Source organism: Elgaria multicarinata, chromosome 8 (assembly GCF_023053635.1).
Source record: "Elgaria multicarinata webbii isolate HBS135686 ecotype San Diego chromosome 8, rElgMul1.1.pri, whole genome shotgun sequence".
NCBI lineage: Eukaryota > Metazoa > Chordata > Lepidosauria > Squamata > Anguidae > Elgaria > Elgaria multicarinata.
This window is the reverse complement of record NC_086178.1, coordinates 83,843,639-83,946,762: the sequence shown is the minus strand read 5'-3', so window position 1 is coordinate 83,946,762 and position 103,124 is coordinate 83,843,639. Positions and strand designations below refer to the sequence as shown.

The 103,124-nt window shown below is 41.6% G+C and overlaps 1 protein-coding gene across 1 annotated transcript; it reads left to right on the top strand.

Moving 5' to 3' along the window:
* Positions 1 to 41,956: 41,956 nt before the first annotated feature.
* On the top strand, positions 41,957 to 98,508 carry HECTD2 (HECT domain E3 ubiquitin protein ligase 2). The gene is made up of 21 exons (XM_063133279.1): positions 41,957 to 42,241; positions 58,086 to 58,215; positions 62,034 to 62,172; positions 64,055 to 64,157; positions 66,082 to 66,171; positions 73,834 to 73,898; positions 75,914 to 75,959; positions 76,991 to 77,100; positions 79,408 to 79,556; positions 81,993 to 82,116; positions 85,483 to 85,579; positions 86,844 to 86,951; positions 88,394 to 88,526; positions 89,400 to 89,488; positions 89,969 to 90,127; positions 91,548 to 91,622; positions 94,009 to 94,096; positions 94,682 to 94,788; positions 96,085 to 96,200; positions 96,303 to 96,446; positions 97,992 to 98,508. Exons 1-21 carry the CDS (start codon positions 41,957 to 41,959, stop codon positions 98,110 to 98,112), a joined length of 2,478 nt encoding a protein of 825 aa, XP_062989349.1. The 3' UTR covers positions 98,113 to 98,508.
* Positions 98,509 to 103,124: the final 4,616 nt, after the last annotated feature.

The following is a 103,124-nucleotide window of genomic DNA, read 5'->3' as shown; positions in this document are numbered from 1 at the left end:
TTGTATATTTAGGCCAGGATCCAAGTGTGGGTGCTTTTCAAATCCTTCCTACTGCAGACCCCTTCTATGCCCCCAAAATTACCCCTGAGAGTCAGGAGACATGCCAAGGAGGGGTTGCTTCCAAAAGGCACACACCACTCAAATGCTTTGTGTACATACATAAGCCACTTTGGATCAAAACCTCAGAGTTGTGTTGGTTTTAATAAGTTTTTCTAACCAGCTTTATGCAGCATGTTGAATAAATCAGAGAATGAAACCTTGCCCAATCCTGGGATTGTATTTTGTATGGATGTTGCAACTTAAAATTAGAAAAAAGGAAGGGTGTAGGAAAAAAGCTGGCAGGAGAGTCACAGGAAAACTGACTGTGCACCAGGTATGCAAACAACATGTACCAGACGGAGGATTATGTGAGAGAACTACTAAGGGCAACACAAACATGTGAGTATTAGTGGCAAACATCATGAAAAACTGCTGGTCTGGACAGGCTAAAGTTACAGGCCTCTGATCTCAAGTTCACTGCAATATAATACAAATGCACACTTATGTGAAGAACATGCAAGCATTTCATACCAAAAAAAAAAATCAAGGCAAGGTGCATTTTGCGAGGTAGGTTCAATCAGCGCAAATACTGCCCTTCTGCTATGTAGAGGACCTGTCATTAAACCTGGCAAACATGTGGGGCATTGCTTTGTTATGTGTAAGAGGGCTTGCCTGTTCCTTCTTTGCTTTCAATGAGTGATAATTAAACATTTGAAGAATGTGTGATGATCATAAATAGTTCTCCAGCACATTTTTAAGCTTGTTAATATCTACTCCTCCACATATCTATATATACTTATTGTTGTTATATATTTTAATTTAGGAAATGAGAGCCCTTCTGTATAAATAAATTTGAAAAGCTGGGAAAGTGTGTTTTTGAATGTAAGACTATGAATGTGACTATTTTCTCTTCCTCTGTTATTTTAATGGGACACATGCCAACCTTTTTATGAATTATGAATGCAGAAGGCTCATTTCCAAATGAAGTTGCTGGAAGCTTGCCATTAGAATGAGGCATTTGCATTGCAGGATGCCAGCATATTTTTGTTTAAGTCAAAACTGAATGATTAAATCACTTTTTCCATCAAAGGGAAAATTCCATGCAAGGAAAGAGGAATGCACAGAGCTCTTCTTGAACACAGGAAAACTACCTGTAGATCTCAAAACTATCACAACTGAAAAGAGTAAAAGAAATGGGTCTCTTACTCAGGCCGATAATGATAACTGAAAACAACAAAGAGAAAACAACTGGGAAAAGAGAGGCCATGCCAGAAATATGCAAGAAATCGTACATTGAAATCAAAGAGGATCAAAACAAGTTAGGAAATATAGGCACAATACTCATAGGAAGCTGGCCCTGGTATATCGAGCTCATCTGTCTACTCTAGCTGAGAGTGGCTCTTTGGGGACTTTTCCCCAGCAATGCTGTCTTAACTGGAGGTGCCAAGGATTGAATCTTTGACTACGTACAAAGCATGTGTTCTACCACTGAGCTACGGTCCTTCCCCACCCCTCTGTTATCAGTGCATGGCAGGGATGGGGGCTCTGTGGCCCTCCAGATGTTCAACTCCAGCACCAATCATCCTTGATCACCATGCTGGCTGGGTGATGAGAGCTGACGTCCAACAACTTCTGGAGGGGCAGAAGTTCCCCACTCCTGCTCTACAGCTTCAGCCAGGAACTTTATTAAAGTGTATGCTTAACCAGGGCCTTCATCATTGAAAGCTCAGGCCTAGCTGTTTGGTTCTCAGGTCTCTGGGCACCCATCTGGTGCAGGAAGAAGTAAGGGTGGGCAACACTGACAGGCAGAACGAAACTTTGGAATTGGCCAGGCTAAGCCTAATTGTCACAAGCCTTGCCTTCTGTCCTTGCCCAGTCAGCAGGGTGGAATTACTTCTGCTTCCAGGTACGAAAGAAATCTGCTTCCAGCTTCTTCATAGCTTCTAGGTCAGGTGAGCGGAACCTGTGCCCCCCCCCCTCCATTGGTCATGTTGGTGTGGGCTGGTGGGAATTCGGAGTCCAACAAAATCTGGAGGGTTATAGGTTCCCCATCCCTGCTTTAGGTCTAGATTCAGATATAGCCCCTATGGACCTTGTAATGACTTTGGGTCCATATAAACCATAGAATGAGCGCTGGGAGGGGGGGGAAAACAAATTCAGTCTAAGGCCATTCTTGCTCCAATAGCCCCAGGTGACTTTCAGGCATAAGCATATATTGTTGACTTGTGTCCCAAGTAAGGGAATATCTCTAAATTATCAACAATGACTCCAACCCTGCCTGAGGCAATAATCCAAGCAAAGTCAGGAGATAACTATATGTTGTTGTTTACAATAATGCATTTCAGAATCCTGGTGCTTAAAGGGGGAAAAGCACCAGTTTCAGCAGGAGAATTTGAACCAGACAGTATGGTGTGGGAGATAAAGGGCAGCATCTAGTGGAGCACTTAGCCTCTCACATAGTCTCTTCCACCCCACTAATTCTCACCCACAATTAGCACACTTCCAGAGGCAACTGGAAACAAGTGAAAATGCTAAGTTTCTGGAACGGAGAAGGCTGGCGGATCTCGCATAAAGGAGCTCAGCCAATTTGTCCTGATCTTTAAATCCCTTTTCTGCATCAGGTAGGGTGACCATATTTTGGAAACCAAAAAGGAGGATAATATGCCCTTAGGAGCTGCCCTTAGGAGCCGTGGCCACAGTCAGCATCCATTATCAGCATCAGCATCACCATTATCAGCATCACCATCATTAGGAGCAGCAGCAGCATTATCAGTATCAGCATCAGCATCAGCATCCATTATCAGCATCAGCATCACCATCATTAGCAGAGCAGCAGCATTATCAATATCAGCATCAGCATCCATTATCATTATCAACACCATTATCATCCCCACCATCATTAGCAGTAGCAGCCGCTGTCCTCCCGGTACCTCCGCCGCCTCGGCTGGTCCGCCACCTGTGTCCACTGCCTGGGTGGTCTGGGCCACCACCAGTGGGGCAGGGAGCAAACTGACCCCCGCCCCTTGGGTCTCATTGCATGCAGGGCAGGCCGGGGCAGGGAGCGAACTGCTGCGCTGACGCGATCGCGTCAGCGCAGCAGAAGGGATAGATCAGCCCTGGGGGAGGCGGGAGCTGGGAGACACCGTCCCGGAAGTCCTGGGACGGCGTCTCCCAGCCTTCGCCTTCCCCCAGGGCCGATTGCAGCCTTCTGCTGTGCTGACGCAATTGCATCAGTGAAGCAGAAGGGATAGATTGACCCTGGGGGGAGGAGCTGGAGAACGCCATCCCAGAAGTCCCGGTACGGCATCCTCCAGCTCCTCCCCCAGGGCCGATTGCAGCCTTCTGCTGCGCTGACGTGATAGCGTCAGCGCAGCAGAGGGGATAGATCAGCCCTGGGGGGAGGCGGGGGCTGGGAGATGCCATCCTGGAAGTCTCCCAGCCATCCAGTCCCTGCCCCCAGCGCTGATCTAGCCTTCTGCTGCGTTAGATCGGCGCTGGGGGGGGGCTGGAGAACCCGTTCCTGGAAGTCTGGGAACGGATTGTCCAGCCCTTTTCCCCAGTGAATTAGGGGCCAGTCCCAGTTGCTCCAGTGACCTCTGTTTCTACGGAGGTCTCTGGGGTTTCCCGGTGCATCTGGTCACCCTAACTTCAGGTTACTCTCCCAAGCTGCTCCCCAAAGAGGGAGAAAGAGTTTGGGGAGAATTCAGAGCAGAGGAGATATGGCTGGAGAAATGAGTCCGTATCCCCGTCCCTCTACTGATTTTATTTTAAACAACTGCTGTTGAGGATCTTTTGTGCACATTTGCACAGATGTGTTTGTTATGTGCTTTCTAAGAGGATCATCAGATGAGAACTCACGGTTCCCTACCGTCGCTTCTCCCCCCCCCCAATGTACGCGCACTTCTGTCACACAATACTTCCTTTTTTTCACAGAGAAGAAAGAGGAAGTAAACTACGACCATGTGGCCCATTCAGTGGGCATTTTGATAGTGCTGCTTTTCCTTCACACAGCAGGAGATTGCAGCAAGTTTCACTTCTAAAAATAAATCAGACTTACTAGGGTCTTATTTTGTGATGGAAAGAAGACCAGGAGTGGGAGACACATGGGTGGTGGACATCGTCTTCAAAATTACCCTCGAAAAACTGTGAGTGGACAGTAATGAGTGTGCAATAAAATGCTCATCTGATGACGATCTTTGTCCCATTGATTGATTTGAATGAGACAGTTAAGCATATGTTTAACACATGTAACCAAGTCAAATTTCTTGTTTGGCCATAGGTCATCACAACATAAAACATATCTTTACTATATATCTCCCATTGAAATTAATATTACAAATGCTTAACCTTGGCTGGATAAATATGAGAACTTCCCAGTAATTAATAGAAAACATAACACCATCATACATCTTTCTTTTTAATTTCCTGATGGTATCCAAGATATCTAAATAATCAGCAGACCAGATAAGAAAAATATCTCACTACTTAGCCCTACAAAGGATTTTGGGTGACTCCATCTAGTAAATTCAGAACATATTAGGTTGAATCCAGGATCTGCCTTCTGTTGACATAAGGGCTCCAATCATGGAAGGTGCCTCCACCCAATGTTCAGGGAATCCCCCCTTCTCTTCATCCAATTCAGCAGGGTCCCCTGGTGCTGTGTAGCATTTTCAGGAGTCTGGAGCAGCTGCCATGAGGAAAAGTGGGTGTGGAAGTCCACTTCTTCCAGCCCTGTTGTACTTATGTAAATTTAGAACAAAGACTATTAACCACCTAGGTTCCAATAACTCAGCCTTTCTCAACCTGAGGTGCTCCAGATGTGTTGGACTACAACTCCCAGAATGCCCCAGCCAGCTGGGGCATTCTGGGAGATGCAGTCCAACACATCTGGAGCGCCCCAGGTTGAGAAAGGCTGCAATAACTGGTAGTATTATGACTATGAAAGTTTTTTAATATTGCTTCACAATAAGTTGAACTCTTCAGGGGCAGAGGTTGGGAGCACCACTAAACCACAGGCTTAAACTGGTTTCATTATCTTACATTTTATCGTTGGAATACTCTATGCAGTTCAATCAATAGAAAGTTGTCCTAAGTTCTAATTGTACTACTATTTCTGTAGATTTAAAGCTGAGGCTGATTCAAAAAAATAATTGATGTTCCATGTATGTGGGACACCACAGAGACCTGTTAAGAAGAAGCTGGCTAACTCTACTGGATGCTGGCAATGTAATGAGGACAATGCCTGTTGAAGCATATGAAGTGTGGGCAAGTCCAGTAGCAGCTTCTTTTTGGCTGGAAGTCATTGCTGGTATAAACTTTGTTCTTGAAAGATCTATAATAACAGGAATCCGTGTGCTTGCAAAAATACAGCCCTGTGATGCGGGGATTAACAGATGGACAGCAAAAGTGGATACTGAGAGCCCTTACAGGTGTAAAGAAATCTATACTTCAAGGTTGAAAGTATAAACACGCACCACCTAACCTTCAGTAGAGTGAAGATCTTATTTCTCCTGCTACATTGGAATGTATTTCCTACATCCACCAATCTCATATGGATGCTATTGCTAATTTAGATATATGCACTGCTTATATTAGTGTATATATTTGTGTCAAATTCTTTTTTTTTTTCTTGTGCTGTGGATATGCTCCATGACATGTTCTCTTACTCCCCCTCCCTTACTTCTTTTTTTCCTGCTTCTCTGTTAGAGGCTTTCCCATTTTTTGTTTTCTTTTGAATGTTGTTATATTTGCAAATAAAAAAAACCCCACCCCTATTATTCCTTCTTCCAGAGAATCCTGGCTGTAGTTCTGTGAGGAAACCCAGTGTTTTCTAACAGAGAGTCCCTAGCACCCTTGCCAAACTGCAACTTCTGAGATTGTTTTGGGGAAGGATGCTAAATGGTCACCAGTGGTGTAATTGTAAATTTTGATGTACAGGAGCTCATCATGACAGCCCCCGTAGCCATGTCCAAAGGCCAATCAAAAGAAGTTCAGGCAGCTGTGTCGATCCATTCTATACTCACACACACACACACCACACACACGCCAAATATGTTGATTCAAAAGTGGCCACCCTAAGAGACGGCATGTTGTTTGACTGGCAGTGTCTGGGCCACGAATTGCTTGGCCACATCACAGCACAAGTTCCTCCCTTCAGTGGCCAGTTGGCTACAGGCCAGGTGACAGTGGGGGGGTAGGGTTGCTTAGTGGACCAGAGCAGTAACTTCTCCACTCCAGTCTATACTTGAAGTACAATTTCATGCTGACTCCAAGGATGACACCAGCATGTTGATGGTCTCATCTCCCTTATACATGCCACTTTCTGTCACTATTCGTACAATTTCAACAAGGTGGTCTATTACAAAATGAGATTTTATTGTTTTAGAAAAGGAAGTGATAAAAGCAGTGATTCTGTTGCTCTTGTCAATCCTTTCACTTTTAGCCACCCTGCAAAAAGAAGCCTGCTGTATAATTTGAAATGACAGTCAAATGGCAGCAGAAGTCATTTTGGCTTTTATTTTTTAAGCATTCTTTAGCATTTCTCCAAATTGTGGTTTGATATGTTCTGTTTGACATGGAAACAATATTAGAGTGAAACATGTGGCATCCGAAAGATGCATGCACATACTTTGAAAAGTCAGTATTGTGACATCTAAGTAAAGAATAGAACAGAATTTGCAATGCAAATAAATTGCTTTTGGAATGATTGGAATTAATGAATATACAGTGTGTAAAATGTTGGGATCAACCATGCAAACTTTCTAAAGGATAATCTGTTACACCAGAAGCATTTTGCCTCCCATTTTTAGCTTGATGCATGTGTGTGTGTGTGTGTGTGTGTTTGTTTGTACAGAACATTGCAATGATAACTCATTCTGATGACATACACTGTGAGTGAGTATGTGTGTGTGTCCAAAAAATATTATATGAAAAACTGAAATTGCTGTTCTTCCCTCCTAAAGCTTGGACACCAGATATCAACAGAAATCCTTCCTTAGGCTGCAATCCTATATATCCACTTACCTGGGGGTAAGCCCCATTCAATTCAATGGGATTTCTGAGTAGATGTGTATAGAATCGCATTAATAGACATTCTCTTCTGTCTAGTATTAGAGTGCTCAATAACCACATCATGTCATACAGTTCTAATGATCTTTCAAAAGAAGCAGCAACATGTTAAGAAATCTTCAGAGAAGAAGGATAGTCATTCAATCAGCTGATCAAAGTGATGTGGGCCATGTCTTGGCACTGCGAGCCCTCAAACCCCCACAATTGTGCTCCTCCGTGTTGGCCCCACTTGAAGGAGAGAGTGGGGGGGGTTGTAACACGAGGGGAGGGTGGAGCCACTCTGCCGCGCCGCTGGATGGGTGCCAGTACAGCTCGGTGCGTCCCTCTCCGGTTTCCCCCTTACCTTGCTCTCCCTGGAGGACTGAGCTGATCTTTGGCTCTCTGCGGAGGAGGTGGGGAGGCAGTCCAGTGGCCATTCGGCTCGCTGGCCCGCCCCATCCCTGTCCAGCCGATGTGACCAATCAGGAGGCTGCATTGGCTGGGGCATGACTCCAGCGTAGCACAAGAACAGGACAACAGACAGCAGATGCAGTCGTCACCTCGCTCCAAGTGAAAAAAGTCGGGGTAAGTTCCCAACTTTTTAAATTTGGCGCTTCAGGGGAAAGCACTGGGATGGCTCCGCAATGGCTGCTGCATCATATAAATGACCTAGCGCCACTGCGTATTGATCCTGGGCCTTTACCCTCATGAAAAAGCTGCAGACTACATCTCTGGAAGCTAGAGACAACTAAATGATGACAAGACGTACAAACTCTTGGTGATTGTATTTCAAAAACCATAATAATTTAAAAAACAAAACAGTTGTTCAATTGAAAAACACACCAAGAGAGAAAATGACTGAGCCACGAAACAACTGATTTAACCAACCCATATCCCACTTCTGGAATGTTTTACATATTACTCAGACCCCAATAAAATGAATAACTAAGGTCACCAAGCAATAATGTGGCTATTGAAAGGATATATTTGTATCAAGACTTATTATGGTTACCAAATGTGGTACAAAACCTTCCGTTGTATATCTGAGTTTCTATTCAAGACTGAAACATTGAATAAACAGCATAAATTTAATTATAAAAATATATGTCATATATTTGGTGCTATTTCTCTTTATACCACTGAAAAACATGATCCAGGCTCTAAAGAAATTTCTAAACAGCAGACTCTGATAAATCTCCTACACAAGTTATCATCATCTTAGTCACATTGGTTGTGTGACTTGCCACAATTTTACTTTAAAGTGTAAATTACCTACAAATAGAGGGTACATCTATCTTATACCTCTTTATCTGAGGACATAAGTGACAAGGACCAAAGATAACTTCTCTCTTGGGGTGAATAACACCTGGTGGAAAGATTATCATCAGGACGAAGAAGCAGGAGAAAAAAGTTGCACGCACACACAATACTTTATCACACCTAGTCAAATGCATGGCTCCCGTCGCTTCTTCTGTCGCAGCTCCCATGTCGCTTCCTGAAAACAGGAAGTAATTAGCCCCTTTCAGTCCAGTAGGAGAGAGCATCAACCGGACTTAATGGGGGGGGGGGTTGCAAAGCAATAATGGCCAGAAGGGGTGGAAGACGGGCAAGAGGCAGACGATGTCATGTGAGCAATTCGCGAGTGCCCGGTAATGAGCGTGCAGTAAAATGCTCGTCGGAGGGAGCTCACAGAGACACTCACACACACCTGAGTGCTGCAATCTTGCTTCTGATTGAGTCTCCCTGTGGCTAATATCTCAGTAGCAAAAGCCAGACACATTAATGCCTTTTATGAATTTCATATATCATCTATTTTGTCCCCAAAGCATCCTTAATGTCTACGTCTTTGTATTCAGGATCAGTGGCAAAGAATATTTGGAGCAATTCATGAGTTTATCTGCCCTTTCTACCCCAAAGTCAAACTTAACACAGAGAGATGAACAAAAGAATCAGTGGCCATTTATTCATCCCTTTCATGGACGCATAAAGCAAAAGGGTCACAGATCTGCACAGTAAGCCCACTGATGCTTCTTTGAACTGGAATTCCTGTCATCCAAAATGCATTTTAAAAAATATATCATTTTTTATAGTTTGGACCTCAGAATTAAACATATCTGCAAGATCAATGAAATGTACCACCCGAAGGAACTGACAAACTTAAAGCTCATCTTCCCAAGAAAGGGAAGCTTTTGGATGCTTCCAGTCAGAGGGGTCCTAGTTCTAAAAATCCAAAGGAATTTTGCAGTGATTCTGTCTTTTCTTACTTAACGGATATTCCATGGTAAGAAAAAATACGAAATAAGCAGTAGGGAAACACAGCTGGGTAATGAATGAAAGACGAGGATGTCTAGAGACCCCCTGTAAAATTCTGAGAATGAGGCAGGGTGACTGCACATTAAGGGCATCATCAGACAACCTTTTTATTGCACACTCGTTACTGGGCACTCAGGGATTTTCGAGGGTCCTATTCATGATGTCGTCTGCATCCCATACACCTCTTGCCCCTTCTAGCCTTCTTCGTGTGACAAAAAAAGACCCTGGTAAATCCAAATTATTTTTCAGACGGAATTTGTCGCTATCCCCTGCTGTGAGCAGGAGAAGCAGCACGATCAAAATGGCCCACTGAATGAGCCATGTGCACATTATTTACTTCTTCTTTCCTCTCCCTGAGAAAGAGAAAGTATTGAGGGACAAATGCATGGGCAAAGAAGTGACGGTAAGGAAACACGATTTCCGCCCATGTAATGATGCTTTAAAAGCTTTGTCTGGAAGCCAGCCTTCATGTCACTGACTATAACACTGCCAAGGCACCCCTGATCCATACTTCTGTGACAGACTTTCAGCTCCTGCCTCTCACCTTGCAATTATGGAGAGCTATCCTTGTTTGTTCATTCAAAATGCCTGGAGAAAGCCATCAGAAAGCTTCCTTTCATTGTTCTCTGCTAGCCAAATGAAAGTTTGGATCTTGTTGCCATGAACACAGCTCTATTCTATAGATGAAAAGAGGCAGATGGGCAATCACTCTGCAGCCTAATGAATACGAAAAGCAGATCTTTATATTTTATATTTTAGAAGCTAATGTGATCAAAGACAAATATAACAACATATAAATGACCCAATGCCCAAACCAACATTGATTAGCTGTCATTGGGGCTGTCTAAACAGCATCTTTGCTCCGCAGTGGCTGTGAATCGGCGTTACATCACTTATATGATGCAGCCACCAATTCTCTGGCACTGTGGGGCAAAGAGAAAAAGAAGTACATTGGAAAAGTTAGGGACTTACCCTGACTTTTCCTGCTGGAGCAAAGACAGCATGGCTCTTCCTCCATCTATCCTCAGTCTGATGCCGCACTGGGGCATTCACAGGTGGAAGGCAACCTCCCATTGGTCACCGTAAGTCAGGCAGGGGAGAACAGGCAGCCCCAGCTAGCTGAAAGGCTGCTGGAATGCCTGCACTGCCTCCTGCTCCGGGATTTCTTGACGCCACCCTGTAGCAGCAAAAGAGTGGCTTCTTTCCCCTAAACCAGAGGCAAAATGGCACACTCAAGGCAGCCCCATGGTACTGGTTAGCTATTGCTAGTTGAGTAGCAGTTTCTGCCACACTTCGTTTAGTCTGTTGCTAGTGTTCCTGTTGTTGATTTCTGATGCTAGTGTTTACTATCTGATGTCTTTTCTGCCTGTTTCTTTCTCTTCCCTTCCAAGATGCTTCTCCTTATTTCCATTCATCTGCTCTTCTCCACTCCTCAGTTTCACTAACCATTTCCCCCCAATCTCCCCACATCCTATGCCCCTTCTTTCGCTAATTTGGAAATAAATAAGTAAATAAATGGTGTGCTCATTTACCATTAACTTCTTTCAGCCCCCCAGTTTCTTCTTCTGTAGGTTGGGGGTACAAGGAAGCTGGGATCAATCTTTAATAAGATACATACATTTTCCTTTCAGACTCTTAATTCTGACAAGCAACCTCTAGCATAGCTTAGCTTATGCTTCAGAATGCAATCTTCTGAATTGTATGTTGTACCAAAAGTAAGTTTAGCAAAGTAACTATGCAAGTGTATCAGGCATGCTCTGCTCAGCTTGTAAATTCTAAGAATTTAGGCCAAGTCCTATATATGTTGTTTATTCATATTGAATTTACTGAATTCAGTGGAATACTTCCAGATAATAGTGCATAAGAATGCATTTTTGCTTTTATTTATTTATTTATTACATTCCTATACTGCCCAATAGCCGAAGCTCTCTGGGTGGTTCACAACAATTAACATGATAAAATACAACACGATAAAACACAATATAAAAGTTTAAAACTATAATGTAAATCAAAATCAAACCTAGCAGCAGTGCAAAGATTTAATGTAAAGTAACCGTTTTAAACTGAAAATTAATTCATTTTAAATGGAGCCAACCTGTTAAGAAGGACAATCCTATGCATGTTTAGCCATAAATGCAGAATGCACGTCTTCCATTCTCTTGCCAGTGATATTGCAGCAAATACGTGCAGTTTAATTGATTAAAAAGCAAATGAGTAATCATTTAATATCGTCTTTAATGGGGTGGCAGCTCCAGCTTGAATTGTTTCCCCATCTTTAGATATTTGAGCTTCCTTGTTTAAAAAATTGCAGGAGGATTTCTATTCTTAGCAACGCACACTTGCCTGCTCTGAAAATGCCAACAATGTTCTAACAACTTCCTGGGCAGACCCCACATTCCAGCCCAAGATCAATTGGCAGCTTGAGCATACATTGCAGGCAGGTAGTTTGCCGACACCTGTAGTCCAAATTGTCAGAGCAGAGCAAGTGGAAGTTTCGAGAGGCAAAGAAAGATTATTCCGATCATGACTTTCTAACCAAAATATAATTACAAAGATGTCAGCACAAAAAGGGAGATAAGGCTATAATAGGGTGACCAACTGTCAGGATTTCCCCGGATTTGTCCTGGGTTTTGTTCTTTCCATGGTGTCAGGGGGGATTTTCTATAATTTTCAATAATGTCCTAGAATGACACACCTTCCCCTTTAAGGCTGCCATTAGCATGGCAGGAGGGAATGACATGCTTTCTTGAGGCACATCATTCCCCCACCCCAAGCTCCAATTGAGGTCTTAAAGGGGAAAGTGGGTCATTCGTGGACATTATAGAAAAGGCCCCAATTGGAGTGGATGGTGGTGCTACAGAATGAAATCCTTTCCCCTCCTCCACTCCAATCGGGTTCTTTAAGGTGGCGAGGGAATAACGTACTTTCTGCAGGACTCAGAAAGCTGCTTCACCACACACACACTAGGTGTCCTCTTTTTTGGTTTCCCAAATATGGTCACCCTAGGCTATAATCCAGGAATGTCATCAGATGGGGGTAAATTGCATTTCCTTACCGTTGCTACACGCACACACGTCTGTCCCACAATACTTCCTCTTTCTTTACACAGGGAAGTAAACAATAACCACATGGCCCATTCAGTGGGCATTTTTATCCCGCTGCTTCTCCTGCACACAGCAGGAAATGGCAGCACATTTCGCTACAGCCGAACAAAGTCGGATTTTACAGGTCTTTTTTTGCGACGGGAAAATTATCAGAAGGAGCAGGAGACATGTGGAAGGCAAACAGTGTATCAAAAGGACCTGCGAAAAACCATGAGTGGGCAGTAATGATAGTATGATAAAATGCTTGTCTGATGACGCTCAACGGGGAAAGAAACCTGGCCACGTGCATCATACTACTTATTTGCCACAACCTGTTTCAAAGATTTTTTCCTAGGGTCGCTGCGAGACATATATTTGATGACCATTTAAATAATATTAATTGGTATTAAAATAAAACAAAAAATAGCAAAAACATTCACAGTATTAACAAATTATTAAATAAATAATAAATAACATTTTAAGAGTTTGGCTGAAAAGCCAAAGCAGCAAATTTTCAGGGTTCCTTCACACAAGGCTTTTATCATGCACTCGTGGTGGGTTACTCAGGGACATTTGCAGGTTGTCAATATGAACATCACATTTTTAGCAATTAAAAAGGAGAAAAGAGATTCTGAGCTAAATCTGGTCTTTTTGTAAATATTTTATCTTGAATATAATTTGCTAGAATGTAGCATTCAGTATAATAGCTGCAGGATGATTTCTAGGATTAAATATTGATTTAGTACCATTTCCCAGAAAAACTACTCTGTCCCTATCCAAATAAATCCCATTTATACTCTTCTCAGACAAAAAAAAATAATGTCCCCTTTCCACTGGTTTTTTTGTGTGTGTTTTTGGTCTGCCACCAAAACCCATTAAAACAGCTGCTGCAAAGCTTGTAAATATATCACAAAACAAAGGCGGCATGTCTAAAATAAGGAATGTCATAAATTATTATTGAGCTCCTTTATCTCCCTCCAGCAAAATCAACAAGTGCACTTTAGCTGTACTTGGCTTCAGGGGGTGTTTGGTAAAACAAAATAAGCATTCTCCAGCTATAGCTGGATTGGAGTCTCCACTGTGTGTGGCTCCTGTTTGTATATATGGGGCTGAATCATAGCATCATCACACAAGCGTTTTATAGCACACTCGTTGCTGGCCACTCACTGATTTTCATGGATCCTGTCCACCTCCTGCACTCCTTCCACTCCTTCCGCTTGTTTTTCCGTCACAAAAAAGAACTGGAAAATCTGATTCTTTTGGCTGTGATGAAACTTGATGCCATTTCCTGCTGCGTGCAGAAGAAGCAGTGCGATGCAAAACACCCACTGAATGGGCCACATGGTCGTTGCTTGCTTCCTCTTTCTTCCCCTTGTGAAGAAAGAGGAAGCTGTTCATCCCTACTGTGGAAAAGGAGCAGGAGGCATAGCAATGGTAGGGAAACATGATTTCCCCCCACCCCATCTGATGATGCTCTGAAGGCCACTAAACTCTGGCCAGATCTACACTAAACAGGATATAACACTTTGAAAACATTTTGAAGACTGTATAGGGAGTGTGTCCTGGGCCCCAACAGTTGTCACTACTGTTATAAACCGTTTTAAAGCAGTAGTGTAGATCCGGGTTCTGTGTGCAAAGGACTTGTGGGTGTGTATATTTTAACATTCTGCTGTAAGCCAGTTTGATGATCATTCAATCAAAAGGTGGTTTATAAATCGTCTAAATAAATAAATATCACTGGGACTCAGCTAGTGGCTATTAACTAAGATACCACAAATATCCTGAACCATTAGACAGATAAAGAGTGCAAGAGATCAACACCTATAATCTGGCAGCAGCCTTTCCAGCAGGCCACAGAGGACAAAGATGAGAAGAAATTTTATTCCATCAGTACCATTAAAAGACCAGCTCCACTGCACTCCTCCCTCTACGGTCACCTGGCAGCAGCCATGGTTGAAGCAGAGAGGGATGGGAAGCAGGGTCATTCCATCAGCTCCTCCACTGTCACCAGACAGCAGCCATTCCATCAATCTGGAGGAAAGGGATGGAGAGCATCACCACGCCATCAACTTCACTGAAAGACCAGCTCCATTGGGCTCATTCTCTCCCTCAACTGGTTTCAGTCCAGCTGGTCTGAACTACTATGTAACTTTAAAAATTGATGCCTGAGTTTACTTAGGGTGACCATATGAAAAGGAGGACAGGGCTCCTGTATCTTCAACAGTTGCATAGAAAAGGGGATTTCAGCAGGTGTCATTTGTATATATGGGGAACCTGGGGAAATTCCCTCTTCATCACAACAGTGCAGGAGCTATAAAGGACAGGATCTGCACTACTGCTTATAGCGGTTTATAATGGTTTTGACAACCGTTCATGCCCAGGACACATTACATATACCATTTTCAAACCGTTTTTAAAGTGTTGTATCCTGCTTGGTGTAGATCTGGCCTAGAGTGACCAGATTTAAAAGAGGGCAGGGCACCTGAAGCTTTAACTGTTGTGATGAAGAGGGAATTTCACCAGGTTCCCCATATATACAAATGACACCTGCTGAAATTCCCTTTTCTATGCAATTGTTAAAGATACAGGAGCCCTGTCCTCCTTTTCATATGGTCACCCGTGCTTTTCTTCCAATCCCTTTTTCCATTTGTGTCATGTATTTTAGGTTTTAGGCCAGAGGGCAGAACTGTCCTGTTTTATTGATTGTATGTAAGCTTCTCTGGGGCCTTTTTGGATAAAGAGCAGGGTAACAGTGCTTCTAGGGTGTCCATCTGAAAAGGAGGACAGGGCTCCTGAGTCTTTAACAGTTGTATAGAAAAGGGAATTTCAGCAGGTGTCATTTGCATGCATGCAGCAACTGGGGAAATTCCCTCTTTGTCACAACCGGTAAAGGTGGAAGAGACCTCTGACTGTACCAAGGACTTTTAAAACTGTCATTTTAAAAATTTAAATGTTTTACTATTGGAATATATTTAATATATTTTTAATTTTGTATATTTCTATTTATAGGTTTTTAATGTATATGTTTTAAATTTTGTAAGGCCGCCTTGAGGTTCAGCACTGAACAAAAGTCAAGATGATGATGATGATGATGATGACAATAATAGTGTTGAATGGAATTTCACCATGAGCTGCATGCATACAAATGACACCTGCTTTGCTATACATTTATTTATTTATTGCATTTTTATACTGCTCAATAACCGAAGCTCTCTGGGCAGTTTACAAAAAGTTACGGTTAAAGATACAGGAGCCCTGTCCTCCTTTCCATATGGCCACCCTATTTTAAACAACAACAACAAGGGCTAGTGGTTTGCAATTATATCGATTTGCTTTAGAGCATCTGTTAAGCTTTGGATCTTACATTTGATGGATCCATGTTTCTATTATCCCTGGCAAAAAAAATTGATTATTTCCTAAGTACAACAGTTGCTCTTTTTCATTATCCATTTTACACTGGAAAAATTGAAAATGTACATCAGGGCTTTTTACACAGGAAAAAATGCAAGATGTACATCAGAGCATTCGGCTAATATGATTCGTTATACAAGTTTTCTTGCTACAGGAGAAGCCACTTAAGAAAACAGTTGTGTCTGGCTTGGAGTGAGTAATTCTTCAAAGATTATCATGCTTCATTATAGATGGAAAGTTGATACAGCTACTCCACCACGTGGCATGTGGTACACCCAGTGATCTACATTATTTCATAGAGAAGGTATTCAGACTATGTTACCAGTAGAGAACTCTGCCTTATTAGGATGAGACAAGCTTCTCAGGGAGGCTACATTTTTCCATGTTCCACTGTTCCAGCAAGATTGTGGATAGCTAATGCTCACCCAAAATGTACCTTTTATGCTAATCTAGGCTATAAAATACACCCTTCTTTAAAATCCAAATGATATAATCTGTTATTAAGAGAAACGTTCCATGGCATGGCAGAGTCATCAGACTGAGCGGGGACTGCGAAGGATTTTTGCCTTGCTCTGGCATGTGCAATACAATATTGCTTGTTTGAGCCATCTGAAAGTATGTTACTCAAAGTATTCCATGGTCTGCAGAGTTAACCTGTTGCGTGGTGTCTCAGTCCTGGCCTATGTTTCCTTATGGTTCTCAGTGTGAGTGTGCAGACATGGCCAGTGTCAGAAACGTGGTGAATGTTGACATTTACCACCCATTTTGAACGCTTTAAAAGGCCCAGAAGTTAAAGGGTGTCATCAGACAAGCATCGCATCCCACGTTCGCAACTGGCCACTTCCAGAACTTCACAGTGATCCTGTTGCACGTCTCCTGCTCTGTTTCTCTGTTTTCATGTCTTAAAATAAGCCGGACAAAACCTGACTTTTTTGAAACATCAGTATTTGTCGGGATTTCCTGCTCTGTGCAGGGAAGTTCTCCTATAAAGGGTGCTGTTCCCACTGTTCTGTAGGGGCCATGTGGTCTCTGCACACTTCCCCGTGTAATTTGAGCTCGTCCCCAATGCAGAAGTGAAGCAGGGAGCAGAGCAACAGTATGTGATGGTAGGGAAATACAATTCCCCCCTGTCTGATGTTACTCAACATCAAGAAAATTATGGCATGTAGCAGTAAATACCAAAGCCAACTCATTGCCTTCAATGAATGTCCAAATGCCATCTCATTTCCATCATGAACTACTGAAGAATATTTTCAGAGCAACCCCTACTGATTGAGGTGGATTGCTCTGATATCTCCAAAGAATCCATGGAGGAGGAATATTGTTCTTTTCTTTTCCAGGTATGTGCTTTATTTTGTTAACTGCTTCCTTCCCATTCATACCAATGGAAGGGAAATGAGCTATGCCAGGACTTAGCATAGTTCTCTCTCCCATTCTGAGTGTGTGTCAGGGGCACAGAACCTTGTGGATTTTCAAGAAGGTGTGGGTCCACAGCTTATCCCAGCACACAATGTGCCCCCTTTTCCATTCTACTGACATCAGAGTTCCAATATCAAAGAGGAGATTAGCTTGGCTCTGCCTGAGACCCAGAGCTTCAGCAGCTCTCTGGGCTTCCCCTCCCGTTCCCTCACTACCCCTGCCAGGCCACACTTCCACTTCCAGCAAGCAGGACTTCCATCCTATCAAAAAGGGTCACTTGGATACTGACCACAGAAGCATCCTTTTTTCTTTTCTTTTTTGCAAAGGAATATCTGGCTGGAATGACATTTGTAGTGTCAGGTTCCCCCAGTAGATGGGATCCCCTCATACCCTCATACCCTCCAGCATTTCATGGGCAAAACATAGGAATTCCATGTGCACTTGGAAGACCTGTCCTCAGGCTAAGGATTAATGTGTGGCTTTCTTCACCTGCTATATAATTATATTCATTTATGTTGCAACAGCTTGCTCTAGACTGGCTGCTGAAACTCTGGCAGGATATGTTAATAAACAGGCCATAAAGCGTTTCCTTAACATGCTTGACCTCATAATGGATTGGTTGCGCTTGTTATAGAACAACAACAACTTCAACATATCAAGAGTGCTTTCAGATAAGACTTTTAGTGTACAATCACTCTGCCTCATTCATGGAATTTTATGGTGGTGGGGGCAGTCAGTTCCAGACCATGTTAACCTCCACTTATAACACTCTGGAGTTTTCCCCAGTGCTGCATCTGTCTTACCAGAAAAACAAATATCAAGGGGAAAAAGATGGCATAGCTGCACAACGTCTTTTCATTGGTAGTGCAACCTCTAGATGCACCATCCAGCACAATTGCTATATGGTTAGGCAGCTATGGCTTATCTTTATTTATTTATTTATTTATTTATTTATTTATTTATTTATTTATTTATTTATTGCAAGAGCCAGTGTGGTGTAGTGGCAAAGATGTAGTGGCCAGTGAGAAGAAGGTTGCAGTAGTCCAACCGAGAAATAACCAATGCATGAACAAGAGTCTTGGCAGAAGAGACAGACAAAAATGATAGAATCCTGGCAATATTATACAGGAAAAAACGACAGGATTTAGCTACTGCCTCAATATGAGGAATAAAGGAGAGCGAGGAATCAAATATAAAGCCAAGACTACGAGCTTCCTTGACTGGAGTAAGCGTGACATCATTGACAGTAAGAGAGAATGAGAGATGAGGAGAAGGTTTAGGTGACTTTAGGACAGTCACAGACTCTCAGCCCAACCTACCTCACAGGGTTGTTGCTGTGAGGATAAAATGGAGAGGAGGAGAAGGATGTATGCCTTTTGGAGGAAAAAAGGCGGGATATAAATGTAATTAATTAATTAATTAATTTTATGCCACCCAATAGCCAAAGCTCTTTGGGTGTTTCACAATAATGAATGTCATAAATTGCAACACAATGAAACACAACATAAAAGTTGAAAAGTTGAATTCTACAACTGGGGTGCCACAACAGAAAAGGCCCTCTTCTTAGTAGCTACCCGCCTCTTTGCAAAGAGGACAGATCTCTGCCCCAAGGAGCTCACCAGCTAAATTTCACACATGAGGCAATAGAAAAAGGGAAGGGGGATGGGGCAAGGTGATCAGAGGAGAAATATGGTGGGGTATTGGCCTGCATGCATCTATGCACATGCACACTAGATCCAGATCTGTCTATTTGGGGCAGAAAACTGAGGGACTCTACTTAGTACATGGGTGCATGCGAATGTTTTAAAAAGGCATTGCCAACGTTTTTTAAAGGGACAGCATTTTACTAGGGATATGTACCAGAGAACACACATTGTCCCTGATAAATAGAGACTGTAGGAATGGATGGCTATGTTCTATACAACTTCCTTCGGAGGGTATTATTAATAATCAAACCTCTTATCTTTGTGTTCTGTTCTTAAAGAACAAGATGGCCAGGACAAACTTTTACTGAGAGTTATAGTGTGAAATCTTTATTGCTAGTATATTGCTGACTACCTAATCATGAAGACTTTTTTCTTTTTGCAGGCTCACATGTTAATATTCTAGTTGCATGAATCTTAGCTCTTCAAGGAAGAGCATAAAATAGAAAATAGGGCATATGTTCATTTTCCAATGTTTTCATTTTAGCACACACCCATTTCTGGGCAGCTCTGAGTCTTGGACTAATAATAGCTTACTCTTCTTTAGGATTCAGTTCCCTCCAAAACACTTAATACTTCTTCTGAATTTCCCTTAAGCAGATATTTCTGAGATTACAAAAACAAACAACAGAAGTCCCATCCGGTCCATCAAAATTGGACATGTGCTACCGCTATGCAAACCCATTGCAACTTTTAAAGTGTATTCTTTGTAAATTTATAGCCTTTGTTTTGTAAAGTCCCCTACCCAGCCCCACACCCTGGAACATTCCATAATTTCTCATTCACTAAGCTTTTACTGAGCAGCAAAGGAGTTACACCCACCACTTCCTCCAACGTAGGCCAAAGAGAAAACAATCTTTGTGTGTGGTGCAGTGTCTTATTCAGTCATAGCTGCTTCTTTGTGGTCTTCCCAGCCACTTAACACTTTCCATGTTCAGCAGTTAAATGAGAAAGATGCTTTATTGCAGGGGTGTGGAACACCTTTCAGTCTGAGGGCTGCATTCAGTTTCAGAAAAGCTCTCAGTGGCCACATTGTTGCGGTGATTAAGGCCCAAGGAAAATAAGATGGAGCCAAAGGCAAAGCGCTGGGGACAAAGTTCAAAAAGTACCAGCACATTTTAACTTAAACCTCTTATGGCCAGTAACTAGGAGCATCATCACACAGGGGGAAATTGTGCTTGCTTACTGTCGCTTCTCCGACTGTGCGTTTGTCCCTCATTACTTCCTCTTTTGAAAGAAGAAGTAAACAACTTACATGTGTCCCATTTAGTGGGCCGTTTTGACCCCACTGCTTCTCCTGGACACAGCAGGAGATAGCGGCAACTTCCATCTTTAAAAATACTGGGGCATTTTTGTTGTTGTTGCATGAAGAAGGCTAGAAGGGGAGGGAGGTGCAGGGAAGGCAGGCGACAACATGAGAGGGACCTGTGAAAATCTGTGAGTGCCCAGTAACGAGCGTGCAATAAAACACTTGTCTGATGGAGCTCTTTGCCTAAGCATGCTGATGGTCCTTGTGGTGGCCACTACCCACTTAATATGGCCACTTCTTGCTCCTGCCAGTGGCTGGCTGGAACACGAAGCAGCAGGCCCTCTGGACCGGGAGAGCAATTTACCATTCTTCCCATATTCCACCACCTAATGTACCAGCATCAGGCTGCTTCATGGTAGGGCCGGCCCTGCACCAAAGAGTCAACTGTGGTGGTACACACAACCTGTAATGAGCAATTATAATGGGATTAAAACTAATGAAGATGCGCCCCCAATGGCCTAGCATATGACAGTACCACAGTTGGGTAGGCGAATGACTAGCAAACTGAGATCCTTAACAGGCACATTCTACATGTTGCAACATTTTGTTGTTGGCCTCACTTTTTGAAGTAGAACAGTTTCATGGCCATTCTCTTCTACAAGAGTAGAAAACATCGGACTTCTTCATACGTTACTCCTATCACGGGGCAACATGGATATAAAACATGGAAGATCAGGGCTTTAAATGGCACTGGGAGCCTCCACAGATTCAGAAGGCTCCCTCAACACATGCTGGCACTGCACATCCTTGCAGGCAGGGCGAATGGCAGAGCCCCTCAGCATCTTTGTATCTGTGTTGCTGCTTCGTACGAGTAATGTATGAAACCAGGGCAGGCATGAAGGGTAAGCATAGTTGGGCAGCTGTGAAGGACCCAAACCCTAGCAGGGGCCCCCTGGCAAGAGCAAATTCCTAGGGGTAAACACTTTTCCTTTCCCACTACAGGAGTTTATCTAGGGGGATTCTGCACGCCGTACTGAGGGTGCTTCCATGCGCCCCCAGTGCGGCCCCAAAGCAATCGTGTAACTTGCCTGGAGAAGCGACGAGGAAGAGGCGTCCTTGCCGCCGCCACCCACCTACTTCCTCGCTGGCCAGGACGGAGAGCTTGGCGGAAGAAGGCGGGGTGGAGAGCCCCGCCTTCTTCCGCCGAGCTCTCCGACCCTGCCAGGTCAGAGGTAGGTGGGTGGTAGGGATGTGCTCCGCTCCGATTAGAAGCAGAGAATCAGAAGCGAATTGGCCTGCTCCGCCTTGCCCAGAGGCAGAGTAGAAGCGGACCAGGGACCCATAGAAGCACGGTAAAGAGAAGCGGCCATACGCAGAGCGCTTCTCTTTTCGCAGACTGATCCGATCGCCATTTTGAAAAATTTCGCCCATAGGATTGCATTGCGGAAAAGAATAGGGGATAACTGTGTTGTTTTTTTAAGCTATCTTTCTGAAACTTCTTGTGCTTAGAGAGTCGTGGCTGGGGATCATTTTGAGACTACTCTCAGCTCTCTGCGTGCTGCGGTTCGCTTGCTAGAATTTTTGGAAAAATCGGGTAAAACAGCGGGAAAATACCTTTTTCGAAGGGCTGAGGGGCAGAGTCAACTCCCGGTCATGATCACATGATCCCAAAGTTGGAGGAGGGGATAGGCAAAACGGGTAACTTGGGATTCTGGGAACTTCTCTTTCTTAGTCTGAATGGACTTTTCCCAGTGTTTTTTTTTAAACAGTAGCCCCACCAAATGCTCAAACACAACCTGAAATCATATACTAAGCCAATAATAAGAGATAGAAAAAGCACAGCACTGCTACCCACCCTAACTTTGGGGAACAACTGAATAGATGTGGTGCAAGGGGATGAGCTCCCCTAGGGCAAGGACGTGCCCTGTGCACTCTCCTGTCCTTGGAGGGCCATCAGAGACCTCCAAAGGTAAATCACTGGAGTGAATGCCTATCATGAGTTGAAGTGATTGTTTGCTTCTTAAAGACTGGTACCTAGACAGGACCAGTCAAATTGGCAGATGATTCCCCCTCCTCTTGGGCACGTCCACTCCCCTCTTACTGGTAAAAGACAGATATAGCCTTTTTAAAAAAATTCTTCTTGTTGTTTATTCAGCAACACTGCTGCTTTTAATTCCACCCCTCCTTTGTTTGTTTATTTATTTATTTATTCCATTTTATATGCATTACTGGCTTTGAAACTATCCTTGGCTCACTTCCTTGTGCCCCCAGAAATGTCTGCTGCCTGCCTGTCTTCCCTCCCTACTCCCCTGCCCACCTCGCAGGGATGGTTTGGTTTTTGTGTGTCTTGCTTTGACTCAGGGGAGAAGTCCTTCCTGTGCTTAAGTTCCAAATCAATTTTTCAAGTGTGGAAGAAGATTCATATTTAGGTTTATCTCTACTCCCCAATTCATGGTATGTTGGGATTTCCTTTGAAATGGGTCCATTGAGCTGTCTGCAGATACTGGGGTGTCCGACTTTCATAAATTCCCCCAAAATCAGGGGATGATGGGATTGGCCTGAAACTTGGCATCCATGTGGACACATGGGTAAGCTGTCATGGAACCGAAGGTGAGGTTTCTGACGTGCAAATTGACATAGTTGTAAAATGGGACGATTTGGGGTGAGTTAAAAGGTTAGAGCCCCACCAAAAATCAGGGGATGATGGGATTGCCTTGAGTCTTGGCGTGCATGTGTATCCCTGGATAAGCTATCATGGTGCTGAGTTTGAGATTTCTAACATGAAAATTGACAGAGCTATCGAAAGGGGTGTGAATGGGGTGCCCGATTTTCAAAAATTCCCCAAAAATCAGGGGATGATGGGATTGGCTTGAAACTTGGCATCCATGTGGACACATGGATTAGCTGTCATCGTAGCAATTTTGAGGTTTCTAACATGCAAATTGATGGAGCTATCAAAAGAGGTGTGAATTGGGGTTATGGGTGGTGCGTTAGAGATTATCAGGGGATGATGGGATTGCCTTGAGTCTTGGTGTGCATGTGTATCTCTGGATAAGCTATCATGGTGCCGCATTTGAGGTTTCTAATGTACAAATTGACGGAGCTATCGAAAGGGGTGTGAATGGGGTGCCCGATTTTCAAAAATTCCCCAAAAATCAGGAGATGATGGGATTGGCTTGAAACTTGGCGTGCGTGTGTATATGTCCATGAGGTGTCACGGTGCCAAACTTGAGGTTTCTAACTTTAACAGAAAAAAAGTTGTATACTCTTTTAGCTTTCAATGCAAGCCTATGGGGGGGAAACGGAGCTCCGATCCAGATCCGGAGCTCCGCAGCGGAGCGGAGCGGACATAGGCGGAGTGGGGGTGGAGCGGAGTGGCCCGATCCACAAATCGTGGATCTAGAAGAGAAGCGGAGCGGGGGGTCCGTGCACACCCCTAGTGGGTGGCGGCGGCGGCAAGGACACCTCCTCCTCGTGTCTTCTCCAGGCAAGTTACATGATCGTTTTGGGGGCGCACTGGGGGCACATGGAAGCACCCTCAGTACGGCGTGTAGAATCCCCCCTTACACTCTTTTCTTAGGGAGCTGCTGGGGGCAGAAACCCAGCAACATACTTTTTAAAATTAAGGACAAAGCGCCAATGTCAACTAAGGGAGATTCATGCTGACACTTACTAGACCTTCTCTGAACTTTCTAATGAAATTAGTTAAGTCTTATAAAACCCTAAAAAGAGTCCTTCTGCATCAGACCCAAGACCTATTTGGTATGCATTCAATTTCCCAGGGTGTCTTTTCCAGCCTTTCCCAGCATGGCACTCTTCAGCTGCTTTTGACTCCAAGTCCCATCATCCCTGACCATCAGCCATGATGGCTGGGGCTGATGGGAGTTGCAGTCCAAAATATCTGGAAGGCACCCTGTTGGGGAAGGCTGGCCTAGCCAGATGCTTTTGGTAAGCTTACAAGCAAGACGTAAAGACTGTAACCCTCCAGTTTATGCCTGGAGGTATACTTTCGATGAACATAGAAGCTCCATTTAACTGTCATGCCTAATAAATAGACATAAATTTGTCTCACCCTTTTGAAAGGAAGAAAGGAAAGGAAAGGAACCTCTCGTGCAAGCACTGAGTCATTACTGACTCTTGGAGGGACGCCAACTTTCGCAGACTTTTTCTTGGCAGACCTTATAGCGGGGTGGTTTGCCGTTGCCTTCCCCGGCTGTTATTACCTTTCCCCCAGCTAACTGAGTACTCATTTTACCGACCTCTGGAGGATGGACGGCTGAGTCGACCTGAGCCGGCTGCCTGAAATCAGCTTCCGCTGGGATCGAACTCAGGCCGTGGGGAGAGTTTCAGCTGCAGAAACTGCTGCTTTACCGCTCTGCGCCACATGAGGCTCTTTGAAAGGAAACTACAGACCAAACTTACATTTCTCTCCCTTGAAATATTATATGCTTTTATATGCAGTATTTTATGCCCATCTGAGCAGTCATGTTACAGCTCTGAAAGGCCCTTAACTTTCCCCCAGCCAGCCAGAAACTCCTCCCCAAGATCATTTTTTACCCACAGGGTTAATAACCCATGTTTGTGAGCTAAACCCAGGTCTGGAAGCTGCAAGAAGGCGAGGGATAACTGAAGGAACGTGTTTCTGGGCAAAAGTGGGGGAAGGGGTAAGACGCACATATATACACACACTTCTCTGCTGGGGGTGGGGTGGGGTGAATATCTATTTATTTATTGCATTTCTATACCACCCAGTAGCCAAAGCTATTCATTCCTAGCAAAGGAGAAGTAGCCATTAAAGTAATGTCACACACAGTTGTGGCATTATGTTACGCTTGGCCCTAAGCTAGTGGTGAATTCTACAAGTCTTGCTTTGCCTGATGTCCTTGAGATGCCTTTGCATGACTGAAGTTCTCCCTAAGGGAGACTGGTGCTGCCACTCGGCATTTGAGACCACTCTGCCTGGCTATTTTTGGGGCTGCTTGTTCAAATGATGATACGCCAGGTCCCCCCCAACCAAACACACACACACACCATTGGTTTCTTTCAAAAGAACAGTGGCATGATTCCAAATGGATTCTGGCATGTTTGATGCCACCGAGAGTGGTGTCTTGATATGGATCTTTAGCAGGAGCCAGAACTGCTGTCTTCATGTTGGCCTCTGGCTTCTAGCTAAATGTTCCTTTTCAGATGCATTTAGAAAATTTGGTCCAAAGCTGCACTCAGTGTGTATTCCGCCCTTTACCACCACACCACCCCAAATCTTTAGCACTTTCAGTCCAGTTCAGTTCAATTTCATTGTGTATAACCCTAGGTCATCATAATTTAGTTTAGTACTTTCTACAACAGCATTCCCCAAGTTAGCACCACATAGATAGGATTACAATTAGGCTGACCAACCTGCCTGGGAAAATCTGTACTTATCCAGCCCTGGGTCTCAAAACCGGGGCTCCGGAGGGAGTTTTATTCTATTGAATAAACCTCTGGAGAAATCGGGCTGGCTGCCATCCCTCACTGTCTCCTGAGTCAAAAAAACCTGGAAGTGGTCCCAACTCTCGCAAGACTTCCGTTGAGAACCATCTGTCCCGGCTGTCTCGCGAGACTTGGGACTCCTGGGAAAGGTGGGGCAGGGCTTGTGTATGCACGCAAGCCCAGCTATCGGCAGCAGCAGCAAGGCCAGGCACAGCGGCGGCGACGGAGCAGAGGAGACGAGGAGGAGAAGAAGAGATGCAGCAGTGACGGAGAAGAGAAGTGAGTGGGCCTCCTGGAAGAACCTGGATTGCCCTTTTCCCCCAGCCGCCATTGGTGCCTCAAAAAAAGACCTCTCCTTCAGCAGGAGAGACATTTTTTTTAATGCCTGATGCAGCGCCCAGTGGGGGTGGGGCACTGGGCAGGACTCCAAGACTCGCTGCCCCCTGGCCACCAGCACGTCAAAAAAAAGCCTCTTCTTTGGCAGGAGAGACCTTTTTTTCAAGCCCAATGCAATGCCCGATGGGGGGGGGCACTGGGTGGGACTCCGGGATTGCTGCCTCCTCTCCCCCCGGGTGCCAGCGTCTCCTCAAAAAATGCCTCTTCTTCGGCAGACCTTTTTCTGAAGTCCAATACAGTGCCCAGTGTGGGGGCACTGGGCGGGACTCCTGGACTTGCTGCCCCCCAGCCACCATCAGCCCATCAAAAAAAGGTCTCTTCTTCAGCAGGAGAAACATTTTTTGATGCCCAATGCAGTGCCCAGTGAGGGAGGGCACTGAGCCACAGCAGCAGAAGTATTCCCCTTAAAAGTTCTAGTTTTAAATGCAGGACAGAAGGTGGGTCAAGAGATGGGAGAAGGATCAACTAAAAGTGTTGAAGGATTTGCTTTCTAAGAATAGTGAAAAGATCATCATTGTGCATTTGGGTTCCTTACCTCACCATTGAACCTCTGTCTGGCTGTTATTTTAATAATGTATTAGTTTTTATATGTTTTAATCCATTTTATGTATTTTATAATATTTTGTATTCCATGTTGTTCCCTGCCTCGATCCAGAGGGAGAGATGGGTAATAAATAAATTAGCTTTGGCTATGGGGCGGTATATAACTGTAATAATAATTAAAAAATATTATTTATGCATTTATATGGTTGAGGTGCCTCTCATTCTCCCATCCTCACCCCACTTCCTATGCTTTATTTAAAGTTTATTACTTCAATGCTCCTTGGATGCCTAAATTTTTGTATAATCAGGCAGCAGACGTCAGTGATGTACTGTTTTCTTATCTCCATCCTCCATGCCTGTGCTTCATATTAAAAAACATGCATACATAGCTTCAGTCCAGAGCAGAAAGGTGACATTTTTATATCTTCCAGTGCTTAAGTAGAACAGATATGAACTCACTAGATGTTTTTGTCAAGAAATATTAGGAAGTCCAAACAAAGGCAATATTTGCTACAAGATGTATCGACTGTATGTTCGTAATGTCACAAGACACACACACAGAGAGAGACAGCTGATATTCAGTTGGTGCTTCAGTTACAAGTGATAGTATTCTCCAGTGTTTATCTGCTGAATGTTTCAAATCACACAGAAGTGAAACTCGATCTCAAAGTTGTCAGCACTCAGGCCAATGACTTCATGAGCATTTTTAAAATTAACAGTTTGCAAGGGCATCAGTTGAATGTACACTGCAGCCTTTTGAGGGAAAGTGGTTTGAAGATGACTGAGATACCTAACACTGGAAAGAACCGTGACTCTAGAACTTGCACAGCGGGAGCTAATAATAAACACTCAGCACTCGCCCTTTCAGGGTAGTTTACGAACATGTGCTCACTTCTGCTTCCCTGAACAAGACAGGGAAACTCTATACATTTGCCAGTTCACCATTTGGGATGAGTGAAGAAGACAATAAATAAATAAATGAAATAAGTAAATAGCAAAGTTACAAGTACATTTAAAACAAATAAAATGCTCGCAATTGTTGATAAATGTTGCACATTTGACAATGTCTCCTGTGTTCATGCTAATGGAAGATTTTACACAAAAAACCTAGAATAACAGTGAACACCTCTCATGCATTTTTTCACACGTGAACTTGCGATACCCGTTCTGACAGGCCACAGAGCAGAGGGGGAAAACGGTTATTCCATTGTCTCTGCTGAGGGATGAGCTGCCTTTGGCCACACCTCACCACCCCAACCCTCCACCCCACCTCAGAGGTCACCTAGCAGCAGCTATTCTGTCAGGCTAACTGAACAGTTTCCATCGCAGCTGGACATGATAAGAACTGTAACTTCAAGAATTAGAGTGTCATCATACAGTGGGGGAAATTGCTTTTCCTTACTGTTGTTTTGCCTCATGCTTCTGTCCCACAATAGGGACAAACAGCTTCCTCTTTCTTCACACGAGGAGAAAAAATCACACACACACCCTCCTGGTTCCATTGACAGAGCTGCTTAAGGACGTATGGCTGCACCGCTGGATCTGGAGACAATGGAAGAGCTTGCAAGATCCAATTTCATAGGGCATAAATCAACACCTACAGTAGGTCGAACTAAAGAAAGGAGGTAGGCTCCCAGAGATGATATGAAGCACCCAAAAAGTTTGTAAAATTGTACTCCTCGTGGATCATCATTCAGTCTTAAGCATCCAGGCCAAGAGGCAAGCCAAGGAAACATGAGAAATAATTGGATGTGTCTTAGGGACTGTCTTCAAGGTGCCAGGTTGGTGCTGCCTCCCTCTTCAACCCTACACTTTCCCTGTCCTGGGGCGGCGTTGGGTAATCCTAATGCCAAGGAGGGAGCGCAGGGTTTCTGGGCAGCCATCCAGGCCTTGGAGCCGCCCCACCCTCTTCCTGATAGAAGGTGACCAATCACTGGTTGCCTTCCACCAGGCTCCACACCCAGGTTAACCCTGGATTGGCAACTGAGTGACGTCACAAGGTGGAAGTGGATATTGCTGATATTGCTGTCCTTGAAAAAGCTGGGGAAATCCCTGACTTTTTCATATTGCAGAATGGCAGGGAAGCCCCACGGTGGCTGTGAAGCTGCACTTGCATCATCTAACAGAAGTGACACAGATCTACAGTGACCACGGGGCTTTCCATGCATATAGACAGCCCCCTGGTGTGGGTGTGTGTATAATATTTTGATTAACATAAAACTTAGCAATAAACTGAATGTTAATTTCCTAAATATTTCGGTTGCTTTCTGTTAATCTAACCCAAGTAAAAGGTCAATACTGAGACTCCAAGATAGTGATAACTAGGGAAGCCAGGCCGACCCTTAAAAATAACTAGGGAATTTCAACCCAGACTCAATCCCCTCCCCTGACTTCCACCCCTGCCTATGCCTAGTCCCCGTCTTGATTCCAGATTGCCTCCTGCATGGCACAGCCGTTCATAAGTAGAAAAGTAGCGCAGCACAAATCAGACTGGGATTGGGTCCATAGTGGAATACTTGAACTTCTGAACATCTTTCTCAGAACAGGGCCACACTTTATATATCAATTGCATTTGCCATGGTGTTTCACTGGTGTCCTTTACAGACACATGCAAATTGTGAATGACGGCTGTATGTTCCTAAGCACCAATCTACATGCACCTAGAAATCCAGCTTGGGTTGCAGCTTCTCAGTGCACACACACAGGTGTTTAAGGGCATGCACTTGTCATTCACACTTTATATGTTTGTGGTGAAAAAAATGGCAGTATAGATCCTGGTATACCCTTAGCAGATGCAACTTCAGCAGCAGCTGGCTCCCACTGTGGTTGGTGGAGTTGGGGAGCAGTTCACCAGAGGCAGAGCCAAGCGAAAGGAAAGCTTTTAAAAACCATATTAGACAGCTGCCCCATTGTAGGGGACTCCAGCATTCAGAAGCACTCTCATGTGGCCAGGGACTGTATGTGATGGACAAAACCACAAACAGCATGCTGAGCCCAGATGATCCTATTGGGAGCCCTGAAACTATGCTAACCTGACTTTTGGCTATTTCGTTTGGGGAACATATTTGTTTACTTGCACTATTCCTTTCTCATTTGTTGATTTAGGGCAGGGTTGGGCAACTTGTGGGCCTCCGGTTGTTCTGGCCCACAACTTGCTAAGACTGATGGAAGTTGTAGGCAAAATATCTAGAGAGTTAGGGGATGCAGAGTGTCAGGAAAGAAGAACATCAAAGAGCATTTCCAGATAGAGTGTTTTGCTAGTATAAGGGCACCTGACACCCACAAGCCAAACAAGAATTTGTTGATACCCATGCTGATACTCTAAATGAACTAACAAGATCAGCATGATTGGATCATTTCAGTAAGCATGTCTATGTGGCTCATCAGATTAGTGTCTTATAGCATGCTCGTTATGGGCTACTCACAGTTTTTTGCAGGTCCTTTTCAGGACGCTGTCTGCCTCCTGCAATTTTCTCGCTCCTTCTACTTGTTTTTCCTTCACAAAAAAAGACCTGGAAAATCCTCTCTTTTTTTCTATTTGGCTGTAATGGAACTTGTTGCCATTTCCTGCTGTGTGCAGGAGAAACAGTGCGATAAAAACACCCACTGAAAGGGCCACGTGGTCGTTGCTTGCTTGTTCTTTCCTCCCTGTGTGAAGAAAGAGGAAGCTGTTCTTCCCTATTGTGAGACAGCAGCAGGAGGCAAAACAACAGTGGGGAAATGCGATTTTTCCCCGTCAGATGATGCTCTATATCAACTAAGGGTGCAATCGTATGCATGTTTATACAGAAAAAAGTCCTACAACTGGACTTGGTGATTACCGAGGCATGCTTGAGGAACAGTTGCTGTCTTTGAAAATCCTAATGCCAGGTAAGTGGTTGCACCATCTGCCTTTAGGAGTCTGCGTTTCTCCCAAAGCTGCCTTGCTTGTATATCTGTAAATAAACAAATATGACGAAGTCACTATAAACCTGCAGTGCTCTCTCAGCCAAAGAAACAAGACCCGTGTGATGATTCACCTGGACTTCCCTCTGCTGTGGGGAGTTGGGAGTGATCTGACAGTATTTTTATTGCAAACTGACATTTTGTTGTTGTTAAAAATAACCTTTTTGGCTAAAGGAAATTTGTTTCCTAACCCTGCCTGATGAAAGCATAAATGAGCCTTTCATTTGCTAACACTTTATAGGTGCATTTTTGCTGAGATATCAAAGTTCACGGATTCTTTGTCCATTCAACGGCTTGACCAAATGCCAAGCATATGCAAACACAGTTGTAGCAGCAGCAGCAGCAACAGCTTCCATCTGCAATTGGGTATCTGAGTGATGCTGTCTTATTTTAGCTTCTTCAAATCATTTCCTCTTATTGTGAATTCTATGCAGAACAACCTTGCTAGGCAAATTAATGTATTTTAAAGTCAAAGTTGCAAAAGATTGGAAATTGTACGTGCATACAGCCATAGAAAAACAAAATAAATTGAGAATCCGGTCAAGGTGAATGTACTGAATGTAATATATCAAAACACAATGATCGTTTCCTCATTTCAGTTCCTGAAAGACTTTTGCTAAAACCAGTGGAGGCTGTTGGCATTTTATATTCATTATAACAACCAGGAACCCAGCCTGCCCCGGTGAAGTCAACTGGACTGGCAAGGTGTTGTAGGATTGAGCTGTGGGTCACGCGGCCTGCTCTGAATTCCCTAAGCTAGTCCCTTGCTTTCACATTTGGTGGAGGATGCTGTCCTATTGCCAGTGTTGAAGACAGGTTCAACACCAGCTTTTCTTTCTTTCTTTTTTTTTGTCCATGGAATGAGAAGGGCACCATCTTGGGCCAGCCCTGCAAAAGTAGCAGAGTGATGCAGGGAGAATTCTAGATTGAAAACTAGTCACTGTCTAGGGTGGGGGGAAATTAGATGGATAAAGTTCTTTTAAATGTTACCCCTTATTCCTTTGGAAGAACATAAGAGCTTTATCAGGGATGTTATTTGGATGAAAATCAGCGGTTTTGCTAGTCACATCATGTATGGGCTGAATTTGCTTGCTTCCATTGTAACAACTGTTGGTCATGATCCTATGAGCGCTTACTAGGACTATCCCATTGAAATCAATGGGAAGCCTGATAAACATGCATTTAATTGCACTATAAGACAGCCAAGCCTGGAAGTATTACAGTAGCATTTTTTTCACAGTTCGTACTTGACAAAAGTTTCAGAGAGATGGCCAAGCATAGCTAAAACCAGAAGAAAAGTCAACATCCCTTCTAAATCTAATACTTACTATTCCTTCACATGTTCTCAATCCTTCTACAATGCTTAATCCTATAATAAGGACACCACATTCCTGGAGAGCAGCAACAGTTTCTCATTTCCTTAAATACAGCTTGGGTGGGGGTTATACAATGCCGCTTTGCACCTGATTCCCTCAAAATTTATCATTTGCAGCATTACTGCTGTGAGACAAGAATGATAAATTTAGACAGTAGAAGGGAGCATGAGCTATCTGGCCAAATAACCGCAGCATTGGCAGCCATTTGGCTCATCAAGCCTGTCCCCCTGCCCTGTCTTCCTGCACTTACTCTGGACTTGCATCTGCCCCCAGCAATGCCCACTGACTTAACCCAAACTGAGGCCACACACTGAGGAACAATGTGGTGATTTGGGGCAACAACAAAAAATTGCGGTAAAAACCACATCACGCAAAAGCGTAGTTTCAGGGGTAGAAGCCAGATGTGGCTGCGAGTTGGCAGCTGCGTCATATAAATAATGCAGCACCACTGCACAGCCACAACTGGGTAAAAAGACCTTAAGTTTTGCTACTTCCTAGACCTCATCTAAGACAGGAGTGAGGAACCTGTGATTCCCCTGATGCTGTTGGATTCTGACTTCCATCAGCCCCAGCCAGTATGACTAAAAGTCAGGGATAATAACAAGGCAGCAGGAGACGACGGTATCCCAGCTGAACTGTTTAAAATATTGCAAGATGATGCTGTCAAGGTGATGCATGCCATATGCCAGCAAATTTGGAAAACACAAGAATGGCCATCAGACTGGAAAAAAAACAACTTATATCCCCATACCAAAAAAGGGAAACACTAAAGAATGTTCAAACTATCGGACGGTGGCACTTATTTCACATTCCAGCAAGGTAATGCTCAAGATCCTGCAAGGTAGACTCCAGCAATTCATGGAGCGAGAATTGCCAGATGTACAAGCTGGGTTTAGAAAAGGCAGAGGAACTAGAGACCAAATTGCCAATATCCGCTGGATAATGGAGAAAGCCAGGGAGTTCCAGAAAAACATCTATTTCTGTTTTATTGACTATTCTAAAGCCTTTGACTGTGTGGATCAGAACAAACTGTGGCAAGTTCTTGGTGGTATGGGGATACCAAGTCATCTTGTCTGCCTCCTGAGGAATCTGTATAATAAACAAGTAGCAACGGTAAGAACAGACCACGGAACAACGGACTGGTTTAAGATTGGGAAAGGAGTACAGCAAGGTTGTATACTCTCACCTTACCTATTCAACTTGTATGCAGAACACATCATGCGACGTGCTGGGCTTGACGAATCCAAGGCTGGAGTTAAAATCACAGGAAGAAACATTAACAATCTCAGATATGCAGATGACACCACTTTGATGGCTGAAAGCGAGGAGGAGCTGAGGGGCCTTATGACAAAGGTGAAAGAAGAAAGTGCAAAAGCTGGATTGCAGTTAAACCTCAAAAAAACCAAGATTATGGCAACCAGCTTGATTGATAACTGGCAAATAGAGGGAGAAAACGTGGAGGCAGTGACAGATTTTGTATTTCTGGGCACAAAGATTACTGCAGACGCTGACTGCAGCCAGGAAATCAGAAGATGTTTACTTCTTGGGAGGAGAGCAATGACAAATCTTGATAAAATAGTTAAGAGCAGAGACACCACACTGACAACAAAGGTCCGCATAGTGAAAGCAATGGTATTCCCCGTAGTAACCTATGGCTGCGAGAGCTGGACCATAAGGAAAGCTGAGCGAAGGAAGATAGATGCTTTTGAACTGTGGTGTTGGAGGAAAATTCTGAGAGTGCCTTGGACTGCAAGAAGATCAAACCAGTCCATACTCCAGGAAATAAAGCCAGACTGCTCACTTGAGGGAATGGTATTAAAGGCAAAACTGAAGTACTTTGGCCACATAATGAAAAGACAGGATACCCTGGAGAAGAGGCTGATGCTAGGGAAAGTGGAAGGCAAAAGGAAGAGGGGCCGACCAAGGGCAAGATGGATGGATGATATTCTGGAGGTGACGGACTTGACCTTGGGGGAGCTAGGGGTGGCGATAGCCGACAGAAAGCTCTGGCGTGGGCTGGTCCATGAAGTCACGAAGAGTCGGAAACGACTGAACGAATGAACAACAACAGCCCAAAAATATCTGGAAGGTTAGAGGCTCCCACACCAGATCTAAGATAGGATTTAAGATGGGTCTGTTTCCTTCTGTGAGGTGAGCATTTTGTTGATCAAACTCTCTTTAAAACAAAAACAACAAAACAACTTTTGTTGTGTTCTGTTTATTGCAGGATATAATTTCTTAGTACAATCTGTCAATTTAATGAGAAGTCAGGAGTGCTTATGTGGTGACAATAGTGTGTGTGTGTGTGTGTGTAATACTATCCACCCCACTCTTTTCAAGTAATAGAAAGATGATAGCCTTTAGAAATATATGCAATACCTCTTCTCTACTTAAGTCTCCATCTAGTGGTGCTTAAAAAAATTAAGTCAAAGAAAGGATGAAAGAAAGGAAAGGAAACGAAACTTGAAAGCAACTGTATACTCAAGCATTACACTTATCCATTAGGTCAATGGGTCTCTCTACCATGAAAGAGATGTGTTCTACCAATATAAATGTGGTACATTATATTAAATATCCATGGCAACATTTTAAAATAGAATGCCATAAAATTGTGCTGTTATCCCTTCTTGTGTTGCGTTTCAGACTGATTGCATAAATATGCTTGTTTTCAACCCGTGTACAATGGAACTATACGTCTTGGTACTGTAGGTCAAATTACAATAGAAATAGCTGGTAAAAGAGGAAGTAGTTATCAAAAGAGATGCTCCCGTTGAAAGGCAATAGGAATTGTCAGAATGTAGTATTCTCATACCGTGGAGTGGGCCAAGCCTCTCATGGGAAAAGGATTCTGTAGCAGTCAGGCACAAAGACACTTTTCTCCTAGTAGCAGAAGGTTTATCAGTATTCATGTCACCCAAACAGTAGGCTGGTCACTTACACATTGCCCCAAAAGATGGAATTCTTCACCAAAAAGGAGGACAAAAGGAGACACCACTTAGCATAACGTTTGTATATGCAAATATGCATGTATAGATAAAATTTAGAACTAGTACCTATTATTTAAATAGAAATACAAGACACCTCACCATTGTGGAAAGACTGGCTAGGTGACCTGTGTGCCTGCTCAGTCTGCTGTCCGGGTCCTAACTGCTGGGCAACTTCAAGGCCCTTGCTGCTCTCCCTCCTTATAGCTCTTTATCTTTAAGTTGGACTTGGAACTGGACAGCCTTTGTGTTCTGAAAAGTAGGACACATGGAGTCTGTCTTGACAAGGGGTTTGCCCCGGAGTGGATTTGGAGTGGCGGCAGGTCATCTATATGATGCAGCCTCCATCCCAAAGCTATCCAGGGGCAAACCTCCTAAACTCTGCTTAAAAAAAGCCAGGCACTTACCAATACTTGCAGTTCCTCTCTTCCTTCCCCTCCAGCTGCCCTGTTGCTTTCTCCCCTCCCCCCCCCAGTGTGTGTGTGTGTGTGTGTGTGTGTGTGTGTGTGTGTTTTAAATAAATAAATCTGTAGATGTGACTTGTTTGTTGTAAACAACTCTAGGTTATATAACCGCTAAATAACACAAAATTTCCATGTTCACACTTAGAAAACAGCTAAGGAACGGGGTGTTCTTAGGTTGTTAATTAAAGGTAGAAATGGCTAGCATGTGGCTTGCACACTTCTCTCATCCCCACAATTCCTAGGTTAAACAAACCAGTGATTGCTACTGTTATGTGCGATCTAGATCAGTGAGAGGACAAAGAACTTGAGATAACTGATGAGCTACACACAGAGAACAGACGAGATGTGGACTTTGATTTCTGGATCCCGGTGACTAATGGTAGTAGGCCTTGAATTTGTTTTTGAGTAATTCTTACCAAATACTTACGATGGATGTCTTCTGTGTAGAGGGAGTCCTTGCATACTGCAAGTATTGGGGGTGGGGGATTATAACCCCATGGACTGCATATGCCCTCTTCCTTTTCACAGCCCATGTCACCCTGAAATTGCCACTGTCACAGTGCTGCCATATTGCCACTGAATTTCAGTGATGTGACAGCAGCAAACCCCACCCCCCCATCCCAATGTTCCATTTAAAACTAAGTGTGTGGGGAGTGTGCACCTTATTTTAATGCAAAATCATGGTTCCCCAGGGTTTCTGGGAGTGGAATTTTGACTTATTGCCAAACTCAGGTGTATTTATAAGGTGGGAGCTAAATCTACTCTCTGCCCCTGGTGACATTCAGTGATCTCTGGCTCACACAAATCAATCCTCCTCTGGACTCCACTATCCAATCCAGCATTGCTTTTGGGGGGAGATAACAGTAAAATGCGATGGCATATTCTGAACAGGTTTATGCAAAGAGAATATTTATATAGGATCACCAACATGGTTCTTACAGAGGGACATAAAAGCAAGTCCCTTTAGATAAGGCCTGGCCAAATTGTGACCTACCAAGCTGAATGCAGACCTGCCAAGTGCTTGATGCCACCCCAGGCAAGTAACTAAACGAGTAAATTTATCAAACCCCAGGCAGACCATCTTATATGGCCGGTGGGTTGTATTCTGCTTGATGGGTCACACAACTTAGATAGGCCTGTTTTAGGAAAAATGCTGTCTATGAAGCATCAGTCATTCATTTGTTGTCATCTTGATTGCTGGGGAGAATCTATGCAAAATAGGTGTACTATCTGTTATTGGACCACCTTCTGCTGATTAATAATAATAATAATAATAATAATAATAATAATAATAATAATGATGATGTATTTCTTACCCGCCTTTCCACTTGGATCGAGGCGGGGAACAACAGTGAATATAAAACACATTAAAAACATAGCATACATGATAAAACATCCTTAAAACATGCAACCTGGACAGAGCGATCCTAATAGGGCAGGAGGGGGAAGAAACTGTGGTTGAGGAACGGCCAAATCCAAAGCCTTTCCAGGTTCACACCAACAAGGCAAAAGTGGGGTAGGTAGCTTTTAAACTTTTTCCCTTCTTCCTCCATGTCATCAGTTGCTCTTCTTCCCAATTTTTTCTCCCATTGCTTCCAATTTGAGGGAAAGTAAGAATACTTAGCACAGGGGCAGCTCCAGCTTTTTGAGAGGCCTTGGGGCACAAAAATCTCAATGGGCCCCCTCCCTCAGTGAAAGCTTCATCCCACGTACCTGCTTCCCTTGGATTATCCCCGTAGCGCTAAGCTTTCACCGTTGTTTAGCTTTATCACACCAGCGTTATACTGTGCAATCACTGTGAATTGCATGCAAAGGACTCAGAAGTTTTCCACTTTATAATCTGCTTTGATTGTGAAGTACTCCCATGCATCCTGCCTTAATTGTGTAATAAAGCAAAAAGATTCACCGTATTTAGCCCCTACTTTTTGAGCATATCTTCCGAGCCGCCACTGAGGCACAGGGGCAGGATTTTAAACAAATGCTTACATCTGCATAAGCTTTAAAGAAAAAGACACCAAAATTGGCACAGTAATAGATATTAGGGAAAGCTTTAAGCATGCCAAATTTGAATTGAATTGGGTCATTCGTTGATTTTTTAATGATTTTTTACATTTCCCCCCTTAAACTCACTTCCTGGTATGCAAAGGATTGCTGTCGCCCCGTAGCAAAAACAACAACAACCATGAAAGCTTAGTGGTACGGGGATAATCCGAGGGAAGCAGGTACATGGGATGAAGCTTGTTGTTGTTTTTGCTACCAGGCGACAGTGATCCTTTGCATACCAGGAAATGAGTTTAAGGGGGGAAATGTAAAAAATCATAAAAAGGCATACTTCCTCCCACGCACCATGTTTTGGAGAGATGTCCATGTTCTTGGAGAGATCCAAAGCTGCCCCAATCCATCCCTGACATGCTCCAGAATTCTTCCTTTGGACTCTTAGAACCAATAGCCACGGAGGCAGAGGTTTCTGCCAATACACCAAACAGGCATCAAAGGGAGGACCTCCCTCTACCCACAGAAAGGGAGGTCTACTATATCCCATGACCCTTGGGGCATCTCCCAGGGACCATAGGATTGCAGCTAAATGTTCCTCGACCCTGTTTTCATCAGAAAGCGTAACAAATTTTCAGTGACAGAGAATATAAAGTTGATTGTTAATGCCAATACTTAATCTTTTTTAATCTCCATTTAACACATCTACAAAAGATAGTAGCAATATAAAAAGTCAACCTCAACAAAATAAAAAGGATATAAGTCATAAATTGTTAGAACATACATTATGTGTTGCAATAAAAATAGACCTTTATTTGGTGATAATGTAACACACAGCACCTATGAATCATTTCTAAATATAGATCAATTTTCATTAGGGGAGGGAAGGCAGGGAATTTGAACCAAGCACTGGCATGTTTTGCTAGCCTTTAAATTTTTAAATCTAAGATTTCAGTGCTTGCCCTCTCCTGTGGCGACTGACACCCTGTCTTTCCACACTGCATGGGGTAACATTCCTTATTTCTATGCACCCAACATAGAGTATTTTTAGGCACACATTAAATTTCCCTAGATGGGAATCAAAACCACAACATCATAGCTCATTCCAGAGGTATCATTTCTAACCACTGCCATTCATATGACACTTAAGTCATACATCCTTAATTGATGTCACATACTAGGTTAGGAGACCTTGGCCTTGGAGGGTTGCATGATAGGTCCTGCATCAATTCAATACTAACAAATCAAATTGTGCATTTGTTTCCTTTTTTATTATTCAGTACAGAGGGATTTATTTGTTGGCCTCAACAGGTGGGTATGCCATTACAACCTGCTTGTTCACCTGCCTCTCACTCTAGCCCAGGTGATGGTGGTGATGAGATGAAGCAGTAGATGCCACGGACTTTTTGCTCACTGGCTTGTCAGATGGAGCTTGCACTGAGGGAGGGCATATTGAGGACATATTACTATTTTATTGTGTTTATGTTTTTCCTGTTTTAAATACTTTAACCGTTTTAATGCACTTTATTGCTGTAAACCACCTTGTGAGGAAGTAAACAACCTGCATGTGGCCCATTCAGTGGACTGTTTTGATCCCGCTGCTTCTCCTGCACACAGCAGGAGATAGCAGCAACTTCCATCTTTAAAAATAAGTTGGACTTACTGGGGGGTTTCTTTATGGCGTGAAGAAGGCTAGAAGGGGCAGAAGGGTGCACAGGAGCAGTCGACGTCATGAGAGGGACCCGTGAAAACCTGTGAGTGCCCAGGAACAAATGTGCAATAAAATGCTCGTCTGATGGAGCTAAGTGTTTGACACAAGATGAAGGAGAAAGATGAAGAGAGGTATTGAAGGTGCAGAGTTACAGTAAACAATGAGAGGTGGTGAAGCAGGAGGCAATAAGAGGTGTAAAGTGAGAGGCAAAGAGGAGGGGCAAGGGGGGTTCCCTCTTCTGTTCCTCCACCTGCTCTGTCAAATATAATTGCATTCTAGTTATAAGTGTTGTTTGGAGTAGTACTGTGGAAAGACAGTAATCACTATTACCATATCATAGTTGTATCCCCCATTTTCTTGACTGATTGATTGAGGACAATAACCGACAGGAAGTGAAATAAGGCATTTTGATCTTTATTTGCAATGTCTTTGTATAGTTAGAGCTGCTGCAACAATAAAAAGATCTGCATAAATAATTTGTTTCTTTAAAAAAGAAGACTGGCAGCAGGGGTGGAGGGGGAAATGCTTTGATGTTCTATTTATAGAACAAAACTGGGGTGACAGATTGGATGCCAGTGTTCAGCTTAATCTATAAATTTTAAATAACCAGGTTAAAAAAAACCTACTCAAACACACAGCAACTGATTGCAATTGACACACATGATATACAACAGTTGAGTTATATGATTCTTTACTCAGATGTTGGCAAGGATCTAAGTGTTGTCTATAACAAGAATAAGCATGGCCACCTGAAAGATTATTATAAATAGAACACATTAACTCAGTTTGAATAGAAATTACTTAATCACTTGACAGCCCCAGTGACTTTGAAAGAAATGGAAAGAATTCTGCCAAATCCCTGACTTCAGATTGTAATTTTAAATCACAGAGGCTGCAACCCTATGCACAATTTCCTGAGGATAAGGCTAAGGTGACCATATGGAAAGGAGGACAGGGTTCCTGTATCTTCAATGGTTATATAGAAAAGGGAAATTCAGCAGGTGTCATCTGTATGCATGCAGCACCTGGTGAAATTCCCTTTTCATCACAACAGTTAAAGCAGCAGGAGCTCTGCCCAATTGACCAGATACAAAAGAGGGCAGGGACGTGTCATTTAGAGGGTTAAAAAATATTTTTCACAAATTTTTGAATTAGGGGATCTAAAAATATGTCTTTTGATGTCAGGAATTAAAATCTGCTATTATTATTATTTTTGATTGGACAACATTTAGCTTGGTAAATCGGCACTTGAACAAAAAGCATATTCACTGCTCTCGGAAAACAGTGTATAATGCTAAGAAGCATTTATTTTCTGTTGTATAAAACATACAGTTGCCATAAAACATATCTTTCTAAACAAAGAACAACAAAATGTAATAACACCCCTTTAAAAATTATGCAGTAAGTTTCATTAAGTCTTGTTATGATTCATTCTTAGACATCAACCGCTGACTTGCTTCTTGACCTTATGCATCCCTCACGTTTCTCGGCTGTATATACTTTGCCTGCTGCCTCTGTGACTTGTTTGACAATTCTTTCTACAGACTGAGCATGACAGGGCCACTTCTGATATTGACAGTTTGCATGTCAAAGGAGCTTACAGTCTCAATTTTGACAACGGGGAAAGTTGCAAAGAAGGAAACTTAGGAAGGGAAGATAGGAGGAGAGCAGACGATGTTCAGGTCCTGCTTAAGGCTTGGCCGGCGCTCTGCATCTCTCCTTCCAGCAAGGGATGGACCAGAGGGAATCTGCCTGGCGCCCACTGCGTACATGACGTACAACCCGGCCAGCTCCGTTGCAAATCGTCTTGACAGAGAATTTCTCTGAATCGCGGCAACTACGTAGAGAACGAGCGGGTAGTTCTCTCCCACTGTTTCTAGGGGCACTGCAGCTTTATTCCTCCCCCCCTCTTCCTCCCTCTCCTGTCTTGGCGCTACGGAGTTTTCGTAGCCGCGTGGCCTCTCACCCACGCACCCACCGGCCGCGTTTCTATTCACACAACATGGCGGCCCCGCTTTCTGGCCCCTGGCTGTAGGCGGCGTAATGGCTCTGCGGGGTGCGGAGGAAGACGGAGCCGCGGGCGGGGAGGCCGACAGGGGTCGCCGCAGTCTGACAACTCCGACTGCGGTTCCTCCGTCACCAGCTGGTGGGGAATAAATGAGAGGGGGCGGCGGCGGCGGCGCGCTGAGGCCACCGCCACGTCTCGTCTCTCTTCCGCGCGGGGGTGTCTGCACTACCGCGGAACAGTGCCCTGCCGCTGCCTCTCTGCTTATTCCGGGGGCGGCCTAACGAGGTCGTCGTTGTTCTGAGGCTGGCAGAAGGAGCAGCAGAGCCAGGCTGCAGGAGAGCGGGGGAAGGCGGCTGGCATCTTCTTCTCCCTGCTTGGCTGTGGGATTTGGGGGAGGCAGAGAGAGAAAGAGGAGGAGGAGGAGGAGGAGGAGCAGCGCGGTGTGTGTTTCGTTAACCCTATGAAGCGAGGGGCTGCGGGAAGAAACTGCGGGCAGATTTTGAAGGGGGCGGACGGGGGGCAAAGGAAGATTATCAGCAAGACAGTGACGGCTCGAGGGTTTTCCTTCATATAAAGCATCAACAACACCGTTGCTGCTTGAGGGATTCTGTTCCTTGGAGCCGGGAGGCTAGTGGTGGATGTGGGTTGTGCATGCCTCTGAGGTAGAGAGGTTGTTTGAGGTAATTGCCGGTGTGTGGGGAGGAAGAAAGAGGAGGAGGAGCGCCTTTGGGGAGGGGGTGTTGAGAAGGGCCGAGGATGGCAGTCCCGGTGCTGATGGACGGGGAGGGACGCCGTTAGAAAGCGATGTCCCTGCAAAGCCCGCAGCCTTCTGCGGCGGCGGCCACCTCGGATCTCCTCCTGCCCGCCGCGGTCGGCGACAAGCGTTCCTTGCTGAGTTGCAAAATGAATGAGGAGAGTTTGGATCCCCCGGAGGTGGAGGCGGTGGCGGGATCGGAGCAGGAAGAGGGGGTGGCGGCTGCGGAGGAGAAGGAGAAGGAGAAGGAGGAAGCGAAGGAAGAACGAAAGGAAGCGGGGAAAGAAAACGAGAAATTGCCGCCCCATCTGACTGAATCTAGGACAGCTTCTGGGGTATGTACCAGCGCCGGCTTCTTTCACTTGATGCTAGGAAGCTTTGCGCACGCAGATACCCGCTTTGCTGAGCTCATAAGGAGATGCTTGGATGGATAATTGCCTTTTTGATTTCTGTTTAAAAGCAGCTAGAAGCCAAATCTTTCATAATGGTAACTGAAAGCATTGTGGGCTTTTCTTACTCTGTGGTATAGTCTTGCACATAATATACATGTTGACTGGTTTCACTGAAGTAGCAGCACCCATCTGAAATAACTTGGGGATTCATTGATATAAACTATCAATAAGGATATAGCCATTTTTGGCAACACTCCTAAAACCATTAAACTGGTAAATGGAACAGATTGCTTGTTACTATCTTTTGAAGGGTTAAAGTCTAATAGGCTATCAATAGATTAAAAGCAACCATTTTTAGTTTTAAAATAAAGTTAAATTATCATTATAACAGTAATATATTAACAATTTTAACTTATAGTTTATATCTTTTTTGTGTTCATCTTAATGGACTCATGTCAAGGAAGTTTTCTTTAGGTTTTGGAAGAAAGGGGGTTGCAGAGACAACACCAGGAAAACTAGCTTGTAGTGGTGTAGATACTGGCCTTAATGGTCTTACAGGGATCCCCGTAACTTCAAATGCAAAGTGCACAATGATCCCCAGCACCTCTGCAGATAAACACACATGGTATAACCTGACCCACTGCATTTTCAATAGTTAGTTTCTGCATAAAGATTGCATGATATGCCTAATATAAGCCAGGAATGAAGGGATCAATTCATCATATTCGTCACTGGTTCCTCTTAATTTAATTTACTCTAATTAATTTCATGTCAATTCCCCTTTAACATTTTTTTTTTAAGAAGAAGGGGAAAGAGTTACATGGAGCAAGGAGGCCCTGCCTCCCGGAAATACTGCTGTTTCACCCGCCTGCCATCTAAAGTGATACAGTCCATAAAATTTTTAGCACTTCATTCAGCTAAATGTATAAACTGACCCATAGGATGCTGAATTCGGAGAGTGATTGGTTGTCTAGATTTCTGGGGATGAACAACATGGTCCATCACCAATGTTTGTACAAAATTTCTTCAGATGCAATGACATGCAGATGTAGAGCAAGTAAAACTCAGTAGCCCAGAAGAGAATTTGGTTGTAAGTGTTTAAACATCCATTCCTATATGGAATGAAAAAGCAGTTTTCTTTCTCCCTCTGAAGCCATCTCAAAGGAGGCGACAGCTGATAATCTGAGGTGAATCACGGACCTCAGAAAATGTTTATACATGGACAGTAGAGTCAAGGGCATTTAGTTGTGTTGGTTTTTGAAAGCCAACCAGGCATATTGGAACTTCTGAAAAATCTCATGTGCCCCTTTAAAAGGCATTTGGAGGTAGGCTAGTTCTGGTAGCTGAAGATCTGAGGTGCAATGATTCCAAAACGCATTGTGAAAGCAGTGTCAGGGCTCCATCACACCTGCTCCCTGCCTCGCTTCTCCGGCTGTGTTTTCCTTCCTCAAGTTACTTCCTCTTTCAAGAAGAGGAAGTACACAATGAGCACGAGGCCCATTGAGTCCACTATTCTAATGGCGCTGCTTCTCCTGTGCACAGCAGGAGAGAGCAGCAATTCCGAGTTTAAAAAAAACATCGGACTTAATGAGGGGTTTTTTTTTGTCATACAAGGAAGGCCAGAAGGGGTGGGAGGCATGCGGGAGGCCGACGACATCATGTGAAGGACCTGAGCAAACTCCGTGAGTGCCCAGTAACGAGCGTGCAATAAAATGCTCGTTGGATGGAGCTTTTAGTCTGTATGACTTCCTTCTGAGTAAATGGGCATAAACACCTGAGTAAAAGGTGGTTGTGGAGACAGCAAATATCTGCATTTCTTGCCTGTACCTCCTGACTTCCACTAGCCAGCACCCTCTTTCTTCTTCTTGCATAAGCTGCCCACTTACATCTGCAGCAACAAAGCTAGGAGGCTGGAGCAAGGCAGTGCTAGCTCCCACCCATTTCCCCTCCCATCTCGTTCATTCTGAGAGGAAAGGAACAGATCCGTTTTCAAAACAACAGCTGGCAGCCCAGGCTGTTGCCCAGTGATCTCTCAGCATTTTTCCTGTTTACAAGCTGTGGCTACGAGTACCCCCCCTATGCTCAGTCAAAGAGGGAACAAAATCCATGGTGTATAATTTGGGAACCCTCCTTCACTGGGGCGACAGGGTCCTGGACTTCTGCCTCAAGATCTGTTGCCTACAGCAGTACTTCTAGCTTGAGGAAGTAAAGGGTGGCCATGACCATTATTAGGGGAGCAAGGATTTTTTTTATACACACTGAGTATAAATATGCTGTGAATATAAATATGCTGTGACAGAAAGTTGGGAGCGCAAATGGGGTTGCTGGAAATATTTGGGGGGAGCACTGCCACTTGGAGATCCACAGTAGGAGGGAGATTGTATTTTGAACTAGTACTTAACATGTTGATAGGGCATAATATAAACATTTATGTATTTGTATTTAGAATGTATTATGTATTAATGCATATTATATTAAATTCCTCGCAGTTTAACATTAATTTCGCAGCTATAGTTTCTCCCACAGTTTAATAAGTGATTGGATACTATTTTTTGTAGAATGATAATTTTTCAAGTTCAGCAGATAAGCAAGGAATGAATTATTAGAACTGCCTACTTACAAGATAAATAACTCATCAACTTTCTAGTGATCCACAAATCCAAGTTAAATTAGGAGGGTGGATAAGTCTAGGATGTCCCTCAGCAAATTTCATTGTCCTGAGCCAAGATCTTCTATGCGTATTATCTTGATGTCACAAACACAGTGAATAAGGTGCCCCATTCTGGCAGGCCAAGTAAAACATTATCCTCTGGGTACTGAATGTAAAGCCTTGTGGGGGCGGGGATACATATACGCAAGTACACACAAACATCAGTGAGATGAGAAAAACACTGTTGCAGAACGTTGTTGTTTTACACCACTTGTTTGTGTTTAAAAGATTACCTGATCATGCTGCCACACTTGAATATTACAATGGGAGGAGCTCTCAGCATCTTTCTTTTTTTTACTGACTAAAACAAAACTTAAAAGTAGAAAAGGACATGATGCAGCATCATTCAGCAGCAATGTCATGGGCACTGCATCCTCATTCTATGCAGCGTTTATGATCACTATAGATGCACTTGACTCAAGCAAGACTGGGCAACTTATGGCCCTCCAAATGTTTTGGCCTATAGCTCCCAGCCTAAAACTCCCATCAGCATAGGGATCATGGGATTTGTGGGCCAAAACATAGGGAGTTATTCCCACTCTTGTGACTAATGTAACAGAATCTTATATTACCAGTGTAAAAATATTGTGGTTTATTGCTGAGAACATGCATCTTCCCTACATCAGATGCCCTAAACTGGGTGCAGAACCTTTTCATTCCCAATAACCACACTGGGTACCTGCCTTCACAGCACTATGCTAGCTCCACTCTGCCACCAAACCCCATGGTATCGCTGCTGCAGGGTGGCGATGAGTAATCTTCATTGAAGGAGGCAGCACGGGCTTTCTGGCGGCCATTCAGATTGCTAGGCCTGCCCCCTGTTCGTCTTCCAGCGACTAATCAGAGGTCATCTTCAACCTGAGAACACCCGTGGTGCAACGCCAGAGTGAGGTCAAATGGTAGAAGAGCCATAGTGAACTCACTCCGTCGGGAAAAGTCAGGGCAAGTCCCCAACGTTTCCAATGTGCAACTTCATGGGAACTTACCGCGGTGGTTGGGGAGGTGGCTGCTGCATCGTATAATTGATGCAGTGCCACCACACAGCCACCACAGGGCTTTAAAACCATATAGAAAGCCCCCAGGTGTCTACTGGGGTAGTGGGGTCACACATATGTATATGCACCCACATGTGCATACATTTGCATCCAACTGACTCACTCACACTGTGTTTGTCTTGTATACATTATGATATTAAGGGTGCAATCTTATGCATATTTAGACAGAAAAAAGTCCTATAACTTTTTGTTGTAGGGCTTTTGTCTGTCAAATATGCATAGGATTGTGCCCTAAAAAACCCTTCAGTTTAAGATCAGTATGGGGACTTGTGCTGCATTCCCTTCAGACTAATCTGTCAGGGGGCCCTAGCCTTCCTCTCTCTCACACACACACAAACTAGCTCCACTCACTTCTCCACTCACACACAGTAACTTCACCCTACTCACTCACAGTTTTAATCATTTCCTTCCTTTCATGGCCAAAATATAAAAATTGGGCTCAGGGAGGGAGAGAAAAATGTTTCTGGCCATAGGAGCTTTATTCTTAGAGCATCCTAGGAAGCAGGCAGGAGCCTTCAAGCATTTTTTCCTAGGATGCTCTAGCAATGTGGCTTGTATGGCAGGAACAATAGTGCCCATTTCTAATGTGTTTTTCTCCCCCCCCCCCCCCCCACACACATTTTTTCAGTGGTGGCCTATGCTGGGTGTTTCAGAGCCGCCGGACAAGCCTTGAGGGGCATCTGTTGCCTGGCCACACTTTTTGCGCCTCTGCCCTAAAAGGTGGAAACCTGTCTGGATCTTCGCTTCAATTGAGTGATGATATGCATTTGCCAAATGTAGCTGAGCACTGCAATGCTACTGGGGAAGATCCTCTTCCAAAGGTCTTCATGTGAGGAGGACTAAAAAGCTAACTTCCATGTAGCTTCTCTCCTACTTAAGGAAACTTTAGTTTGTCATCTGGAAGAAAAGCAGCAGAGGGTGAGGAGTCACTAATCAGTCTTTCAGCTAATACTGAGCTTCCTTTTTCTTCCTGGCCAAAAAGCAACAACAAACCCTAGACTTTGAAACCTTTACTGCTAAACATTTACAAAGTAAAGGTTTCAAATTATCGCTCATATTTGTGGGAGTGATTAGTCATAATAAAGTGAAAACTTTTGTTAAATTAGGTTGAAGTTAGCTATCTAACTCCTCTAAAAATCAACTGTACTGTCTCAAAGGGTCAGTCTCAAAGCCAAATACTTGGGACTGTTTCCAGTTGTATACAATGTAACATACAAGTTATATGTTAATGCAAAACAAAATACTGGGTGAGAAATAAGATAGGTTGCTATAAAACTTTGAGGGCCAAATTAGATAAGTCAGTGGGAGATTTCTGCTTCATTCTCCAGCACTGTATCCCAGTTAGCTTCTTTTTAATTACACATCTCCCACTGTCTCACAGCTTAAGATTTGTTGTAGTTGCATAAGGAAACAAAAGTAGTAGTATATATGTTGGGAAGAAATGTGAGTGTGTGTGTTTGTTTGTTTTAAGACCCAGGGAGAACGAACCTGTCGGGGGTGGGGGGAGGGATAGGACAGTTTGGTTTCCTGGCTTCGAGGTTGGAAACAGGGCTCTGACCTTGGAGCCAGGAAAACGTGCTCCCCGTCCCCTACCCTGCCCCCTTGCAGCTAGCACAGAGAGAACTACGCCAGCTACCTCTCTGTGCTTGGAAAATGGAGTGCAAAGATGGGGAAATGGGTGTCTTTCCAGGGACGAGGAGAGAAGGAGACCAGGTCAGTGACCATACAACATATCCTATGGCCACCCCAGCCTCTTCCCTCCCCCTTCAAGGCACTGCCACTAGATGGGCGAAATCACTCCTCTAGCAGCAAAGCAGGGCAGCTAGAGCACAGAGGTGACGACCACCTCCACTCTCCTCCTGCCCTGCACTGGATACTTGGCACCCTCCAAGTTTGGAAGCTATGCCGACTGACCGGACAGGATTGTCCGTGATTTAATTTTACAGTGCAGTCCTATACATGTCTACTAAGCATCATTAAATTCCGTGGAACTTATTCATAGGTACGTGTGTACCAGATTATACCCTTAAACACTTTAAAGCTGATTTGTGGATTTAAAATTGAAGTTAGTCTTGCTTATCTTTTTTGTAAATCTTCAGAAAGATAGCTGTAACATGACGAAAGCCAACATGTCTATTTTAGTAGAAGTGTAACAAACACTAGTCTATATTAAATTTATTTATCTAAATGGCTTGGATGGGGCTGGCAAAAAAGGAAATAGGAAAAATTGTGTTAAAATTATAACTATGTTACAGAAATGCTTCATTGTATCTAGTGAGAGGAACAGATGGAGATACGGGGACACAATGATATTTTAGTAACGAACGTCAAGGCTTATAAAACGTTTTAAAACAACAAGAAGAAAAATTACGTTGCACAGGACCTAATTTACCCTCAAAGGATTTTTTCTTTAATGTTCCAAAAAATATTTTTTTACCTTAAATTGTTTCATGTGCACAATATTATACAGCTCAAGTTGCAAATATTTTAATTGACAGGACTGCATATATTGTGATTCTGTGGGAGTACAGCAAAAGATATAAAGTGTAGTAGTGAACAAAAGATCAGTACCTGAAGACCTCGCCTTCATTATTATTATTTTTCTAAAAACATGTAAGCCCTTAAACCTACGTGGGCAATTCCTATTCAAGTCTTAGGTGTAATAGAGATGACTGATTGAGACTTGCAATTGTTTGGGGGTTGGAATTTGCTCATTCCATGACTAGCAAAATCAAAATAAATTATGCAAACTAAGAAATTGTTTGCATAATGCAATTTGCATAATGTATAAAGTTTCCAGAATTCAAATGTTCATAATTTAGACCGCTGAGTGGATTGTTAACTTTTTATATATATTGAATGCATGTGGCTTTAGACTAGCTTTAAGAGTATGTGTAAAGAACTTCCGCTTTACTTGATCTTTGCAAGTACTTCTTTGCCAGAAGAAAATAACATGAAGGAATACAAACTTAAAGTTTTCTTGTTTATAATCCCTGTGGCTGGACCTATGCTCCACTTTCTTCAACCTCATCTTAAAAATGTATTATTTAGAGCAGGAATAGGAAATGCTGGACTGTAGATGTTGGATTACAACTCCCATGATCCCACACCATTCACTCTGCTGGCTATGGCTGATGGGAGTTGCAGTCCAACAATATCTGGAGGATCACATTTTTCCTATCCCCGCTTTAGACGTTTGGACCAGTCCTCCTCAACCTCTTGCCATCCAGGTGTTTCAGACTACAATGTCCATCATTCCTGATTTTGCCATGCTAGCTGAAGCTGATGGAAGTTACAATCCAAAACGTCTGGAGGATACAAGGTTAGGAAGGCTGGTTCAGACATTCTCCAGCTGCATTGGAGTTGCTTACCTGTGAGCAGTTCCTTCACAGGCTTAAATGATCCAGCTGATTAGGCAGGACTCAGTTGTGTGGATTTTTTTCCATGGAGTTGGCACTGCACCAGGAGAAATGGGTGCTGATTCCATGAAAAAGATCTATCTAATCAGACCCTGCCCATGTGTTTTGGTCATTTAAATTCTCTGCCAGCTGTACTGAAGTTGCTATTGCTCCCACATGGTTGGGAGAATATCTAAAGGGCACTTTCAAGCAATGGCTTTGAAGGGGGATATATCTGCCTGCGGTATCCACAATAGTGCACATGTGCTGGTGCTCCCATCTTCCACTGGCCCCTGCCTGCCTATTCTGATCTCTGATGCAGCAACTTCAGCTCCAGTTCAGTCCAGTTGTTTGCATAACCTAAGTAACTCTTATTCTTCAAAATGTAGTGTGCATTCTATAGGTATCCCACCCAGCCACCCACACTTCAGCTAGCACAGAGGTATCAAATTGGCAGTGACTTAAACTTTTTGAAGAAACAGACTCACATCTTTAGCATGTGGAACAGGAATCTGTTTTTGTACTATAGTAGTCCTTTTGCCATTATGACAATTCATCCTACAAGATTCTCTGAGTGTCTCTTAATTTGTAATGAAACCAAATTCGTGGGTGTAATTTCTGAGAAGCAAAGCAGATCAGTTTTATTTGTTGCTCTATTTTTAATGGCGGGTGACATTGTTGCATACTTTGTACAAGTATTTTTTGCAAGGAGTATTTTTTCTATTGTTAAACAGCCACCTAGAGTATATTACATCTCTGTTCCATCATACATCATCACTGTGCTAATTGTCTGCCCTAATTCTTAAGCACTATTTTCATACAGCAAATGTCATGGTAATATTCTATCTAAAATCCTTGCTGACAAGAGGCAAAGGAGTTGAAGAATATTCCCTGCACACCATAGGAGAGATTATAGTCCCTAACCTCTTTCTTCTTGGGAGCTAAGGAAAAATGGACGTTATTTGCTGTTTCTTTAGATACTGATTTAATATTGTTGTATGGCAAAATATTCAATTGATAATTTGTTGAACTCTATGATACTTTTATTTTAACTATATGATATTTTTATTTATTTTGTATTACTTTTATTTTAAGAATGTTCACGTTACAGTGGGTCTGTTTGCACAACAAGACAGCCCACAGTGGATGAGGCTGCAGGGTGTGTGCGGGATGTGACCACCATTTTGAATATGCACCCCCTGCTCAGGGGCTGTTGTGTCTTGCGAACCTATTGAGTGTGGTCTGTTTTAGGTATATGTGTTAAGTATATGAAAGAAATACTTGCTTAGTCATTAAAATTGTGTGTGTATGGCTATCTCAGGGTTAAACAGAGAAAGTCTATCTGTGGGCAATTACCTTGAGATAGAGGCTGTTCTGGGAACCTTGCCAAGATTCTAAGTTAGCCTCATCACAGCTGTATGTAATGTAGATAAGAATTGTGTAGATCTGTATATAGTTTCTCACTTGTGTAAAATGGAACTGATCACTGCTTACTGATCACTGCTCTCTGATCATTGCTCTCTGTGTATGCCTCAGTGTGCTGATCTGAACTGATCTGAATTGAACTGCACAGAAGCCTGAAGGGAATAAACCAGCTCTGCTGTGTAAGACCTGTGTGATGTGTGTTTGTTTCTGAGCACAAACAGAGTTCCAGAGAGAGAAAAGTTCTGGCACAATAACCCAACAAAGGTTATGGGCCCAGCCTAGACCAGCCTACGCCAGCCTAACCCAGGCAGAAGAACCAGAACTTGGTGGGAACGGTGCAGTATCAGAACCAGAACCAGGAGTCTGCTAAAACAGAAAACTGTTGATGGAGGAAGACATCAAGCTAAAGCCAGTGCTGCAAAGTGAGGAAAAATCTCAGTCGGCTGACTCTGAGGAGGACTCTGAGCAGGAGGACGGTGAGATACAAATTCCTAAAGCAGAGGAAATGGCAGGAGCTAATATGTCTGGTTTGCATCAATTGTTAGAAAAGCTGAATGACTCTAACTATGCATTATGGTCTTACAAAATGCAAATGTATCTGATTCAGGCTGAACTGTGGTATGTAGTCACAGAGGATCCACCAGATAGAGCAGATCCACAGAATGCTAAATGGTTTAAGGACGATGCAAAAGCAATGGCAGTTATTGCATTAGCTGTGGAAGACTCTCAAATTTCCTTCATTCAGTTTTTGAATACATCAAAAGAGTGCTGGAATGCGCTACAAGCTGTATATCAAAGAGAAACAGCGGGCAGTAAAATAATTCTAACCCGGAAGCTGTATGGAATGAAGCTGAAACCAGGGGAGTCTATGTCAAACCATTTGAAAAGCATGAGAGAAATCTTCAATCAACTCAGGGCACGAGGGATGGAGTTTACAACTATACACCAAGTCTATGTGATTTTGTCAAGTCTTGATTCATCGTACGACGCGGTTGTCACCATGATGGAAAGTCAAGAGGAGAAAAATTTAACCCTCGAGTATGTAGCTGGAAAACTACTGGAAACCTATGAAAGAAGACAAGCTTCAAAACAACAGAGCTTTAAACATCCTGTGGCTGAATTTCAACAAAGCCATAAATCTTCTGACGTGGTGGCTGCATTAAAGGCAAGGAAATTGTTTAACTGTGGTTCCACAGGACACTTAAGGCGGGATTGCAACAACAAGAAGAAAAAGCAGTCAACAGCAAAGTGGAGAGAAGAAAACAACATGAATGAAGCTGAATCAAAAAAGAAGTGTCTTCTAGCAAGAGTCAAAGAGACAATAAATCCTTGGTTTTTGGATTCTGGGGCTTCAATAAGTATGGCAAAAGACAAACTTTCATTTGTAACCTTGGAAACTTCTACTTCAAAGCAAAAGTGTGTTACCCTTGCAAATGGAACAAAAATCCAGATTTGTGGTGTGGGTAATGTATATTTTGATTGTCTGGGAGTTGAACTACAAAGTGTTTTATATGTACCAGAATTAGAAACAAACCTTCTAAGTGTGTTTCAGTTAACAGAAATGGGGTATGAGGTTTGTTTTACTGAAGAAAATTGTACTATAAAACAGGGAAACAAGGTGTGTGTGCAGGGAATAATGAAAGAATCTTTGTATGTGATTAATACTTGTACAAAAAATGAAGTTGTAGCCAGCAAAGTCACAACAAAAACAATAGCCAATTGCAAACCACACCAAGAGTGTATCCATTTAACTCATAAAAGGTTTGGTCATGCTAACTATAAAACAATTTCTAAGATTCCAGAATTGTGTGAAGGGGTGAAAATCAAACCATGTTCTAACTATGTAGAATGTAATGTATGCAGTGAAACCAAGTGTCATAAGTCAAACATTCCAAAACATAGTGAGAGAACAACAAAAAGAATTTTTGAATTAATTCATGCAGATCTTGCAGGTCCTTTTGAGACAAGTCAAGGAGGAAACAGATTTTTCTTGTCTATTGTTGATGATTACAGTAGATTTGGATTTGTGTATGTGTTAAAACAGAAGAGTGAAACTTTTGGAAAGTTCAAAGCCTTTGTTAAGTGGAGTAAAAATAGATTTAAAGAACCTATAGCTAATCTAAGAATGGACCGGGGAGGTGAATTTCTTAGCAACCAATTTAAAAAATTCCTCAGTGATGAGGGTATACAACATGACCTTACTGCTCCATATTCACCATTTCAAAATGGAGTTGCAGAAAGGAAAAACAGAACCTTGCAGAACATGTTAAGAGCTCTATTGAAAGAGTCAGGATTGTCTAATCTGTTCTGGGCAGAAGCTTTGTCCACCTCAAATTATTTGTTAAACAGGCTTTACCACTCTGTACATGAAAAAACTCCATATGAAATGTTTTACAAAAGAAAACCTAGAGTGTCACATATAAGGGTTTTTGGAAGTAAATGTTTTGCTCATGTTCAGAAAGAAAACAGACCAGGAAAGCTAGCTCAAAGAGGTTTGGAATGTAAACTGTTGGGATATGATACACAAACAAAAGGCTATCGTTTGTGGTCTCCATATCACAAAAGTGTAATTGTGAGCAGAGATGTCGTTTTTCATGAACAAATGCAGGAAACAAAACAGTATGTAAGTTTGCCTGTAGAACAGAAAGCTGTAGAAACAGAAGAAATTCCTGAACAATCTCAGCAAGAGAGGGAGGGGGAAGAAACTGTAGAGGAGGAAACTATGCCTGTAACTATGCCAAGACGATCAGAAAGGGAACGCAAAACTCCAATTCGTTACTCAGATGAATACCAAAGCAAACAGGTTTCTCATAGAGCTTTACTAATAGCCTATGAACCTACTTCATTTGAGGAAATTCAGGAAATGGAACCTACAGAAGCTCAGGGCTGGCATGAAGCAATGTCAGAGGAAATCAGAGCAATGGAAAAAAATGAAACGTGGGAGCTAGTACCTTTACCTGAAGGTCGTAAAGCCATTACCTGTAAATGGGTATTCAAAGTAAAACAAAATGAGAAAGGACAGGTGGAACGTTCAATGGTAAAACACAAAGAGATGTTTTAAAGCTGGGTCTCAGATTGTAACACAATTTAAACAACATGCGCAAGAGGAGGACTGTTAAGTATATGAAAGAAATACTTGCTTAGTCATTAAAATTGTGTGTGTATGGCTATCTCAGGGTTAAACAGAGAAAGTCTATCTGTGGGCAATTACCTTGAGATAGAGGCTGTTCTGGGAACCTTGCCAAGATTCTAAGTTAGCCTCATCACAGCTGTATGTAATGTAGATAAGAATTGTGTAGATCTGTATATAGTTTCTCACTTGTGTAAAATGGAACTGATCACTGCTTACTGATCACTGCTCTCTGATCACTGCTCTCTGTGTATGCCTCAGTGTGCTGATCTGAACTGATCTGAATTGAACTGCACAGAAGCCTGAAGGGAATAAACCAGCTCTGCTGTGTAAGACCTGTGTGATGTGTGTTTGTTTCTGAGCACAAACAGAGTTCCAGAGAGAGAAAAGTTCTGGCACAATAACCCAACAATATGCAGGGGTTGTTTAACTTTCGAACAACTTACAGCCACCTGGTTTGCATGATATGACAACTCCCGAGCAGTGCCCACAGGTGCTGTGGCTTAAAGGCCTTCAAGTGGCTGCTGGACAAGCATCTGTCAGGGATGCTTTAGGGTGGATTCCTGCATTGAGCAAGGGGTTGGACTCGATGGCCTTGTAGGCCCCTTCCAACTCTGCTATTCTATGATTCTATGATTCTATGAAATAGTGAGCCACAGTGGGCTAACCAAACCCAGTCAATTTTAGGCCACAGCTAGACCTAAGGTTTATCCTGGGATCATCCAGGGTTCGCCCCTGCCTGAGCACTGGATCCCCTGTGTGTTACCTAGACGAACAAGTTTGACCCCTGGATGATCCAGGAATAAACCTTAGGTCTAGCTATGGCCTTAGAGGGCAAACACCAGAAGAAATGTTCCTGGGAAACATAGCTTCATGCCCTTTCTGGGTAAAATACACCAAGAGTAAAGACTTTGTTAACAAAGCATCCAAGTACAAAGAGCAGGTTGTGGCTTAGTATTCTTGTGCAGGTATGATTGACTTGGGGTAGTTCTAATGGGCTCAGCCTTTGGTTGTAATCCTTGACAAGGGAAGTTCTGCTTTTTAGATCCAGGGATTCTTCTATAGATGGCAATGTGTTTGGAGCAGATCCATTGAAATCAATGGGATAAACTAGTTATGACTAACTGAAGTCCCATTTATTTCAGTGGGTCTAATCTAAGCATGTTTCAATCTGGATCCAATCTATAAATTTCTCCAGCTTCGAAATAGTTTTATTTGTTTCCTCCTGCTTGAGATCTTTCTGAAGATTTTAACACCTACCTACAAAGAAACACTTTATTTGCTGAGCTCTTATTTGCACATTCCTCTTAGATACATGTAACTTTCTCTAGATTGTACTCAAATGTTTATTTAAAGTATATGAACTTAAATAAAATATGACAGATGAATCATATTTTGAAAGACAGTTACATGATCATAAAAATGTTAACGGGTGCCTTAGGAGCCATGGTTAACCACAATTCATTGACATATGGTTAAATATTTAAATAAGTCTCTGTCTTCCATAATGTTTGAAGTATTCTTGTGTTTAATTGAAGTAAATGGAATTTTAATGTTTAGTGCTTTGCTTAAATCCCACTGATATCAAGACACTTCGGGCTCAATCCTATGGGTTGCGTCCTTGTGATATGGAAGCCTCCAAACTTGGGCAAGGTCCTCGAGCAGGTGGTTGCGAGCCAGCTCCAGGCACTTTTGGATAAGACCAATTATCTGGATCCATTTCAGTTGGGTTTCAGGCTTGGTTTTGGTACAGAAACAGCCTTGGTCCCCCTGTATGATGACCTAAGTTGGGAGAAAGACAGTCTTATCCCCCATGCTGTTCAACAACTACGTGAAACCGTTGAGTGTGGCAATCCAGAGTTTTGGACTGCATTGTCTTCAGTATGCTGATGACGTGCAGCTCTATTTCTCCTTTTCATCTTCATCAAGTGAGGGTGTGGACGTGCAGAACAATGGACTGCGACAATGGACTGGATGAGGGCTAATAAACTGAAACTCAATCCAGACAAGACTGAGGTGCTGTTAGTGGGTGGTTCTGCTGACCAGATGGAGGGTGTTCAACTTGTTCTGGATGGGGTTGCACTCCCCCTGAAGGAGCAGATTCATAGCTTGGGGGTTCTCCAAGAACCATCTCTGTCACTTGACTTGAGGCTCACGGAGTGCCTTCTACCAGCTTTGATTGGTGGTCCAGCTTCGCCCCTATCTGAACAGGGATAACCTGGCTTCAGTTGTCTACACTCTGGTAACCTCCAAGTTAGATTACTGCAATGCACTCTACATGGGGCTACCTTTGAAGATGGTTCGGAAGCTGCAGCTTGTGCAAAATGCAGCTGCCAGATTGATAACAGGGAGTAGAAGGTTTGAGCATATAAGACCCACTCTGAAACACTTGCATTGGCTGCCGGTATGTTTCCTAGCCCAATTCAAGGTGCTAGTTTTAACCTATAAAGCCTTACACAGCTTGGGACCACAATACCTGACAGAACGCCTTTCCCGATATGAACCTACCCGAACGCTACGTTCAATCTCTAAGGTCCTCCTCCGGGTGCCTACTCCGAGGGAAGCTTGGAGGATGGAAACGAGAGAGGGCCTTCTCTGTGGTGGCCCCCCCAACTGTGGAACAATCTCCCTGACGAGGCCCACCTGGCATCAACATTGTTATCTTTTCGGCACCAGGTCAAGACTTTTCTCTTCTCCCAAGCATTTAGCAATATGAAATGAGCCTGGGTCTGATTTTTTAGGCTCATAGTTTTTAATGTTGTTAGAGTGGTTTTAATAGTATGTGGTTTTGTGGTTTTTAATTTTTGTATTGTTTTTAAGTGTCTAAATATTATGTAAACCACCCAGAGAGCTTCAGCTGTGGGGCGGTATACAAATACAACAACAACAACAACAACAACAACAATAATAATAATAATGTATCCAGTGCCAGTGCCCTGCTGAGTTGCTGCCAGCAGGGTGGGAAGAGTGATGGAGGCAATTTTTACCTCTCTGTCTTTTTCCCCCTCTCTTGTTGGGCCTCTGAGCTCATTTAAAGAGAATGCACTGTCAGAGGTGGGAGTGAAGCTGGTGAGATGTGGGATTCCTCATATCCTGTCCTCTCCTCTCCCCTCAGCCCCTTCCAGAATGTCCTCTGGGGCCAATTTTGCAACCTCAGAAAGCAGCCAGCACGGTTCTCTCCAAGACAGCTGAGAAGGCATCAGATACCATCTGAGGTTGTAGCAGTGTCTATGGCCTCAGAGGGGGGACGCCAAAGAGTCTCTGGGATGCTGTCCCGTGACCATAGGATTGCTCTCCTTAGCACAGAGTACTTTCTCTGAATTGTACTCCTGACTGTTTTGTTTTCAAACCTGGAAAAAAATTACCATCATGTTCATTCAGAACTTCCTTTTCCTTTGCAATGATGCTACTCTTTAGCAAAAGAACTAGGGGCTTTGTAGTATTAAGTTACAGTATTTCTATTGTTGTAATGTGGCTGGTGAGATCACATTACGCCAGTCCTTTTACAACTTCATTGGCTGCCAGTCCAGGTCCAGATCCGATTCAAAGTCTGGTATTGACATTTAAAGCCCTAAACGGTTTGGGGCCAGGTTATTTGAAGGAACGCCTTCTCCCATATGTACCTGTCCGGACCTTAAGATCATCTACAGGGGCCCTTCTCCGTGAGCCCCTGCCAAAGGAAGTGAGGCAGGTGGCTACTAGGAGGAGGGCCTTCTCCGCTGTGGCACCCCGGTTGTGGAATGAGCTCCCCAGAGAGGTCCGCCTGGCACCTACACTGTACTCTTTTCGTCGCCAGCTGAAGACCTTTTTATTTTCCCAGTATTTTAACACTTAATTTTAACTTAAATTTAAATTTTACTGTTCTAACTCTGTATTTTAATCTTATATCAATTTTGCTGCGTGGTTTTATCCTGGTTGTGCTTTTTATGCTGTATTTTGTATTTATGTTTTTAACCTATTGGTTGTTTTGTTATGGCTTTAATTTTTGTGAACCGCCCAGAGAGCTTCGGCTATTGGGCGGTATAATAATGTAATAAATAAATAAATAAATAAATTGTTCTCATTGTAGGGTTTGGAGAGAGGACCCAAAAGTGATATTTCCCCCTTCAGCAGTTTCATTTCAAATATCAGCCAGAAGAAAGAACATCCTGGAAGTGGAAGTTCACCTACACAATTTGTTATTGCAGATATAAAAAATGGTAAGAGAACAAAAGGCTCCATTATTTGGACACTTCTAACTGCAGGAGGTACTTGGTGCACTATTGTTAGTGGTTGTTTTTTTTTCCTTTTTATTTGTGTTGTGACAGTGTTTGAGGTATTGCTTGTAGAATTGTCTTTGTGTAAAGTGCTCTATAGTCATATTAAATGTCACTGCACAGCAATAACTAACATTCTAAAAATGCAAATTATAACAGATAAGTCAGTAAAAAAAGTTACAGCATAAAGTAACTATAATGAGCTTTAGCATAGATTGTGTGCAATTTGTGCATGTAGTGAGCTAATTAGTGCCAACAATCATAGCCTACCACCTGCTTAGTTCTGTTCTCAAATGGTAGATTTTTTTCTATAGAAGAAGCAGGATCTCATAAAGGACTTGACATAGTTTACATGTTTTGAAAGGGTGCTTTTTTATTATGTGTTTGAGAATAGTTGGAGTTGAGTCAGCCATCACAGGAGATCAGAACATTAAATTAAATAGTTAAGAACTTTATTTAAATTTATTAATATTTCTGTAGGTCATTCAATGTACAAAGTGCATTCTAATTCTTACCCTCACAAAAAGAACCTATAAGGCTGCTGGCTATTGTACATACAGGAACTGTAGCTGCAAGATAAAAGTTAATTCATGGTTGCATTTGGGTTTAAACTTTACTCTCCCACGTCATCCAAGTTTAAACTGTATCTGCTATATCATGCTGTGCCTATTCCCTAGAACACACTAGGCTAATAATAAGCTATGCCAAAAAGCAAAATTCAGCAAAGAAGAAAGTAGATGTCATGCATTCCCTGCGGTCAGGCAAATACCCTGATCCAATAGATATGAGTAGCTTCAACAGTACAGAGAGCAGTTTGGAGCAGCATAGCCTTGGGAGCATATTGAGCTCAGCATGTTTGGCATGTGCACTCTGTTAAGCAGCCTGTTGGGAGTCTTGTTATAAAATGTTATTTCCAAATGCTAGGTGCAGAAAGTTATGTCAGTGTAACTGGCTCTGTGGTGAACCAAATGTCTTTTAGATGCAGCATTGATGAGTTGTTTCCATCTTCCCACCCACACTGTGACATCTTTTTCATCAATTCCTTGCTGTGCAACATCATACACAGTATTACTATAATACCTCCTTCAAATGGTTATGGTTACTGGCATACCACCTGACCAACTGTAGTTAGTCTTATCTATGGTTTAGAAAAACAAGTCAGAATAATAAACCATGGTGTGAGGTTGGTTTATTTGTCTAAATGATAATTAAAACTAACCACTGTTTGTCCAGGTTTGGACAAAACAACTAACTGGCTGTCCTGGAAAATAATTTTGTTCTTTTGGTGCTAAACTTGAATTACATTAATAGAGAGTTCTTTAAACTGTTTATTTAAAAAACCAACCCAGCAATAACTCTAGAACTTATGCATATGGGCCTAATCTACACGAAGCAGGATATTGCACTATGAAAGCAAAATGAAAGTGGTATATAAAAGGCAGGAGCCACACCAAGCACGATATAGCAGTATGAAAGAGGTATATGGTATGTGTCAATGGGCCCCAACAGTTGTCAGTACACTTCAGTACTGCTATAAAGCAGTAGCGTGGCTCCTGCCTTTTAAATACCATGTTCATACCACTTTCATTGTGCAATATCCTGCTTCGTGTAGATTAGGCCATAGGCTCAGGTCAGCTGTAACAGGAAACTAAGGGCCTTGCTAGACAAGGCCTTAGCGCGCTGTGAGGCCCGGTTTCCCTGCTGTGCGTCCAGATGACGCACAGAGGAATCCGGGGTCAGGCCGCGCTGAAGCCTCCCCTAACGCGCCATAAGCGAAGTCGCTAATGGCGCACCTTTGGGCTGCGGAACGTCTAGCAAGGTCCGTGGCTTTTTGCGGCTACTCGCTCGCGAGTAGCCGGGAAAAGCCATGGACTGGGCACAGCGTTCATACGAGCACTGTGCCCATCGGGCCGGGGGGATCCTGGGGGGGGGAGATAGGGGGAAGGCCGGACCGGGAGGAGAGGGGGATGGCGGAGGGCGACACGGGATGGGGAGGGATGGCGGAGGGCGACACAGGAGACGGGGAGTGATAGCAGAGGACGACACAGGAGACGGGGAGAGATGGCGGAGGGCGACACAGGGGATGGGGACGGGGAGGGAGGGAGGGGAAAGAGGGGGCAGGGGGCAGGGGGCTTAATTAAAAAAGGGTGGGGGGCTTAATTAAAAAAAACCCCACCTACCTTCTCCGGAGTCTTCAGGGCGCACGTGGCCCCTTTAACAAAAAAAAAAATTATAATAATGGCCGACGCTGCAGGGCTTCTGCAGTCCCTGCACGTCGTGCGTCTAGGAGGCAGGGTGGCGCACGCTAAAGTTAGCGCGCCGTTGCCTCGCCTCCCTGTCGGCTTATCCGGCTGGGTCTAGCAAGGCCCTAAGTTTGAGCCATGACGCATCTTAGGTTGGCATGGTCCCCATCTCCATCGTTCAAGCCAGCAGTACTACAGAAGCTTTCACTTCTGATTTTAAGTAAACCGCACTTCCTTATAGTGTCGGAACTCAAAAAGTCGAGGTTTGTTTAAACTATAATTAGTGAAAACAAGCCATGATCAAAGCATTGTTTTAGATCCTGCCTTGTTCTGAAACAATAAAGAAACAAAGCTTCCTGAGTTTGGATGGCAGAAGAAATTGGGATTAGTTTAAAACTGGAAGCTGATGCATCTTATCTCCTTTTTCTGATTCACAAAAGAGGGGAAGGGAGAAGTATGCCAGACCAAGGCTCTCTACAGTACATTCATATATGCCTGAATTGCGTGTTTACTGATATTAGTTTACCAGTTTTAAATAACTGACCGAGTAATTAAGTGCTAAATCATATCCCCTCCATGCTTAAGAAATTGGCATACAGTAAATATTCCTCAGAGATTTTTAAAGTACATTTCTATAGGTTCATATGTATATGTTCACATTTAATGGTGGCATTCCTGCAGTGACTTTTTACACTGAAATGTTGTTTGCATGAATAGGTTATTATGCGGATATGATAACATGATAAATGGCACTCATTGTAACCGACACTCAAAGGTTGAGTGTGGGTTGTTGTTGAACCGTGGCTTGTTGAAATATGAGTTATCGTGAACTCATAGTGAAAAACCCACTGTTCACAACCCAACAACAAACAATGGGTTCTTTTCATGAGTTGTTTGTGGTTAACAAACTATAGTTTGTTAGTGTAGCTGGGTTCAGACAACACAATAACCCACATTTCAACAGCAACCCATACTCAACCCTTGAGTGTGGGTTATCGTGATGTCTGAAGCCAGGTATTGGCTTGAATCCATAGAAATGCTGGCAGAAGGGGTCTGGTGGAAGTTGACTTTCCCACACCATCTTTCTCCCAGCAGCCCTGAAAATATTCTCTGAAGGATCAAGGCCCCTCCAGATTGTGGTAGCTCTAGTGTGTGGGGCTGAGTGGGAAAGGGAGATCACCAAAAATTCGGTACTCTTCCAAGGACTGCCAAGGGAAGAAGGAGACAGAAAAGTCAACTCCACCAATCCCCTTCTGCCAGTGCTTCTCTGGATCCAAGCCACAAAGTTATAATTTTGATATATGCTTTATAGCTTGTACAGATTTACAGTCATGAGTTTTTATTAATCCTAGCCATGTTTACTTGGGAATGCCTTATTTATTTCAATGGTATTTACTTTTGAGTATGCATGTTTAAGTAGTCACACTTTCAAGATTCACTGTTCACTTGAAGGCAATATAGGGTTATTTATTTTTGTAGTTACAATTTGTGATTTGTTAAAATTTACTTTTGAATCAGCAAAAGAGCTCCCATCCCTGGGCCATGATGTTAGGCAAAAACAGCGCACCTCTATTGATATACTTCCACCAGAAATGAAAGTTTCCATTCCTCCAGAACCTTCTCTTCCCATCCAAACAAAAACTGTGAAAGATTTCCGGTAAGCAACATTATTGTTTTGTGAATGTATACTACTAACTTACATTTATTGATGTGTGTTTTTAAAATGTAACTAATAACTCTTACTTGCTGCTTGACTAGGACTTTAGGATTATAGTAAGGGTAGCAAGATATCAAAGCAGGATAAGAATATTCTTTTTTGCTCAGATTAAGCTCCCTTGCTTAGATAAGACTTGAAGAGATTACAAAGGCAATTATGAATATGAACAATGGAAAATCCCCAGGTCCAGATGGGTTCTCAACTGAGTGGTATAAAACCTTTTCTACCTTCAAAACTTTATCAACTTTACAAATATATATTTGAAGCGGGTTCGCTTTCTTTATCAATAAATGATGCTTATATTACAGTCATCCCTAAACCTGGCAACGTCCGTACTTACTGTGCTAATCACCAACCGATCTCACTAATAAATGTTGATATTAAAATATTAACGGCAATTTTAGCTGATAGATTGCAACAAGTCATTGCAACGTTAGTCGGACCAGATCAAGTGGAATTTATTAAAAACAGGCAGGGGGGTGATAACTTGAGATTAGTTGTGCATTTGATAGCTTTAAATAGAGAAAGAACTGACCAGGCGGCCATTGTCTCCTTGGACGCTGAGAAGGCCTTCAACAAAATAAATTGGAAGTTTACGCTTGCCTCACTGAGTAATTTTGGTTTTCAATGGAATTTTTGAAGTATGTTACAAATTTATATTTGATCCCAAGAGCAAGAGTTATGAGCAATGGTTGGTTGGTTGCTTTTTTCGTGCTTGGGCAAGGTACTAGGCAAGGATATTCACTTTCCCCATTGATATTTGATCTATGTTTGAAACCCCTGGCTTGCGCAATTAAACAGAACAGTAGTATTCATGGGCTTGTGCATGCTGACTTAGAATTTAAAATAATTCTTCACGCTGATGATCTTTTATAGTTTCTTTCTAAACTCCAAGCCTTCCTGCTTTGATGAAATTGATTAATACCTTTGGTAATCTGTACGGTTATTCAATTAATTAGTCAAAATCTAAATTGATGCCAATTGAAGGCAGCATATTTCCTAGTGTGTTGACTGATGGTCAGTTCCGATGGTGCACTGATTTTATTACCTATCTGGGAATACTCATTCCCAGAGAGATATCTCAATTGATTAAAATAAACTTGAATAAACTGATTAGTGAGATTGCATGAGATTGGAGCCTTCGCTAGACCTAAGGTTTATCCCGGGATCGTCCCAGGATATCCTGTGTGTCATTTACATGAACAGGAATGACCCTGGGGCGATCCCGGGATAAACCTTAGGTCTAGCTAAGGCCATAAATAGATGGGCACCATTAAAGTTGAGTTTGTGGGGTGAAGTCAACATACTTAAGATAAACGTTATACCTCAAATTCTCTATGTTATGCATGGGATTCCTTTATTTATACCTGGCAAATACTTTCAACAACTTAATGCTTTGTTTCATAAATTCTTCTGGGGTTCTTCCTCACCTTGAATATTTTTAAAACAGAAGCAGCTTCCAAATAAAGCAGGTGGGTTTGGTTTTCCAGACCTAGCTTTGTACCATCGGGCCTATTTATTGGCTTGCACTAAGTTTTGGTCTTTTCCAGTTCACTTAGGTTTGTCACCTTGGTCAGTTCTGGAAGCCTTATGGTTAGAACGTCTTCCCAAATGGATGGCACTTGGTTCTCGACATATTAGAGTCTGCGTGTTAAAGTTATAAATGTAATTACACCTATTTGAATGTAATTAAGAAATTCAATGTGATCAGGATGCTACTTAGTATTTGTAATTCTGGATTTCTAAAATGTATCAAGAGCTGTTTCAGTAAAATGTTGTAGTTGCTGAATAAATTGGTCACATTTTATTTTTTTGTGTTTAGGGAAGATGTGGAAAAAGCTAAGTTATCAGGAGACTGGAAAATAGTGTATGATTTTTATTCAACGACCTTTGATTCTTTTCCAGAAGTCAATATTGCATTTAAGGTAAAAAAGAATACTACCACACACGAATTCACTTTAAACAGCAACTAGTATTGATACAAATATGTGCGTTTTATATGTTTTATAAAACATATGATTACAAAAAACTAGTTTGATTAGACATAAGGTTATCTCATATTGGCTCAAGCTCCACAAAACCAGGAAATTGGAAACTAAGTCTGCTACCTTATCTGATGTGCCCTGTGGTCAGTAATAATGTTGTATAATGTCATCAGTTGTGCTTGTGGCCACACTTTTCCTTGATCTTTCAGTCCCAAATCCAGATGGGGACGATGGAGTGCCTGGAACAAGCAAAGATGCCTACATTGTCCTGGTCCTGTATTGCTTTATGAAGCATCTGAGGGCATGTCTACACCTATGGGTATAGAGGGCCAGAGAGGAGGCGATCCCGGACTTACCTACTTCCGGAATCGTCGCCCTCTGTTTACACGTGGCATGCAACGTCCCAGGAGGGCGGAGGACGTCGTGCCTGCTATTTTGTTTTTTCGAAAAAGAGTGCAGGAGTGCTCCTGCCCTCAGCCTTCAGAATTACTCTTATCTCAGTTGACAGTTTCCTGCTAACACTCCCCACTGTCATAATGCTAACAGGAACAGTGGAATTCAAAAGGCTGGCTGCATTCTAGCTTTAGAGTGAAATTGAGGATTCCCGACATAACTTTGTCAGGAGTTGCTGGCATAGGCTTTCATGGGGCAAGAAAACCTTGATAACTTTTATTGCTGCTCATAATTTCACCAAACTGATGAGAGGCACACTCTTTCAACAAGACTGAATAAAGTACATAAGTAGTTTTCCCCAGTTTGAAAGAAATATATGATATGCTTGCAAAACCATTTTAAAAAAAAAAAAGCTAGATGAATTAAAGGAAAAAGGCATACTCTTAAAATTCTGGTTCTGTATAGAAAAATATTACAGTCAGTATCCAACAGTGCCACTCCTCTTATGCAGAAAACCCATCGTGCCAGCATATAATATTGCCGTTGCACTAGAGGTCGCTTATGATAGCACTACGAGAATTGCATACATGGAGCAGCAGCGTTGAATACACCCCTAAAGCTAGTTTTCTGTATTGATATTTGAAACTGATTGTTAGACCCTTTTCACAAACTTATGCGATTTTGTATTTCTCATATTTGTAAGTAGGATGAAAACCCTACAAACACTGCAGTCCAGCAAAAGTGAGAATGGTTTGCACACTATACTCACTCATAAGGGGAGAAACTGCATTGCACCAACAACAATCATCTGTTCAGTTGATGAGGGACTGAATCTAGCCACCCCTACTATTTTACGAATGATTAGTGTTGTGGTTAGTTCTATTGCCTTTTTAATGACCCACGCTTATGACTCAGTCTGGGCAAATACTTAATGCATTAGCAGGGTCTCTTTATTAGAATTTCCCCCTGCAAGGACATTACTGCTGGCATCCTAGAGTACTTAAAAGAAAGAACAAGTTGAAGTTATGTTTCTCTTTGGCTTAATGTTGGCAAGGATCATCCATGAGGTATTGCAAGCAAAGCAGTCCATTTTAACATCTATAGATGTCAGGGGTGAGCAACCAGATGTTTTGGCCTACAACTCCCACCATTCCTCATCATTGGCTATGATGGCTAGATCTAATAGGAATTATATTCCAAAACATCTGGAAGGCCACAAGTTGCCCATCCATTCTATAAAGCTACATATAATCCCAGGCAGTAGGATATCAATATTGCAAGCCATGTGTATTCCAGTCTTTCTATCAGAACATTAGAATTAATAAAAATATTAATTTTGAATTGTAATTGAATGTTTTTTGTATAAATGACATCACTCCAGAAGTTGCATTTGTAATGGAAGTTTGAAAATGTACCTGACATAACTATTTTCATAAAACACCATTTTTTAATGTCTTCCCTTAATTTACAGAAATATACTGAAACACCTCTTAATTCTATGGAAGACTGCGGAGTTGATTCTAAATTTGTGAACATTGTTTATGATACCTTATTAAATGCAGTAAGTAAAATAATGGTGTGATTTTTAAAAATATATACGCATATAAATTTTGTACATTGGTTATACCAATGCATTCTTGTACAAATTTAATTGTTAGAATACAGCTAGAACAGTGCTATCTATAGATTACTAATTCATAGTTCAGATATCTTCAGTTCAATAATTATATGTTACAGATAATGGGTTGGATCCAGACTAAATTAGTATACTTGAGTTCCACTAAAGTTAATGTGTCAAATTAGTCATGACTAAAACATGACCAACTTAGTCTGGAGCTAAACCAATATAGATCTTAAACGTTTATGTGACTGCACTGTGTTGCCACTGGAAATTTGTTATGTTATATATTTTCAGGAGATTATAACTACGTAAGATAACCCTTGAAGGAATTCAAGGATCTATCTAGTTCAGCAAGGTGGACAGTGTCCTATTGGGGCCATGCCCTTGCATTCACAGCCCTGCCAGCCCAGATCCGCATATGGCTGCAAGCGCCAACCTGAGGGAAAACGTGCATTTCCTGAAGGCGTGCTACCTGTCCTCTCCGGAAGCACATGTTTTTGCACATGTTGGGCTTGCCCCCAGAAGCGTGATATCAGGGCACAGTGGAACTGGCCATGCATACACAGTGTGTAAGTGTGGCCAAACAGTGACTTTTGTAATACCCATAGGATGAAGGCAAACATCCTCCTCCATTGTTTGCCACCACCACCCCACAAGAACTACTATTCAGAGGCACAATACCTTTGAGTATGAAGGTGCTAATTAACTATCAGTGTTTATCACTGATGATAAATTCATTCTCTGTTAATTTGTCTAATCCCCTTTTAAACTGTAGTTGAGAATTGGGTTACAGTGTTGTAAACAGCAGGTTTATTAAAAACCCTCACAATGTAAAACAAAATGTAAAAAATCTGTTAAATATTTCAAATTGTTATCTGTCATTATATTTTACGCTGTTTAGGGTTGTCATCCGGAAAAAAAATTGAGAACAAATGCAAAAATGGCGCCTGTGGGCACCCAGCACAATGTAGCAGTCCCCACAGATAAATTAAGCCATGGTGAGCTGTCATGTCGTGCGAACCAGCCCAAGTTCTGGAAAGTTGCTCATAAAGTCTGGGATAGTGACATTTAATTTCAAAAAGGGAACCTCTTAAAAAGGAGAGAGAGAGAGAGAGAGAGAGAGAGAGGATAAGTTAAAAGGAAGCTGAAAGAGTAAATGGAGTCAGGTTTCTTCAGAACACTAGGATTTTTTAAAAAATGTGATAACAGACAATCAATTAGAATGAATTAGAAAAAATAATAACAGGTTCAAAAGGATGCTGTCATGCTTGATGAGCGAAGTCAAGGAGGCTATAAAAGGTAAGAAGGCTTTCTTTAAAATAATTGTTATCTTGAGGACATTGTGGATGTCTTGGAATTTCTGGGGCACTTCTTTCTTACATATACATTACAATTTGATAGAACGTCACTGATCCTGAGCAATTCCAACAATTATTTAACCTCACTAGATCCTGAGCATCAAACAGATTCAGTCTAGAGTTGCCCCCCACCACACACACACCTTTGGTCAGCTCCACTGGTGCTTATCCTAATGAAAATGTATTTGTCATCCCTGGAATTGCACAGTGAATGCATAAGTCATTGAGAGGCTAGTTGGAAGTCACCCAGTTTTACAACCTGTTTTACTTTTGGCTGTCTCCCTGATTTTCTCTCTATCCCATGATCACCCTCACTTTGGGTCACAATGGTATACTCATTACTATATTTCTATTCATCCGGGGCACTTCTCGATGAGGGGAAAGCCCCGGGTTGGATCCGCAGTGGCGACAGGTCATTTATATGATGTAGCAGCCCTCACAAAGCCATCCCAAGGCTTTTCCCCAAATTTCCAAGGTGGAAATATGTATTTGTTCATTTTGTATGAGGTGTAGTTCCAAATTTATTTATTTATTTATTTATTTATTACATTTCTATACCGCCCAATAGCCGGAGGTCTCTGGGTGGTTCACAAAAATTAAAAACATTAAAAGTATAAAACAACAGTATAAAACCATAATATAAAATACAATATAAAAGCACTACCAGATAAAAACAGCAGCAATGCAAAATTACAAATTTAAAACACCAAGTTAAAATTTATTTATGGACTGTTAAAATGCTGGGAGAATAAAAAGGTCTTCACCTGGCGTCTAAAAGCATATAATGTAGGTGCCAAGCGTCCCTCCTTAGGGAGCTCATTACACAGCCGGGGTGCCACAGCAGAGAAGGCCGTCCTCCTGTAGCCACCTGCCTCACTTCCTTTGGAACATCGAATAATGTTGGTATCCTTGTACTAATGCAGTGGTTCCCAAAGTGGGCGGTATTGCCCCCTTGGTGGCAGTGGGATTGCATAGGGGGGCGTTAAGAGGCAAAGGGACGGCAGGGGGGCACTGGCAGGGGGCTCTAACAGGCAAAGGGGCGACAGGGGGGCGCTAGAGGTGGTCTCTCCAGAAGGGCCTAAAACCCAGGGACCAAGCAGGAAAGAGCTGCAAATTCAGCTGCTCTCCCCACACTGCTCCTGCACTCACACAGCTGCTCTCTCCTCCTATCTCAAGCCCACAGCGGCCCCACCAGAAGTAGAGGGTGGGGGAAGCACCCACAGGACGCAGCAGAGCAGGAAACAGCGGCGAATTCAGCTGCTCTGCCCACTCTTCTCCTGCCTAGGAGGGCCCAGGGCTTCTTTCCTGCTGGAGCCACCGCCGCCTGCTCACTCCCTCGGCCAGAGCTGCTCCCTCCTACAAGCTGCCCCGGCAGACCTCTCGCGATAGTTGCTGCACAGGGCGGGAGCAGCAGCTGTGTGGTGGAGAGGAAGGAGCATGTGGAGGACAGCGGGCAGCAGAGCAGCTGCCAAGAACAGCAGTCAGCCGGCAGGCTGGGTGGGGAGCAGGACTGCTTGTGCTGCTGCAAGGTATCACCAGGCTCCCTTCCCCTGTCAGGAGTTGCAGATTGGGGCCATCTCCCCTCTGAGCTGCTTCCCTCCTGTCGTAATCAGCCCGGCAGCTATTGTGAGGCTTGGGGGGAGGGGGGGTTGGAGAGAGAGAGAGAGAGAGAGAGAGAGAGAGATGCTGTGTGTCTGTGTGTGTGCTCCCACCCCAAAAAAAATCTGGACTACAACAGGATTGGGAGAGAAAAGAAAAGTGGGAGGGGGAGAGAAGTGCAATTCCCCAGGTCCTTCCTGGCTAAAGAAGATTCAGCAGCACTTTTTTCCAGAATGCTTGCTGAAACCATTCCTATCTGCCCTTGCTTATTTCAGGGTGTCCAACCCCCTTTTTTCAAGCGGTCTTTTGGTAAACATGGTATGTGTGTATCTTGTGTCACCATAAAAACAGACCTGCAACATAATCCTAAGTATGTCTACTCAGAAGTAAGCCCCACTGAGATCAATAGAACTTACTCTGAGGTAAATGTGCATAGGATTCAGCCTGAAAACGAAGAGAGGGTGAAGAAAAGACAGGAGAAAATGAATTGTAGAAATAGAATAGCAAGGTAATTGTGGGATATTTAACCATATTTAAAGACAATAAGTACAGTAAAATTAGTGCCCCTCTACTTCGGTCCCAGCCAGATTTTCCATAGGAAAACTCTGTACCAGGTGGCAGATAATTATTTTAAAATTTTCATTAAAATACGTTATCCTTTCTTATAACAAAATGGTGCTTATTCCTAAGTAAGCTTGTTCCACTGAAGAAGGAAATCCTATTTGATTCCTATATTCATGCTAGTGTGACATGATAAGTTAAAGACACAATTTTATGGGAAGCACCTGCCCCAGGCTTGCTGAGGGAGGGAGGGAAACGAGAGCGAACGCCTCTGTTTGCAGCCAGCATGGCAGGGCACACCAATTGGATTTTGAATAAAGTATTCAATTAATTGTTACTGTTTTGAATTTTATTGTTATTATCTTCCTTGGTGGGTCGTTGAAAACCACTATTCCGAATAATGATTTTTATAGTGTAGGGTAGGGGGGCGCTGGGCATGAGTTTGTGGAACCAAGGGGGCGGTGACCTGAAAAAGTTTGGGAACCACTGTACCACAGCTTAGGGCCAAAGGTTTTATGCAAACATGTGTAACGGTAGGCTGGTGGCCTTTTTTTAACATGAAAAGCCGTTTTGAGAGGAATGACTGGAAGTTCATCTGTTTCTACACCTAGAGTGTCTCTGTATTAAGGGAAATTGCATTGTTTACCCAGGGTTGTTGTGCTTCCCGGTTGTTTGGCTCAATGGATACAGGCTGCATTACATTGGAGGAGAGGGGCGACAGGATGAAAGATCCTGCTGTTTCCAAGCTCCTTTAAATAGCAGACACATTTGAATCCAGGAAGCACCTCCCTCCCTCCCTGGCATGTGTGCAAAGGAGCAGCGGGGGAGGGGGGTGTAAATCTGCAACACACTTACTTGGAGGTAAGCCCCATAGAACACAATGGGACTTACTTCTGAGTAGACACATGGGGAATTACTAGCACAGTTCAACAGAAAGAAGAAAAAAGTAATTTGAAAGACCCTCACTGGATTTAAACCTAGCACAACTATAATCTAGCATAATGAGGGGTCTTGTTCTTGTCTTAAAGAACCCTCTGCATCCTCATAGCATTGAACTTAAAGGTGTGCTTTCAGTGGGGGTGGGGGTGTCAGATCTGTCTCCCTTTGTTGCAGGGAGATATTTTATCCTCTTCTCCTTCCAATAGCAGTGAAAGATCTTTCTCGGCAAGTTCATAGCACAATGCCAGCTTTACACACTGCCAATTTTGCATCATTAAGGGTTTATTCCAACTTATCTCTGATCTTCTCTAAAACAGAATAAGGGAGGGAAACTGCAGGAGACGTCCTGTTTGTTGACAATGTCATGGAGTCAACCCACAAACGTCCGTGAGAGGCCAGTCATGAGTGTGCTAAAAGTGGTTCATTTAGAGAAGCCCCCACACTTATCTGTAAGAGTTAGAAGCATTGTCTGATCAGCTCTGATTCATAGATGCAGGAGTCATATAAACTGTTCCCTTAGACCTTAAAAACAGATAATAGCACCATCAGTGATCACTACTGTTCTGCAATCCTAAAGGATTTAGGATGGTTTTTATGTAAATTAATATGAATATATATGATACTTTCTTTATTTGAGTCTTTATTCTTAAATGAAGGTATAGAAGGACTGGGAAATAGTCAAAGACAGTGATCCACTGTGCTAGTAAAGAAGCTAGGGTACAAACATTGCTGAGCCTCTGTAATATCACAGTGACCCTGTTCAGACAACACGCTAAGCCACAGTGGTTAAGTAATTTGAATTAAACATTCTGGCTTAGCGTGTCATGTCATGTGAACCATTCCTAAGCATGGTAGCTACATAACCATGGTTTAAATACACTCACTAACCATTTGCTGCAAAAAGGTTAATGGCCTAACCATGGCTTAACATGTTGTCTGAACAGGCCCAGTTTGTGGTGTATCTTTTATTTTAGTTTTGCTTCTGCTGTACATTTTCTTTTGGATGTTTTACATTTTCTTTTGTAGCTGTTTTATATTGGTAATTTCCCCCACCCATCCTAGAATTACCAGTTTGCAAGTTATGGGCAGTGACCCAGGGATGGAGCATTCTCAAGTTGTTCAACAGGAACACATGGGTGGCTGGGAGATGGGATGGGAGTTGTTGAGGCTGAGCAGGTTGAGTTTGCAGCCTCTGTCCCTTGGTCCCACAACAGTGCTCAAAGGGAGGTCTCCACAATGTGTCCCTCACTAGGGTGACCATATGAAAAGGAGGACAGGGCTCCTGTATCTTTAACAGTTGTATTGAAAAAGGAAATTCAGCAGGTGTCATTTGTATATATGGGGAACCTGGTCAAATTTCCTCTTCATCACACCAGTTAAAGCTGCAGGTGCCCTGCTCTCTTTTAAATCTGGTAACTCTAGTATAGCTCCTGCACTCTAAGTGTTGTGATGGTGGAAATTCCACCAGATTCTCCATATAAATAAATGACACCTGCTGAAATTCCCTTTTCTATGCAACTGTTAAAGATACAGGAGCCCTGTCCTCCTTTTCATATGGTCACCTTACCCCTCACCCAAGCACAAAGGACACTGAGAGTGCCTGTCTAGGGTGACCATATGAAAAGGAGGACAGGGCTCCTGTATCTTTAACAGTTGCATAGAAAAGGGAATTTCAGCAGGTGTCATTTGTATATATGGAGATCCTGGTGAAATTCCATCTTCATCACACCAGTTAAAGCTGGAGGAGCTATAGTAGAGTGACCAGATTTAAAAGAGGGCAGGGCACCTGCAGCTTTAAATGTTGTGATGAAGAAGAAATTTCCCCTGGTTCCCCATATATGCAAATGACACCTGCTAAGATTTCCTTTTCAATACAACTGTTAAAGATACAGGAGCCCTGTCCTCCTTTTCATATGGTCACCCTATGCCTGTCGGTCAGTGGAAGTTTGCCTCTGCAGTAGGACACTTGCAGAAAAAGCAGCAAGGCCGAGATGGAAGTGCATGAAGGAACAGGCCGCCCCAAAGGAAACAAAAATGCTAAAGGAAAGAAGAAGAAGAAAGTAAGGAAGAGTAAAAGAAGTGGAAGAAACTCAGCTCATGCTCTGACAATGACTTGCTAGAGAGAACGCTCCTAGCCTTGCTGCTGTTGTGGTGGGGGTACTCTGGCAGCTGGGAACCACGCCCTTTGGGCATGCATGACTGAGGTGGGGGAGGGGAGGACTTCCCAAGAGATGCAGCTCTAGAATGTTCTGGGTGGGGCTCTGTGCAGACACAGAACCCATATGTGTGAGTCAGATTACATAGAACAGTAGATATTGAGCTGCTGCATGCAGCTAGAGGACTTCCCACCCCCCAAGTATACTGATTTAGACTTGGCAACACTGAATTTTACCAGTCCTCCTTCGCAGGGCAGTTTGCAGGTGAATTCAATAGGGAATCCATGTTTTCCATATAGTGAATAGTTGTATGATCATGTCCATCTACATGAATAGAATAAGCGCATGATGGAGCAGGAGGATCACATCTGTCTACTTATCCCTGTCTCACAGCCTTTATGCTTCTGCTGTAATACAAAACATGGCCATAGGGTGCTATGTGCACACATACACACACCCAGTAATGTGCCAAACACTCACTACCAAAATAGGGAAGGGTAAAAATTGCATGTTGCATGAGTACAAAAAACTGAAAGCAGAACTATATTACCCTACTGTACATTGGGACAAATATGAGCATCAGGTTTATACCTCTGATTAGCCCAGTAAAGCTAGAAAATAATACAAAGATATGGCAACAAATGAGTTGAGAGATTTTGATGGATTTCATATGGAAAAGCTTAGGAATTTTGAACTTAGAAAAGGCTACCAATAGGAAATTTAAGAAATAATTTGATAAATAGGTTGAAAAAATTGAGATTTCTGCTGAATTTTTAGAATTATATTATGAATTTTAAATTTTGGCTGTATCTTGTATAATAGTATAAGTTGTGTTATTGCAATTTCAAAAATATAAACCTCCCGTAGTCCTTTTGATAATAAAACTTTGTTGAGTCATGATCCAGCCACATGGTGATAACATAGAAATTGTTTCTTTGTGAAAAATACTAGTTGTGGGTGTTGTTTTTTTCTCTTCTCATTTGTTCTAGCCTCAAGATATCCAGAAGTGTGTCCTAAAAGGAATAATTAATGGCTTATTACAGGAATGGAAAGGGTAATTATAATTAACTTTTGTATATGTTTCTAACATTGAAGTCATTTAAAGTTTCTGCTGAGATCAACTTTTGAAAGTGCTTTTTATATTGTATTTTGTATTCATGTTTTTAAATTGTTGGTTGTTTTTATGCTTTTCGTGGTTTTAATTTTTGTGAACCTCCCAGAGAGCTTCGGCTATTGGGCGGTATAAAAATGTAATAAATAAATAAATGTGAGTAACTGGTAGTACAAACAACAGAGTCCTGTGGCAAGAGCTCAGTCATATTTAGCAAGCATTACCTAATTGATATAGATAGATATACAATTTATTTTGATATACATACTATAGATAGATAGATAGATAGATAGATAGATAGATAGATAGATTCAGGGGAAAAACACTGAGACCAAAAGCTGGTGTAGCAATAGGTCTGTCATATTTCTATGGATACAAGATAAGAACAGAGTGACATAACAGCAGTAACTGGTTTTTTATTAAGTCATAGTAGTAAATAATAATAATATATTGTTATCATCATTATAGGTTCCAGGGCTCTCCTAACTAAGGAGAGTAAATGTACTCTCCTTAGTGAGTGAACCCTGGCTAAGGTGACAGTGCTCCAAGCAGCACTGAGTATCTTAATGGGCCTACGTACCATTTCAATTTCAATTTCCTCAGAACGATGCAAAATTGAAAGAATTGTGGGAAATTGTACATGGCATAATTATCAAATTCCCCAGCCCTGTAAGTGATTGTATATATACAGTACTATTGAAGAGACAGACATTTTATTTAACAAGTGATGAAGCAGGGCCCACTACTCTGGTTTAGGAATCCTGCGCAATATGTTAATTGCAGGTCCCACAGGTCTTTTTTTCTAAACTAAAAAGCTGGAACACTTTAGTTTTCTGTTGTAGGGGAGATACTCGACCCCCTAATTATTTTGGTTGTCTTTTTCTGCACCCTTTCCAGCTCCATGTAATCCTTTTGAGATGGAGTGACCAGACCTGTCCATAATATTTGAAATACATCCACATCGTAGATTTATGTAAGGAAGTTGTACAGAGCCAGAATAGGGTGGGAATCAGATGATTCCCCCACCCAGACCTCCCTAGGCTGAATGATGTCAGGTGGGCATAGCTATGGGTGCTCACATTCTGATGTCATTTGTTGCCTGACTGAAGTGTGGACCAGGGCCAGGCATTGCTGCATGCTGGCTTTCACGTTTAGGGAAATCCCTGTGCGCAGCAAAGTCAAGCCAGTCAAGTCCCCTTTGCGCCTCCAACAGAAGAGAGAAACAGACTCATCTGGCTCTGCCCCTGCTTTTCCCAACTCACTTTTTTCCTCTATAGAGGACGAAGCAGGGTGGGCACAGCTGTCAGGGGGGTGAAAGGGACCCAACCAGTTTGGCTTTGCTGCATGCAGACTTTTCCCCTCAGGGAATCCCCATGTGCAGCGAGGGAGCAACGCAGGAGACTTTCCACTGTCATCCCCAATCTGTGATTGGACATAATAGTGAGAATTCCTCTCTCCACATCCTCTACAATACTTGATAGCGGTGGCGGAAATGGGGCCTGTAGAGGGGATGCAAGCCTCCACGGACCAGATGCAGAGCCTCCACAGGCCAGAGGTTCTGCATCCCTGATGTAAGGACATAGTAATATGGAATATTCTTATTTTTAGCCCATCCTAATAATCCCTAGCACAGAATTTGCCTTTTTCACATCTGCTGCACACTCTGTTAATCCAAGATCTCTCTTCTGGTTAGTCACAGTCAGTTCAGATGTCATAAACATAGATGCGAAGTTGATGTGATGTGAATTTCTTATTTACGCTCCATCTAGTTTGCTATTTTGTTGCCTGTTGTTCAACCCTTATATATAGCCTGAAAATAGATAAAAAACTACATAGCATGGGCACACATCCTGACTGTTAAAAAAGAAGAAGTTGGAATTGATATTAAATGCATTTGTGGCAAGCACACACAAACTTACATTTTATCTTTCATTCTTCATCTATTCATCTGCTTGCAGGCCACGAACGAAAGACGATCTAAGAGCATATTTTATACTTCTACAGGTAGGAAAAATAGAAACATTAATTTATTTAAAGGGAGTATGTGCACCATAAAATTCCCTCTGTTGCTGTTGATTTTGGGGTTGTTGTTTTCTGTGTGTGTGTGTGTGTGTGTGTGTGTGTGTGTGTGTGTGTGCTGCTAATTATTCCATTGCAGCTCTTTGCATATTTGCAGTGCTTATGTATGAAAAGAAGCAACAGAGCAACCATGAGGAAAAAATGACCTGAGAACAGACAAATGAGATCAACTTTGCATTTTGAAAAGACATATTGGCACATCAGCTCATAAGTGTATTGTTTGTTGGTAGGCATGGCAGTTTATTGCTTGGGTTGGCACATTAGAGACCTGGTTGAGAGAAATTTCTAACAAGTTAGCACATGACACAAAAGTGTTCATCTGAAGGGGCTTCAGTATCTCATTTAAAACTGTCTCTCCCAGGTTTTGACTAAAGTTTGTCCTCTAGGATATACCACAGAGGTAATTAGCGACCACCAGACCCCTTAAATGATTATTTCCCCCCCAAGATACTACCCCCACTCTGCTTAGGAAGATTTTTAAGGAGGGCATGTGCTGGATACAAGCTCTATCACCTTCACTCTCTACATGTGTGATATTTTCAACCTTGCCCAGTACTCACCTCCGCTTCTACAGGCCACTTATCTTCCTCAGGCATGTAAATGCATGGGGTTACATTCGAACTTGTACATTCCACCAGTTTAAAGCGTTTAACCAAAACCAGTATTTTATTAGCAAAACAGGAGAAAAAAGTGATAAATACTAATTTAGAAAACAAAAGAGGGATATAATTCTCTACTCTGGCTTGGAATTGATGGTAGTTTACTGAACCAGTCTAAGGATAAGTACAACAGTGTTGGGAGCAGCTTTCAGCTACAAGCCAATAGGCAGGAACACGATGTAGTTACTAGGTATTACAACGAATATTCTTATTATTATCATTTTTATAATAGTATTTTCATTATAACATCGAATATTGTTTATTTTTACACTAACAAGTGCTTTTAATCTTTTTCAGAATCCTCTGTTTTGTAACACATCAACGTATGTCATTTTTGCTCATTTGCTAAGACAGATTGCTGCTTTAACAGAAGGCGATCATCACTTCCTAATTCACTGGTTAAAAAAGTAAACTATTTTCTATTGTCTTGGATCACAATTGTGTTTTCTGGGGCAATTGGTTTATTTACTGATTTTGGTAATCGACTAGTTCTGAATAGGTCCACTGCTTCCTTCAAAAAGTCATCAGAATATTGGCAGCTGTTAAAGAATTAGCTTAGTATTTGCAGGAGCAAATATAAAATACATGAAGTGTAATTGAAGTATAATATGTTTTATGTAGGAGTTACACATCCATTATTGTAGCATGAATATGAAAACTACGAACCTAATCAGTGCAGTTATGCTAAAATCATCTTAATTATACCTCTATTATATGGGTTGGAAACTAATAGTAGCCTAATTTTACATTTTTCAAGTATTTTATCATATATAAATACATTACTGTTATATATTTGGAAATACATTCACTACACATCATGCTAAAAAAAACAACCCATAATAGAAGAAGTATTCATAGAGGAGGATTATTGAGATATTGTATTTGGTGAAGAAGTAACTTTACAGGTAGAAATGGAAAATCAATGGAATTCAGCTCAAGTAGACTTTCTGCACAGTTCTGTATCTCTTCATTTTAAAATGAAAAACTGTCAGGCAGTGTCTGAGCAGAAGAAGGTTGAACTGCTCAATTTTTTCTTCTTGGGTTTTTCTAGCTCAAAAGCACCTTTTCCAGGCATTTTTTTCTCCCATGGCAGGGTGGGGTGGGAATGGCGAAACTATAGAGGTCTTGTAATCTCTCTCTCTCTCTCTCTCTCTCTCTCTCTCTCTCTCTCTCTCTCTCCTCTCTCTCTCATACATACATACACACACACACACACACACACACACACGTGACCACAGGGTTGTTCAGATTCCCCTTCTGAGGTCAGAGTCACTACTCTGACCTTGGAAGAGGGAGCTGGATTTCCAAACCCAAACCCCTCACAGCCTGCACAGAAAGACCTGAGACAGCCAAGATACGAGTAATGCTGAGCCTCTTCCAGCCTCCGTCTCTCCCCCTCCAAAGTGCTCTCACTATACAGGCAAAAAAGCCCATCTTACAAAATCTGGAGAATGGAGAGGCAAAGATTGCATTCACCATTGGGTGATCAGGTGCCTCAGGGTGCAATCAACAGGATTGCACCTTAAGTCACTGTATCTCTTGTCAGTTTTCTCTCTGCAACTGAAAAAGCTGCATGAGGAGGGTGATTATGAGCAGGAAAAGGACATAGTGGAAAGGATTGAGCAGGTCCCCTCTCTCTTCACCCTCCCACCACAAAGAGGTGCACCCAGCCCCAACTGGTTTGGGTATTTTTTAAATGCATCAGAAGGAATCATAGAATTCTGTATAATGCAATCTCAGAATAAGGGCAATAATTAAAATCATAAATCTTAGTTGATGGTTGAGGTGTCAAACAGAAATGGCCTCAGTTATTTGGATTTGTGGTTCCAAAGTTGTACAATGTGAAATATTTCCCTATGTTTTCATTACTATCTCTCTGAGATATGAATATTTCCTCATTCTGCAGTGAAGGCGGGGGCTAGGAGTGAGGGATGCTTCACACACAACCATTTTCCTGAACGTTGCACAATTAAAATCTGTGTGTTCCTTGCTGTTTTCTATTTATTTATTTATTTATTTATTTATTTATTTATTACATTTCTATACAGCCCAATAGCCGGAGCTCTCTGGGCGGTTCACAAAAATTAAAAACATTCAAAGTATAAAACAACAGTATAAAACCATACTATAAAATACAATATAAAAGCTCAACCAGATAAAAACAGCAGCAATGCAAAATTACAAATTTAAAACACCAAGTTAAAATGTATTTATGCTGGGAGAATAAAAAGGCCTTCACCTGGCGTCTAAAAGCATATAATGTAGGTGCCAAGCGAACCTCCTTAGGGAGCTCATTCCACAGCCGGGGTGCCACAGCAGAGAAGGCCCTCCTCCTGGTGGTCCTGAGTGATCTCAAGGCTATAAGGGGAGTCTGGCTGGAGCGTAATATGTAATGATATTTCCCACATCTAAGACAGATCTTCTGACCATTGGACCACACTGGTTCTAATGACATAAATACATACACTAATACATACATATTCTATAATAACATTGTCAATACCATGCTGACAGCAGTCAAACAGAATTGGTCCATTGGAATGGTTAACAGTACTGCTGACCATTTAATACTATTCATTCCAAAATATTTATGCTTCTCATGAACTGTACAGTTTTTATGGAATGTTGTCAACTCCTAGATACTTTTCATAAAGAATCATGCTTTCCATTCATGTACTACAGTTATTTAAATAACATCAGTATATTTCTTCTAGGATGTCACAGAAAAGATTCAAACAGGTGATAGACAGACTGCTGCAGTTCATTTCTTTACGTCTATTCCCTGCAAAACCAGAAGAATTGCCTCCTATGGAGAAGTGTACCTGGTGGATTCCATCGGCAACCAAAGTCTTGTCTTTATTTAGTAGGTTTTCCCAGGTGCAATTAGTTTTTGTTCCTTCTTCTAATATGATGCTTTTCTCACTATAGTTACATTTTATTATAGAATTCAACTGAAGCCCTTCTGTCAATGACCAGACTATTATGTCAAATCCATATTCTTACATTTGTCTAGGGTGACCATATGGAAGGTGGATAGGGCACCTGTATCTTTAACAGTTGTATAGAAAAGGGAATTTCAGCAGGTGTCATTTGTACCTGGTGAAATTCATTCTTCGTTACAACAGTTAAAACTGCAGGAGCCCTGCCCACTTTTGTATCTGGTCAGTTAAGGCTGAAGGAGTTATACTAACGTGACTGGATACAAAAGAAGGCAGGGCTCCTGTAGCTTTAACTGTTGTGATGAAGAGGGAATTTCACCAGTTGCTGCATGCCTACAAATGACACCAGCTGAAATTCCCTTTTCTATACAACTGCTAAAGATACAGGAGACCTGACCTCTTTTCCACATGGTCACCCTGCATTTGTCCCCTCCCCCTACCTCTTTGGCCACCCTTGCAACAGTGGCCAGACTCCCAGTGGCCTTTTCCAGTGATAATTCTGCCATTCCTGAGCCTAGTGTAAGGTTTTTCTTATTGCATGCCTCTTTAAAGTTTGATGGAATGTTTTCCATCCGAACTGATTCACTTCTCTCACAGAAGCTACACAGCTTCCACCTCAACAAAATGTATATAATAGCAGGTAAACTAATTGCTTGGAGGATTTACAGACAAGTGCCTATTCTTAGCCTGTTGTATGTATCTAAGATAAAAATTAATACCAATGTAAGTAAATCACTTATTTTATCACAGCAAAGATTTTGTTTTCTGTTGGTTATGACTATAACACTGAAAACACCATTACTTGAAGAAAGTGTCTAATAATGGAGTACTCTCAAATGTTGGTTAGCTGTTACTAATACTAATAAGCAGTTGCATAAGATTACTAAGATGATTTTGTGTAGTCCTCTGGTTCCACAAATAAGGCGAAAAGTATAGGCACAAATGCTGGAAGTTGAGGAAATTATTTCTAATTCGAGAGATTACGTTCTTTTCAAAATTTGACTCAGGTCTTTCATATTGTACCATAAATGCTATTCAGTATAATCCAACTTCATGGATATTGGATCAATTAGTTGTGCAATTGAGCTGTGGCCATCCTCATATGACCTTTTCTAGCAAGCCCCTCAGACAAGATGCTCATGGGACTCTTAAGTAACACAAGTGATTCTGTTTTAGGTCGGCTTCTAAGGAGTTTTACATTCAATTCTTTATAGAGCTCCCTTTCAGGCAGAAAACACTAGGGTGACCCTATGAAAAGGAGGACAGGGCTCCTGTAGCTTTAACAGTTGTATAGAAAAGGGAATTTCAGCAGGTGTCATTTGTATGCATGCAGCACCTGGTGAAATTCCCTCTTCATCAGTTGCTTGAAAATAAGTTCGGCTGTATTCAGTGAGACTATCTTCTGAGTAAACATGTACAGGGGATTCCTGTGCACACTTAGCAAAGAATAAATTCCAAGGTGGGACTTTTGAGTAAATGCGCTTATGACAATGCTCCGTAATTTGCTCATAAGAATATTGGGTGCTACATTAGGCCAGGTCAGACTGTCTGCATGTCATCTAGCCAGGCATTCTCAACTTCAGGACTGTTGAACCTCTTTCACCCCTGGGACTGAATACCATTTTGGAGAAGCTACCCCTGATGAAGCTTCAATTAGTGCAAAATGTGGCAGCTAGACTACTGACCAGTGCACAGTTCTGGGGCCGTATTATATCTGTCCTGAAAGACCTGGTGAAATTCCCTCTTCATCACTATATTAGTTCACTTGCTAGCTATACTAGAGTGATCAGATACAAAAGAGGGCAGGGATCCTGCATCTTTAACTGTTGTGATGAAGAGGGAATTTCACCAGGTGCTGCATGCCTACAAATGACACCTGCTGAAATTCCATCTTCATCACAACTGTTAAGGACCTTTTCATATGGTCACCCTAGAAAACACTCCAATTAATTATTGTGCAGTCAAAGAACACATCCAGTCCAAAGGCGTTCTCTCCGCAGTAGCATACATTAAACAGCCCCAAGGAGCGAAAGACGAGAGGCACAAAAATATGGAGGAGCTGGCATGGTATTTGATCTTCAATTTCTTTTGCCTTAGGATAAATACCAAGCATGGAGGGAGAGCTGGATGCAGGGATTAATCAGCAGTGGGCTGTAATAAATGTCCTTCTTCAAGTGAGCTCCTCCTTGCATTGATTGTAAAATACAAATGAGCTGGATATAATAGAAATAACAATTTATGCATTGTAACACATTGTGCATCATAACGTTTTTTTAACAAGTCTTAATTTCATTTCTTTAAACAAACTTGGTTGTCAAAAACTAGTTCTGAAAACTCACTCTTTAAATATATCTTTACAGACGCTTCAAATAGTCTAGTTAATCCTCCAGTTATTCCATATACGGATTTCTATAATTCTACACTGGATCATATTGATCTCATGGAAGAATATCATAATTGGCAGTGTTATGGAAATTCTCATAGGTAAGGAAAAAATGTAAGAGTTCATCACAGTTCAGGGATTACTAAATGTCATGGAGTGGAATGATCAACAATAAAGAGAAAGGATCATAGTTATATGCAATATTTTCATGGTTTGCTTTTTACTATAATTGTGCTCTTGGCATTTTCAATTTTTTAAAAAAACAACTTATTCTCAAAAAGAGCTCTCCTGCAAATAGGTTATCAGAGTGGCACGGGTTATAACTTTAACAGCTTTTTCTTACAATTCTAAGGTGCAATTCTTCACCTTTTACATGTTTCATATATTTTTGAGTATAGCATAGTGATTTTTCAGACACATCCTTTCAGCAATGTGCAAGTCATTTCAGAAGACCTCGACCAATTCCATTTTGAATCATCAGCCTTTACCGTAATCTGTACTGCTTTGAAACATTAAGGTCAATGCACACTGGACTGCGAACACTGGAAGCAAATAAGAATTGCCGAAATGTTATCTGTTATTAGAGCAGTAAAAAAAACTTTCAAAATATTTGTTCTGTAATAATTAAGTGCAGTTGCTTATATGCTGAAGCTGCCAAACTAGATTGCAATGGATAGGCTAATGCGACCAATTACTGTTCCATGGCTGTACTTCTGTTCCATGGCTAATTAACATTCAGTGTGTATTACTTGTATATATCATATTATTCATAGTTAGTGGTTTTATATTCAGCTGTTATACAGTATCAGCTATGCACCGCTAACCTATTTATGCTTCCTTTTAGCTTCTTTAACAAACTGCCCCTTCCAGTCCACATATGACAGCTAACTGTATAGGAAATCCTAGCTTGATCATTGTCAGAGGATGGGTTAAGCTTTACAGTGCATTGTATGTAATCAATGATGGCATGATAGATTATGTCAGCACCATTTTTTAAATCCCATATTTGCTGAATAACAGGCATTTCCATTCTTCACGAGTTGGGGGATGACAGCTGCACCATGACAGCTTGCACCACTATCTCATTTATTGGGCCAAGCCGCAGGGGAGAGATAGTAGCTGATAGGAAACCTCTGGAAAGACTCCCGAGTGTCAGGTTTTGTTTTGTTTTTCCATGTTTTCTAAAAAGCAGTTTGATATGAAATACCTTTTGAGTTATTTTCCAAGCTTTTTCTCTGAAAAAAAGGATTTCAACATTAAGACTTTATGAAGGAGCCCCTCCTTTAGAAGGAAGCCATTCATTTGCATTCTGCCGCTATGATCCGAAGAGAAGGACATCCCAGCTGTCTAGGCTGTGTTTTTATACTGTTGTTTTATACTGCTGTTTGTTTTATACTTTGATTTGTGTCTGATGGTTTAAACTTTTGTGAAACTCCCAGAGAGTTTCGGCTATTGGGCAGTATAGAAATGCAATAAATAAATAGGCTGTTCTCCTGCTGCTCAAGGAGAATACAGACAGATGTCTAAAGAACAAAATGTCAGGTGATTGTGGGGGAAGAAGCAGGTGCTTAACTCTTTCCCTGTCTGATGCCTTTCTCCCTACAATCCTTTACCATAGATTGTTTTGCCCTGAGCTAATCTTGGGGCTTTCTATATGCGGGGAAAGCCCTGCCATGGCTGTGAATCTGTGCTGAGTCAGTTATAGTGTTTTAAATGGATATTGTTTTTAAAAGTTTTGGTGGTTTAAAATTTTGTATATCTGTTTTAAATGTTCATTGTGTTTAACTTTTGTAAACCTCCCAGAGAGCTTCAGCTATGGGGCGGTATATAAATGTAATAAATAAATACATACAAGAAATGTTTATCTGACTTCCCGGAAGGGCGGGGGGGGGGGAGATTCTTATCTGCCACAGGTGACCAGTATTTGCAAGCTTGAGCTACAATGAAGATATATGAAAGCTGGGTAGGGGGAGACAGAAAAAACGAACTGTATTTTGTATTTGTGTTTTTAACCTGTTGGTTGTTTTATTATGGTTTTAATTTTTGTGAAACACCTAGAGAGCTTTGGCTATTGGGCGGTATAAAAATGTAATAAATAAATAAATAAATAAAATATGACGTAGCCACAAATTCACAGCCACTTCAGGGCTTTCCCGCAAAGCTCACTTTGTGACAGTTGGAGACTTAGCCCAACTTTTTCAGCGTGAGCGAGATCAGTACAGCTCTTCTGCCATCTGAATTCACTCTGGGAGGCCAACCCAGGGGGCAGTCCTGGTGAAAGACAACTGGCAATTGGTCGCCTTCCACCAGGAAGAGGGCGGGGGGCAGCTCAGGTACCCAGCTGATTGCCAGAAACTAGGGATGTGCTCCGCTTCTAATCGGACCGGCGAATTAGAAGCGGAGCGGGGTGCTTCGCCTCCCCTTAAGGCGGAGGCGAAGAGGATTGGGGGGCCGGCGGAGTGTGGCGAAGAGGATCGAGGTGAAGGCGGATCCTTTGCCTCGATCCGGAGCTCTGCCGGAAAGGTAAGTGGGGTTTACCGGGCCCTGCCGCTGTCGCTGTCGCCCATGCGGCGACAGCGGCAGGGCACGGTAAACCCCCCCTCCTCTCCCTTACCTGCCTCCGTCCGCGGTCCCTCGGCTTCTTCAATTGAGCCCGCGGTTCAACCAGGAAGTCTGGGCTGCACTTGCGGCCCAGACTTCCTGGTTGAACCGCGGGCTCAATTGAAGAAGCCGACGGACCGCGGACAGAGGCAGGTAAGGCCCCCCTCCCCCTTGGTCCCTTACCGGGCTCTGCCGCCGTCGCCGCACGGGCGGCGACGGCGGCAGGGCCCGGTAAAACCCCCCGCCCTCCTCTCCCGGCCTTACCTGGCACCACTCCCCTCCACTGTGGAGCTCCAATTCGGAGCCGGAGCTCCGCAGCGAAGAGGAGCAGAGTATGGGCGGCGCGGAGCGGAGCGGGCCGATCCGAAATATTCGGATCGGCCCGCGGGGCGGAGCGGGGGGTCCGTGGACACCCCTACCAGAAACCCTGCGCTCCCTCCTGATGCCAACTGTGGGGTTTGGTGGGGGGGAGGTGGTGCCAACTTGGCACCATGAAGATAGGGGTTTTTTCCTGGTCCTTGAGCCCAGCTTTGGGGGTGGGGATATCAGCAGAGAAGGTAGGGGAAAGAGTTCCAGAGGAAAATCAGTAAGTAGGAGAAGGGTTGTATACTGTCTGCCTGTTCTCCCCTGAAAATACACACATGCACACTTGTTCAGCAAGCAAAGGCTTGGGAATTCGTGTTCTGTGATATAATATGTAGTTCCAATTCTTGAAATAGGTAGGTGTCTATGAGAAATTGTGAATTGTTTGGCAGTTAATAGTTGGGTTTCCTTTTTCTGCCTTATATTTACCTACTGTGATTCATAATGAAGTTTTAATATAATACTTCCAAAGTAATTCTATTTCTATCCATCTTATCTTTCAGGTTTTCCTTCTGTCAATACCCATTCATTATTTCTATAGCAGCAAAAAAGATTATTATTCAAAGGGATTCGGAACAACAAATGATAAATATTGCACGGGTATGCATTCTTATTTATAAAAGTATATGATGTATTAAAATCAGTATAATGAATATTTGTAGTATTGTTCAGAGTGTAAGAGAAAAATTAGAAATTGCAGGATTTCTCCATTTGCAAAAGACAATAGAAAACACAAACCTTTTAGATTCTGAGTATTTTGATCCGCAGTAACTTTTTCTTTAACTTTCTTGTAGCATGTCATATGGGTTACTTACAATTTGTAATTTGCATGATTTGGGTTCTGTAGGGAGGGTGGTGTGTGGAGAGGTTTCCAGGATGGAGGGATGGACCAGGTCCCCACCAGCAACCTTGTAATTTAAAATAGTTTCATCTGCAGTAGACTGACTTAATTTCTATGAGAGCTAACAGACTTGGCAAAACAATTAAAATATTAATGAAGTGGGAAAGCATTTATCTGAAACACTTAATCAGTTGTGTCCTTGTTAACGCCAGAAGTGCACTGCCTCAGTGCCAAGCCATGATTTCCAGAATTGCAATTTCACATGTTGAAGCACGTATGCCTCTTTATTTATTTTTCACCTAATTGTCTCTCTTTTCTGCCAGTAGTGATTCTCCCAGCTGTGTACAGAAGTGAGGGTTGTAAGGAGGAGCTAGTTACTGGCAAATGCTGATGAATAAGTGTATAATGTTAGTTCATTTTCTGACCGTATAAGCTGGAGTGGGCAACTTGTTCCCATCAGATGTCTTGGCCTACAATTCCTATCATCCTTCAGCATTGGTTATGCAGGCTAGGGCTGATGGGAGTTGTAGGCCAAAACATCTGGAGGGTCCAAGTTTTCTGCCCCTCAGGTGCTATCTGTGCTATGTCAGTACTGTCCTCCCTGTTGCCAGCAAATTGCTCCTGAAGCTGTGCACAAAGGAAAGATGCCTGTCTTGCTAAGTAGCCTGTGTTTATGTTTGTGTAGTGTGACTTTAAATTGTTGTTCCAAAGACTCTTTCTGATGGGAGACTAAAGACTATTATGCAACTTTTCGCAACCATTGCATTTGTTTTGTCCTTCTGTTTTTAAAAGTATATTTTTCTGTCAACTAGTAGCACAGCTGCAGATTTGGTATTTACAAAGATAATAGATTAAGTATAGATTACTCATGCAAAATAAGCTTTTGTATAAAGGATTAGACATTAAATTAGAAGTTTGTTGTAACAATTAGTTCATTGATTCAGAATCCTATGTAAGACCATAAAGGATAAGAATATGTGGCAGTTAATCCTCTTTTTCCCCTCCTTCCTGAATTCTAAACAGCAAAGCCTTGTGGACAAAGTCTCTCGGAGGCAGAGACCTGATATGAATATGTTATTCCTAAATGTGAAAGTGAGAAGAATGCACCTAGTTAGTGATTCATTGGATGAGGTATACGAAATGGTTTCTATAAAGATTATTGGAAGATGTCTGAAATGCATTGAACTTCTGACAGGTTCACATTGTTACCCTGGAATACCCTACATCAATTCAGATAAAGCAGACATAAATTTACTTTACCTGAAAGCACTTCCCTAGCTTCAAATCCTGGTTTGTATTTGAGGTTAAACCATAGTTTCCTGGTTCAGATGTAATGGCAAACTATGGTTTAACAAACCCCAGAACTCTTCATCTCCAATGCTAGACCAGAAAAAATAGGGCAGGAGAGGGGAAAGCACATCAGCACAACACTCGTTCTAATGAATCATGATCTTTTATTTATTTATTTATTTATTTATTTTATTACATTTAAATAATGTAATAAAATTACATTATTTAAATGTAATAAAATAAATTACATTTATTTTAGCTCTCTGGGCAGCTCTCTGCACAGAAGCTCCCTGGGCAGTACACAAAAGTTAAAACAGTAAACATTAAAAAAGTATACAAAATTTAAAAACCATCAGAAACATAACAGTATCCATTTAAACAACAACAGTTCTGGGGTCCGTTAGAAAACAAACTTAGCGTTGTTAAATGCTGTTAATGCTATTAGATCATTATGTCTAAACGAGCCCAGTGTGTTCAGTGTTGTATCTACTAAATTGAAGACAGTGTTCTCATACCTAACAGATGTGTGCACAGTGTACAGTGCCTTTTAACTAATTTAATACTACTACTGATAATACCATTAAGAAGGGTGAGGCAGTTGCTTCAGTCGACAAATGCTGGGAAGCAGCAGCAAGGCATTCAGGGAGAGAACTGTGTGCCTTGCAGCCTACTCTGCACTCCCTAAGTTAGCCTGCTGCCTTTGGATTCAATAGACAATGTTGTTCGAATGTTTGTGTTCAAGAATGTTTGTGTGGCCACGCACACCCAACACAGGCTGCAGTCTCACCCTGGGGTAAATAACTGTAACTACAGCATTCAAGGCTTTTCCTATAATTTTGGGTAGAAAGAGAATGCTGTTGCACAATCATGGACAGTTGATTCCTCTAACACAGCTTTCCCCAACCTGGTGCCCTCCAGATGTGTTTTACTACAATTCCCATTATCCCCAGCCTGCAGCCAGGTTGGAAAAAGCTGCTCTAAAATTAACCAGATGCATTTCTGTATTTCTGAATTTTACCTCACAGAATAGACTAGTGTTGTGTTGTGTACCAAGTGCTATAAAATTATAGGGTTGGATCCAGATTTGCTCATGTATAGAGTAGTCCCATTGAAATCAATGTGAGTTACTAATGACTAAGTTAGTCCCACTGATTCTGCTCCACTTATGTCTAAATCTGGATCCAATCCAAAATGTTCTGTTAAAAGAAATGTTAAAAGAAAATTATGATTTTGTTTCTTGTTAAATAATTGAAGTATTTTAATGCATGTGTTCTTTTAAACAGCTGACAAGGAAGAGAGCAGATTTGAAAAAGAAATTGAAAGTTACGTTTGTAGGAGAAGCTGGTCTTGACATGGGTGGCCTAACAAAAGAATGGTTTCTTCTTTTAATTCGACAGATTTTTCATCCAGACTATGGTGAGTATTTTAATTGAAGCTGTTCTAACTTGCCAAAATGTGATTAATAAACGCAAGCATGGATTGATTTTGAAGAGTATTTTAACTAACTGAACCCCTTCAGATCCACTCCTTTTATGTTTATTCTTAAATATCTGGGACTTTATGACTCCTTCCATATGAACCAACCTGCACACTTTAGTCATCTGTGGAGGACAGGGTCTTTGAATGGCCGTACTGAGGTAGCCTTGTTTTGCTGGCTCTCCATTACTATTCAGATGTCGAGTGAAATAATGTAATTGCAAAAGGTGTTTTTAATCAATTGAGTTATGAAATTGTGCTAGCTGTTTAATTTTTTAATTTGTTCTTTTATATTTATACTTATATATGTAATCATGATTATTTGTTTTATTGGATGTTATTGATATTGTTATGCTTTAATTAATTTGCAAGTGATTTTATGGACGTGGCTCAAATAAATACCTCGATTAAATTAGAACATTGTTGTTATTGTCATTATTTGTTAGATTTATGATGCTTTTCTTCAACTCAGCTTCCGGCTTTACTTTATTTCAGAATTATGGTTCTTGCATTTTACTTTAATAACAACTATAGGTAATGATATGAAAGGAGAAGACAGTATCTGAAATAAACCAAACACTATTTAATAGAGTTTGGGAGCCAATGGAAATTATTTAAAAGTGTTTTCCCTGACTCTCTTAAAATACAGGCATGCAGTCAATGTATGCCATCACTTGAATAAATCTGAAAGCATATTTTAAGTCCATTTGAAATAAACAGGATTTCAACATTCTTGACTTTAGCTGTATCACACTAAATCTGGGGCATGAGTAATAGAATTTTATTATTAAAAACATTTGTTCTATTCTACAGGCATGTTTACATATCACAAGGACTCTCACTGTCATTGGTTTAGCAGCTTGAACTGTGATAATTACTCTGAATTCCGATTGGTTGGAGCTGTATCCTTTTCTGCCCACTAGAAGGTGCTCTTTACACAGTAGATAGATTGTCAAGAATATTTGACTTTTTAATATATTTATTTTTCCTCATAGCAATTATTACATTTTTCTTTTTATATTTTATATGCAGTGGAGTTTAATGTAGAAATACTTATGATTGAAAAAGAAAATATATATTTCATTGATTGTGTAGTCAAGTATGAAAATTCAACTCAATACAAAAAGGTATATAATTTGCATTGCACTAATGTCAGTGTCAGAACAGATACAGTATAACATTTAAAAAATAGGCTTGTGTTATAAGACATTATATTATAGACTCTTAAAATATTATCATTAAATTAAAATAATTATTCATCATTAAGTGTCACAATATTATTTACAGCTCCTCTTTAACCTTTTTTGTTCAAGTATTACTAAACCTATACTTTGATACCTTATAACAAGAGTATGATTTTAATCTTAACATCCAGCATTTAGCTGATGGGACTAGCTGTCTATAACAGTATCACTCTGGATATTCGATTTCCACCATGCTGTTACAAAAAGCTGCTCAGTCCTCCCATTGTACCATGTGACCAGAATACACCTGTAGGAATTGGTAGCGTTACTATTGATGATCTATGTCAGGTTATGCCGGTAGGTAAAAAAAAAAATTAAAAAATTATAAGAACACTTTGAAGTAGTAATTCTTGTCCTGCTGTTTTCTAGGATTTCATAAAAAATTAACTTCAGCCATATTTTTTATATTCCCCAATGTTGGTTTTGATTGGACATTTTCAATTATAATTGAATAGGAGTACATACAGCTTGTATTCTGCAAGCATAGATAATGTTCCTGGTTGCCATTGAAAAACTTTATGATGCCAGGAAATGGTACATTTCACACATTAGTGGTGAGGGGCAGGGCTATAGTGCTTTGTGTCAGTTGTAGTAGCTTTATGCTTGTCTTGAATGGGCCATGTGAATCTTTAGCCATAAGCCAAAGCTGCAATTTAGCCTTCAGCGATGGTTGGAGGCTTTGCAGTTGGAAACTTCTATTTGTGGTGTACAATTAAAAGAATTCATTACCACAAGACTGGAGCTATAATGTGCTAGTGAAGAAAGCAGACACTGGCAGCAGAAAGATAGGTGTTTGCCTTCTGTGAAACTACAATTGTAAATGGGTGTAGATCACTTTAGGGACCTCTTCACCTTCTTTAACTTTTGTACTATTGTACTATACTACAGTAGCTTGATTTACACCCGCATGTTCTTGATGATTGCTCAAAATTTAATGATTGGCAGTTGAATTGTGAATTGCCTCTTTTGACAAGCATTGTAGTTAAGGCAATATTTATTTCCATCTGTGTTCTTCAATGAGTGATAGCTATGTCACACGTCAGCTATCATTTGATGTTGTGCCACGTGTAGCGCTGTTTAGGATGTTATAAGGAGGCATTGAAAAGGTGAATTTTGCCTGCAGTTTAATGTCTGAAGAGGGAATTTGTGCATCTTTACAAAATTATGAGATTATGAGCTCCAAACTATTACAATTTTTGGTCTTATTTGGTAATCAGTTTGGGAGTGACTGACTACCAGATTTGGCCACATATGTCCATAGCCTCCACTACTATATTCATATTAAATGTCTACGGTGGGTGCTTCCAGACCAAGGGCTCCTAGCACCACCACTCAAAGCTGGCCCTGTGATAAGATAGAAGAAACAAATGGAAGAGGTGAGAAGTCAGATTTTCACCCTACATTTTGTGCTGCAGTACAGAAACACAAGTACAAAACATAAGCATACACTACATGAGCAGCAACTAAAAAATGATCAAACCTGCTTGCCTATGTTTCAAAGGGGAAAGCAGCAGTTTATACCCATCATATTTGATGCAGAATTAGCATAAGTAAATAAATGATTTGATATCTGTAGCATCTGTGAGATGCCCATGCCTTTCCAACTGACCTGCACTTAATGCTTTGAGATTTATGTGAAAAGGAGAAATATATATATATATATATATATATATATATATATATATATATATTATAAATGTTACGTCTCTTCTTACAGGAGCTAGCTCATGGACTAAATGAGCTTCTATCCTATGAAGGGAATGTTGAAGAAGACTTTTATTCAACCTTCCAGGTACAATATGTATACAATTGTAAAATAGAATATATATTAATCAGCAAGTACTGTTAGACTGTTTAACTTTTCCTTCCTTCCTTTGTGCATAGCCATATTACGTGTTACATGCCTGCTCAGAGATAGCAGATTAATTTATCGTAGTCCTCAGGGCTCATGACCCTCCTATCACCTCCAGCATGGTGACAGGAAAGTCAGGCTTGTAACTCCTGTGGGTACTGAAGCTCTCAGACTTTTTTTGCTTGTTCCCTTATCATTTTCGCTTTTATCATCGGATCCTGAGAGTTGAGGTTGAGGTTGTGGCAGCAAATCAGTCTTAAGAGGGGTCATTTTGAGGCCGTATTCCATGAGTAATTATTTCCTTCACTTGTATTTCCCCCAGTACAAAGAAAAAAAATCTACTGGTCTTTTAACCATGGGTGCCCAGTAGAAGCAGGATATCTTCCGACCCAGTGCTCAGACTAGGCTGTACTGCTCCCAGCAACCCTGAGTGAACTCTGTAGAACTTCTGCCTAGCCACATTGGGATTTAGGCAGCTCTTTAACTGCACAGGGGAGGGGGAGGGGTGGAAGAAGAGCAGTGCAAGCAACCTTCATGGGTAGTTTTGAGCTCTTCAAAGGTAGTTTAACCAGGGCCAACTTTTCATGGGCAGCTGCAGAAGTTCTTCTTCATTTCTACAATCAGAAGGAGTTTCTACCAGAGTGCCATTTTACCTAATGCTGAGATCATGGCTACATTTTTGTTGCCATCAAAGAATACATGTAATAGGAAGAAATTGTTTGTTTGTTTGTTTGTTTGAAAAAGCAAGATGGTTGGCAGAACAAGTGCCTGAAAACTAGACCAACATACATACATACAGGCTGTGGACAAGGACACTGTATATATCCTTGGTGATGCGTAACCAGAACCACTAGCACACAGCCAGTGTTCAGGGTACAGTCAGCTGTATTATAGGATGCTAACCAAGTTAAGAAATAACTGGGATCCAATTCAGAGACTGAAACTAGATAAGATTTCCTAGCAAAGTGTAGAGAAGTTCCTCGAATAGAACTTCCCTGAACAAACCAGTGATACGACCACTAGAAGGCACATAACCATATAATTTCCTCTGATGTGTCTAGGTGGCTCTGTCAGCCCTTATATACTACAAAAGCTTGGGGGAAATCTGAGTCCAAATAATCCCATTAAGGGGATAAAATCCATTCTGACCACTATTGGGTGCATTACAGATTGAACTTAACAACAGAATGTTTTCGTCTCCTATGATGAGCCTGATTTCCAATTGCCTACACTCTAAAAAGGAAAAAAAGTGCATGCTACCAACTATCTCCATAATTCAGGCAAGCTGTCTGCCTTAAAAGCAACAATGAATAAAGTGCTACATGTATTAAGTTAAATAAACATTAATCCCTCTTAAATACAAGAAGTAGAATTAAATTTAAATTTAAAAAGTTGAAAGTTTGCTCTAAGGAGGTGGGTTAGTGATGTCACTAGGTACAGCTAATAAATGTTCTGCACAACTAGTTTTTGCTGCAACCAGGCATGACCACTTTGCCATGAACTTATTTTGGTAAAGATGGTACATCTGAACAAAACTGGTGGTGTCTTTCCACATCAAGCTTACCACCAAAATTATTTACACCTGTACAGACTCTTATGGCCCTAAGTTTCAAAGGCTCTGGACATCGATGGTTTTCTCAAGAATGATATTGAAAAGGCAAGATTGTCCCAAGGTCAATAATGATAGTCTAGGATTTACAGAGTCAAGCAAGGTTGCAGGTGGCCTGTTTGGCTTACAGTTGCAAATGGCACTAAGATTGAGAGCAATGTTGAAGCCAAAAACAAAGTATGATTAGTGTGATCAGAAGTGGCCATAGGGAGGTCTATCTTTAATATTTAAGACCAAATATGAGATTCCAGGTGTGCTCAGATCAGTATCTGTAGCCTATATGGAGGCAGAATAACCTGGGTTCAGTAAATGAGCAATCTATTTGAAGGTAGGAGCAGCTTGACTCTTCATCTTTAATTCCAATTTAAAGGACAGACAACACAGCAGCATTGAGACATATATGAATGGTATTTTTGCAATAACTACTAAGAAGATGTCTTCACTGGCTAAGCAACATAAGATATGACTGGTTGTCCTAGGTATTCTGACAAAAGAATTTCAAGTAAGAGATATTATATGTATTTATTTACTGCATTTATATCTCACCTTTCTTCAAGGAATTCAAGGTGGCCCCCATTTTATCCCCACAACAATCCTGTGAGGTATATTAGGCTGAGAGATACTGGCTGGCCCAAAGACATCCACAGATTCCCATGGCTGAGTCCTAGTCCAAAATACTAACCATTACACTACACTAGTGTTCTCTTTTTTCATCAGGTTTTTCAAGAAGAATTTGGAGTCATAAAATGTTACAACCTAAAGCCCAGTGGGGATAAAATTCCAGTTACCAATCAGAATAGAAAAGGTAAGTTGATCACCTAACTAAACTTGCAAATATTGAGATGTGTTTTTAATTAGGGCTTTCCTACACAAAGCTTTTTTTGTGCACTTGTGATTGGACACTCACAGATGTTTGTGGTGCCGTACGCATTGTCATCATGAGCCTCTCCCATGCTTTATAACTTTTATCCTAGCTTTTTTAAGATCAGGGAAAGTCCGACATTTTCTGAATGCTGATATAAAAGGCGCATGGATTTCCAGAACCTTGCTATATCACATCACAGCACTATCTAGTGGCTGTATAATGAAACATATAGAACTTGCAGACAAAGGAACCCGCCCCCCCTCCCAAAAGCACAAGTAATGGAACCGATCTTAAGAAGCCCTGGTAAAGGTGCAGGATAAAAGCATGGTAGAAGCTCTTAGTTGAGCTGTTTTGTAAAAATGCACCTGGCAGGGGAATGCTGGGAGTTGTAGGACATTTTTCTATATAAACACGCATAGGATAGCGACCTAAATATTCTTACTTTAGCAGAGTTTAAAAATAAAATGCAGTAAACAGCACTGACTAACATTGACAAAAATAAAATAAAAAATACTTTCTTTTCAGAGTATGTGCAGCTTTATGTAGATTTCCTTCTCAACAAATCAATCTACAAACAGTTTTCAGCATTTTATTATGGATTTCACAGTGTCTGTGCTTCATATGCATTGGTGGTAAGTATAAAAACTAAATATTCTTTGAAAAGTTTATTTAACAAAGACGGCTGAAGAATTTAATATATACTAGATGTTGCACATATGATGTGCATAAAGTTTGGGCATATAATATAGTAGACATTACGATCTATAATGCAGGACTTACAAACCTGTTTGAAAAATGTTGTGCCCACGAAAGAAACAAGCATAGTGGCTAATGCTACTGATGAATGACTAGTCAATAGCTAAAGTATATCAAAGTCTCTATATATGCATTAGAGGTTTTGAGTGTTCACTGGGCACTCATTGACTATGTTCGCATGAATTATGTTCGCATGATTAAATAAACTACTATGGCTTATTTAAACCACTGGTGGGTGGCAATTTTGAATATTCAAACCCCAGCCGGGGGCTGCCATAGTTTGTGTCAACTGGCCCCAGGCTGCAGGAGTTGTTTGAGGTTTAAACAACCCTCAAATAACCCATGGTTTGTTTTACGGTTATTTTAGGATTGTTTACCCTTCAAACAACCCCTGCCACATGGGTTCAGATCATAGGTTAATCCTCCACTGAGGGTTGAATATTCAACATAGCTGCCTGCACATGTGGCACATCCCACGATGGCTTAAATAAGCCATGGTGGGATATAGTGATAATGCAAACTGGCCCATTTTGCTGTTTCTCCGCTTCCGCAGACTATTTTTCTTCTACTTTCATACTGCAAATCACCTCTTGGCTTATGGAGAAGGATGGGTGAGAGAACTGATGAAAAATAGGTGGAAAGTTTAGCATCTGCACCTCCTCTTGGTTCCCAGAGCTTTTAAAGAGATAGGCATCATTTCTGGGCAAGGCCTTGGCCTTCCTAAGAATAATACGATTTCACAAAATATATAAATAAAGTATATAACTCATTTTGTTTTAATAAATGTGTGGTAGTGCTTTTAAAAACAAACTCTATAGGAGCCAGTATTGTGTACAGCTGTATTTTTCAGCTCAAGATGTAGGAAACCCAGGCTAAATTGCTACTCTAAACTCCTGGAAAACATGGTGGGATACATATGCAATAAATAGGAGGATCATTGTATGAACTACTGAGATTTAAATGTAGTCCTTTTGTTTTGTACAGGATAGCAACAATGTTTTTTTCCTCCTTAACACCTTAATAATATTATAAGTTAATATTCACAGTCAAATCCACAGTACAATCATTCTGGATTTGTATTTAAGTACATAGGAATAAGTGGAACTGAATTAGTTTAAATCCAGTACTTCCTGATTTGTGTGATCTAGTTTTCAAATATAATGATTTGGCAGCTGCTTCGTCCTGAAGAGGTTGAAATTCTAGTTTGTGGAAGTCCTGAACTGGATATGCATGCTCTCCAGAGGCACACGCAATACGATGGCTACCAGAAAACTGATCTTACTGTCCGGTAGACATTTTTTTTCTTGATTCTTAATGCTAATTTATATTGAAATGCATTCAGAATTAATTTGCAAATGAAAACTAACATAGGGCTGTATGCATGTTATAGGTATTTCTGGGAAGTAGTACTTGAATTTCCTCTTGAGCTTCAAAAGAAGCTCCTGCATTTTGCTACAGGAAGTGACAGAGTGCCTGTAGGGGGAATGGCTGACTTGAATTTTAAGATTTCAAAGAGCGAAGCATCAACAAACTGGTAAATATCTTTCCCCCCCATTCTTATTATTCTGACTTCAAACACATTATTTCAGTGTTTCCTAATACTAGTTTTTTGTACTTTGCTTAAAAAGGGGAGAGGGAGGCACCCTGAATTGATTTATAATAAATATTTGACTTGGTTCCTGGAAATTAAATAAAAATGTAAGGAAACATTTCACAAGCAATTAAACACATTTAAGCCAAATAGCTGTTAATGTTTAGGCTGTTTGCTTGCTTAGATATGTATCTCAGCACCTAAATGTCCAAAGTCTAAACATTATGAAGTAATCAGTTGTAAAATGTGAGATTTGAACCACAAGTGATCAAAAATTCATGCCTTTTATTCTTGATGAGAAAGATCATAGATAATGCCTTACATCCTTTCATGTAATTGCCCACAATTTAGTGTGCTAAATGAGAGTTGCTGCTTGTCATGAATGTCACTTCTTTTGATCTTGTATATGAGTAGCATATTTGGGGCTCTAAAATGAAAGGAAAAACTCTAGATGAGGATTAGTCAGGGACAAGCCACCTTGAGATAAGGCACATCAAACGTCCTAGAAACAATGAAGCAATATTTTATGAAGAACTGTGCATCTTTGTGCAATGGAATAAATGGAGAAATTAGTATTGGGAAGGCAAACGGTTGGTTGCAATATAACAATGTAACATTCCAATACTGAACACCAACCTCTGGACTAGACTATACCAGATTTCACACATGGTGGGTATAAAGGTACTTTCCCCTGTGCTGCATTAAGAAAGTAGTTAAACAAAGACACATTCATTTTTAGGTTTGTAGGCATCTTGAGACAATGGTTTCTAGTAGCCATGAAACATGATTGGTAAGAAAATCAGAAAAATGGGAATGTATGATGAGAATTGACTTGCTTTAAAAATCAACACACAAAACCTTCAAATCAAGAATATCCCTAATACCAAGGGACAACTAAACCTTGGTATTAGGGTTTTGGACAGTGTGCTTATCATGATATTGCAGGTTTTGCATCCACTTTTTCTGGTAAACTACAATCCATTTTGCCCTATTGAACTTATGAATATACCTTCCCCATATATGTCAGCTTCATATAAGAAAGTGACGTTATTTCGATTATGTTGATATTCCATTGGAACTAGATAGTGAGGACTGACTCCACTTCCTTTGCAGGGGAGGGTATTGCTGGGAACCAGCCGCTGTCACCAGCCCCTGCCACTTGAAGGCTAAAACTGTGATGAATTACTAAAAATAATACTTATGCAACTCATAAATCCCATAAACTACCCAGGCATCGAAATTCCAGTTCTTGGTGCTTGGAGTTTCCTCTGCCCAGAATGTGCTGTATTAGTTTCAGTGGAGAGAGGCAATGTGTGTAAATTCATTTGAGCAAAAATGTATTCCTTCATTGAAATGGACAGGATCCACCTCACTCCCAGCACTGCATTCATATTTGCGCACATGGAACACTGGATTGCAGCAACGGTTTGATAAAGTCATGGTATTATTTCTTATTAAAATGTGTACATTCTTTTACACTATTTGCAGGTTACCTGTTGCCCACACATGCTTCAATCAGCTCTGCCTGCCTCCTTACAAGACGAAAAAGGAGTTGAAGCAAAAGTTGACAATTGGAATTTCAAATGCAGAAGGCTTTGGTTTAGAATGAGAAGACTTGAATAGCATAGCAAATGTAGCACTCGCTTTTCTCTGATTGTGCCTTTAAAGCTTTTCATGTTTTGGGGTAGTATCCAAACTTAATCCTATGTCGAGTAAACCCATTGAAGTGAATGGAACTTAAGTTAGTCATGACTAACTTAGCTCTCATTCATTTCAATGGGTCTGCTCTACATAGGACTAACATTGGATACTGTCCTCTGTCTCTTAATCCTTACCTAGAACTGTGTGGAACTGTTGTTTTTTTAAAAGAAACAGTGCACTCATTTTTCTGTATAGAAATACATTTACTCTTTCTTACAGAAATTTTGTAAAATATTCATAGTATTTACAATACTTGATAGAGGAAAGTTGCCAAGGCTGTCAGATTTGAGTTTACATATTTGAGTTTTATATATATATATATGCCTAATCTAACTGAAGAGAATTGCCTCCACTCTCCTTACCAGTGCCAGCTTGTTGCATCAGATCGCTCAAGCTTTAGACAAGAGGTGCAGAGTACTTTACTGTTGAACATAATTGATTTAGCTCATGTATATTCCTGGAGAAGTGCAACATATAAATAATTTATTTCTCGATTAGTTAAGCCCAATGAAAGATCATCTTCAGTTCAGCAAAGCTTATAATTGCCATTAACCTGAGACACAGGGCTGTTGTGTTTTCAAGTTGAGGCAAATAACAATTTTAAGACTGATTAAATATTTTGGTTTTCATTCTCAAAATGAATTGTTGATATCAAAGCATGTAAATACCTATCTGAGGGCCAATATGATTTTGATAATGCCATTTAAGGATAAAGATTTATTTTTACAAAGTATAAGGTTTCAGATGTTATATATTCAGCTTTTTCAGGTGAACAGAGTTGATTGTACAGGAATGTAAAAGCTGCTATTTTAAATTATCTAGATTCATGGACCAACTTTAAGTATTAAACTGTTTGCATGTTTATAATGTTGAATTGGCAGTAAATTAGACAGTTTGACTGTTGTACTTTTGTAATTGTAATTTAAAGAGGGAAATGCAATGTTTAATAATAAATTAGGTTTGTTTATTTGATGGAAAGCAAGTCATCTCAGCACAATGAGATTTTGATATTTTAATATTTTTAAATTATGCGTCTTTTAATTAGGGGCTTCATACTGTAAATCTTTTACATGAACTTTAAAATAAATTGAGCAAGTTTTTATACAAAAGTGAATGTAATAAAACTGTACCAAATATTCCAGCTTATTTTTTTTAACTCTATGCCACAAAATGTGACGATAACCAGCATAGATTTCTCCATCAATTTAGCCCTGTTTCCCCATTTATTCATATGCAGAGGGACATGGGCAGGCACATAAGCCCCACTCCCAACGTCCCTTCACACCTGGTTTCTGTGCAGACCTTCACACATTGAAGATGAAGATCCGTGTAGAGTACTGTAAGTGTGTTCAACTGAACCCACATACAGAGATTCCGTAATCGCAAACCAGGCTTTATCAGGATCTCTGTAAGCACCTTCAGCTGAATGCACTTTCAGAGCCCTGTACAGACCTTGGCATTCAGTGGGGATGGAGACATTGGGGGTGGGGCTTACGTGCACGCCAATGTCCCCATACACAGTTTCGCCCTACATTCAAGCAGGCAAATGCCTTAATAGGGCTTTTGTCTAATCCATTTTTAAAGCCATCTGTCATGGTACCTGAATGGAGCCTCCATTTTCATAGATAGCAGAATACTTCTGTTTCCCAGCTATTGGCAGCAAACAGGGACAAGAAGTTGCCTTCAGGTTGTTCATTTGTTGGAGGTATGTTGATGACAACTGTTGAAAACAGGATGCTAGACCAGATGGAGCCATGCTGTGGTCTAGAAGTGCTGCTTCTCTTTTTCAGAAAAGGCTTTGACCAGATAACCCTCTGTGAACATATGCAGCTTTTTCACATGAAGGCTGCCTCAATCACTTCTATGGTGGGAAGAGAGTTCCATAAGAATTATAAAACATTGCAGTCTGATTCATGGAAAACTCACTCAATAGCTCTACATAAACTGGTTTGTTGTTGGTTTTTTGCCACCATCAACCGCACATCCAATGAACAGAATTTTAGTATTCTTCTTTCACAAGCAACTATAGATTTCTATGGGCACAGTTAGTTTGATACACTGTGGGAGGTTATTTGAAAGGAATTGACTTGTAAGCCACATATCAATTTTTTGCTGTGGGTGAGCAGGTAGGAATATTGACTCCTGGGCTGCCTAGTAGCCCAATAAAGTCACAATCTCTGGGACTGCTTTCACCCATAGTTCCTCCTTGAGGTTCCTGGCTCTCATCCAGTGCCTAATTAAAAGTCAATATATGTTGATTTAGTTTGGGTCATTTACTCTCTTGGCAAGAGTAAAGAGTGAAGAAGTGAAAGGGAATGCAAATGTCAGATACATAGGTAGTATGAATATTTTATGACAGCTTGAGAAGAAGGGGAGACTTCTCTCCAAAAACTCGAGTCCCTAGTCAGGAACAGAACAGAAAGACTTACTAGCAGAAAGTGGCAGTCAATCCTCACGGCACTCAATATTTTTTGTAAATAGTGGGTCGTTTAATTCAGAAGTATCTACCAGGCTAAGGAAACAAAGAACATTTCTACATGAGGCATCTTTCAGCAAGTTTTTTTTTTAGATCAGAGAAAATGCAGTATTATTTGTGAGCATGAAAGAAAATACTTTTTCTACGTGTGTAATTGTGTTGTTTTGGTACACCACAGTGCTTCCTAAAGGTTATGTATAGAAAAGCAGGAGAGAAAACCTTCTTTACATAGTGCTCACATCTCAATTCTGTGATGAGAACAAAAGTAGATATAATGGATTAATACCTCGTGTAGAAAAGCTCATTGATGCCCACAGCTTATTTCAAGAATAAATAGAAATGTTGGCATTCTGGTAACTACTGACTACAAGTCACCCTTGAATCAGGGAGGGGGACATATGCCCTGCCTGCTATATACTCCTTAAATGTTATCCAGTCAACTCAGAATTTCAAGTCTCTAACTTGCTTGTTTGTTACATTTATATCCCACCCATCCTCCAACAAGTTCAGAGTGGTATATATTGTTTTATCCTCACAAAAACCTTGTGAGATAGGGTAAGCTGAGAGATAGCAGTGATTGGCATTGTTCATCCAATACAACTAGTGAATTGGGCATTAGAAAATATTTTCACAGTGGTTAATTCCTTGGGAGTTCCTTTGCCTGGAAAAGGCAGTGTAGGAATGGGATGTGTGTTTGAACACTACGTTGCAACAATTTATTAAGGCTGCAATGCTATGAGATTTCCCTTGATGCTCATAAGCCTCAAAATCTGAAGGTTTATGAGCATCCATTGCAGAGTGGGAGGTGCAGCAGAGGTGAGTGCACTGCATGTTAGCAGAATGGGCCTTTTCACCTGTCTAGCTGGGGTGCTTCAGATGGGGAAGGAAGAAGACAGGGGAGCCCTGTGAATACTGCATAAGCCAGCCTCTCCAGCGGAAGGTGGCGGGGAGCGTGTTTTCCTGGGTCAGAGATCAGAGCGCTGTCTCCAATTTTGGATCCAGGAATCTAAAATATCCTATGCCTCCTCCCCAAGACACAGCCTAGGAGGGGCATAGGCTTGTTCCCTAAATAATTTGGCGCAATAGCTTACTGAAATATATTATACTATCTCATAGTTGGATGCTGTGGCATCAGGCTGTCGTCCCACTCCTGGTTTCTTCTATCAAGACTCCATTAAGATAGTCGGCTTGTTGGAACTGGGCCCAAGTATCTTTCCCTTAATTAACAGCTCCTTCTTTGTTCCAGCTTAACCAGGAGTAGGTGTATGACTCCTTGGTCCTCCTCCTTTGGCTAGCCCTGATAAAAGAAGGTGGCGCTCCTGCTCCTTTGAGACGGGGTCTGTTAGTTGGATAATAATTGGCTCCCCTCCCAATGAGGAGCTGGTGGTTTGTGAGGGATTCTCTGGTGACTGTAATGTGGGAGAAAGTTTGGAGTCTGTGCTGGTCAGATAGTTTAAAAGCTTACTGTTTAAATGTAACCTCTGTTCTACCTTTTAAAAAGCAGTATTATTATTATTATTATTATTATTATTATTATTATTATTATTATTATTATTATTATTTTGTTTCCTTCTAATTTGGATGATAACTGTGTGATTGAGGTTTCTGACCAGGACCCCAGGTAGAGAGTTTTCTATCCCCCATGTTACACAGGAAAACTACCAAGACACTTTATCTGGTCCCTGGAAGTGGGGAGTTGCATAAAGTGGCTCAAGTAAACTCCAGCTCTATGACAGATGCTATTCCCAGAATATGGTTTAGCCATTCAGTGTTGATTGTCTGTTCCTGATCTTTGATCTTTTAAGAGATGCATAGAAGGGACAATTTCTTGCCACACCCAGCCATGTTTTCCCTTCCAGCCCTATGTAACTTTAAAAATTAAGTCCTCTTAGGGTCTAGGTGTAGCAACTGAAAGACATATTTGATATATGCCTTCCCTTCTTACTTATTTATTATCTAGTAGGGGAAATTAAAACAATTTGATATTGGCCCTGCTCCGAAGACACCTTAAATCATGACTTTCACGATGGTGAATAAGGCAAAAAAGCCTTATCTGTGAAATATTTTTATTATTAATTATTATTATTATTATTATTATTATTATTATTATTATTATTATTTTATTATCATTGCATTTATATCCCGTCTTTTTTCCTCCAAGATGTGGAATTGGGCATGGTTATCTTTTCAAACCTCTAAATGATGTCTCATGGTAGTCATGCTGGAAGTGAACTAGAAACCTAGATCAACTCTTGTTACAGTGAATCAAATTAAGCTCTAGTATAAGACTGCTTTTAATTAGCAATATAAAAATATATATGTTGGAGTGCAATCCATAGTGAATTTTCTTCAGAAAGTCTTATTAAAACGAGTGAAATGACATTGGAGTCACTGAGTTGTGGTTTTTTGTTAATGATACTGACGATCTGTTGCAGTACAACCAC

Excerpts from the sequence above, each read along its gene's own strand:
- HECTD2 (XM_063133279.1), top strand. The coding sequence starts at position 41,957 with ATGTCCCTGCAAAGCCCGCAGCCTTCTGCGGCGGCGGCCACCTCGGAT. Across the intron at positions 58,216-62,033 it reads TATTGCAGATATAAAAAATG|CAAAAGAGCTCCCATCCCTG; the intron begins GTAAGAGAACAA and ends CTTTTGAATCAG. Across the intron at positions 79,557-81,992 it reads CAAAGTCTTGTCTTTATTTA|ACGCTTCAAATAGTCTAGTT; the intron begins GTAGGTTTTCCC and ends ATATCTTTACAG.